Source organism: Myripristis murdjan, chromosome 3 (genome assembly GCF_902150065.1).
Source record: "Myripristis murdjan chromosome 3, fMyrMur1.1, whole genome shotgun sequence".
NCBI lineage: Eukaryota > Metazoa > Chordata > Actinopteri > Holocentriformes > Holocentridae > Myripristis > Myripristis murdjan.
The window spans coordinates 28,592,455-28,736,633 of record NC_043982.1 but is presented as its reverse complement, the minus strand read 5'-3'; the positions used below and the strand labels follow the sequence as shown (position 1 = coordinate 28,736,633).

The 144,179-nt window shown below is 39.8% G+C and overlaps 3 protein-coding genes and 1 long non-coding RNA gene across 6 annotated transcripts; 2 read left to right on the top strand and 2 right to left on the bottom strand.

The window, feature by feature from the left end:
- The first annotated feature begins 29,133 nt into the window (after positions 1-29,133).
- On the top strand, positions 29,134-49,553 carry LOC115356981 (uncharacterized). Of its 2 annotated transcripts, none has more exons than XR_003928062.1 (5): positions 29,134-29,270; positions 45,909-46,013; positions 46,546-46,693; positions 46,829-46,890; positions 49,399-49,553. It is a non-coding gene; the product is annotated as an uncharacterized LOC115356981 (long non-coding RNA). The 2 variants fall into 2 exon arrangements; XR_003928061.1 differs by lacking the exon at positions 29,134-29,270 and adding an exon at positions 29,439-29,549.
- An 840-nt stretch (positions 49,554-50,393) lies between these two features.
- rps6ka2 (ribosomal protein S6 kinase, polypeptide 2) lies at positions 50,394-85,956 on the bottom strand. Of its 2 annotated transcripts, XM_030044959.1 has the most exons (23): positions 85,872-85,956; positions 84,932-85,444; positions 80,740-80,856; positions 76,517-76,598; positions 75,189-75,269; positions 74,683-74,762; positions 71,015-71,121; positions 70,858-70,895; positions 70,608-70,750; positions 68,425-68,495; positions 67,792-67,880; positions 67,390-67,454; positions 59,306-59,408; positions 58,423-58,568; positions 57,869-57,991; positions 57,624-57,713; positions 56,584-56,742; positions 56,260-56,421; positions 55,277-55,353; positions 54,720-54,837; positions 54,252-54,308; positions 53,330-53,410; positions 50,394-53,047 (listed from the first exon to the last, which is right to left on the bottom strand). In XM_030044959.1, the coding sequence occupies exons 2-23, from the start codon at positions 85,034-85,036 to the stop codon at positions 52,898-52,900; spliced, it is 2,244 nt and encodes a 747-aa protein (XP_029900819.1). In that variant the 5' UTR covers positions 85,037-85,444; positions 85,872-85,956; the 3' UTR covers positions 50,394-52,897. The 2 variants fall into 2 exon arrangements, with proteins under 2 accessions (XP_029900819.1, XP_029900813.1); XM_030044953.1 differs by lacking the exon at positions 85,872-85,956 and having other exon boundaries at positions 84,932-85,533.
- A 1,742-nt stretch (positions 85,957-87,698) lies between these two features.
- On the bottom strand, positions 87,699-97,889 carry rnaset2 (ribonuclease T2). Its single transcript, XM_030048372.1, has 10 exons — positions 97,661-97,889; positions 96,134-96,214; positions 95,867-95,921; positions 93,046-93,095; positions 92,538-92,595; positions 91,871-91,935; positions 91,235-91,348; positions 90,986-91,031; positions 90,037-90,117; positions 87,699-89,934 (listed from the first exon to the last, which is right to left on the bottom strand). The coding sequence occupies exons 2-10, from the start codon at positions 96,205-96,207 to the stop codon at positions 89,740-89,742; spliced, it is 738 nt and encodes a 245-aa protein (XP_029904232.1). The 5' UTR covers positions 96,208-96,214; positions 97,661-97,889; the 3' UTR covers positions 87,699-89,739.
- Positions 97,890-103,196: 5,307 nt separating this feature from the next.
- Positions 103,197-141,112, top strand: myom2b (myomesin 2b). The gene is made up of 38 exons (XM_030045122.1): positions 103,197-103,288; positions 107,163-107,217; positions 107,412-107,566; positions 107,706-107,792; positions 110,905-110,993; positions 111,943-111,993; positions 112,251-112,415; positions 112,797-112,958; positions 113,642-113,783; positions 114,456-114,655; positions 115,469-115,522; positions 115,788-115,915; positions 116,793-116,976; positions 117,143-117,317; positions 118,060-118,181; positions 118,381-118,568; positions 119,170-119,296; positions 120,427-120,605; positions 122,035-122,149; positions 122,868-123,030; positions 123,272-123,378; positions 124,761-124,805; positions 125,147-125,283; positions 126,920-127,064; positions 127,770-127,832; positions 128,307-128,374; positions 129,080-129,193; positions 129,908-129,995; positions 131,703-131,741; positions 132,899-133,004; positions 135,428-135,494; positions 136,134-136,230; positions 136,499-136,535; positions 138,719-138,741; positions 139,002-139,057; positions 139,530-139,619; positions 140,503-140,628; positions 140,896-141,112. Exons 1-38 carry the CDS (start codon positions 103,206-103,208, stop codon positions 141,100-141,102), a joined length of 4,239 nt encoding a protein of 1,412 aa, XP_029900982.1. The 5' UTR covers positions 103,197-103,205; the 3' UTR covers positions 141,103-141,112.
- The last annotated feature ends 3,067 nt before the right edge of the window (positions 141,113-144,179 follow it).

The following is a 144,179-nucleotide window of genomic DNA, read 5'->3' as shown; positions in this document are numbered from 1 at the left end:
CGACGCAACACAAAGACGATTTAGAAGGCAAAAACTTAACTTTAGCTGGATTTCATTAAAGAGTTGAGACTGAGAACTTTCTTCTAAATGTAATGACACATGTAAAAATACATTATGTCAAAGATGCACGGTGAATAACTGAGGGCTGGTCGAAGCGAGGACCTTTTAGATTTAACTGATGCAAAATATGGAATAAGCGTGCCCATTCTCCCTGCCAGGGTGTCAAATACAGCAGCTTGGTCATGCTTCTCTCGCCTCTGGTACCAGCACAAAAGGAAGCTTTTGTCAACCCCCCCGTCACCATTCTCTGCATCAGTATAAGACGCAGAGGATGGTGACGTAGTTTAAAGGGCAAGACAGTACGAGAAGGCAGGTCATTGGGGTGTATGGTGAGCATCTAAGCCACAGAAGCTTCACACATGAGACCCGAGTTAGGGACCTTTTATGTTTGACTGAGACCATGTTTGTCTAAACCAAACATTTCCTCTAACCTTAACCAAGTGGTTTTGTTGCCTAAACCTAACCTTTCCCTAACCTGAACCAAGTAGTTTTGTTACCTAACTCTAGCCATGTGACACTGACACGTGATAAAAGCGAGAAAGCCCAGTGGGTCTCATCCTGACATTGACATTGCATTTGACATCAGTATCAAACGTGAAAGGGGCATGACCAAGCTGCGGTATTTGATTTCATGGAGCTATGAAATAGAAAAGTTTACAAAATCTTTACAACTTCTTCCAAAGAACGATTCAAGTGTCCTTTGCAGAAAAACAAATTAATTTGAACAACTGTATTTGCTGTCAACAGTTGGGCAAACATTTGTGCGGCTGGGGAAGAATTTGTACCCATAATAGACCATCCGAATTGATTTGGAGCTTCCAGTTCCTTCACATCATCAGAAGAATGGGAAAATTACAAAATACAAAATTACTGCTTCAAGGTAGAGGTGGGAAGCAAACACTGACTACTTGATAATTTGATTTAGCACATATGTTTTTATTTGTTGACATTGTGTGGAACACTGTGTATATAGATAGATAGATAGATAGATAGATAGATTGACTGAGTCCAAACAGTCCTCATTCCAACTAACCCTTCATTTTGCATAGTCCATTATTAAAATGAGTACTGTTCAAGTCAACAATACAGTTACAGTGAAGCTGTGGATCTAAAGTTAGCCGCAGAGTGACAATGTTAGCATGCCCATGCCCAGCCGTGTTTTTTTTTTTTGTTTTGTTTTGTTTTGTTTTGTTTTTTTCCCCCCAGAGGCAGTCAACACTATTACTGCTTCTTCTCCCTAATGGTGCGGGTGGGCGGGATATGTGTGTGTATGTGCATGTGTGTGTGTTTGCACAGGGTAGGGGGCCTCTGCTGTACACACATTCACTGAGGGTCCTAATGGAAAGCTATGGGACCTCTATCCCCAGGCAGAGATGGATGCAGGGGGAGTGGAGGGGTGGGGAGGTGACAGCAGCCTTAGTCTGACAGGCCTGACCTATATCCCCCTTTGCTTCAGAGAGACAGAGAGAGCCAGAGAAAGAGGGAGAGACAGTAATTGGCAGATACACATTTGCTGTTAGGAGCGCATGTTTTTCTGTGGTTGAGAGAGACGGCAGAGTCATGGTTTGGGGTTTTCCACACCTCTTCATTCTTTCAGAGGATTTATCTTTGTGATTTATTGTTTGTCCATTTCACCTCGGGCACAGGCCTGAGACAACGAAGACAAGCATTGTCACAGGATATGCTGCAAAAAAAAAATCTCTATCCTAACAAGTAATTTTTCTCAAATTCAGAGGTTAAGCCGTTTTTGTTAGAACAAGTGCAAAAAATCTGTCAGTGGGATGAGATAACACCACTTGTTTCCATTGCAGTTGCACTTGTTTCAGGAATTTTTATGGGAACAAATATAGATATACTGAAACAAGGCAGAATAAGGCAGATTGGCACACGGGAATCAAGAAAATACTTGATTCAAGAAAATTCTGGAAACAAGTTGATTAAAATTGTAAACAAGTGGGATTAATTATTTCATCCTAATGGCAGATTTTTTTCAACTGTTCCAAAAAAAAAAAAAAAAAAAAAAAAAAAAAAAAAAAAGATTTTTTAAACTGCCACAATACAAGTTGGAAAATGCCTTCTACAGTTTGTTGAGATTTACATTGGGCCATCTTTTTCTTGTCTGTGTTGTTTACATGATCATGAATAATCTAATGAATGTATTGCTCATACAAAACAAAAGTGTGTGTCCGTGTGCATGCGTGTGCACATGTGTATTTCTGTCTGTCTGTCTGTTTTTCTGATGGTCAATTAGTCAGCCAGTTTGTGTGCATGTGTGTGAGTCAGAGAGAATCAGGTACAGTGTGTGTGTGTGTGTGTGTGTGTGTGTGTGTGTGTGTGTGTGTGTGTGCTCCCCCTGGCATGTCCTGGATCCTGCAGTGGGATACACAGCCCTTTCTGCCTGGTTTACTGATGGGGGCTGTTCGGCTTCCAGACAATTTAGCAAAGGAAACTCTGCACAACAAACATAAACAGACACACACTGATCTGGGCAATAACAGTGAGAGCATACACAGTGAAATGCATACACTGCTGAGACACATGCACGCCTCAATATGTACACAAAAGACATAGCAATTAATGTGTACAAAGCGGATAAGTGAGTATGTTCCACACAAGCCGAATGTCAAAGGGGTCAGGGGTGTTTCAGCGGTCGACCGTTGCTACTTCCCAACTTTCTTTGCTAACCTCTTGAAATATTTCAGCTGTAGTCCGTGTCAGACTGTGGATTGATTGGTATTCGGGAAAGCTGGGATGGCCTGAAGCAAAGTCCCTATCCTGCTGCGTCTGATGGCTCTCTCTCGCTCTCCACCCTGGTGCTGTCTCTCATTCTTGTGCACTCTCCCTGTCTCTTTCTCTCTCTCTGCCCCCCATTTTCCATCTACAATCTGAGGATTCGCCTCTCCCGGATAGAGCTCACAGCTTCTCTTTCTCTCAACAGGCAATTCATTTGCCCCTAAGGTAGAGGAGGGCAGGGGAAAGCGCAAGGGAGGAGAGAGAGAGAGAGAGAGAGAGAGAGAGAGACAGAGAGGTCAGGATGGAAAACAACTTAGATCCTAAGAGCGGGGCATGGGCCCGAGTGGTGATGCAGAGCTGGCATCGGGAAGCAGAGCATTGCGTGCGTGTGTGTTTGTGTTCCTCTCGGTCACTGTAGTTCAAAAGCTGAACCGCGTCCAAGGCTTGGTAATGATGCAGCCGGCCACAACAGACTACAATAACCAACAGTCTATGGCTGGCCAATTACTGTCCGCCGCAATTATATTTCCAATTCAGAGGTAACAGGGGAAAGTGGCCCAACTCAACTAATCATTTCGAGCAATTACTTTTAAAACTAATTAGAATGTCAGGGTTGGCTGTGCGTGCCTGAGCTCGGGGGAGGTTTTTGTTTGTGTTTTTGTTGCTGTTTTCACTTTGTCAAATGGGTGGACTTGAAAGGATAGAGCTGGAGGAGGGGGCAATATCAACAACAGTGCAAGCCAAACATCAACCCCGTCCATGGATTGAGAGACATGGTCATTACGGGAGTTTGGTGTGTTCGGAAATCCATTGTGTAAAAGAGGATGCTGTGTTGATCCTGCCGGTGCCAGGCACGTTGCAACGCTGTTTAATCAAAAAATGAGTTCTTGGTGATGTCAGCTGAAATTCTCTGGGAGAGCAAACAGTTCGCAGAAGTCTGGAGCCAGTGGACTGAGGAGGGAGAGATGTTTGGAGGATCCAGCTGGTGGTACAGCGTCATTAATCTCGGTTCATGTATTGACAAGACTTTCTTTTAACAATTACTCTAATGCCCCTTTTAACCACCTCTCTGTTGGAATGTCACAGCCAATCCAGAATGCAGCTGCACATGTGTTGACAAAGATGGAAAAAATGAAAAACCGACCACATTAACCCATTTTTTTACACACCTTCACTGGCTGCCAATTAATATCAGAATGCAGTTGAAGCTTCCTCTCCTTGTTTATAAAGCCCTCAGCTGTCCAGCCCCTAACAGTGCTATTCTGAATGCTGAGCAATTTGTTTCCATAATTTTCTTGAATCATCATAGTGTCATTTTCTTGATACTAATGGGATGATCTGCTATATTCTGCCTCGTTTCAACATATTTACACTTATTCCCAAAAACAAATTCCTGACACAAGTGAAACTGCGTTGGAAACAAGTGGGATTATCTCATCCCAATGGCAGATGTTTTTTTTTTTTTTTTTTTTTTTTTTTTTTTTTTTTTAAAAAGCAAGTTTTTAAGACTGAATATTAAATAACTTGCTAAGATTAAGATTTTTTTTTTCAATGTATAAATCTGATAACGGGGTCTGGTGATGGATGCGTCCCAACATTAAGTTCATTTAAAGGCAAGCTTATTGATTTTGCTGTGCTTTCATTATTTTTACTACTGTTTCTGTATCTTTGAAAAGTACTTTGAATTGTGTGAAATTGTGCTATAAACATAAAAGTGACTTGACTTCACTTTTGACCTTGTCTCACAGTCACAGTTAAGCCACTGCTGATCAGCTCACCTGAGATGGTCAGGACTAAAATCACCAAGCCTTGGCTCAGTTACAGATTGTGAGGGAGGGATGTATGAAGAAAGAAGCATCAGGGCACATTTAACATGAACTCTAATCAGCTGGGAAGCAAGCCACAAAAACGATTTTAGCCAACAAAGACAATGTCTCACTGTCCCACTGTGCACACACACCTAGTGAGGCAACATTTCTTGTACAGTCTCTCTTTCTCTCTCTCTTTCACTTACACACATATAAGTGAGAGAGAGAGAGAGAGAGAGAGAGAGAGAGAGAGAGAGAGAGAGAGAGAGAGAGAGAGAGAGAGAGAGAGAGAGAGAGAGAGAGAGAGCAAGAGAGTCTGTGAGTCATTGTGTGGTTCTGTGTGTGTGCCAATGTTTCCAATCGGAAAATCTGCAAGATGGGCTGTGTTGTATATTTCATGAGTCTTGGGGTTTCTTTTTATACCATGCCACTCCAAGACACGCACATACCTACTACATATAGCTGCTTGCCACACACACACACACACACACACACACAAACTTGTGAATGTAAAAAGCCTCTTCAAAACTGAAGAAAAGAAGCAGACAATTTTGACTCAGTTACACTGATCCCATAGTGGACAGCGTGATTAGGGTTTCACACACAAAACCAGTAAGTGTGTAATTGTTTAACCAAGGAATTAATCCCAAAATCTCAGCAAAGACTGTTTGATTTGTTTTACAGACAAAAAAAAAAAAAGTATGCCCATCAATACGCTGTACACCTGGTAAGAATGTCTACCACTTGTTACGTCTGAGTCCTGATCACAGCGTCCTGGGTTCAAATCCAAGTCTAGGTCCTTTGCTGCATATCAACCTCTCTCTCTCTCTTTCTCTCTCTCTCTCTCTCTCTCTCTCTCTCCCTCCCCTGCCTTTCCTGTCTCTCTCTACTATGGCTGTCAAATAAAGCAGAAAAAAAAATACAATACACCCTATAAAGTGCAGTGTCACAAACACACACACCACTACTCCTACTGTACGAGAGCCATCTAACCACACACTTAGCTGATGAATTAATGAATATACTGAAAGTATTTTTATGACTGTTCTTAATAGTCTAAGTAGACTTTTGCCATTGAAAGAATATTTGTTGATTTCATGTTGTTATCCCAAATCTCTAAATGAAAAATGTTATTTTTGCAAATCAAACAAATTACGGACAACATTAGAAATGGTAATGTTTTTTTTTCTCCCTAATCTACAAAACAAACCACACTGAAACCGAAATTGCGATCCAAAAACCACAATACAAACCGAACCGTGGGTTTACTGAACCGTTACACCCCTGGTGATAATGTAAGGAGGGAAAGGTGACAGTTTTGGGGGAAATAGGCACAGGTTAACATCTTTTATCAATCTCCTCAATTCAGAAAAGTTGAAAATGCAGCTGTTCTGTTCTTGGAGGATCAGAAGGCTTGACCAACGACACACATTATAACAGATTTTATTTTACACAAATCACTGCCAGTAAGTGAACTGTGATTTCCCCCCGTTTTATTGTAAGTGCAGTGTTCTTGGAAAACTATTGTGTAGTGTCGGTACCTTGAGGCTTGCTGACAGACACTATTCACTGTTGATATACAGCGGTTAGAGGAGAGTTGATCCTTTTATTTTACCCTTGTATTCTGCTGGATGATGATATATTGATCCTCCTACTGAATATGTAGTATATCACAATAGACTGTGATTAGTATTCATGTCTCTTCCCCCAAATTATAATGCTCACATTCATCATGACAGATACAATAGGTCTCTCTGCTCAAAGGACAATTCCAGTCTAATTTTGAGTTACAGCCTGTTGACTTTGTGTCTATGAGCAGTTTACATTACCTCCGATCATTTTTACATGCATGCCATATCTAATTAGATGTTTTAACATTTTCTCGTTTTTTGTCACTTTAAATTTATAAACATTTCGGTGCCTAACATGAATTTGAGTACTATCTCTACAAACAGTTATGCCATCGATAAAAATAATCACAGATGTGACAATAATATTTGTAAGGCAATGTAGTAAAGAGGGTATATTGTTTTGGCACATATTTATTTCAGTCACATTCGAGTGCAATAACATAACCATAAAACAAAACGTTTTTTTTTGTTGTTGTTGTTTTTTTTTTTGACAAAATAATTAAGGCAGCATGCTTAATGTGATGGATCACCTTTCTCAGGCATTTTATTTAATCTGTCCAAGTTCTTTTTCATGCAAGACAAAAATGAATAGCAGCGAAGGTAGGAAAGGTAGGAAAACAAAGCCTGACATCCACTACAGCAGACAGTGTGTGGACACCACTAGAATTATAGAAATGACAATTTCAATGCTTAGCACAAATTCAAATTGGAAAAAAAAAAAAAATGGCTGACGTCCTTTAAAAAAAATGTTTTCCTGGAAATATGCATTATTTAGTGTTTGCTATGGGCCATGAGTGCCAATCCACCACACACACACACACACACACACACACACACACACACATGCACACACACAGAATGCCTCCGGTAGTTGTCATAACAGACCACCCCTGATGGAGTGATGTCTCATTAATAGACAGCTTAAAGCAAAAGCATGGCGTTACCTCTCCCAGTTTCACAGGGCCACAGTGACAGTTCTGCTTTTATTCAGCATTCCTCACAATTTCAGACTGGCATTTAAAAGCTTGAGAGTTTCTCTGCCTCCCTGCTCCAAAAGATATGTGGCTCTGAAATCTTTCCTCTGGATGTAGGCCACATCAGTAAGCTATCTATAACAATACAACCAAGATTTTCTTTGCATTTGATAGGATCTATCTAATCTAATCTAACAAGTGTCATACTGTACTACAGGAATAACTGATTAAGTTGCACTGCTTTGTAAAATACTGTATATCTAAAAATGTCAGTTAATTCAGGGGACACAATAAATATTTAGCACCACTCCAAAAACTTAATGTGTCCATTTTCCTGTTGTAGTACTATCAAACCTGATCTCCAAATCATCCTGATCTCCAATCAATTAAATAAATGCGGTGTTTCAGCAGACTAAAGTTGTTTATCGAGGACATTTTCAACAGGTAGCTAGCCACAATGTTGGAAAATATGTGCAAATATTCTGCAAAGAAATGAATTCCGTAGAAACTTGGGATGAAGCTAGTATTTTGAAGAAAGTAATAGTTGCCCTGCATTATTGTTGCACGGTCTCCCAGCATTTTCCACACTTGTTCTGCACTGCACCAACCATCACTACAATAGCAAGCCGATGCTGCCTTCAGATGCTGTCATAAACATTGTAACTTTGAGTATAGTGTAAGACAACAATCTAATGGAGAGGTAAACGTGGGAGGCAAAGTGAGAATTTTTAACTTTAACAGAGTGCCAGTATTTGACATCCTTACTCCTGTTTTAACTTTTTGATGCCATATATGATAAAGTTTGACAGTACACTTCCATAAAACCCAAAAGTTCAAGCTGATGAGGAGCACGTGAAGGCAGCGATGATCTTCGATTAAATCATTGTATGGAAACAGATGTCTGTGGGGGAAATCTAGTAGATAATAAGGTAAATATTGGGCTTTTGAAGGCGCAGGGCAATTATTTTGCTGCAGAACTGAAAAGAAACTCCAGTTGGAGTTGAAGCCTGCTATCTCACTGTGCTTCTGTCTGACTGTGCATGATATTGGCATACAAACTTTACCATTATTTCAACTGACAGAGGGTGAGTAGATGAAGGCAATGTTCATTTTTGGATTAATTATACCGTTAAATGAATGTAACTGATGTCAGTAAATGAGCATGATCATTGTAGCTTTTCCCTTTGGTTTTCCATGGTAACTATGGATCCCCTCCCTTCTAAAAATCCAGAACCTGCCTGAACTTTGCTGACATATTCATCTTCATCTAAACTAAAGCTGGTTACTTAACAAACAAATAAAAAAGAGAACAAACAAACAGACAGACATGTTTTCCAGTCAAAGTAGTCACTCAGTCTATTAGCAAAAAAAAAAAAAAAAAAAAAAAAAAAAAGGAAAAATATTCAGGGATTTATTAAAAAAAAAAAAAAAAACAAGAACTCAAAAACAGAGAAAAAAAAACAATCAGATCAAATCAGTCATTCAGCAAAAGACTATAAAGGAGAAAGTGATGTGTATATTCATAGTTATATTTTTATAATATATTCTAGCTTTTTTCTCACTTCCATCCACATTAATTGACACACCATTACATCTAACTGGTACCATTTCCTTATGATAGCTTTTAAACCATTTATCCTTGTTACATCAAAAGTTCAAAGTTTCATATAAATGTTCAAGTGACTGTTGCAGGTGTGAAGTGTTTTCTGTACATTTAAATTTACTCAAAGCAACATGTATGAATGGAAGTTTGCACTAGTTTATTGTCTGAATCATCTGTCAGCTTTATGGGATCTTGGCTTCCTTTAAACTTCTAAAACCCTCTTGTTCTTCCTCTTTCTTCCAAGCAGCTTCATGTGTATTTCTTTCTTAATTTATTTTTAGACATGATGGATGGATGATTTAGATTCACAGTTACAAATTGAACAAACTGAGAGGGGAATGAACTTTATCCTTGTGACAATTTGTTTCATCCCATTGCACAGTTGTGTAATTATCATTGTTGTAATTACTAATTAGGTATAAGGGATTCATAATTGTTGAGTGTTATTTGTTATCTAATGCACTAAGTGAAAAGATGCAAAGTATAGATAAGAACGGTAGTTGGGGGAAAAAAAATCCTGAATCTATGTAGCTTCTGTCCTTGCTAATATGCAATTAGCTGACCCCATTAAAATAGCTCATTATTCACAGTCATGCATCTGTAATTAATGTTTCCCTTCATTTGACCCCCACCACATTCTTGTCAGAATCACATACCTATGAGGTTCACAGATATTAGGCATCCTCAGATAGATGATGAACTGACCAATCACCGGCTGAGATTTGGAGTTTTGGAGATTTGGAGTGGAGTGTTGTGGCGCGTACGCACTGTAAAAGAAGAGGAGCTGCGAGATGGAAAAAAAAGAGAGAGAGAGAGACATGTCGAGAGGAGGGGCAGCCGCAACCAAAAGTGGAAAAAGAAGAGAGGTACTTTGATTGACAGTTGTCTGGCCCGGTGCCTGCTGAGGTTGTTCCCCCCGCCGACTGCTATTATCTACAGAAGGACTTCCCCATCGCCTTGGCAGGGACTGTGTCACCCCTCTCCCCTGGAGGATGCTATCCCATTTGGGAGGAGATGAATAGGGGTCCCCTCGCTCCGTATGAGGTCTCTGTGGACAGAATCTTTACAGAGAGAGCACAGTGGAGTAAACAGGCTTTATGTCAACACTGTAGTATCTCTGACATCTCCTTAAACACTGCCCCTCACAGCCACTACTGGCCCTGCTCGAGCCGGGTTTGAAGCTGCTTGATTAGGGGAACTTGGCTTTGGTCGGTATGCAGGAACGACAAGGGGGGGTGCAATCATGTACATTAATTTCTTCTTCTCATCTTTTTTTTTTTTTTTTTTTATTTGGGTAACTTGAATTTACAATTACCCATATTTTTAAAATGACATACATCTATACGGCATGTGGTGACTAGTATACATAATAGAAGAGAGTAATGTATCTGTCTGGTGTAATGTTACATTAATTTTGTGAACTTATCCCAAAATTGAACACAAATCAGTATGAAAAAACAGATAAATGCCATTGTTGTAGGTAATAATACCCAAAACCAAAATTTTGTTGCCAAAGCTAATATTGCCTATGCATTAGCCTACTAAAATATTTTTTGATTGATATCTGGGAAGAAAAAAAAAAAAACTGGACATGTAAGTTTTTGCAAATAAACCCCTATAGATTGATTGTTTGTTTGCTTGTTTGTTGGCCTTATGGTGACCACTGGCTGATGTTTACCTGTAACTTACAACTTCATTAGCAACTGCATGAGTTCAGGACCAGAATTACAAGAGCTGTCTGCACCATTATGAGGTTTGTGCATCAGCTAAAAGTGAAAGTGCTGACATATTGAGATTTAAGCAAATAATGTTGAGAGATTGAGAGAGTGTGGGGCTGCGCAGTAGCAGAGCAGCTGCCCTAATTGCCTTCGTTTGTCATCTGATTGAATGTTACTGTGTGTATTTCTCTGTGCTATGGTTCAATAAGTGCATGCCGATGTTGCAGTTAAGATACCTAAAACCTATTTGAGCGTCTTTGACATGAAAATGATGGAACAGTGTGCCGTGACATTTGTCCTCACTTTACTATTTAAAGCAGCGCGTTTCAGGGGTACTTGAGCTGCACAGTTCATTTGTAAAGGAATGCAGACAGCTCACAGACAACACACAGACAGCTGCACTATTGGCTGATTGGCATATTCAATGTACTGTGTGTAATGGAAGTAAATCCTTCACATGGGCAGGTGTGTGTATGTGTGTGAGTGTGTGTGTAAGAGAGAGAGAGAGAAAGTGCATGCGCTCATGTGTGTTCATGTTTGCTTGTGTGTGTGTGTGTATGTGTGTGTGTGTGTGTGTGTGTGTGTGTGTGTGTGAGAGAGAGAGAGAGAGAGAGAGAGAGAGAGAGAGAGTGCGTGCAGGTGTCATGGGCAGGTTATTAAATTTTGCTCTTTTGACAGCAGCCCTGTGGCGATGGGTGTGGGACACCTCTCAACTTGCTCTTAAATTTACATGTGTTGTTCTTTCTTAAATGTGGATCAGCTGTGAACGGGCCACCAGGAGGCAAAGCCAAGCAGCCCGAGGCTCCAGTAGGTCACATGTGAGGACCGACGCCTACAGTATGCAGTCCACTTCTAATAATATCATGCATATGATTTTCCTCCATTGAAGAGCCATCTGGCTTAATGGAGATGCTTTGATCTGCAGCATTGTGGCCTAATGTGTTTAGTGAGTGTGATAAATACAGGAGACAGTTTCCCCAGTGAGAAACTACAGCAACGTATTGCACACCTTATTTCCAACTAGACACCTGAATGCAGAGTCCATAAACCTGCACTGTCATTCTGTCTTTCACCTGCTTTGCAGCCAGTAGCTGACCATAGCTCCAAGGTGCATGTACACACACACACTTGCACACAGACACACACACAGATCTCCATTTCTTCACTCTCAATTTAACCCTGGTGTGTGATGGGGCCCATGGTTAGGCTCCTTGTGGGTGCTAATGGCCAATGGAGCAGATATCGTAATGAGTGATCAATCTAGTTGCTTGCCGTCACAGCAACACATTAGCCATTTATACAGATTCAGTCCACTCGCCCAAGCAGAAGATCCGGATGCATATTTAATGTTTATCTTTTACAGATCTCGTTAAAGGGGACATGTAAGTAAAAGTCTTTGGAAGGACAGCAAAGTCCATGTGAAGCCAGAGAGCCTGACTTGACACTCAAACAAGCTCTTCCTAATCGAAACAAGAGATACTTACTGCTCCTACATTCTACCGTAATGAACGGCAGTGAATTGATTGTTATCACCTCTTAATTACAACTATTTGATAGCAAAAAATTAAAGCTTGCCAATAGGCATTGCTTTAGTAGAAGGTGACCCCCTCAATAAACGAGGTAGGAAAGAGAGCTGATGTGTATAATGTCAGGTTAGAAGTGCATGAGGGGAATCACAGCAGCTGAGGAAGGAAAGAGAGGGAGAGTTGCTGAGAGTGGCCGCTTTTAAGTACCTCAATCATGCACCTGTCACTCCGTTTCCTCACTTAGACATCAGTGTTTGCCAAAATGAGGGCTGACAGAAGACATCAGCGCTGGTTTGTGTGCAAACAGCTTGTGTGGACAGGGTTTATGGAGCCAGCCACTTCTCTTGCACTGATGTATTTTTTAGATTTCAATCATGCACGATCCCGTTTAATGCTGTTCAGACTGGGAAACGCTTACTCTGGTCATGAGGTAATGTTGTGCCAATCTGCTGAAAAAAATCTTAGTACATGACATTGTGAATGTAATATATGTAACAGTAACTGGTATCGTAAACCCCTGCCATGACATACTGACAGGCTAATTGTCATTGTTATCTCAGGCCAGTGAAATACACTCGTAAAATGCAAGTGTCTTGGTTGGTTAAAATAACCCTGAATACATTTGCCATGGAACCCCCATTCTGAAAGCTCAACAATTGCAGCATCATGCATCCCAAGTCACCCGAACAAAGTCTGAAAGCAGGTTTCAAGCAAGGATGGTTCCAATTCAACTGTGATAAATGAGCAGATAAGACAATCAGTGCACACCGTGACACAGTGCACTGTTAGCTGTCAGACCAGCACTCTACTGGAGAGTCCAGGTGCATCCACGGTCCTGCAGCCAAGGAAGGAGGGAAAAATAAGGGCACAAGGAGGCGTCTTGTAGCCTGTGTGTATAAATACCCAAACTATTAACAGTGGCTATGAGTTTGTGCTGTCTGAGACTCAGTGTGTCCTGTGTACTCTACTGTCGATCCAAGCCAATGAGGCCTGTCCACATGGAGAAAGATGCCTGGAGAGCTAAGGCCAGAATATACTCAGGACTTGTGTCTAGTGATGCAGGATTGCTGCTCATATCACAGTGTCCTCAAGCCAGGATGGAAAAGATGGGCCTGCAGTTGAGTGTCTGTCTGCTGAGAAACCTGAATGTAGTGCAGGTGAGTTGGTGATTTGGCAGGATACCTAAACATTATTTGAAAATGACTGAGAATATCAACCGTGTGTTTGATGGCTGTAGAGTGTATGCATAATGGAAACTGGTAAAAGTATTTCTAACATATTGTTGCGGGAGAATTGCACATGTGTATGTGACTCACCGTCTCCAAAGGGTGCCAAGTCACAGCAGGGACTGCCCACCGTGCACCTCTCTCATCTGCAGGATACAATAATGAGTCTAATTGTGTGTCACTCACTTGTACACATCATGTGTCTGCTATTGCCTTTCTTTCTCGCTCACTCTTATCTTATCAGCAGAGCAAGTGCTGCTCGGCACGCAATGCTCCCACCCACCCCTACTACAAACACCTCTTTCTTTAAAGAGCATGAAAAGAGCTCCTTATATATATATATATATATATATATATATATATATATATATCGACCCAACTGATTTGGCAGTCAAGAAAGGATGGAAAAATAAGGGACTTTGGTGCTAAAACCTGAAAATATACCCCACTGTAGATAAGTTTATCATTATGATGATTAATTTTTTTGGACTTCACTTTTGATTCATGTACTGTACTTACTGTGTACTTGTTTCCTGAACAAATAAAAAGTGCTTTTACACTCTCTAGTGTAATTGGACTGTTCAAAATAAACCAAAAAACGGAAAAATATTTCTCTGTCAACAAGGTCAGCTGGGGGTCAAGTTATTTTTTTCAATTTAAACTATATTAATTGTAAGTGATTATTACATCAGCAGATAAATGCTTACCAATTAATGTACAAGAAAACTAATGATATGCTGGAAATTCCATGTGCATTTTGTAGATATAATAGATTTTTCTGAACAAGTGACTTTGACAGCTTTATTTCTTATGCAGCATCAAATGCAAACAGAGCAGCCATTACCCTCCGGCAGCTTGTGGGGAACGTAATATTTTATGTAGCGCTGAATATTTTGAGCAGCACTGAAAGAGTGAACGGCAGATGATCAACCTTTAGCAGGAATCCTAGTATTCTTGTCTGGATGAAGGGTGTGGAGAATATTGCGGAGTTGTGAAAGCTTCAGCATAGAGATATCAGTCGAGGAGGTTGATATGACAATACTGCCACCTAGAGGCTCTTGGGGAAACTAAGTGATAGTGCACCATTGCCTAAATGTGACCAAAACCTCTTTCCCTCCTGCAACAGTGCTATAAAAAAAAGCGACTTACCTACCCTGATGTGTGCTTTCAAAATACAGTATGATATTATCACAAGGCCGTGCATGATTGTGGTTGCTTGTGTTTGGTTGTGTGCATTTGTGCCTTTGTATGCATGTGTGTGTGCGTGTGTGTGTGCTCAGCTTGGCGTTGGTTGCTTATCAAAAGCATGAGAAAAGGTATCTCTAGCTACAATATGGTTACATCAGGTGGGTCTTCCACCGAATGCCATCTCTACTGAATCCCATCTGGCCCGCAGAAGTATGCCAGCACATTCTGACCTGCTCTCATTTGCTGATAGAGATGTGGGAGCTGACTATAAAGAAAGGAAGAGGCAGAGGACGAGAGAGAGGGCTCACCTGTGAACCAGAAAGGCCCTGTTCAGGTGGGACCTGTTTTGACCTGTTGCCATGGGGACCCTAATGTGAGAGGTGAGGGGGGAGTGGCCATCTGGTGTGTATGTTTGTGTGTATGCATGTATGTGTCTATGTGTGTGTGTGCATACATGTGCATGTGCATGTATGTTTGTTTTGGAGCCATTACAATGTCAATGTTTTTTTTTTTCCCAAGCTGCCATTGCCGAACTGTATGAAAATATAACATGGGAACATAAAGTGCATACATAAAACTAACAATATACACACCCCAGGCCACATCCCAGGTTTTCTTTCATTGTAGATAAAGCAGCTTGTGATCTAAACCTAGCAGAGTGTGTTGAACCTCTTGATTTGTAGTGTCCATATATTTAAATCGGTGACATGCTGTTAAAACATTTACTTACTATATTTGGAACTAATTCAGTCATTTTGTGCTAAAGATGAGGGCTACAGAATATGTGACAGAGTAAAAGGGAAAGCAATGTGTGGTTTTTATATTGAGGCTGGTCACAACCCTCCTATATATGGTGTGTTATAGCAAATATGTTTTAGCCCCTTATCCTGGATGTCACTGGCATTTCAGTAAGTTATCATCTACTGATTAGAGGTGGGTGATGAAATCAAACACCATATTGACCGAATACCTCAATAATGATATTGTGATGATATTGTAGGGATGGCTTCCATACTTACTCAAGATTTAGATTAATAAGCGGCCATTAGTAATGTCAATATGATGACCAGGCAGGTAGAGGCAAATAACAGAACAGCTACAATAGTTCAATTAGTTCAGAAAATTGGAACCATTCACTGTTATGCAGCCTTTAAAACCAAAAAAAGGCAACCCTCATGCCATATCACAATATCACAATAAACTTCCAGACAATATGTAATCTCATATCACAATAATTCACGTATTACTTACATATCACACAGCCCTAGTGCTGATTACTGCAATGTGGAAACCTACAGCAATAATAATATAGACAGTTAATATGTGTTTGTGTGTATGTGTGTGTGTCACTTTGGCCAGTCATTTCGAAATCTTTAACACATTGTCATTGTCAGTATCGACTTGTTATGGCAAGATAGCAAACCTGAAAATACTCTGACAATGACAATAATGTGATCCTCTATTTTTTACAGTCATAGGTCAGCTGCTTCTGTGATTGTAACAATGACAGTCAAAACAATATCACACACACTAATCGCCACAATAACATACACCGGCTCAGACAGGGAATGACCTTTGTTGCTTATATGAAGAACTGGTTGTCTGACAACACTCATCAACACACACACACACACACACACAGAGACACACACACGTACATATACACACACTCACATGGACACACACCTACCTCTTGAGAGTATCTGAAAATCTAATTGCGATTTAAATTGGTGGGAGGCCTGGGGGCCTTGTTTGGCTGTGCGGTTTGTCTGTCTCTTGTTTCTGTCTCTCTAAGGTCATTTAGAAAGTGCTTGTTTAGGGATGAGTGATTAGCAGGGATGTCCAGGGGCTTCCGACTCATCTGAGGGTTCCTGGAAAGGCAGGCGAGACCTGCTACAGTGGCATGGGTGCACAATGAAGGCTCCGGGGCTTTGCCATCCAATACAGCGGGGATTCCTCTGTGGTGGAGAGCTCAGTGAATCAGTATAATGGAGGCTTTTGTGTTTGTATTGCACTGTGGTGTTGTAACATTACATATTGAGGCTGGGTTTTTAAGAATTTTCGGCGTTAAGGTCTTTCAGCAGTATTTTATTCTCCAGCACAGGCCCCTTAATACCACAAGACAACATGTTACCACACCTAAATAGCAGCATTGAACCCCTGTGTACACGCGCTCGCTCGCACGCATGCATGCACACACACAGACACGCACAAGCGCACAGGCAAACACACATGCACACCAACAACAGACAATCATTCGATGTAACAAAGTCCTCTGTTGCCCCTGACATCCAATTTAACAAACACCAGTTTAAAGTCCTGTTGACAAGAAGCAGGAAGCGAGAAGAGAAAGAGGATATGACATGAGGAGAAATCGGCTCCTTCTGTTCCTTGTCACTCCATATTATTGAAGACTTACCCAACATGCACCTGGGGGAATCAGTGTCTGTCCACCCGAGTCTCTCCGTCTCATGTTTGCTCTCCCTTTCTCTCCCTCTGTCTCTCTCTCTCTCTCTCTCTCTCTCTCTCTCACACAAACACACACACACACACACGCACACACGCCTAGAAACACACACATCCCCCCTCCCTCCCTCTCGCTCTCTCTCTTATTCTCTTTCTCCCAGACTTAATCAAGTGCTGCACACTCTTTTTCTCTCTTTCTCTCCCTCTTGTCTAGCCTTTGTTTTGCATTTAAGTGTTTGGGCTCCAACGTGCGCAGCGTGGGCATGTATGTCAGCCTGTGTGTGTTTATACATATGTGTACATGTGTGAGCAGATGTTAGCTCGAGGCTGTCTTGCATGTCTGTCCCTGATAGCTCAATAGAAATGTGGGACAAACTTGCAATCACAAAGAACTTTGCATTGAGATGTATTCAGCACACATACTGAATAACTAATAGGATTGCGATCAGTTCATCTCCATCAAATCATACTGTCCTCATTTTTGCCTGACTATTCATTAGATTACAATTTACTATAATTTGCATTATTTCTACGTGTTCAAGGAGGAGGAAAAATACATCTGTTAATAGCGCGAATCCCTTGATAATGTCCCTGCAGAATAGGCTTCTCCTCTCCATCTGATATTAATAGGTCTTAGAAACACAGCTATAGTTATTACAGTTATTTATACATTTTACTTCACAAAGCCAGCATACCTCAATGAGCACCAAATATATTTTGTCAAACTCTTTAATGGTAATTTAATGAACCGTGACCTTTGGATGACAATTAATGCCAGACGTATTTCCGCAATGTTCATTTATTACTGGCTAATTTTACCTTGCCTACTTTTTCTCCTATCCGGACATTCATGCAAGTCTTGTTTAAATGAGCTCTCCATCATTAGTTAGTCTCACCAGGACAAAGACTTCCCTGTCCACTTCCTGAAATTGTATCTGAAAGCGGCTATCAATTCTTAATGAATATGTTTATGGAAAGCAGAGGCAGATTTATTAACTTTTGGCCTTTCATCATGAATGACTTTGATAACATGATAGACCCAGAAGGATGTATTCATTACGGGGGCACAAACAGTTTAGAGCTGGACTATTCAATGTGTGTTGATTATCCTCCATGTTACAGTAACGCATAAACATGTATGTGCTTGTATTGATTATTTCACTGGTTTTAATTGATCTGCAATCAGTCGTCAGTCAACATATGCCCCAACACCAGAGAATTGTTGCCATTTATGTTACATATCTATTCATATGAACCTCTAACTATGGTGATAAATGCGTTGGCCATACATGTGGAACTTGTGTACATGCATATAAGCAAGCAATGAGGAGAATGCATGCATTTGTAAAATATGTTCGAAGTGTATGGTCCACATATGAAAATGTGCCAGTTTCTAATATGTTTTGTATGTTGGCATGTAAAATGATCATATATGCCATATATGGAAATCCACTATATGATACAAAATGTGAATTATGAGCTTCCTCATGAAGTCCTTTCCAGTTTTAAGCCTTATCATAAGTCTGGAACACTTGTTTTTTTTTTTTTTTTTTTTTTGGATCAAGTGAGACAGTCATCACAAGATCTCAGAAATATCTAGTTTCCTCTTGTTCCTTCCATCCCCTCCTCCCCCTACACTATGTTTCCAGTCTATCATACATCCCCCCCTTACTGGGATCAGTGGGGCCATCACGCGCGCACCTTTGATGTCTCCCAGAGTTAAGCTGGTTTTGAAGTCAGATTAGCGAATTGTAAACACCCTTTTAGACCTTCAGACTCTCTCTGCAGAATCAGAGAGAGAGAGGGAGAGAGGGAGAGACGGAGAAAGTGAAAGAGTTGTGGGATTAACCCATACTCTGCAGCTCAAAGGTTAGCTGATCTAAAACCATGTACCGTATTGCCATGTGCAGGTCACTAGACACTAGTGTGTCTCGGTTTTGGTCTGTGGTGATACACACTCACAATGAAATGTAAATTGACTCGTTTTGTCATCTTTTTTTTTTTTTTTACCCTATCTTTCTTCATTTCATTTCACAGGGATGCTATGGAAATGGCTGGATTGAAGCAGACAGTGGATATGTGTGGGAGCGAAAGTGCCCTCCCGACACACACACACGTACACACATACACACTCACACACGTGTAGGGAGAGAGGGCAGTGTTTTTCAGACGAGAAGCCCGTCTGTCTCTTTCACATTCCATTAGTTCCTGGAGCTACATCAGAGGGCAGAGAGAGCATACAGACATTCCTGCAAGACGCAGATGTCAGGATCAAAAGTCAGACTGACTCCTGTACGCAGCAGGGGAGAAGACAGAGAGGAAGAAAAAGAGAGGGAAAGAGCAAAGGAAGAGAAAGAATTTATGCTCAGTAGTGAGACACAGAGCAAAACAGAGCGGCAGCATCTTTTTGAACATCCTGTGTGCCGGAAACCAGACAGCATTACTTTCCTTCAACAAATTTCATAATTCCCTGCAAACAAAGGCCTCATCCACAGCCTCATGTTTCCATCTTCACCTGTAATGCATGTGTATTTACTGTTCTCAGGGCTAAGGATCTTGCTATTGTTACTTACTGCTCTCTGGCTGCCAGGCTGATGGGAAACCATGCACCATGCTGCCTACATCTTGTGCCTTGTTCCAGTTATTAAAAGGCACGGGACCAGATGGTGTGTGTGCGTGCGTGGTGTGTGTGTGTGTGTGTGTGTGTGTGTGTATGTGTGTGTGTGTGTGTGAATGTGTGTGTGTGTGTGTGTGGTGTGTGTGGACTCCAGGTCTACGCTTTGGCTCCAGGCTCTTCCAGAACTGGCACAAGCCCAACTGGGTCATCCATGCAAAGACTCTCTCTCTCCTCCTCACCAAGAGCGCATCTGCGTAGGCCTTTACATGGGGAATGTGTGTGTGTGTGTGTGTGTGTGTGTGTGTGTGTGTGTGCATGTGTGCGTGTGTGTCTTTAAAGAGGATACAGTATGTGTTTATAGAGGAGCTTTGGGTGATGGGCAAAGCGGGACCCCTCTTCAGCAAAACATAAATTCTGTTCTGCATATGTCCGTCTCTCCTCCTGGGTTTTTCCTCTCTCATTCTCTTCTCTGTTTATTTTCCATCTCATTCGTTTTTTTCTTTCTTCCCTTCCTTTCTCTCATCCGCAGCCAGCAAAGCAGCCAGGTGAACTGTCAGCCAAGTGATCAAGTGATGCTATTTTTGCTATTTTCACAAGTGAAAGAGAGGAAGAGGGAGAGAGGAGGAAGTAAAAGAGAGTTGTGGGTTTGGAGAGACAGAGAAAACAGAGAGTGAAAGAGATTCAAGGTGGGTAACGGCAAGCTGCAGACATATGTGCAAGGACACTGAAGGTAATGGCAGAGGATGGGAGGCTAAACACTTGCAGCACAAGGCTGAGAAAAGATAGGAAGACAGAAGGAGTTAAGGAAGAAGAGCCGAGGGCCTAGTCGAGCTGTCAAGACAGGCAGGGAGCTGTGGGACCTCAGGACTGTCAGGAGTGATCCTGTCCCTCCCAGAACAACCATGCATCCTAGCATACAACATGCTTGTGATTTTAGTGGTACGCTGTTACTTTAAAGGTGCACCATCAAAACGCAAGTCCAAACTGCAAACTCATTCTCACAAACTTCAAAATTCCAATATAAAACCAAATTCTTACTCAAAACCAAGTAATCCTCCATCTAAACCAAACTTGTCTTACACTGGTAAGATCAAATCGAAGCACTGCTGTAAAAACCCTGATACTGCAATGAATAATGACGCTTATTCCCCCGACACACACACACACCCACACACACACACACACAGAACAAGCTCTTGATGCATATGATGAACACAGTATAAAGACATAATAATAATATTATATACATTTTTAATATTTGTCCTGCAGTACATAAACTGAAAATTGATTGTGTGAAAAGTAAATGCACTGTAAAAATATGCAGCTGACAAAGCCCACTGAGAGCGAGTTAAAACAATTTCCTCCTATTTCCTCCCAAGTTAAAATGGAATGGAAAAAACAAGAAATTACATTTATTTACATCAGCATCTGTATCTGGGCCGGTCAGACCAGAGACCCTCATCAACATCACTGACGGTGGGGGAAAACTCCTTGTATACCGTATTCACCCAAATGCAATATCTAAACAAGCCCTCCTCGTGGCCTGGAGGAGGTTGAGGGTTTAGGTCACAGACTTTTCACCAACAAAAACTTCTTATATGGGGTTTAGAACGGAGAATATACAGGGAGTAAAATGTTGCTGAATCCTGGGTTTTTGGTGACCATGTCGTGAACCAGAGCAGACAGGTGAAAACTGATACCATCCCAGATGCTAATGTAGCATGGCTCCTCTGATTAGTCGATATACATGATCTCCATAGACCATCAAGGAAAGCCAGCAGATCCATCCTGAGATTCTGATTGTGTGTGAACCATTTTGACTTGCCGTGTTTCCACCTGAGAAACTGTGTGTTAACTGGGTTCCAGTTGTGATGACTTGAGTTAATGATATTGACTGCCAGTGATTTCTAAATGAGGCACGTGGAGCCAGCCAGGTGAATATAAAGGGATTGTGTGTTCACTTTGGTTGCATGTGTGTCAACAGGGGAACAGTGTTTAAGTTTTGGGGGGAAAGGGTCTGTTTTTTTGGTAAATGACATAATGAATGGGATGTTTAGTTGCAGTAACAGAGCCAGTTATAGTGTGTAAGCAATTGAGGAAAACGTAATTTCTAAAGTGAGAGAATTTATTGGGACTTTGGTTAGAGCTTCTCCACAGCTCTCTCATCACACATCGGTGTGTGAATTATGCAACAAAACTGAAATTGACAGGCAAGAGATTGTCTCCCCATTTTCATTCTATGTCACTTCTAAAGATTATATGCAGTGCAACATCTTCATCTTGGGTCAGTTAGTCTCATACTAAAATCTAGGTTTTCTCAAAACAAGGTAAAAAATTGCCAATGAGATGAGAAAATCTGTCATTTCCAAGTTTATCAACTTGCTTCCATGATCAACAGTCATTTATTCATATTAGGGGACTGATACTGCCTTATTCTGCCTTGTTTCTTCATATGTAATCAAGTGAAACTACACTAAAAAAACATTGGATACAAGTGGAAACATATCTCATCCCACTATCAGATTTAGTTTTTCACCAATATGTGCGCATGCACATGTGTCCGCTTTGCAAAATTCATATGCTTAGGCATGTGCATGTGTAAGGGATCTCAAGGCCAGTGCCAAATGCTCACATGGCTCCTGCCTATACTTCCACTGTCTCACTGCTAATCTTGCCCTGCACCACCCAGAGGCAGAGGGCACTGATTGCATTAGCCCTCAGAGGACCTGCTAGATCGATACAGAGTCTCGTTTCAATAGAACACAATCACACCTACTTACTAATGAGATGGAGGAAAAAAAACAGAGTGGAGAAAAATGGCAAATCTGTTGTTCTTGGTTTTTTTTCTTTTTATTTTGCCAAGATGGAATTATATTATAGATTTGTCTTTTGGGGGCCACAGATGCTGAAAGCTCCATTTCTCCTTGATCAATACTGCATGATTTTGGTGTGTCTTGTTGCCCGAGTGTGCCCATCTCCCTCTTTTGTTTTTGCCCAGTTCCATTCTGTATCAGCAGTCTCAAGTGTCTGTCTCCCCACTCTGCCCGTCTTCATCTATCCACATTGTCTATCACTGCCTCTCTTTTTTTTGGCTCCCTCTTTCTCTCCCTCACACATTGCTGTTTAATGATGTAATTTTCTACCAGGTCGAGTGTGAGCTGATGTTGCGAGGCTCTTGGCCCACCACTGTTCCTGATGAGGCATGATGGGAAATTACCCAGACCTCTATGTGTCAGATTTGTAACTCACTGTCTGGTTGTAATAAGCAGGCAAACCCCTGCTTGTGCATTCACACACATTCACAGCACACACACACACACACATACGTAGACACCTCTGATTGTGTGCATTAATTACACGTGTGAGATCACCACCGGTGACCACAGCTGTGTGGACCACGCCTGCTTTCAGGGTCACTTGGGTCATCAGCTCCCCATAACAGCTACAGCACCATCGCTGTCAGAAACAACAGCACATAATGAGAGTTCTCCTCGCTGTGACGCTGTTCAGATTACAGCTGAAGCGATCCTCGCGTCCATCTATCACTTCCTTTCTTTCTGCTAGCTTCCCCTCTCCATTCTGTCTCTCTCCGCGCTCCCTCAACATTTCAGCCTGTCGGGGATGTTGTGTGTGGCCGCCTGTGGTTTATTGAATGACGTGGGCGAGGTACAGGGCTCACTGGGGCACCACCGCTGGGTGAGCGGACTGGTGGTGGAAGGGGTGGGGGGGGGTGCCCCTGTCACTGTGGTGTGTCACCTCCACAGCAGCGCTGTCACCAACAAATGGCGGCTTTAGTGGAACCCTGTAAAGAGAGTCCTGCTGATGGTACTGTTTGCAATCAGTTTGGTGCCGAGTGGGGGACTGCAGGTTCTGTTTGATCAAACATCAGCTGGACGGGGGGACGTCCACTGTCAGCTTAACTACAACCTGGCCAGCCCAGTCAACACAGACCACTGCTGTTTACAAAAGGATATACATTTTTAGAGAGACCGGCTGGAGATTAGTGTCTGACTTGCAAAAAAATACAGCTTTATGATGAAGTAATAATTGAAAAATGAACTGGTGTTGTATTGAGTATACTGGTTTGCTTCTCTTTGGGTCTGCCAATACTAAAAAGTTTACACTCATGATAATGCCAGTTGCTTTAGTATGTTTAATAGACAATAGACTGAGTACACAGATATTACGTATCAGCATATTGGTATTAATGGTATTAGTCAACACCAGCTTTAAAAAAAGAAAGAAAAAAAAGCAGTATTGGTTCAGTACAATATTTTTACAGTTTGGCTGATTGTGAAATTTGCACTTGTGTGACCTTTTCTTTTTAGAAGTGTATGAACCGATACAATTCTAAAATTGGCAAGAGAGTGAAACTAACCTACATTTACATTTACACTACACCTACATTTGTACGATGAAAATTACAAAAACTGCTGATATCCAGTATTAGCCATTATGGGTGGAAAGAATGATCAAAATCTAAAATATACCGCTCCATCCCTGCTTACAGGGATGAGGTGAATCCAAGTAAAAGACATCATTAAATCCTTACCAGACACACAGGAGGATGGTAAAATAAAGTGGATGAGTCAAAGAGGGACTTTAAGCTTTAAGACCATTTAATTTGTGCAAAGTGGCTGATACTCAGTATCAAGAACACTCCGAGTATTTTGCACATTCAGTTTTAGAAGACATTATTGTTAATTTATCAGATTAACCATTCTGCTTAATTTTCCATCTGATTCAACCTGCGTGGTGAATCTCGAGATCACAGCTTTGGTTTTGTGTGATATCAGGATCATATTGAGGACATAGTAATTACATCTCTCCCCACAGCGCTGGCTGTCCTGCCCAGCACCTCCCCGCACTGAGGAGATACCCTTCTGAGAAAAGCTTTAGCTAATGGATAACGGTCAGCATTACTGCTACCACTGTGCCGCCGGCTGAATGTGGGCAAAATGGCAAGGCCCAACTAAACTGGTGTGACTGAGAACGGTCTCAGATAGGGTAGCGCAAAATCAGCCTAACACACACAGATACAGACACGCACACATGCCAACACACACACACCCAGGGGCCAAGAGCTGACAGTAAATAAAACCAGAGTCCCTCCTTAATTAGCTCTATGCCTGAGGGTGAAAACACAGAGAAAGTGTGTCAGTCTCTCCCATGCTGGACACTACGCTGTCCCTCTAACCAAGGAAGCCAAGGAACGCTGCATATCAGCAGACTGATGTGTGCACAGGCTTTGTTTACTGCATTATGAGGTGTTTGTTTTTAAATCAGCGTTTCTTACCTCATTTTTTTATGAGATGTGTTATTTTAAGAGTCACAGGGTAGAATAATTGTGGCCACACTTCAGCCCTGCGTGATAAACACTGACAGGGTTGTGCAGAGACAGCAAAAATAGAGTTAGACATGCACTCTAATGCTATCTAATTAGACCAATAAATGAAGTGAATTAAATTTAGGCCAGGATGTAGTAGGGCCATCCAAATTCACTGAGGTGTATATGATAAATCCAGATTAAATTTAACAATTACAAGGTAAAATCTGTTTCCCCATTTGTGCATTCCATGTGATGTCCCAGCCTCTTACTCTAATCTAAGTTCATTATGATTTAAAATAAGAGCCCTGCGTCGTTTAGGGTCTTCCCCTCAATCAGGATCCCTAAACCGCAATTTTTTACGAGAAACTTATACACATGGAAATAATCATTTTGTGTTTTTGCATTCTCAACCCTTTTATCAGTTTGCCTCATTTCTTTGTGTCTTATTCTATTTGCTCCTCTTCTTTCTGAGTGAATATCGTCTAAGATTGCTATCCACTCTATAGTGTGCATGGACTTATGAAATGCTGTATAATACTTTATGTATATTTCATACATTTAAAATAATGTGTGCAGCCCCATTTCTCCCCATTGTAAAAGCTTGGTGCAGCTAGGTTGCGAGAGGAAGCTGGTCAGCCAGTGATCAGGAGCTCTGAGAGCAGTGCACTACTGCCCCCTGCTGGCCTCATGTTTTCCCACATCAACTGGTAATCTAATGAACTATGAGCTCACCTAAATTCAGCTCATCTGACTAAAGTTTATCTGCTGGTATTTCTGTTCTTTTTTTTTTTTTTTTTTTTTGGGGAAAAGCCCATCTGTTTTTTTCCCCCCCAAAACCTTCATGATATAAATTAATAGCGGTCAGTCTGTATGGTGCGGTCACCTAAGTGATTTTATATTCATGTACTGCACATTACACAGAACTACAAAACACAAATCCATGCTATGCCAATGTATTGTAAAAAGTTTAGTTCAGACGACCTTTAATCTGGATTTCACAAGCGTAAAAAAGTATAATTTCCCAATGGGTTACAGTGCATGAAAAAGATGGGAACAGATGGGTACCTGTATAATACAGACACAGACTCTCTCTCTCTCTCTCTCTCTCTCTCTCTCTCTCTCTCTCTCTCTCTCTCTCTCTCTCACACACACACACACACACAACACACACACACACACACAAAACAAGCAAAAAATACATATATTTTTGCTAATATTAGTGCCATAAGTCACAGGCACCTCAAAGCAAAAATGGACACAAAATAAGCTTGGTAAGGCAGCAACTAAGCTCTAGTGTGTTTCTATCTTGCCGCCTTTTTGTGTGCATTCTTGCTTTAAATCCTTGTCACTTATAGCACTATAGCACTCGAGGTTATTTTTTCCTGTTCGGACTTTCATGTATCTTTTATTTTACCTCCTCACCATCACTGCCGGCATCAGCAAACCATTTCAATCCTTTGCTTAAGCCTTACAAAAGAAAGTCTTCAGCACGTGTGGATTTACATTCCCTCTGCTAAAACAGGCCTGCATAGCTCATATAACTTAACTGTGAAGTGTTGGTGGCCAGTCTGTAAGAGCAATGGATTTACACCTCGCTGCCCTTCTGATGTCTCTAAAGCCAGAGGTCAGCCAGAGGGAGGGTGAAGGGGCTTGTAAGTAAGTCCTCTGGGAGTGAGAAGGTTCAGGAGGTTAAAGCCATCTTGTACTAGACAAAGGTCTCGATCAAAAGGGACACGGAGTGGCTCGCTGTGACTCAATGCATCATTCAACAAAGGGCGAGATTGTCTCAAAACATTGGGGAGCGGGGTAGTTGCTGATAAAGATTGCTGCTCAAGAGGTATGAGAAAACACAAGCTGAATCAACTATTTAAAGAGCCATGAGCTGTTTGCATGACATGTTCTGTGTGAACAGGGTGGAGGGGTTTCTATTATGTAGCCTGATGCACTGTTTTGTGGAGGACTTGAGAGCGTCTTCCACAAACACGGAGCACAGCCTCGTCTTGTTGGAGATAGAGTCTTGTTTATTAAAAAAAAAAAAAGCCAGCAACCGTATGAGATCAGACAAGCACAGGACACACGTCATGAGCAGCGCATGGCACTGGCCCTGGAGCCATGACTGGCTATGAGTGGACTATCAGTTGCCACTGTAAGAAAAGGCCCAATTAAGAACATTAATTATGCTTCCTTGGCACCAACTCTATCACTCTCTCTTTAGCCCGGAGAGCATTCAAGACCATGGCTGCACGCTCCCTCTGCTTCCTATAATCCAATCTAGTTGAAGAAGTTTGTCATGTTTGGCGGAATAGGACTCTACGGGATGAGCTCTGATATCCAGATGGACAGGGGAGCAGAGGCGAGCTCATCCACAGGGGAGAGATGTGTAGTCGCACAGAAAATGCAGTGTGATCTCAAAGACTGTTTCTACAAGGTTCTCCTAATGCACTGTGAAAAACCTGTGAGGGCGGCGGATGCAACATGTTTCACATCAGCACGCCTGATGGCTTTTTACTGACACAGAAAATGCTAAACTGATACATGCTTAATGTCAATTAGAATTTCTGAATACAGTGAAGGCGAGGCAACTGTGGAGAATGTGTGCAGTGTTGCTCTGTATTTACTGACGTTAATTATGGGGAGGAAAATGTGCTTATGCCGTTAACAGCCCCACGCTGCCTTAGGGGTGCTGCCTCAATGTAGGAGGGATTTTTTTTAGTGAGGGTTCACCCTTTCATCCCTTTCAGTCTTAGTTTTCCTACCCGTTACTGTTCACTAAGTAACATAATTAGGTGGGTAGCTGTCATAGATTAGACTAGCTTTTGAGTGGCTGTTTGATTCGCAGAATTTGTTGCGCCATGTTAAATTTCAACTTTCCAGAGAACAGAGAAATTTAAACATTAAAGAGACTCATATTGGTTTGAAAACACAGTCAAAGTGCATCAAACATGATACACTGTCCTCAGTCCCAAAACCAAAATCCTTACACACTCTACTGAATCACTTTTGCAGGAAAGTCATCTTTCTGCTTTACAGGAAAACATCTTTGGTCACTTTGGCAGGTTCTCTAAACACATGATTTGCACTGGAATAAAGACATTTGGCAGCTGCTTCGCTTAGCAATGAATCACAGGATTTCCCAACTCTTCTTTTTTCATGTTGCTGTCTGGCCTATACTGTTTGTAATCAAAGTGAATCAAATCAATTAAAACACTATGCAAATTGCAGGGGCATGACTGAAATGAAGTTGTTCTGATCATCACCTGACTTACCGTTAAATGTTTATTCCACATTTTTTGTCCAATGAGTCAAAAGGGTTCTCACTTAAGTCAAGGCGGCGTTACCCGGTGCACCTTTAATCACCTCGACTAATAAGTGCAGTATATTGACTCTATGGGTAAGATAGCTTGCAATGGCCTTTAAATATTGTAAGGTTAAGGAGACTGCAAACAAGAAAGCACGTATTCTCCTTGTATGTGTATTCTCCTTTGCTGTAGTATGTTAAATGTTTAGTTGAGGTGTCACTGGTTGTGATAAAATAGCAGGAACTGGTTACTTACCATGTGCCATAGATGTTCAAGAGTCTGCAATGGTTCAGTCAAACTAGAGACTACACCAGCTGATTTCCCTGATAAACACAACTGTCATCCAGAGAAGAGATAATCACTGAGAGCAGGTTGTGATTAGTGACTCACCTGCAAAGAGCAACACTAGTAGCCCACAGCACTAATTCACTGTTGTATACTGCACATGCAATGACATTCACAAACTTGAGGTTTCTCTGATGGTTACAGATATCGGTCCTGTATACATTTTGTTTTCCCCTAATCTGTGGATTTCACTTATTGGACCTCCAAAAAAGTATCTAACCTTGACCAAATCTCAAAATGCCCAACAAAGGCCCGACCAACACCTCCACCCACACAGAACTCACCCGAGGATCCGGCAGCAAAGTATTCCCAGATTACCAGACCTCAGTTTTCATGGCCAACAGAACATTAGCATGCATATTGCTCTCACCGATTATCCTCGCTATGTACGGTACATTAGCGAACTGTACGATTGGCCAACCCCCTGCCTGCACAATCAACAGAGAGCGTGAATGAAAGATCAGCCATTAGCAGGGGGTGTGAACTGTGAAAATGGGCTCTCACACCAGTGACTGCAGGAGGCCTAGATAGCCTAGCCTAGCCTAGCATCCTGCTAGCAAGGCCTGCAGTTGTTATGTTGGACAGTGCATCACCTAGCATTAGCCTGTCTTGCCCAATGTAATGCAGTGGAATACCGCCCTAGGTAGCGTGCTGAAGCCCAGTCTAGTGGAGTGCTGTGTGCAAGATCATAGTAAGACTCCTTGCTAGCATATGCTTGTGTTTAATGCAGCGACCTGCTTCTGCATGGTGAGTTTACACATACCCTGCAGTGAAGGTAGTGCATGTGTGTGTGTGTGTGTGTGTGTGTGTGTGTGTGTGTGTGTAATATCAGTAATCAGTGTACCTCAAACAGGCAGGGTATAACTAGGTCTGGTGTGTAGAGAGTGTCGTAGACAGGCTCTCTCCCAGCCCATGCCTGTTTCTGCCGCGGCTCTACATGACCTGTCTGTGTGTGGTCATGGATACTAAGATTGGAGTCTCCACCTTCATTCAGCCACCAAGACAGCGATGGCCGACAACATGAAGGTAACAGGAGGAGGTGTCAGTGTGCATGTTCTGAGATGTGCAGAGTGTGTATTTTGTTTCAGGCAAGTTAAAGTGTGTGTGTGTGTGTTTGTGTCTGTGTAATATAATCTAATACATTTAGGACCCCAGTGTTTGCATGCATGTGTTATATGTGTGTGTGAAAGGGAGGAAGAGAGAGAAAGAAAGATTATGAGAGAAAGGGAGAGATAGTAATTAGAAATCAGTGTAACAGGCATAGGACAACAACTAATGCGAGTTTGCTGTAGCAGTGGTGTGTGTGTGTGTGTGTGTTGCTGTGTGTGTGTGTGTGTGTGTGGCGGCGAGACAAGCAGTGTCAGACCAGAGAGGTCAGGTCTCTGCAGATAGGATGCTATTACAGCTGCCAGCATGAAGGCAGCAGCATGTCAGAGGGGTCAAGAGGAGGATTTCAGATGGACTGAAAAAGTCTGGGAGGATTTAGGCAAAGCATCCGGGGTTGCCGTTTGTCAGAGTCACTATAAGTAATGACACCAAGTGACAAGAACAAAAAAAAAACAAAAAAAAAAAACCAACCTTGTTGAAAGTTAGAAAGTTACCTCCTGCAGGGGCTTTGCATGGTGCCTAGTGGGTGGGAACACATGACATTTTATCAAGAGTCAAGATCTGTTGCTATGAATAAAACAGATAGAGTGCATAAACAATAATAGAAACAAAGATACTTCCTTGTTTTTTTACTAACAGTCATCTCTTTGTAGTATATTTTGACTGATAGATACGTGCACAGCTTAATAAAGTCAGCGTAGCAATAAAGGAGGCAGTGTTTCAACAAGCAAGATCCAGAGGTGTCACATTAGTCACAATAGAAAACACAAGATACTTCTGACCGTGGACAATTTTCTTCTTTATTGAGTTTGACAGTTTTGAGGGATGGGCATGAGACAGGCGAGAGAGCGTGATGCTGTGTTCCAACCTCATGCTTATTTGGGTTTTCCACTTTCACACCCTAGTCTAATTTAACATTACAGTCTGGCTGCGTGATGGCTTGTCTCAGTCCCCTGAATCAGTGGACCAGACTGGACCCAGAGCCACTGAGCTTGCCGCTAGCCCACGGCTCACCAACATCAGCTCAGCACCTGATGACTGCATCGGTTATGGTAATTTGGTTGTTTGTGTCGCTTATCGTGTCTCGATGGAGCCAAGGCATGTTGGTTTGCGGGCCAGGTTTTAGTTCCACTCACTAGTCTAAATGCGATTACGAAAGCTGCTGTGAGGCCCCTCTAGGCCTCTCCCCTCCTCATGTGTAACAACCTGAAGCTCTTATCTGACAGTGACTGGAGTTTGATTTGGGTACAGTAAGAGGCTGCAGGGCCTGGGTGAAGGATAAATCTTTGGGTCAGACTGCATGTGTGTAACAATAATCCCTGTTAACACACACATTCATATGCTCATACACACACAACTAAGACTGTTTTGATATGCAACATTGCATTAATTGATTGCAAGCAAATGATAACATTATCAATAATGTGATAGTGACAAAAAAGCCCCAGGCACTCTAGACAAGTTAAAATTGACAGCAGTCATTATTGATCACAATAAGACACCTGTCCTCTAATGATGTAAGTAAGCAATCAAATGTGCCAAATCCTAAACAAAGCAGTTCCAATTATGTAGAGAAATAAGGCAAAAACAAAAAAAGAAAGTATAAATGATTGTTAGAGGCTGCAGGGCCTGGGTGATGGAGAAATCTTTGAGTCAGGTTGTTGCAAATGCATGTGTGTAAAACTAATCTCTCTGCATTTATGTACATACAGATAACACACACACCACACACGTGCACACATTGAATTAATTGGTTGTACACCTATAAAATTAGGCAAATAGTAATTATTACATTTATGAAGTACATGATTACATTTTTGGCAATTATATAATGCAATAAGATGAGAGTTTTTGTAAAGGATGCAGGGCAGAGGATCTTTATGAAACTTCAGATTTCATGTAGCTGTGACCTATGACCTCTCTGTTGCCTGCCACTGAACAGCCTTATTCCTTACTCCAATCATCATCGTGCTTACCCAACATCTCATCTGTCCATCTGTGCAAGCAAACAGAGTGTTATGAAGCTCACACACTCCAATCCATACAGACACTTTTGTTAATAAAAGCACAAGTCTCCCCATACATTATATACTGCATCCGCATCGCCAAGTTCTAATTGGCATCATCCCTGATATGTGTGTCAGTGGCTGTGTGATATGGACATTGTGTGTGTAGTCACCAAATAATGGCTAGCTTTAGAACAAATAAGGCTGAGCTTTACTATTAAACTCTCACACTAGGGATTTGTAGATTAGCCTCGCTTTGTGGTCTCATATCTCGTACCCGTTTACGTGGCGTCATAGATGTTGCCTTGATCTTTGTGTAGGCATGCTAGGAGTCATGCTAATGAGCAACAGGATGGGTGTAATGAGGGACTCGGAGACAAATGTTGGAGTCATGTGCTGTTAAAGTGTAAACACTCTTAACTGGAATCACCTGTTTGTGCCAGGTTTATGCCCCGATGTGCTCAGCTACATTAGATATTCAGCAACCAAGCTCACTGCAAGGTCTAATTCAATTGACCTGGAGACATAAACACATGTGTATGTGGATGTAAGACGGCCAATTAGGAATGCTGTGACACTGAACTGCAATGATTTGTTTCTCCCTAATGGTACATACAGTATAATACAATGGAAGGTTAAGAGTGGTAGCAAGAAACTGAGGTCACAGCACATTTTGTAATTCCTTGTGTGTCAGAGAAGGAGACAAAACGAGAGGGAGAGACAGAGAGGGGGGGGGCGGGGGCAGTGCAGGCCCAGCTAGTGTCCCATGCTTACTTGGGTGTAATGACCCATCATTGGTGACATCTTGTTTCATCAACTTCTGCTTCCTTTCACTTGTCTGTCTGGGCCTGGTCTCTCCCTTTCCCCTGGCCGCTTCCCTCCTCCCCTCCTGCAATCCATCTCCCTCTCTTGTGCTTTCCCTCTTACATCTTTCCCTAACTCCCTATGTGCCTCTCCTAGGTGTAAAAGATACTCCTGTACGAGGCACTGCAAGACATCCAGGTTCAGGACATGCACTGTTTTGTGACACAGTATGTTGTCAGCCAGTAGTTTGCAATTTGTTTATTTTTATTGTCATATTTCTTCTGTTTTAACATGGATGTTTTGTATGACTTATCCATGGGCTGCCAATTAGTTTTCAACAGGATTATAGAAAGAAATTAAAAGTGCACTATGCAAAATTGCCATGTGCCAATTTACTTAAGAGTTAGTTTCAAGTAGAGCTGGAAAAAAAATGGTCGAAACATCTAATTTGATGGTCGAGTATGGCTCTCATCATTGCCGGGACTCACTGATAAATTATATGCCTATTTCATGTTTTTTTGTGATGAGTGTAAGTCAACCCTTGGAAATTTTGCATAGTGCAGTTTTAAGATACAAAGAAAAAATATGAAAATTGCACAATAGGGATTTAATATCAATGTTTAATAACACAAGTCACAGGACTGTGTGTGTATGTGGCATACGATACATACACACACACACACACACACACACACACCCATACAGTTATCCCTCATACAGACAGAGTGTGAGAGAGAGGGAGGGACGAGAGAGGAAGACAGAGAGAGACAGAGAGAGAGAGAGTATGTGTGTGTGTGTGTGTGTGTGTGTGTGAAGGAGCAGAGGCCCAGCTGACGAGGCCTCTCACTGGGACACTGGCAGGCCTGACACGCCGCAGGCCCGGCTTCTCCAGCCCCACCTCTGACAGGCTTCATACTTATTGCTCAATGACATTCGATGTTTTCCTTCAGTTTCCTGTAAGATTGATTTCCCAGATATGTTTGAAATATCTCCAGAGCCCTAGAGCAGGGTGACTGGCACTGTGGCACCGAGAGGAAAGAGAGAGAGGAAAAGAAGGGAGAGAGAAAGAGAGAGGTACGGTGTGGGGGGGTGGCGAGTCTGTATAGGGCAAAAGAAAAAGTAAGAAGTCACACAAAAAAGTGAATACAGATGTCAACATTACTGGATGACTGTGATGATCAATAAATACTATGTCAGATCAGCAAATCTTTTTCTCAGCACTCAGTACTCAGCCTATGGGTTCAGGATGGGGTCACAAGATGATTTATGGGATCAAGAAAAAAACATATTGCAATAATGCAATTTTTTTTCATATTGTCCAAAAGGCACTGATTTTGTTTTAAACACTCACAAGCCAAAAAGGCTAAGAATCACTGATCTGCAGTGTGGCGTCTTTATGTTAAATTTGTTTTACTTTTGATTGCTTAGTTTGCCCAACTCTTCACTACTCTACACACACATCTTTCTGACATAAATTGTGATATATTGAAGCATGAGGCAGGGAAGCCTCACAGACCCCATTATGGCACTGAGTTAAGCTTTCTCCTGAGGTGTTTATCATAATTTGACTAGGCCTTGTGATGAAATTTTCCCCTTTGTGAAAACGCATCCTCGGTGCATATTACACTATGTCGTGTCTCATCACTGAGCATTTGAGCACATTTGCTGCTTTGTTTTCTCCGGGACGGGGGCGCGCATATCTACTGTTTTAAACTCTTTAATGCAATTTAACAAAGCCACATATTCTTTTCACGTTTCATTGGGGTCCTCTACGTGTGAAATTGCAGAGGCTTGCCTAGCCTCGGCGACACGGCACAGCAGAGGCAGGGTCACACCAAAGCGCCAGATGTGGGAGGGAGAGCGAAATTAATTGCTACACATTGTTCAGTGGGTGTGTGCGTACCTTCAGTGAATTAACCGCTCTCAGGGTGTGACTATTTGAATAACTGAAATTAGGTATGAGGCGTTTCACTCACAGCTGAAGCCAACTGCAGGCATTGCATCCAATTAGCTTATCTGGCCCTGAAATTCACATGCTTAACTTCCTTTGTCGGTTGGTAAAGAAGGAAAATATTTTTGTGGATAGCACATTGCAAATAGTTGTTAGATGCTGGTTTTCTGAGTTGTCCTCCTCAACATGCCAGCTTTTTTTAAACCTATTTTCATATTTTTCAGGTTAGGAATAGGGGACTTTAAAGGTGCAGACGCTTATTTGCCTGACACATTGAGGTAGGACATTCACAATAACGGTGACCCTGAACGCTTTCCATTAGGTGAAAATGTCAAACCAATTAGGGACTTTCGGTGTGAGTCTCATAGTATAGTCCTTAATATTGTCTGTTCAACCTTGTATTGGTATCAGATTAAACTTCATAATGAGGGTGAAAGCAGAGGTAATGCACATTACTGACAGTTGGATGACAGACATTTGGAGCATATGGTGCTCTCTTATGGCCATTAACAAGTTCACGGCATCCGTTCATCAGCATGCAGGATGACAGGAGAATGAAATGTATTTTGTAAGACATCATCGTTTGCATCATGACAGTGTCTGTGGGCTACAGCTGTAGTTTTTATATTATAATTGTTTTCATTTAGTTTTAATTGATCTACAAACATTACAGCAATGAGATTTTACTTCATTCCAATGACATCGACCTGTGTATCAAGAAATGCAAGACATCGTCATATTCTCCTGAGGTCAGTTACCATCTAACCAAGTCATGCTGACCCTAATCCACACTGCCATATAATCTGTATTAGATGTACTAGCTGTGGCATGCACACCATCAGCTTGACCTGCTGTAGTCTCTGGTGTAGTGAGCTCACTGCAGCACAGTGTTCCTGCCTGATCCACTAGAATGGAGCACCTCTTCCCTCCACCTGCCCCTCCTGTCTCTCTATTTTCCTGGGCAGTGGGGAGAGAGTGTGTGTGTGTGTGTGTGTGTGTGAGGGGGGGAGAGGGGGATTGATGGAGAGGTGGTAGGTGAGGGAGATGGGGGTGTGTGGAGGGGTTGGGGGTGGGGTGGGGGGGCACTCTGCTTCCCCTGGGGCTGCCTGCTGGAGCGAGGTGACCCAGCTTGTCGCTCGGTGACCTGTGAGAGGGACATTATGAAGTGTGAGTGGCTGTCACCCTAACCGCTTGTGACAGCGCAGCTCCCGGCACAGCTGTGCCAGCCTGCCCCAGCCAGAGACCCAGGGCCCATGGAGGGAATGGGAGTGGGGGGGGGGGCCTGCTTTGGAGAAGGGGAGGCGAGGGGTGGGGTGCGGTGTTCAGGGTGGTTGGGGGTGGAGGGGTGTGGGTGCATGAGAGGGCAGCGGAGATAGCGAGGGGCACAAGTACAGGAATAGAGGGAGAAAGGAGGAGAAGGTATTCGGGGTCTTGCTGGTGTAATGACTTCTCTGCTGCGTCTGACGCTTAAGGGACGGCCCCGTGGCCCCCCTGTGTCACAGCCAGCACTGTCAGGCCTTGAGCTACGGGACAACATGCGGATGTGGTGGTGATGCAGTATGGTGCAAAGGGCACCAGCTGTTATCCGCTAAGCCGGCAGTGGTCACATTTAAGAGCTTGGCGTTTATGTACTGTACAAAAAAAAAAAAAAAAAAAAAATCACAACTTTTTTCCAGCTCCCTCAGCCCATGTCTCTCTCTTATTTGTTTGCTCTCTAGGCCTCCACAAACCTCTGATCGGGGCTTTGGTCAGGCAGACAGAGACATTTGACACATCTATAGTGCTGTTTGCCACCTTGTTGAACACATTAGCTTATGTTCTGCTGATGGAGAGACAGGCGGGCTGAAAGACTGACCAGAAGCTCAACAGTGCTGGGTGGTCTGAGTGGTCTTGCTCAATTCCTTCTGTCATCCCCATTTCATAGATTCATTGCAAACTTTGTTTTGAGCTTTTCACCCCCCTCCCCCTTCCCCCAGCTATTGATTTAGTTCAGTTACTGTTGTGGAATGATGATTTGGAGCAGGCTCAGGGCTCAGTGTCTAATCAGGGTCTATCCCTGACCCACCCCTCCCCAGTGAAAGGTGGAGATTTGTGATGCCACTAAGATGCACATTTAAGGAATTAAAGATGGTTGAATATGAGGATCCGCTATTTGCAAAGATACAAATAAATCGCCATGAAAGTGGCACTTGGAGATCACATTTTCTGAATATTCTTGTGTTGTTTTGAATGGATGCTAATACCTCTTGTGAGCTTAATGCCAAACTATTCTCCAACTTGACACTAAAACTCAAAGATATCATTCCTGTCCACCGCGATTTTAAAAGAATTAATTTTGTGACCCTGCAAACATGCATGTATAGGATTTAGAATCAAGTTTGTATCTATGTTAGTTTTATAGTTATGATTGAAAATATAAATGTGTAATGATGAATATCCTAAATCCAGATTATCACCAAATAAAATCAGCTATTTTATGGTCTACCAACTTTAATGACAATGTGTTTTGAGATATCCTATTTATAGACAGACAGGACAAACAGGGGCAGTAAACTTAGTGAAGGGCAATTACATGAGCATTAGTTCATTTGCTGTTGTTTTCAGTGATATGAAAAAATGCATAGCAAAAGATAATTACTGTGATATTAGGACATTAAAATGTTTATGATGATGACGAGAGTGACCTAAACTGGTTTTGCATGGCACTGTTTTGCAATTATTTTGGTGCCCTTGAAAATTAGTCTGTAAATGTCTTGGTTCAAGACTAGGCTATAAGATAACTTTTCTTTTTTTCACCCCACACAAAAATGCTTTTATTTTTAATGAGTTATGTCCCCAAACCCAACTGAATGTTAATGCAGTATGTAAAAATATCAAGATTAATATGTCTGTAACATATTACTGTTCAGTTCATTTATTTGCTTTTAATGTTGGCATTTAAAAGATTTCATTTATGAAATAATGGAACTCAAATTGCAGGCTAGAGGTGAATATAAAGTAGACCGACTATTTTTTCAAGTAAGATTTCAAGAAATCGATTTCTTTTGAAAATGGGTTTATTGCAATAGTGTATCAAGGGGGTGTATGGGGTGGCAGCTGCTACCCTAAAAAAGGCATTGGCACCCCCCATCTGATGTCTGTGTTCAAGTGAACGCAGCAAAGTGTGTGGAAACCTGTGGACAAATTCAAGAAGGATGAAACTTTTTCTGTGTTTCTCTGCAGTCACTGGCCTTATTTTGGATTTCTCTCTATACAGGGTTGGAATATTACAATATCGGCATTATGCACAGAAATAAGATCATTAATTACAAATGAATGATGTCAAAAGAGATCTTATGTTAAGAAGAGGCAGCTCTGCACTGCACGTAGTGGGTATTACAGGTTTAGATTAATATGTAACATAATGTAAATTATCTGATTAACAGTATTCTCTGGAAAAAACCTCAGTGATTCTTATTTGTAGGGATGGGCATTTGAAGAAATTTCCTTAATCTATCATTGGGGAAATTAACAATCAACTATCTATTAATTCTTATTTTTTTTATATTTATAGTAATGGAAACCCAGGTAGGACTGTTGGCAGCAATGATATTAGCCGTGTTGTCGTGGACATTGGTGATAACCCGGCCTGCAGGTCCCCACTGCTCTACAGCTTCATTCATCTTCTCAGTCAGAAGGTCGGCTGTGTGCCGGCCCGGCAGACTTTGAGCAAGCAGGACTGCTGAGTTCATTTGCCAGTCATTGCCAATGTAGTGGCTGGTGATAGTGAGGTATTAAGGCGGTCCAGCATTCTGCAGTTAGAGCAAAACTGTCAGCTATGGTTAGCTTTTTATGAGCTCTGCCTTTAGCTCTTTGTAGTGAGTTTCTAGTAATGTTGTGTTATTATGGAATTTGACATGCTGGTTCAATTAAATGAATCGGATCTCAAAAACCCTCAACAATACATGTGGGCAGCTTATTCGTATCAATCACCTTGCTGATCCCTCGGGTAATTTTTTGCCCATTGTGCATTGCAGCTCCTCCGTACTAACACTGATGTGATGGTGGGTTGAGAGGAGGATTCATTAACCAGGGTTGGATGTACGTTGCTCAAATGGTACACATCGGGCGCGTTGTTGTGTTGTACTTATACACCGCATCGCAGGGTTTACAGTGAACTTAGTCATTCCTTAGCTCAAAATGGTCCCACACCAAACTTCACCATGCTCTCTTCATGTTTACCTTCATTTTCTATATGGCAGTGCAAGGCAAAGTATTCAGTTTTCTGCTGGTCTTCAAAAATAGTTAAATTGCACCCTGTGGTGGGTTATCATGTTTGCAACCTCCATATTAGATCAATTACATTCCACGTGATCGACCAAATTCTTCAACAACAATCAATTATCCATCATCAATTAATCATTTCAACCAGCATAGCAGGAACTCTTGGTCGCGGTTTGGACTCATTTCGCTTTGAACTTTCTGTAGAGCGGCTCTCTGAGGAGTCTGTCTGGGATTAATTGTGAGGAGCTGTATTTATATATTATGACAAACCAGAGGTTACTGTTCAAGCGATCTGATTGGTCGAGAGCCCTGTGTTATTTGCTATAACATCACGCGAACCGCATCACTTTAGTATTACTCTGCTACAACGGCTGTTGAACCAGCAGCCGATTATCACTAACAGGTGATTCTGCTTCTTTTAAGTTAGCTAAAAACTGACAACAGCTACCTGAAACAGTATTCTCCGTGTTTCCAGCAATGGATATGTTTACAAATATAACTTTTGATTTGGATTGTAATTTGGGGCTGTCCTGAATTTTTTGAGATCACACAGAGGATGACTCAGTGCTTCAAGGCTCTTTGACCTTTTTAACAGGTTTATTAGGGAGTAACGTTGTAATAGATGTAATCTCTGATTGGTTTATGCTGCTATGTTTGGGGAACTACATTTTTTGGCAGAGCTTTAAAAACGGTAATCACAACTAAATTTCAGACTTTTGTGTGAGATAAAAACAATATTGTTGCTACAAAATGTACAGGACTCCTGACTAACACGGTAACACTTTACAATAAGAGTGCAACAATTAACATTAGTTAATGTTAGTTAATGCTGTAATGCTCAATTAACTGTTAGTTAATGATTATTATGGCATTTGCTAATGTTAATAATATCTACAATAACCCTTAAATAACATATAAATTAATACCTTAGCATGAACAGCATTAGTAAATGATTCTTAGACACATTAGTTAACGGTTAGTTAACTGTTACTTAATGTTTATTACCTGTTACTTAATGTTTATTACGGCATTAACTAACATTAATTGTTGTACTCTTATTGTAAAGTATTGTAAACACATATCTGCAAGTGTGCTATTGCTTAATTATTGCACCTCTAATCTAAATAAATGAAAATAATCCACATTAAGGTTTCCCAGTCTACCCACCACTCCCCTAAGCCACTCTGGCTGAACTCCGTGCCACCCTTTTGCCACCCCGTGTAAAAATTTGTAGACCTGCCAATGGGGGATTGAGGAGCAACTGACGAGCAAAAGTGTCAAGATTTAGTGTCAGGTTTGGATTCAAGAAATTAGCTATTTGTTCGATGACCACTACAGTTCAACCTATCAAGTGTGTAATCCATCTCGAACGAGTAGAAAATAAAGGGTCACACTTGTAGAACACACTTGCTTTTTCATTTTACTTCATTTCATTATACTTCACCCAAAAATGAATGTAATCTACCTTCATGTCAGTTGAGACACTAGTGATATGTCTTGTGTCTGTCATGTAACATAAACAGTGAACTCGCCAGCACAGCACTATTCCAAGTTTCCTCCACAAAAATGTTTTACTTGTTCAAACTTCATCATTAGTGAATGTGAAAATGCTGTGCCCAATTTCATATTGTTACGTAATCCTTAAGTGGTACGGGAACATAATCTTCACATAATTGGGGTCCACAACATCTAATCTGCATTTTAGAGATTGTGCATAAAAAATATGTGACTATGTTGGTTTTAATGTGCATTTTCAAAAAGATGTATTTATTTTAGATGGGCAAAAGCTGCCTTTGGGTAAACATTGCAGTCCTAAGTGTGGGCTACCAAGATATCATGCCATCATACTGTGCATTTCTCCTTCTCCCCCTCAGTAACTTTACAGGGAATTTTTAGTAAGAGTTTCAGAGCTGGATGTGTAGCTCCCAGGTCTGAAACAAGACACTGTTTTCCCAGCCTCACGCCAGAGACTTTCCATCTCGACTGTCCATCTATGATTGATGTAGGCATCTTTTTCTTTGAAGATTAGCAGGATCTTTATGTCCCTTAATGACATCCCTTCACATCCTTCAATCAAAGGCTACAGAGGAGCACCGTTTATAAGAGCCAGGCTCTGTGTGTTCCTTTGTTCATTCCTTTGTTAGTGTAGGCCATGCTTTTTCACAGTGCACCCTGCTTAAGGTAATTACAGCTGCCCTCAGAGCGCTGACTGATGCAGCACTGTCAGGACTGCACAGAGGGGAAATCTATGCATGCCACTTTTAGTTACAGCAACATTGAGCCATCACAGTATAATGGCACTAATACAAAATGTGGAATTGTTAAAGTTGAGTATAGTTTCAGTCAGTTCTATATTGCCATCCAAGTCACCCCTTGCCTCACATACACACCACCTCTGAGCACTGAAAAAGTGTAAAATAAAAACAAGTGTGCTTAGTACCATACAGGAGTGTGCAAATTTTAGCATGAGTGAGAATTTAGAGTGCTGTAGTGATGTGTTTTTGTAGACTAATTCTTTAACCTGGTGTTCCCTCTGCAGATTTCCAATGTGCTTTTCTTTCCATAGGGTTATTGAAAATTAAAAACATAGGCCCTGTTGCAAACAAAGTTTAATGATGTTTTGGTCAACACAATAAACTCTACAAACCAATCCACTTTAGTCAATTTCAAGAAAACTAACTTTAGGCTAAAACGAGCTGCAACAGTTCTTGACGTCACTTCACCATCAGCCCCTCTGCACGTCCACAGTAATAGCCAGTGCTGTTCAAGTAACTACTTACCTGTGAAATACAAAAATACATGGAGCAGCAGATCAAGACTCTGAGTTAAAATGCTCCATGTAATGACGTGTGATTACGGCAGGTTTAGTTCCAGTGTAGCAACTTGTTGGCAATTTACTTTTTTAAAGCACTTAACATCTTAAAATTTTGAGATGTTAATGGGAATAATTTATGCTGTAGAGCAAAAAGTCAACCTCTCTTCGGATTATGTTGACCATCGATTGTATTTTCAGCCTAAATCAAAATCTCTGAGAAAAAATCTAGCCAGGCAACCCATGGCTCAAAAATGCAGCTTTCACATTTCCTCATTTACATACTGAGTACAATATTCCCGAATAAGCTTTGTTTGCTCTATTTTTTTTAGATTCCTCAGTCAGCTTTATTGGTCCCTCCTGTGCTCATATTATATGGATCCTTGACTTGAACTGAAACAGAAATTAATCAGAATCAGAATCAGAATCAGAATACTTTATTGATCCCCAGGGGGAAATTACTTTTTGTTGCAATAACAACTCCCACTCAAAGTGTAAAGTAAAAAAGAGCAATTAGTCAAGAAAAATAAAGAAAGGAATATAAATATATATAGAATAAAAGAAAGAAAAAATATATGTACAAGTGCAAACATGGACAGGAGTTATTGCACTATAGGTTATTGCACCTAAGTGTGGTATTGAATATGGATTATTACACAGGTTATTGCACATAAGTATGGTATTGAATATGGATTATTGCACAGGTTATTGCACATAAGTATGGTATTGAATATGGATTATTGCACAGGTTATTGCACATAAGTATTGTATTGAATATGGATTATTGCACAGAGGGAATTTGCACAAGAGTTCGTTTATGGGGCCAGCCCACTGACTCAGAGTGTCTGACACTCAGAGTGAGGAGTTGTACAGTTTGATGGCCACAGGCAGGAATGATTTCCTGTGTCGCTCTGTGGTGCATCGTGGTGCGATCAGTCTGGTGCTGAAAGAACTCCTGTGTCTGACCAACACGTCATGGAGCGGGTTGAACACATTGTCCAGGATGGCTTTCACCTTGTGAAGCATTCTCCTCTCTAACACCACCGTCAGAGAGTCCATCTTCACTCCCACAACGTCCCACAAATTAAAGGCCTGCTACACACACAGTCAAGCTCATCACGCCCCAACAATGTCCTCATGTGTCCATGCTAAGAAACATGCATAGGCACATGAGGATATGCATGTTATTTGCTTTTTATTTATTTATTTATTATCAAAGATTTGATTTCTGTGCTTTAGTAGTAGTAGTAGCAGTGGTGGTGGTGGTGTCTGATATCAGCTACAAAGACACTTGTATAAATTAGAGTAGTTCAAAACAGAATAGCAGTAATTTCTATCACTCAGTGGAAACAGTCAAGAATGAACTCCAGTAATTGATTGTTTAAAAACCACTGTCTTCTGTTGAGGTAAAGATTGCACCAGAAATTATTGGACATGTTATGGTGACCACTTATAAAGAACATAGTAAAACAAACAAACAAAACTGGTGACTCCACAGAGACTCTTTTACAGTCCAGTTTGACTGTAGTTCCACTGGAAATTGTAAAGCATTTCATAATAGTGCAGATGTATGCAGAGAGGTGAGAATGGATGCAGTATTTAAGCAAATGTACCAAAAAACTAGAAAAAAAAGATGCTGACTTGCACTTTATACTGTGTCATTATACCTGAAATACCTGAATTCACACAAAACAATTTAATAGATTCTCTAGTAAGATTAATATTCCATCTAAGTGGGTAGAGCTTTGGGTTATTACTAGGTAAGAACAGTTAATTTAAAGTAAAGGAAATTCCCCCAGAGTCCTGCAAAGTAAACAGTTACACATTAGCTATCTCTAATAAAACTCAAATAAACTTTAGGCAGCCACAAAATTGTTCCTTGAATTGAGAAAGCATTTCTATGAACATGTCGACAAATTATTATGTCACTAAACTTTGTTACCCCCAAAACCTGTGACAACTGCAGTGTAGGTATACTTACTAAACAGTGAAAAAACTCATTGGCTTTACGTTGAAAACCATGTACATCAGGGGCACATTATTGAAATGTATTTAATCAACACAAAACTCTTCCTTTGAATTAAATTCATTGAAGAGTAGAAACGTAACTTCTTTGTGTTGATAACACCAACAACCAGTCTTTACCTGTTTTCTTCAGTTAAGTGATAAGTGATATCAGAGGTTCTTTTAAGTAATTCAGCTACAGGATGGAGCACCATTCTTCCAAAAGATACTGCGGTACTGATGGTACTGCGCCTACACAGGGATATAATAGGTGGGTCACTGAATTGTTTCATGAGGATGAAAGTGATGTAAATCATATATTATGGCCTTTGCAGTCATCTGATCTTAACCCAATTGAACTCCTATGAGAGATTTAGGAGTGATGTGTCAGGCAGCACTCTCCACCACCATCATCAAAGCACCAAGTGAAGGAATATCTCGGAGGAATGGTGCTCCATCCCTCCAGTAAAGTCCCAGACACTCTATGCATTCAGAATCTATGCATTGAACATTGAAGCTGTTCTTGAGGTTCGTTAGACACTTACAGACACTTTGTTGTTGTTTTTTCTTTAATTTGTCTTTTCCCTCTCTCATCCCAAGCTCCGCTCCTGTTCTCCCCTCCACTTCACTCCATCTCCCTATACCTATCCCTCTCTCTCTCTCTCTCTCTCTCTCTCTCTCTCTCCCTCGCTCTCTTTCACTGTCTTTGTGTCCCTGTGTCACGGCTGACCTGCGTCCTCTCTCTGCGGGGGCTCTCCTGGTAGTGCCCAGCTGGCACACTGTGACTCGGCTGGGCAGAGGCACGAGGCAGTGCCAGCTCTACTGGTGCAGAAAGGGGCACACCAGGCAGACAGGCCCAGTGTCGGCAGCAGCATGCTATCCCCCTGGCTGCCACATTCACAACACACACATATGTCCACGTATATGTATGTGCTGCAACTGAAACGCATGCACACCAGCATCAGTGGAGCAGTGCCAAATATGTTTGGTCCGACTGGGACCTTGTTAACTGGGACAAAACATTTGTTTACACACTACACTAGCACAAACAGACATAGACATAGACACACACACACACACACACACACACTCAGGAAGGCAGGAGATATAGAGATATCACAGAGAATATTCACATTATTAACTAAATATTTGGTGACTGATGCACTGAACTAAGTCATTAGTTTCATGACAAGGACAGCAGCCCGGGGTTATTCATTCCCCAAAAGGAGTCCAAGGCACATGAACCATGTGATCCAACACGTATGGAGTGGCATGCATGTTATTGGCTTGTATTTGTCATTAGTGGTGGACACTGGAGGCTCGGCTGCACTAAAACTACTTGTAATTAAGAAGAGACTGGGCCTCCTGCCTGTAGTTACCCCTTTGCTCCATCAGCCTTGGGTGTTGCTGCTCAGTCTCTGCCTACCCCTTCGACTTGACCTTCCTCCCACAGCCATATTAACCCAACTAAATTCCCACTGCCCCAACGACAGACTTAATTAGGATCAACAAGAAAGATCAGTGTATTCTGTACCTACACTTACATGATTTTAAAATTAATTGAATTGGCACCAGAGTGACTACATCAAGTGACATGCATATAAATAATGCCAAGAAACACACCAAATAATAAAAATGTTGTCTGTCTCTGAATTGATTTATTTGTAGCCTATAAGGCTTGATTATTGGAGTATTCAACCAAACTTCCTTATTTGTGTGTGTGTGTGTGTGTGTGTGTGTGTGTGTGTGTGTTAGTGAGTGTGTGTATGTGTGTGTGTGTGTGTGTGTGTGTGTGTGTGTGTGTGTGTGCGTGTGTGTGTGTGTGTCTGCACTCCTGCATTTGTGTTTTTTGACCTCTTTCATACAAAGAGACACCCAATTGTGCTCCAGTAGCCAGCCGAGCTCAGTGAAGCAGAGCCTATATGCTCACTGGCATTTCACACACCCAAACGTGTGTGTGTAAACACACTCATACACACACACATCATTTATCCAGCTGGGGTCCCATGCGACATGCACATAGACATTTTGTTGCATATGGAAATGAGGGTTGAGGTCTTTTACAATCTGACCCGTCACTCAAGTGCTCCCTAATGTACATCCTGTGTAGGGTTTCCTTTCAGCAGAAATTGACAGCCGTATCTCTGCTGCTATCAATCTGATTTTAGCTTCGGTCTGCAGGTCAGCCCGCTGTTTGCCATGCCCAGGATGTGAGGCAGACTTCCGCCTTAAAAGTTGTACGCCACTACCTTTGATAATGAAGACAGAACCTAATTGAGCTCACCCATGTGGAAGATGCGCTCGCCTCTTCACTCATACACTTTTCTGGGAGACATGGGGGCCTATACTGTTTCAGCTCATCCAACTGTGAGATTCTCCTTTCCCCTTTCCAGTCCTGCCATCATCTCACTAATGGTGTTTCTATCTCTTCTCCATAGGAGGTAAATGAAGCTTTTAAGCAGGGCGGAGAGACGGGGGACCAGTGAAAAGATTAATTGACTTTCTGCAGAGCTTCACTTATCCTCCACTGGCACCTTTGACTCGTGAGTGTATTTATGTTTAGATAGATGATTATATCACCATTATTGCAGCAATTTGTTGTTTGCTCAAAACTGCGTGCGTGTTCAAAACTCTGTATACATGATTTAGGGAATATCAAACTGCCTGCCATTAACTATCGCATCCACAATGGCGATTATGTACATGCATGCATACAGAACAGATTTTAGCGGCATTCATGTTCAAATCTGTTGCGATTATAAATCATATTCATGTCTTGAGCGTCGCTTTTAATGATAGGGTTGAAGAAATTCATAATGCCTCTGTCTCTTGAAGTTTGCAAATAAAACAGACACCAGTCGTGTTTGGCGCTGTTGAGTTTCAGTGTATGTCACATCAAAGTTAAAGCACTTTTTACAAAACAATTTGTCACAAGAGAAGTTACAGAATAGCCAAGGACATAGTTCAAATTTACACGACAAACAAATCACAGTTAGATAATACATTTGTGTATGATTATGTCTATATCTTATTTTTTTTTATCTCTTGTTTTGATATCTTCTATATCCTTTGCAGGAGAGTGAAAGAAGTGAAAGAAATACCTGGGAAGTATGATAACAGTAAATTGTAGAGTTGGGCAAGACAAGCTCAAAGAAATGGAATCGATAGCATGACTAGGAGCTCTACACTCTGGATGTGGATGGTCCAAATTGTTTCACACTGCGTAAGTAAAATGTGATGTATTGATGGACATTATCCTTTTTGCTTAGATTTTATTGCTTTTTTGACCCAAATGCAGAGCATAGCACCAAGCAGACAAATGTAATCATAAGGTTTGCTCGTACTTGTGTGTTTTCAGGGCCAAGATTTTCCAAGAAGGGGTCCCATGCTTGGAGAAAAACTTAACGAAGAGCTTTAACGGTTTGTTTCTTTGTGCTGTAGAAAAGGTTTTAGATGGGGGTCACACCTGTAGCTGTTTGAATCCAGCTGAAGGAGATTTATCACTTATCCACTTTAAAAGGACTGTGTACTGTTATCAGTCATGACTGGTTAATGTTAGGCCCATGTGTGTCTGGTGTGTGGCAGTACAAACAGAAGTCATCTATGTCTCGTTTCTCTTACTTTGGATACACAGGTAGCCATTCTCTTCCTCCATTTTCCACCCGGCGCTTTTAACCTGGCCCACATTCCAGTCAAACCTCACATGTTTTTGACACCTTCTCTGCTGATCTCTCACCCCTGTGTCCAGTACACAGCAACACCGGCAGAAAATCTGGATTTGTAATTTTTCTGTGTGTGTGTGTGTGTGTGTGTGTGTGTGTGTCTCTTTCTCTCTCTCTCTCTCTCTCTCTCTGTTTCTAGTTTCTCTCTCTCACACGCATGCACATACACGCACGCACACGCACGGATATACAACACGTGGATGCACACACAGTGCAGATACAGTTATGTTTCGTCAACCGTATGGACTGAGGTAACTTTGACTTTGACTTCGAACACCGTATGGTGAGAGAGAAGAGCCAAATGTGTGAATGTACAAAGAGTTGGATCCCCACCCCCATCGCCCGGCTGTAAACTCCACCACCCACAGCTGCACACACTTCTCCTGTCACGGTGATAATCTCTTTGTCAGGAGCCGTCTGTTAGAGATTTGTCCGTCTGATTTGGTGAATGTCCGAGTGGCAGGTCTAGCTGTAGTGCCACAGGGTGTGCATGTGTCTGCGTGTGTGTGTTTGTGTGTGTGTGTGTGTGTGTGTGTGTGTTTGCACCAAGTGCCATAGGTGGTGGGATCCTCGTCCCTGTCAGAGAGTGTATGCCTCTAGACTTCAGACCTCTGTTTTGTGAAGGAAGTGGAATGTGGAACAGGGGAGGAATAGATATGCACAAAAGACTGTTGTAGTCTATACAAAGTATGTATGTGTGTGTGTGTGTGTGTGTGTGTGTGTGTGTGTGTGTGTGTGTGCACGTTTGACATCCAGATTTATTTTTAGATTTTTTTCAACTGTTATACCTCCTCTTCTCTTTATTTGCTTGTATGCATCTGTCCAGATGTCTAGTAGCCAGTGCAATGGGAGCAGATCTGCATCCTTTATCATTGAATGCCAAACATGGATTTAAATTCCCTTCACAGTAAATGTTACATGAGCAACGTCTGGCCACTAGATGGCTCCACACTCTGCACAGAACCCCATCAAATCTCATTAAAGTTAGAAGTGGCACTGACAAACATATGAGTTTAAAGAGAAGTAGATTGTATTGGAATATAAAATGTAGTCCAGGTATTACTGAAAAGAAGAAATCTAAATTAACTTTAAACATAATATCTTTTTGCCCCATTTATTTCCAAAGTCTCCCTCTCACAATTTAATTCCCCTGTGCTGATATTTTTTTATTGACATTTAAGTATAACACCTTTATCAAGACATTAAACATTCATATCACTAGGAAAACTTTTTTTTTTTTTTTTTTTACATTAACAGAAGTCAAGTGATGGATACAATAATCTTGTGCAAAATATTAATTGTGAGACTAAATTATTCATCATGTACAAAATCTGGGCTTTTTTCATCTCCTGTTGATCCCCAAAGGAGAAATTTGTCTTTTCATTGGCATGTTTCCGCAGGAGGGAGACCTTAGTGTGGGCTCTGCTGCAGAAAAAAAGCCTCTGGATCCGGTGGAGATTCAGTGTCTTGCTCAAGGGCACTTCAGCAGGACAGATGTGTGCTGTTACAGGGGGCTTGGCTCTGGGCCGTCTTGCTGAAGGATGTCCAGGTTTAAGCCGATTCCGCTGTGGAGTCCTGTGTGCTAACCTTAAACAAACAAGGCCTAGTCTTCCAACCAAAATTATTTGAGAAGAGAACTTATTGACTAACAGTGCATGACAGATACACAAGCGGTTAAATGGAAAACTGAAGCTATGAAAATATTGCTTTCATTTAAGTAAATTAGAAAAAAAAAAAAAATCAGACTATATTGAGTTAGTAGGATGATAAAGTTGCAGGGTTTGTATTTTTATTTTGTCTTTATGAAAGATAATATTAAATGCTGGCATAACTGTTACTGTTAGGTCATGTTATTGTTTTTCAAAGCTCTTTTTCTTTCTTTCTTTCTTTCTTTCTTTCTTTCTTTCTCGTGCCCTTCATCCCTTCCCTCCCAGTTCCCTCTCCTTCCTCTATCTGTTGTTTGGTCTTCTCTTGTCACTCCACTGCAATCATCCTTGCAGGGGGGCTTGTCATCTGTATCTACTCATATCCTACAATCCCTTTTGCTCTGAGCACTACTGCACTTAAATGTCAGAGCTGATGAGTCCACCACACCCACCTGACACATCAGCTCAGTGCCTGCTAAAAGCTTTTATGGAACGGAGAGCGAGCCTGGTGGTTGCTACAAATTAAAGAGCTTTTTTTTTTCTTTTTCTTTTTTTTTTAGGGATTATGGCTCTAAGGGGACAAGTTTTGGTCAGGAAGAGGAAGGAGAGAGAACATAGGCTGTGACTGGTTGCCATCTAGTGGCTTTCACTGGCACCTCCTGCTATGTATTGTAAGTAAGCTAGAAAGAACTGAAATAAAGCTGAAATAGCAAGTGATAAAGGTGTTGCTGTGTCATTTAGGCTAAATAACTTCAGGCGCACAAAAAAGTATTTTGATATTTTATAAATAGCTTTTGTTTGCAAGAAATCCTTTCAGATTGTATTTATGGGATTGTATATTTTAACAATATTCTCTTTCATAACTGTAATAGGTGAATACTTTTTCAGTGAATTTATCCAATCTTCCTACTTTTTGGAAATACATGTTAGACAGAAAAAAAATTCCCATATGGTGATATAATGGCATTTTTTTTAAACCTCTTTAAACTCAAATACCATGTACAGGTGAACCACATATATCCGCATGCAGACACGTGTCATGTACACAAACATGCTCTCTCTACCTGATTTTGTTGGTAAGAAAGATTTAATTAAAACCAAAATACTAAACTAGGACCCTACATATAACCTAAAAATTGAGTCCTGACACACATCATATCATTTGTTTCAAACTGACGATAATCTTACATCAAGCCTGAAATCTAATGTCACCTATTTCCAAGTGCAGTATTTTATATCATAGTTCATGATATGAAATATATAACATGTTATACATGTTGCATCCTTTACTATGCCCCTGTCTTGAAGTAAAAAAACAAACAAAAAAAAAACATTCCCTCATCAGCTCTTATTTCCTTGACTCATGCTTAACTATTATAATTGATCATTCTTGAATCACAAACATAAATTATTGTCTATGATTGGCCATTTAGGGAAATATAAGCTTGTTTCACTGTTGTACTCTTTGCAGATCTTTCTGGATATGTGCAGATTGATGCTTAAATGTGTTAGTGTAAGCATATATGTTGGAATATCAATAAAAGCTCATCACACATTTTGATGTTGTCTCCATCCTCTCGATTTATTTGTAAAACTTTGGCATTCTAGCCAATATCCTCAACAATTGGCCAGGTATAGACAGTATATACACTCTGAGCAATGGTTGCACAACACAATGTACTATTTACAGCAATGTACTTGCACAGTCTCAATGCATCTGCAAACACAATATGTACAGTTTTAACCTCTTACCTTTTCATTGTGCAGTACAAAATATACAATCTAACCTCACACTAGTGGTTTTGCAAGACAATATGTACAATCTGTGTTAGTAAACAATATTTACAGTTTCATCTCTTCCTCGTAGCTGCACACAAAATGTACACAATCCCCCCTCTGTTGGTTGTATGGTGCAACACAATCTGTACAGTCGCAATAAATCTGCAAACATGAACATATTCACAGCATTGTTTCTGATTATTGGCTGCACATCACATTATGTATGATCTCACCTTTTACCAGTAGCTACATGTGTAACACAGCATGTGCATGTGGTTGTACATAATAATCTACAATCTCGCCTCTTATTTATGATTGTAACGTTTATTACGTACAATCAGAGCAGCAGCAGTACACAATATAAGCCGTTCCCTGACACAGTGGTTTCCAAACATTTTGGTTTTCAGACACTGACAACAAACAGAGGCCTACTGGCAACTACTCAACACACTCAAGCACACACACACACACACTGAAGTGTCACACTGATTTCTGACTTTATATTACACAGTATTATAGCAACTGCAGAGTTTTGCTATTGTGGTATTTACCAGGGAGCCATATCATTTGCCTTAGTTCACTGACAACTATGCACCCAGAGGACATCTGAATATGACATGAAAAAACACAACAAACAACATACAACATAAATGCCTTCATACGTCCTTCATCATAAAATAACTACACTCATCTGATCTGGGAAGTGCATTAGTGGTACATTTACAATAAAATTCATTCAAGTCTAAAAGACTGTACTTATGGAAGACACCAACACATGAAGTATTGAGAATATTTTGAGCTATTCTAAAATATATTAAATGGCAACATATTATTTATTGTCAATTTAAGTGTTTATGTCCTTTGGTATATTATTTACATTTTTACCATGCATATCTCTGTAGAATTCAGATCCTTCCTCACAGGAAAAATTAAAACAAAAACAAAATTTGAAAACATAATTCAAATATATGTTTGTTTGTTTTTTTTCCTTTTTGAGTTTTCAAAACAGAGGAAAATTAGTCCCTGTGTATGCCTGTGGAAGACAGAATTAATGGTTGACTGTACTTATGAACTCATGTGACATGCGTGCTAAATGTCAAACCAAAAGTAAACAGCAAATCAAAAGTAACAATTTGGCATATTGTTTTAAACGGTGTGGCACTGAATACTGCATAACTTGAAATCTGGTTTTGGCCACCGGAGTCATTAGTCTCACTTTCAGCTGCATAAATAGTCACGATTGACCAAGCAGAGGAAAATATTCATGTGTTTAGATCTGGATCAGTCCAGCTCTCATGTAATCATACGGGTTTAACTGTACGCTGACGCTGTACGCTGTGCCTGACAAATACCGCAGTAAACGTCCATGTGTTCAGACTGAATTTCATAGGCCAACCTGGACAGGCCTGGTGCAGCAGTCTTTCTCTCAGCATGACCCAAATCTGAGAGAATTTTTATCTCGTACTGGGAACCATAATAAAGTGGACACTAAAGGGAGGAAAAAGTCCAGAACAAATTTTTCAACCCGTTACAAGCAAAGACAGCAATTAAACTAAGCTTGGAGGACAAATGTGCGAGATGTAATGGATGCATGTGAATTTTTAAATGCAAGTCTCTGTGTTCAGGGTTATGAGTTGGTCAAACATTTAATTTCTTCAAGTTTCTGCATTAAGTTTGGCATTTAGTAGGGCTAGGGCTGATTTAGGGTTATGTCATATGTACAGAATGTGCAATTTAGGGCTACTTTGATTCAGACAAGTGGTTAACAGCTGAATTAGGGCTGGTCTGTTGCTTTTTGATGCCAGTATTGGGCTTGGGAGTCAGTGCTGGTATATTTTCACAGGGTTTATGCTAAGGTATCAGGAAGGGTTGGGGCCAGTTCACTCTCAGTTCAAACTAGGATGAGGGATTTCCCCAAAAATCATCCATCAAACTACAAATCTTTTTGGCATGAAAAATGTTTTCATAAAGCCTCTAACTTCATTATATAAAAAAATAGTTTTAATTCACATTTTGTACTGAACAAACTGAAAGTAAATCCTTGTGTCAGAGCTCGTGCTTTACAGATAGGAGTAGATTTGGGCCTTGTGCCTTAGTTAAGGGTTAGGGTATTGGAGCCAGTTCATGTCTTTAAGCTAAAGGTTACATTTCTTTAATTTGTTCATTGGGTTAGGATTTATAAGATTGTACAGAATAGCACTTTATAATAAAATATTATCATTATTTTTAATATTTGGGACTATATTTGATTTCTTCTGGGTTAATATCCGGATATTGAGGCTACTCCTTTTCTTTAAGGTTTGGGTTTGCCTTGGGACTACCCACTTTCCTCATGCCTCGTCGCTGAGCCAGGCTGGAGGACAGGACAGGCTCCAGGACTGGAGCAGGAGCACAGCGCCTCAGAGCAGAGTAGGTAGCAGACAGAGCCCCCTGGTGGAGAAAAGCGGAAGATATTACAAACCAAATGAGTGACAGATAAATAAAAAATACTCCGTGGAATATTATGTTACATTTATACAAACAAACTTTTGGCAAGACATGATTTATATTTAGATTCATAATCTAAATGGTATGGTCTGGAGGTAGATACAATAATATATCATGAAAAAAAATAGCATTTTCAAAAATTACATGGATAACTACATTTTTTTGTAGTTATCCATGTAATTTGTGTGTGTCATATGTGTACACACACACACACACCAGTCTGACCTTGACTGTGAGAGCGTCGTGTCTGGTGAGCGGTATGTCAGAGAGGTGGTCTCTCTCTACGATCCAGGGGTGACGAAGAACCTGGAGGGGAATCACAGTGATAGCTTACTATTGTTCTATTCTATATCTCTACTATTCTATTCTTTTATTGTAAAGGTATGTCTCTAACTACTGGTCCTAACAAGGATACACAAACAATACAGCAAAGCTTCATCAGAGTGAAACAGTTATATTTACTACTCATCAAAGAGGACATGAGACGTGAGAAAAAGTGCAAGTCAGATTTCTACCTTTACTCTTTAAAGTCTTTACTCTTTAATGATCTCTGCGTAACCATGGTGTTTGCTTGTTTGTGTGGCCTCTGGGTTTGTTTGCTGAAGAGTACGATGGGGAGTCTGGCCAGGTGACACATGTACATACTGTGTGTACCAGTTTGTGCCGTGCCTGCCCCTTCTGGCTAATTCATCACTACCCATAGCTCACTGTTGTACTGGGTCAAATGACCTCATGTGGGATGGGCACAGATGGCCAGGCCACCCATGTGGGATGAAACATAGATGGTACACACATAAAGTTACTTTATTGTTATGTGAGCTATGTTATGTAAGAATATTGTACACCATAGATTATACACCACACATTCTTCCTACACTCATTAATTCCCATTCAAATCAAATAATTTTCTATTGAGGGGGAGCCATATTTAAACATTTGTTTTGCATTTTTTGGTCTTTAGGATGATGTAGTGGTCATGTCTGTTGTGACAGTTCCCCCGTCAGCAGACTGTCAACACTGATGCTAACAGCTAAGAAAAAAACAAACAAAAAAAAAAAAACAGTCGCAGTACTTTACAGTTAGATGTGGGCCACTTGGATCTCTAGCCTAGTCTAATGTGTTTTGTCTTAGTAATGACTAATACTACCTGGGGAGCAGTCAGGCGCTGGTGAGGGTCCACATGGAGCATCTTGATCACAATGTCCTGTTTAACACACACACACACACACACACACACACACAGTAGAAGTTTATGAAAGTGCCATAGAGATTTCAGTCGTTTCTTATGTTGACTGTATTCAAAAGTGATTCAAAAGTTGTAACACTACTACTACTACAACTACAACTACTACTACTACGACTACTACTACTATTACTACTACAACAACTACTCCTAAGAAGAAGAAGGAGAAGAAGAAGAAGAAACTGTAACATTATAACAGTACTTTAATTGTTAGGTGTTGATCACTGTATGAAGTCCTGACTCTAATCCTATCCATAAATGACAAATAGCTGTGTCTATGAAAACACCACAGCTATAGGTGAGTAGCATCTGAAGCCAGGTCTGGGATTACAGGCAGCTCTATCTACAGAATCTACAACATTAAATTTTAACCTTGGCAGCGTCTGACACCACGTCCCAGTTCCCCCCGGTGATAACGAATTTCCCACAGCCGATTTGAGCCAGTATTTCCTCTGGAGTGTCGTCAGGACTGCTGGCAAATGGGCTGAAACTGACCGATAAAATTAACATTTAACATTGGTTAAGATGAATTATAGTGACACAGGGAATGATTCAGACTACAGAGAACCCTACAAAACCTTTGTTAAGTGGTGTGAGGGACATTTTATATATTAAAACCCCAGGATATTATAAAACTCTTGCTGGGATAGAAGTAAACACTGGTCATAGATCTTATTGCAAAGAAGATAAATGACTTTGTATTTAATTTTGGGAAGGAGGAGAGATACCATCGCTTATCTTCATTCTTACTCAACCTGGAATGCTGTCTAAGAGGAGTGCAGTGGCCTGGGGAGTATTAGTGGTGGGATTTAGGGCTACCAACACAATAAACACACATTCACACATCACGAAGCTGTCAGATAATACAGCAGGCTTCCTCTGCTGGCCACTGAGCAGCCACAGTGTAGCTGTACCATTATGAACCTTACCCAGCTATCATGGTGTAGAGCAGGATGCCAACACTCCAGATGTCACAGGCTGCGTCATAGCCCTGCTTCTTCAGGACCTGCACACACACACACACACACACACACACACACACACACACACACACACACACACAGCTATTGATCATTTTTGTACATTACATCTGAGATTCTATGAAAATATCCATTTAACAGAGCCTGAACGATACTGGATTCCAATTCCAGCAGCGATATCAGTGTCAATATTTTCTGGAAATGGTTTATTTTGCAGTTTAAGAATTTGAACGGGACGTTTTCATATACTTTTTGCTGCTATGGAAGTCACTGTTCAACTCCACTCTAACAGAAATGGCAACAGTTTGGCTGTAAACCCTCAGTTCTCTGTGAGACATGGGATTAAAACTTTACTTTACATTCAAGACAACTCAAGGTGAGTAAATGCTACAAGATTTTGGGTGAAATATTCCATTAATGAAAAGTTTTTAACCCTATAAAGCCTGAACTATGAAAGAATTGGTAGAAAATTCCATTTTTTTTTAAATTGAACCCTTTATTTAGTCCTATAACAAAATATATTAAAAAAATAAAAATAAAATATGTTATTACACGACCTTTCTGGTGTATGATATATGATATGTACTTGAAGTGCCAATGGTATGGTCCAGGGTGAACATGGGAAGTGTTCAAAGGTATACAACAGTATTTTGGTCAAGTATTGATTAAACTGAAAACGAAAAATGGAATTGAAAATGTGTATCATATATGATACAAATGGCTTTATAGGGTTAAAAGATCTACTTTTTACTGCAATATATAGTTTTTTTTTCTTTTCCAGATTAATTAAATAGTTTAATTAAATTAATTCATTTAATAAATTAAATTACTTAATAAATACTGGCCAGCCAGTATATCAGTCGGGCTGTACTGTTTAACGAGGTAGTGTTTGTAGTTTTTTTTTTAAATTATGAATATGATTATTAATATACCTCAGGAGCTATGAAAGTAGCTGTGTAACACGGGGTCATCAGTAATCCATTCTCAGCTCTGAGCTGTTTGGCAGAACCAAAATCACATATCCTGATGGATTCTGGGAGTCCAGTGTCATCTGAATAGCGAATGTTACTCGGCTTCAAGTCCCGATGCACGACCTGAAAGGGACACACACATACATACACACACATGATTTGCACATTATAGTATGATCGTTTTCACAGGATTGCGTGACTTTTTAGGTGGCTGTCAGGTTTCTCCTGGTCTTGGAGACCAGGAGAGAAAAAAAATCCAGATACAGATGCATTTGTGTGACTCACCCCCTGTGAGTGTAAATATTCCACAGTCTTGGCCAGTGTGCAGATGATATCTGCAGCGTCTCTCTCTGTGAAGTTTGGCATCGTCAAGACTCTGTCCAGCAGCTCCTCTCCTCTCAGTAAATCCTGAACCAGGTACGCACACTGGCCATCGTCGTACACCTAAAGCAGAAGCACATACACAGGAATGCATACACAGAAACACAAATAGAAGCCATTTTAAAGGCTGTTAGCCCAATCGATGTGTTTGGATCTTGGATCTTGCTTTGTTCTGCTTCCAGCTAATGTGGCGGATTCAGAGCCACAGTTCCATTTCTCATTTCAATTGAGGCAAAAATAACCACTGCGCTCAACAAGGCACATCTTCTTTGACTGAGCAGGATGTGTGAAACCAATGCTGGCATGCATGATGCAAGTAAACAGTAAGTCCACAGACCAAGAGAAAAACGGCTGGAAAAACAAAATCTTTCTTAAAAATTTCCAGACCAGAACACTTGTGTTATCTTTGGTTTTCTTCCTCTCTCATGTGTTCAGTAAAAAGAAGAGCAATTATTTCATTTTTTAGTTGTTTTTCTCTGGTGCTTGGTGTGCGGACCTAACTTGTATTATGGTTTTCGAGAGGTGATTAGTATCATTATTATTATGTTATGATACCACATTGTTGAGTGTTCACAATTGTTCTTAAAGTGTCCATCAAATGCGGTGACTGTATTTATTTTCAGATGGTTGCATATAGTTTTGTCCACGTAATTCTTTGCTGCTTATTCTCTCTTTAATATTTTCCTACTCTTTCTCTCAATTTCCTTACATTAACCTGATTACAGTGCCAGAAAATATAAATTGGGATGTGCAGACCTGCCAGTTAGTGTATCCTGGTGTCAAAATAGCGCTGAAACTGGACATGAGGCCAGCTTTGCCATTTTTCCAGACCGTTTCTTTCTTTGGCTTGAGCTCTCAAATGTGAGACAAAACATTTTACATGTTTAAAGGGATTTCATGGGGATTGTTATGCTTTGTGTGAGGGATGTGTGTGTTACACTTACATCCTTCAGGCTAATAATGTTTGGATGCTGTCCGTATCTCAGCAGAATCTCAATCTCCTCTGATGGGTCTTTCTTTGCTCTGTCAATAATCTGACACAAACACAAAAACAAAAAATACACCAGAAATGTTTTAGACACATGGACAATTGCAACCTACAAATCAATGCATAGCAACAATCAGAGTGAAAAGAAAGCATTTTTCTTTTCTTTTTTTGCTATTTGCATAGCTAAATAAAGTTTGGTACCTTTACTGAATACTCCACAGCTGTAACTCGGTGCAGACATCTTCTGCAGACAGACGTCGCTGTCTGTCCAACTTCCTCCTTCAACTCGTACACGTCGCTGAATGACACATCAACATGTAGGTGCTATGGGACACACACACACACACACACACACACAGAAACAAAGGAGGTTAGATTCCATATTATTTTAATTTTACCATTATGTTTTTATTTTATACTATATTGTGATAGGGTCAGATATTTGGTGGGTAAGTGAGTGAGTGAGTCAGTCAGTCAATCAATCAGTCAGTCAGTTCAGCAGTATGTTACTATAATGAGATAGTTCATCATCCAAATAGCGGTGGTTCATCAGGGTATTGTTTGGGAAAGTCAGTGTCATTAGTTAGCAAGTCACTCAATTAGTTCAGTCCATTTATCAGTCACTTAATTAGTCAATCAGTAATCCATTAGTGATTCGGGTGGATATTTAATTTGTTATTCAGTCAGTGATTAAGTTAGTCGGTCATTTAATTAGATAGTTTCAACATTAGTTACCTCATTAATGAGATATTTACCTGTGTGATGGGGTTGTGGCTGTTCACTTCCTGCCGTGAAGATGTTACCGGGGCAACACTGGGCTCCTGACTCTGATTAGTTGCCACAAAGCTGAAACCTCGAAACAACTGGTGCGTGTTTGCACTCGGAGGGATGCCTGGAGAATCTGGATACAGAGAGAAACACAGACAGAGACATGTGTGAGTGTCCTTTGGCTGTCTTAATGTTTTGTCTTATCGTGTTCTTGTGGTGGCGACTGAACAGCAAGTTTCCTGTTACCACTTAAAGTGTAAACAGCACTAATAGTAATTTCACATGGTTGTAATATCCCTACCAAAGCTACAAACTTAAGCCTTTCCCCTGATAATGTATTCAAAATTCAAAAGTAAACATATCAAAAGTATCCTATTGAGGTTTAATAGTTTAATAGCTAACCACACTTACCATTTCTCTTCATTCACTGGATGTTGGTGTAAATATGTGTATCTCTGCTATTATATGGCTGTGAAGCCTAGATAGCATACTTTTTGCCTCATTAAAATCCTTGCTGTCTTCAGTATCACAGGTCTGCAGTCACTCCTAACAACACCTGGGAGGAAGGGATCCCCCATTAACCTACCTAGTGTGTCACTGTCAAGGCAATCCTGGTTCAAGAGCATAATGTGCTCAGCAATCGTCCCCATCTAGAGGTAATGTACCCATAACTGGATACTATAACAAGAGTGACAACACATATGCATGAACCAGCTGAACCAGCATCATCTTAAACCCTTCACCAAGGCTTCACATTTTCCAGCTGCAATGAGACCTGTGGCGCCAAGATAGAAATTTTGCAGTAACCTACTGCTGTTTCATTGTAAGTAATCATCATTACTGTGTTAATAAAGCATGTGTTTGCATTACCAGTGGGTGTTCTGGAGGTGAACTCGGGGTCGAAGTGGAAAGTGTCTTCAGGTCTTCCGACTGTCGGTTTAAACGGAGGCCTGACTTCCTTCCTGTACAGCTTCTGCAAACATCAACAACAGAGCATCACATCACTATCAATGTTGTTATCATCAGCAAATGTTAGTTAACCAATACTCTGTGCAGTAAGTAGGTATTTACGCTGCAGCACAACATAAAACTCGTGAAATAATGAAATCACAATCTATATTATCCTTATCCTCTCACAATATAAGGTTAGCTATGCTGGTATGTTGGTACCCAACGCGCCATGTCAACTGAATCAGTAAACAAACAGCCTGATCTTGATATCTAGTTGGGATGGCAAAACCTGACAAAAAAAAAAAAAAAAAAAAAAGCGGGCAATGCTTTTCGAAGTGAGAAACAGACATGAAAGAAGATTAAAGATTCCCTCTGTATCATGCCAATGCCATCATGTTGTCTCGTGTTTGGCAGAACAGGTGCAGGCTTTTTGGACCAGAGGGAGGAGAGCTGCAACAATGAGGGAGGAAGAAGAGAGGCGAAGGGAATAAGTGCCAACAAAACCACAGAGGTAGTGAAAGTAAGGCCAAGTAGAGAGCCATTGCATGACTTACATATAAATGTGTGTTTTGCAAAGATGAACAGACCTGTTAAGGAAACGATCAACCGATATTCTTCATTCCTCTTTAGGAAATCTGACTGACTCGGGTATACAGTAGAAATATAAATGTCTCATTCGGCAATACTGCTGGTGTGTTCTTCCTAAGTTTCCTGAGCTTGTTAAATTCATAGATGTCAACAAGCACAGGCTGGAAACTTTTGTAAATCAGCTGTCATAGATGTTATAAGTGGGCTTTTCAAATAGAGACAATGTGCGCGCTATGAATGCCAGATATAAGGAGCTTAGGTAGCTCAGGGAGTAGCAGGCAGATGGACAGCTATTTCTACCAAGGGAATTGAAGCTCTTTGACTACAAAGACACCCAAAATAATTTTATTGCTCAGATTTTATGATAAAAGTAATGTTTGAGTTTGATGCTCTCACGGTGCAGGCTATAACAAAAATACTCCTAACTAGCCTTGTGAGAGTGTGCTGAGAGACTATCTAGTATAGACTGCATTCTTATGTAATTCACGAGCATCAGGACATTTTGTACTATAAGTGTGCCGAAAACAAAAGCCAGAGGACAGAGTGGTTATGAAAATTAGAACAGTATAGAATAGAATAGAACTTGATAGCTTAAACAAGCTGGAAAATCAAAATTGACCTCACCCCAGGCACAATGAACAGATTTGCCAGTCCTAATGAAATGACCTCACATGATCTCTGCTTCCTGTAACACAGATTATCTTAAATAGGGACATCATCCTGCACCAGTGGGTGCAACTTAAAATTTCAACCAATAAAACCTTCACAAATCTTTGAACGTCCTCTCTCATCCATTCAAATAAAATGGTGGTTTTCTCCCTAACAGACATCCATTTGGTTTGCACCTCTGATCCTTCCCTTCACCAAAATAAGAGACCATTTCATAGGGTCATTAAAAAAGGTACAAGATAGAAAAAGGCCCTCTGTACTCAGTATAAATGTCACAGATAACACTGCAGGTACAGAGCAGGTACAGCTAGCTTTCTTGAGCCGGTGTAGGCCTTTTACGGATCTTCTAGTGATTTTGTGTAAGCAATGCAGGGTAAGACCAACACAAGTCCAAGGTGTTCTATGTCCAACCCCCTACCAGCGGATACATTTAACAGAAATGTAGTTTATATTGTTTTCTGTTTCCTTCATTTTTACTGTCACAGCCTCAGGTGTTTTACTGAGAACGTCCAGCAGAAGTCGCCATCGCAGTGTCAAGAGGTTGCCTGCTTTAGTTTGCTGTGCAAAAGGCTCTGTGCCACAAATACAGAATAATAGCATGTAAGTAAACACCTTTATTCAGTTTTTTTCATGGTCTACGGAAGCCCTAAAGGGCCATACATAAATATTTTTATTTCCTCCGTTTTCTCGTGATAACGAGATAAATTTCCTCCGTTTTCTCGTGATAACGAGATAATTTTCCTCCGTTTTCCCGTGATAACGAGATAAATTTCCTCCGTTTTCTCGTGATAACGAGATAATTTTCCTCCGTTTTCCCGTGATAACGAGATAATTTTCCTCCGTTTTCTCGTGATAACGAGATATTTTCCCTCCGTTTTGAATGAATGAATGAAACGTGATAGGCCTGAGATTTCCATCATACGTGACATGTCATGCTGACTGACGTCTCCTTGGACACATAAAGCAGGGGTCACCAATCATGTGCCATGGAGGGCCGAGAGGCTGCAGGTTTTCATTCCAACCAAGACCTCCACCAGGTGATTTCACTGATCACCTCACCTTGTATCAGAAAGGAGGAACTAATCAGTGAAATCACCTGGTGGAGGTCTTGGTTGGAATGAAAACCTGCAGCCTCTCGGCCCTCCATGGCACATGATTGGTGACCCCTGCTTTATGTGTCCAAGGACATAGATATCTATAATAAAGGCTAGATGTCTCGTGGCCGCTGCTGGCCAATGGAGTCGCACGTCCGCACATGGCGGCCATCTTGCCACAGTCAGCTCGCTCACCCATAACGTTGTGTGGTAGTGGTGCATGTACTTTTTAACAACCATAACTTGCTCAATTTTCTACCGATTTTCAAACGGTGTGGTTTTTTTTATAAACGTCAGAGGTGTAGTTATAATACTGCACTTGATTAATAATTATGTTACACTTCTGGTCAAACATTCAGAATTGTAGCCACGTTAATAACGTTTGTAAGAAACCAAACCGTTTGTAAATCCGTCAAGATTTCAGCGAGATAAGAGTATTTATGTTTGTGCAGATCGCTCACCTTCCGTCTATTACCATAGATTCTGCCAGAGAGCTTGCCTGTGGTAAGATGGCCGCCCGGTGATGACGTTACAGACTCCGCCGAAAGACATCTAGCCTTTATTATAGATATCTATGTCCAAGGAGACGTCAGTCAGCATGACATGTCACGTATGATGGAAATCTCAGGCCTATCACGTTTCATTCATTCATTCAAAACGGAGGGAAAATATCTCGTTATCACGAGAAAACGGAGGAAAATTATCTCGTTATCACGAGAAAACGGAGGAAATTTATCTCGTTATCACGGGAAAACGGAGGAAAATTATCTCGTTATCACGAGAAAACGGAGGAAATTTATCTCGTTATCACGGGAAAACGGAGGAAATAAAATATATGTATGTATGGCCCTTTAGGGCTTCCGTAATGGTCAGCTTGTTATCAGCAATATACAATTTGCTTGCTTAAGTTGTTACACACCTGGGTAAAAAGTAGAACTGGTGTTAACAAATGTTTTTGTCAAAATGTACTGGAGTTTGTTTCACTTGCACTTACTTTAGCATGTTAGCCTGTTGCTTGTGCATCAAGAGAGATCTGTTTTGTTTCAGTGTGAGCAACTGATATGCCATTTAACAAGGAAATTAACAAGGCAACAGTAGATAAAATACTGCATTGTTTAAGTACATTTAGATGACAAAATTTCTATCTCTGAGAAGTCATTAATCATTACGTTTCTTATTCAGAAACTGCCTCTCAAAAAGCAATGGTGTGTCCCAAAACCATGTTCTTAGCTGCAGTTTCCTTGGGAAGAAATTACTTAATAAGTATTACAAAGTAGGCCTTGTGTCTAAGTTAATAGTGGAGTTTTTGAGGGTAAACTGTTCCTCCAGTAATAATTACTAAATGATATTTAACCACATATAAATTAACTGTTTGTGTACTATATACCAAAATGCAATTGACATTTGATTTTAGATGTCCAGTGCGCCTCTAATGCTGGTACTGTAGTTGACAAATTCATCAGATAACATTTCTGTTTTAGAGCACACATCTGAACTCAACTTGAAAAGTAGTACTTGTAGGCTTTTACATTTTGCTGTGGAAGAAAAAAAAGTATTTTGTGACAGACATTTAGCTAATCCTTTTCACTCACTGACTAATGTAAAAATGTCCAGGAATTATAAATAAGCTGTGGTGGTATCACATGCCAGTAGTCTAATGCTGTAAGAAACGTGCACATGAGTTTTGCAGCAAATGTGGAGGTACATGCTACTAAAGCCACAGAAGTTAATGTCATAATAGTACAACTTTCTGGCTCTGAATTGCAGAAATTTCCTGCTGCCATCTTTTGAGATGTTGCATATATGCTCTAGGAGGCATGACAGATGGCACTACAGCATATGCAGGATGGTCTTCTGATAGAATATGAAATCACTGCCTATACCAAGGCCACAGATCTGCATCTGTATATACTGTATATGGCAGCACAGGCCTATTTTTAAAGAACGCACTAGATTGTGTTTAGGTTAGTTCACCTCTGGTTAAGTGAAATGATTCAGGATGCAGGTGGCAGAGGCGAGATTCATTCTGATACACCTGCACCTGCGGTAGTTTGGATTTGAGTTTCAGGTTTTCTGCCAAATAGCTCTAAGTGCAATTTATGTCTGTTGTATTATATATGTAAGAGTGAAAGGCAGGATGTGAATTGTTGGAAAAATTATGTTTTTAGTATTTGACAGTAAAAGCAAACTTGAAAATAAATGAGGATCAGGGTTTAATTAGCAGGATGAGGAAGAGGTAAGCCTCTTATTGTTGGCTTGTAACATCAAACTAACAGCACCATGTGTAAATTTAAAAGCATGGTGTTTGACAGCAAGTAGGTAGTGTAGTCAGCGGAGTAGGTGGAGATTATAGCAGGGATGTACAGTGGATGATAGCGTATTGCATGTTTGAAATGAGAGCAGCACTCTTTGACAGCTTGTCCAATTCAGAGCATTGCTGATGAAGAGGAATGGGCATGGCAGTAATGTTGTCTTTAAAAGATTTTTTACTGTTCCATAGCACAGAATTACCATAACATAGCTGTGGGGGTTTGATGGTGTTATTGATCAGAATGACTCTACAATCCTGTCTTGGGGGGCCAACTCTGAGGAAGATAATGTAATTGCCGTGCATAGCTCATATCAGGAATCACAGGAAGCGGCAGGCAGATGGACACACTTTTCTGAGAGTGAAATTAGGTGTTAAGTGAGGATATACTGGATACACCAGGCTAGTGTGCAAAAGTCGTTTTTTTCAAGGTCAACTAGTAAGCAGTTATTTTAAAATAAATCATCCACTACCTTAGTTAGTCTTAATAAACCCCTGGATTTAAATTAGATTGTACTGTGACTTAAGAAAATTGATAAATGGGATTCTTACCCATACTAAATGATACTTGCTGGTCCATGCAAGTGTAATACATCTGCCCAGTTTGGTCCAGTGTAAACCATGAATCCTCCATTCTGAGAACCAGCGGGAGGACGAGGGCACTCAAAGTGAAACTCAGCCAAACATGTGTTGTTATGCATCCTTCAAAACAAATTTTCAGCAAGGAGTCGCTGCTCAAGATCGTGCTGTTTTCCAGCCTGTATCTAGTTCATTCACTTTGCAGCAGTATGCTCCCAGTTAAACTCTCATTCTCGTGACAGGAAAGGATTTAACGGACCAGACTCGATGGATGTATTACACGTGCATGGACCACCAAATACTGCTATATGGGTAAGAATCTGGCCTATCACTTAAGCCTTAAAGAACATCTTCATCCTTAAGCCTTAAACTTTGAGGCTTCAAAGACGATTCCTGGCATCTTAATGATAAATGCTTAATCAACTTCTTCGAAAATGAAGAGAAAGTGCAAAGGATGCCTTTGTGCCTATGTTGAGCAAAGAGCTGCAGAATTCCTCTGCTTTACAGTTTCTGGATGACAACATGGATAAATGATGAGACTTTAATATATAGAACATATCTAAGCCAGTTTTCCACAACATTTATGAAATTGGTAGGGTCAGGCAGCGTAATCTCAAACAAATGATGAATAAGCCATCAATAATTAAATCAGATAAGTATAATAGTATAACTATAAGTAAACAAAAAAAACATGCTTTTCAGTGTTTAGTATGGATCAAAAGTGCAGAGTTTCACGCACATTATGCTGACACATGAGCCTTCTGACCGACCACGTACGGGCATTCAGTTACATGCTGGTAGACCATCTGCAGCATGGCTGTCACTCACATGTAAGCCAGGAACTGCAAGAATAGCTCGCGATTTTGCCAAAAACAAATGCCAGCTCATGATTTTGTGATGTTTGACATGCTACTTGGATAGAAGCTTAGGGCAAGTTGAAGAAATGATCACTTTTAAACAGAGCAGGTCCAAGGAGTGTCTGGCAAAAGTAGATTGTGATGGGAAAGCACAGGTAAAGTCTGTAGCCAGAAAATTTGTGCATGAGCAAACAGACACTTTCTGTGAAAAAGCCCAGGCTATTTCAGATAAGAGGATTAGGACATTACAATAAAGTAGGGCATGACAGGCGCTCAGGGAAGTTAGGGGTGCTACCACAAAGCAAAATCTCATACTTGAAATGTTTTAATATGCATGATTGTGAACAACAGTTGACATGGCAGTAACTCATCTGCCTGATGAGTTGCAGGATTTAGATTAGAGGACACCAAATCTACCTGCATCAGCGCTGTCAAAATTCAAATGTGTTGTTCTTAAAATGGAAAAAAAGACCACATTACTTAACAGCCCTGTGCTAGTAGGAGGCCGCTGACGAGTGGCAATATGTTTGCAAAAAAGGTCCAGCAGCGTTAACACAAGATTACTCCACCAGGTCCAACCAGATATTTTTTGGCGGGCCACAACAGAACATTTTGCCTCCAATACTGAGTATTTGACAGGACTGTGCAACATTTTGCATCACATCAAAACTCCTACAGTACATGGGTCTACACACAGGAGCCTAATATCCAATTAAAAATTGGAAAAATAGACGGATCACAAGATAAATACCTTATGCAACAACTAAAGAAATAAATAGAACAGTTCATTCCGAATGACACTAGGTCCAATATAAACAGGTTTAAGTGTGATTCGAACTGTTGATAATCCCTCAGTAGAAATACATCAGTCATGTAAATGCTTCGACTGGCTGCTCTACTTGGTTTGCATAATATTCGTACTTTTCATGTCTATTCACTAAGAGTTAATGGTGCCAGGAAGGTTTTAGGAATGTTTTAATCATGGCAGGTGCAAAACAGAACCAAAGCATGGGCTGTGCAACAATTATACACTGCTGCTTAATTCAGAAGAACAGCAAAAAGAAATACTGTGTATGACACAGAATGACTGTGGCTCTTGGTATACATCTCAAGATTTTTATATGAGAGTTAGAGAGTTTATTTTCTCGTTGTTTGATCTGGTGCATGTAAACACAAGCCATTATCAGATTATGTTATTAAAATTTATGTTAAAGGGATTCCGTGCCAATAATTCTTTTCATATATTTTTCAAAATGTCAAAGTTTGTCAGAATTTTAAAATGTCTTAACAAAATGTCAGGAATGTAAATTTAATAAACTTCTACTGAAAAAAAAAGATTACTGATAGGTCTACAGCAGCGCTGAAAATTAAAGAGAGAAAGTAAGTGTGCGATTGAACTTAAATAATAAAAATAATTGTGTAGAGCAACCCTCAACGTATACTGTTTGCTTGTTTGTTTGTTTAGAAATTCTATTGTGCATTTCAGGTCTTCTGCAATTACTTTTTTGCAACCTGTTCTTGGCAGGTGATGCTGAATTTGTGGAAAAAAACATCTTTCTTATTTAGATCAGGCCCTTAAAAAAAGAATCTGCAAACTGCTCAGTGACAGGGGAGAAAGATCTTTCTCCCTGAGGAATGGAAAAAATACATATATTTACTCTGAAGATCTTGACAATACTTCAAAATAAAAAGGTCATGGAGCTCCACTGACCACTCATCAATGAGGTGAAGGACAGTATTTATTTGTTTTGGTGACCTGTCATTTACAGAGAAAATTCTTAACATCAATGCTACAGTTTAATTGGTTTCAAGTGGGTTGGTAAAAACTGAACAAAAAAAAGTAAAATATTTCATTTTTTCATCTATTTTTAAATGCAACTGAGTAGGTTGTTTATAAATTGTACTCACATTCCAGTCTATTGGTGCAAAGAAACGATGTCTCTTTATCTCCTCCACTCCGTCTGGTCCTGCACCTGTCAGTGAGACATATTTAGAAAATGATGTCATCTTTTACACCTGTTAGGCAAACACACAGTATGGCATGCAATATATCTGCAGTTTGTTTAGACCTGTCATGCAAAAACACAGTTTCCACCTGTCTGTGAAACAGAAACAGCATTAAGATCATCTATCTGTCCCATCCACCCAGCTCCTGTGGAAACAAATCCTACTCAAAATGAAAAAGGCTTGAAAGTAAGATTTTGCCTCAGTAAAGATGATGCAGATGCTTAGGCACAAACGATCCACTGGCAGAGAGGCATAGCGCCTTCGTTAGGCTATATATAGTGAAGGTTCACTTTTTATATATACCTAGTCGATTAGCAGGGTTTCTCTTGAAGAGTGCTCTCAACAAACTCTGCACTTCAGGGCTGAGGAACTGTGGCATTCCCAGCTTCGCCCTGCACAGACAAGAGAAGAAACATGTTTTTGAACACACCAATATTCCATAATATTGAGGCACGCTGATCTCTTATGTCCCGTTTAATGTTGGACATAAATGTAAGTTTTGTTTCCAAGTTAAAAATTTGATTATTCCCTATATTTATGTATAGGGGGATATTCTGAGATTGAAAATACATATCAACAGCTTAACTTGAATGAATTACAGGAATGAGTAATTACACTGAACTGGAATACTGCAAACATAGAAATGTAAACACTCAGAGAGAGGCAAAGAGATGGCAGGTCAGAAAGTAAGATAAAAGATGAAAATACCACCAACTTCTGGTGCCAATGTCAGTATAGTGCATATCAGTTAAACCACTGCTGCGTAATTAGCAAACATTTCAAAAGAAAGTGATCACCAGCAATAAAGGAAAGAGAAACATTATGAATTTAAAATACCAAAATTAAAAATGTATATATATTACCCAGACTATTAGGAATTTACAAAAGTCTCCTCAGAAATAGAGCAGTAATGGATAGAGAATAAAATGATCTTACTTCAGAATGAGTGCCATTGTTTCCTTGCGGTCTTTTCCCTGGAATGGTAGCGATCCTGTCAGCATCTCAAACTGGAAAACAAACAACGATTTGTGTCAGAACTCACGGCAGCTGACCAACAGAAGGCATTATAAAGCTGTCCTACCAAGACATTCAATTAAAAGAATTTAAGCATAACAGCACCCCCAGTTTCAGCTTCTGCCGAAAAATATCAAGCAGCCAGCAGAGAGAGAGCCGCCGAGGAGACGGAGGGGATCACACAGTGGCTCTACAAAGTGGCTCTGAGGATCTTCACCTACCTCTGATTCTTATAGGAACAAATAACCCAAACATGAGAAAATGTTATTATCTACTTAGCCATGCATCAGTCGAAATACAGGTGAGGTGTTGTTATCTGTGAAACACCCAGGAAGCTCAGTAATAACCTCTGAAACAACTGAAGTCGATGGGTATCACTTTTTAGAGTGCCAAAACGGGCAAAAAATGACAACAGTGCTGTCCATTTTGCTTCACAAGAACTTATGAGTTGCATGTTTTTGAGATGGCTGCTATGGAGTTGTACTGGCTGCCTCCCTGTATATTTTTTGGGGGGTGAACTGTTACTTAAATTTTTTAAACAAGAGAATTGTTAACATGTGCACTTATATGTGGCACCTAGCACCTAGTGTTAGTGTCTTTTATCTCAGTCCACATCTAGAGAATATCAATTGACAAATTGTGATTCCTTGTGATTCCTTTGATTAAAAATAAATTAATTAAAAGAAAGAAAGAAAGAAAGAAAGAAAGTTCATGGCTACATTCCCTAAACCTGACTCCCTGCTCATGAACCTGATGCTCAGAGCACCACACTGTGCACCAAGAGCCGCTAAAAATAAACTGTTACCATTTTCTTCCTTTGCTTTAAAATTTCAGGCACATTCAAAGCTGCACTGGCAATTTGCCTTCCCTGCAGGTGAACAAGTCTCTCTTTGCGTCAGTAATGCTAACATTAGTGTCAGCTTAGCAGTGCAGGATATTAATGGTAGCAAATGGTATAATAATAATAAATTTAATTTATAACGCACTTTACATCAAATAAATGATCTCAAAGTGCAACAGTTACAATAGAAGAATAAAAAGTAAAAGAATAAAAGGTAAAAGCAAATGTCACAATAAGAACAACCAAAATAAGTAGAGCAGTGAAGGTTACAAAACCATACTAAAACAACAAAAAAAATAGAAGCAGTGGAGATTACCAAAACCATACTAAAACAACACAATAGACCAAAGACGTTAAATAGGCATGTGAAAAGACTGAAACAAATGGTATACTTGGTGGTTTCTTCAATACACTCCATAATGCTTTCTCAGAAACTGAATGTATGACTACAATCACAGCAACTGTATGTTTCATATCCCTCAATATCAATCACATCACTACTAGTGATATGACATCGAAAAAAAACTCTAATCCGTTTAAAATTTAGTTAAAACTGTATTACAACACACCTTAACACACATTATGCAACTTATATCCTTAAACAACCCCCATTGGCAACTAGTGGGAAGTGCAACATCAGTGATAGTTGTCTGCACTTGCATAAGCTTCTGCAACAGCACCACACCTCCCACCCTACCCACTTCCACTTGAATTATGTTGCCCAGCAATTTACACAGAGTCACATTTTCCCAGTAGAGATGTTCGGTGAATAGTGTTAGAATGTGCAAAATGTTTTTCTCTCATAATAAATGTTATGCTTAAAAAAAAAAGTGTTTTTAAGCTTTTAATATCCTGCTCAGTGCAGGGTATTAAGCTCTATTTGTTTGTTATATTTGGTTGGTGTGTGGTATTAGCCAGGGGCAGATTGGGATGACACCTTCCCCTGGTGCCCTAACTGCCCTGGTTAGGCTGCCAGCTGTCCGTGAATGTTTCCCTCTTTTCTCAGTATTACTAAAATAAACTACTAGGCTAACAGAAAACAGGCAAATATTTGGCAGATAAACAATTAGTGAAAGAGACAGGACTTAAACAAGAAGCTATTGTAATTAAGCCACTGGAAGAAAGCCAATTTAAGATGCCAGCACACTGGTGCATTATTGCTTTCCGTCCATTTATTTCAAAAAATGAAAACTACAGAGACTAAACATCCAGTGAAAATGAGCCTTCACAGTGAAATACCGTTGAAAGATTAAGTCGGTCTTACCATCAGTACCCCAAACGACCACCAGTCAGCGCTCTGCGTGTGCCCTCTCCTGTTCACAACCTCTGGAGCCATGTACTCTATTGTTCCACAGAAGGAATATGCTCTTTTGTCATTATCTATGGCTTCCTTACTCAGGCCAAAGTCTGAAACCGAGACAGATGGACAGGAAGCGGAGCCAAAAGTAAGAAAAACAGGCACAGACATTACGTGGGCAGGAAAAAAATAATAGTTTGTAGTTTGGGACACTTACCAGTTATCTTAATGTGTCCCTCTTCATCCAGAAGAATGCTGTAGGGTAAAGATGAGCATCAACATCTGGTTCAGAATAATAACTTCATCAAATGAATTCTGGTGTGTGTATATGTGTGCGTGCGTGCGTGCGTGCTTGCGTGCGTGTGAGACAGTACTTTTCAGGTTTGAGGTCCCTGTAGATGATCCCCAGACTGTGTAGATGGTCCAAGGCCAGAGCCAGCTCTGCAAGGTAAAACTTGACATCCTCCTCTGTAAACATAACCTGAAATAAACAAATACATGTGTTTGTGCCAAATAATAACCAGCAACTGCAAGACAACATAGAAACTGAAACAAAGACACATTTGGACAGAAATGTAAGCAGGGAAAAGTGACCTGTGGGAAAAGAAAATCACTGAAACAATATAAATAAAGGGTAGACATCTACAAAATAATAATGAAATAGTTTCCCCATTGACTACAAGACATCTGTTGCCAACCAGTTCCAAAAATAATTATGACATAGCTCCCTATGTGGCTGTAAAACTGAGATGAGAAACAGTGTTAAGCAAAGTATTCAAAACCTCAACAGCTCATGTTGAAACACTGCACAGATTTGTACTTTTCTGAGGGAAACAGACAGATACATGTGGTAATAAATGTATCACAGCCATAATAGCCTTCAGCATATTCTTTAGTGTGATGGCTGTATAATGCATCTTGGAAAAAAAAATAAAACAAACTCATCTTTATTGCCATACTGACTGAGAGCCCAACTGATACTTAATTGTTTTACTGGGGCCAACACCAATAGCAATATTTGCGAGTAAAAACTTTAGATCACAATCTATTTGCCATGTTTCTGTAGAAAGAAATTGTTGAAATTGTTATTTTACAGTGGAACAATACATTTCTTAAGTTGCTCACAGCACACACTACCATCTGCTATGCTGTGACACATGACTCATGTGCCGTGCATACAAATTGCTGTCAACAGTGGAGACTACTGGACAAACTATGTGATGATAGCACTTACATTATTTCAAGTGCAATATGTCTTCTTTTGCACATCGCCCAGTGAATACGCCTGATAAAACTGACTAAAATACTGATAAACCTGTCATGAGCCAATATTGGCCAGTCCTCAGCCAGCTGATGTATCGGTCGGGCTCTAAGTGGCTGCTGAGGTGATTAGCCTTACAAAAAAACACCAGGTAGACTTCAGAAACATAGCTCCTCAGCTCCATTCAGGTTTTATTTATTTATTTCCCCTAGTGGCTGAAGTGCTCTGCGGTTAAGTCTACTTCTTTGTTCTCCGTTTGGTCATGAAATTACTGAATGTAAAAAATAGCTAGAAAATAGCTAGAAACCATTAGCCCCTGGACCACCCAGGGGCTAATGGTTTCCCAAAGAAAACATGAAAAGAAAAAAAATCTGTTGAATGTGGCTGCCCATTTCTGAGGTCAAGTGTATTGAACTACCACCTAACACTTTCTGTAGGCAAAGTTTGGGGATAAAAGAAGACATGACCTAGATTGCTGTAGTGCTTTTCAGGTAAGAGAGCATCAGTCCATCTAGATTAATGCGAGAGCTTTTAGTTTTTGACTCTTCTATTATATACATATAAAGAGACATTAAACATTACTGGCCCTTTTCTTAGTAACTATTAAATGAGTAAAAAAAAAAGAAAAAAGAAAGAAGCAACAATATGTTTCCCAGTTGTAAATATTAAATCTACATGTGAATTAATGTAGTCAGTCATTTTGGACAGAATATAAATATGGATACAAAATTCTGTTTAATCTGTTCAACTTGTGTACTTTGTGTACTGCTACGACTGAATGTGTGTTAATTATGTGGAAAAAAAAAACCCTAAGAAAGCTGAAAAAAAAAAAAAAATCCTCAGTCAGCCCAGTTACCTTTCAGCTTTCAATCATTCATCTGCAGATTTGTCCGTGTTTTGCTATTACTTTGTGTCTCCCTGCCTCTTTTTTCTTTATCCTCTCTCTCTCTCTCTCTCTCTCTTTCTCTTTCTCTCTCTCTCTCTCTCGCTCAGTGTCTCTCCATCTGTCCTTGCTCCTCCCTCCCTCCCTCATGTCTCACCTATTTTCCCTAGCCTTGGTGCCTCTTGTCTGTGCAGATGTGTCTGGCTCAATGTTTACTGTCTGCCTGGGTTCTTAACTTCCTTTACAAAAAAAAAAAAGTAAAGGTACAAGTGATAAGCCTGCATTCAGTGAAATCAAAAGTTGAAACAAATATAACAATTACATATGCAGCCATTTTTGACTCATGGAGCTATACAGCAATATTTTAGGAAATAGAAAAAATTAGCTTCAAACTGACCCACTTGACCTAAAAAATGTTTCCTGTAAGAAAGAAAATAGTTCCCTCCGACCTTTTTATGTATTTTCATGCATTTCGAAGTTATGTTGAACAGCAGTATAAGAGTAGCTTAGCTCTGATGTTGAGTGTCTGTGCGAACAAATAGCTGCCACATGATCCCATAGACCAGGAGAGGAAATGAGCTGAGCTAAAGTGCAGACACCTTTTTAAGCTTTGTCTAAGAGGAGGCCCACAGTCTCAGACTTATAATCCCCTGCACTATTGAATCTATGATATAAAGTAGTGATCTCATGACCACCATTTTTAAAAGTCATGTATTTGTTTGATAAAATTGACCATCATTCAGTAATTATTAGGGGTTTAATGATTGTGATGTTGATTTTATCGATGAATTGGTTATAAATTATTTGTCAATCTTTCTTTCTTTTTTTTTTTTTTTTTTTGGAAAAACACTGAATCAATCTTTGGCGCACACTGATAACTGAAATGTGTGTATTAGGGCCATTGTAGGGGGAAAACATTATGGAGCCCCGGGAAGGGGGTTAGTTAATATTCCCGTGAGAGATTAAAGTCGTAAATTTTACAAGAAAAAAACTCTGCTGATCTCATCAAATTCTACTTTGCAACTGGACTTAGCAACAAGGAAATACTCCTTATTTAAACCCAGGATCACAATATTTTCTTCTGAATGACCCAAGTCACAGCAATGTCTCTTCAAAGTCCATATGCTTGTAATAGTTCAGAAGAGTGGGCAACAGAAAATAAAGAGACTAGTAGGAGTTATGGCTCTCTGCCCTTCTGTTACTCATCTCTGTCTCGTTACACACATGCACTCGCTGTCTCTGTACACACTGCTCACTCTCTGTCTCTCTGACTATCACCTACGACCACAGCTCTATAGAAAACAAAAACAAAATGTAATGTGGGAGAGGCTTGTCATGGGTTAACTCAAGTTATTTAGCTAAAACAAAACAGCACCCTGTCTCATCAAACCTGCTCGATGACACAATTTTCAGACAGTTTGCAAAATCCAGCACACCTTGAAACAAAAATGACCTCATGTGTAATGTGATAGCCTAGACGCTGCTTTGCAGTTCAGGCATATAGGCCTGCAAGCCAGCATTTTAGTGATAATGTTAGCAGGTAGCTCTCTTATGAATGCCTCTACTACCATGCACTGACACCCTCAAGGGCAAGTATTTGACAGTATGTATACAAAGAAAGCAAAGGTCCCATCACCAGGTGAGGACAAGAATCTTCACAAACAGGCACTCCCAATGATTTGGTGTCAGTGTGATATATTATATAACTTGGAATCTGAATGATTGTTAAAAAAAAATAAATAAATAAAAATCTTGAAAACTAGTTGGTACATGGCTAAGAAGCCAGCAGCTGACACAGCTGGAATATTCAGCTCCAAGAAATCCTTGTGTCAGGATATTCTGCCCTGTTTGAAGTGAAGGTGGGCAGCAGCCAGGGACCCTATCAGCAGCATACATACCTCTTTTGACAAGCGAGTGAAAAGGTCTCCTCCTCTGAGGAAGTCCAGTATCAGATAGAGCTTCCCCTCCGTCTGGAAGGCTGCACACACACACACACACACACACACACACACACACACAAACAGACAGACAGACAGAGTATCAGTAATACAATATGTTGAGACCTGCAATAGGTAAACCTTCAAGCCTAGAAGCCTCCATGTGCTTGTATTTGGCAAGCCTGAGGTGTGAATGTAACTGTGAACATGAAGTCAGAGATTAAGCGCACTTATTAAACATTAACAAAAGGTTAAACATAATATAAAACAGTAATCCTCATACATTTCCATTATTTCATAACACGTTTTGAAAAGAAAAAAAATTTTTTTGCTTGGTAATAAAAAGCAGCACCTGGTCCGGTCTATGCAAGGGCACATACCAGCGAATTTACTGATGAACAGGATGTTCAGGGAGACAGACTGAAATCAACACCTGGACAGAAAGATCGGCAGACAACCAGACTTACCATAGTGCAGTTTAACTATAAATGGGTGGTTCACTTCTGCCAGAATGTCTCTCTCCATCTTAGATCGCACACGATCCCGAACTGAGTAGGAGACAGTTGAGGAAAGAGAGTTTATTTGCCTATAGGAAAATATTCATTCTCAGTTATTTATAGATAAGCTGATAAGACAAGCTTCATATGCCATAAACATGTCACTATGTTTTAATTTAGACAAAAAAGGCACTTTTGTTGATTTAACTGAAACTGAAACAGTCTGAGCCCGTAGTATTGCTGGTCTATGTTAAAGTTTCAATAACAACAGTGTTATAAAAGCATCTGTCTCCTTGACCCCTCCCCACAGTGGGACAGGATGAGACCACAACCACTGATACTATAAGAGGTGCAGGTCAAGAGGATTAAGGCTTGTACAGATACACCAAATCAGCACGTAACATCCCACCCTGCTTTTACAGTGCACCATCATTTACAATAATCCCATTTGACCCAAACCAGTTGATCTGAATCAAAAGTACAAACTAACCTCTTTTTTTTAAATATTTTTATTTATTTTTTTTCCAAATCCCCTTGAATATAGGGCATTCTGGGATCTGTGTATATCTCTGATCACCTCAGTGGATAAACATCATTTAATTGTAAACTATTACCTGATAATGTGTCCAATTTTGCATCCAGGGGGCAGTAATTTATTGCAATATCAATTTTGTCAAAATTTGGCGATTTTGGTGTCTTTATACATATATACCTCAGTGCAACTGTCAGACAACTGTACGAAAGTGACACTCCTCTACTCCCATCAAAACTTCCCCCTAAAATTTATTTTTAAAAGTTGTTTAAAAACGATTTATCAAAATAGTTAAATCCATCCTTTTAATCACATTTTTGACAGTTACATAGATATTTTAAACAATTAATAGCTTTACTGACTGTATCTTACATTGTAAAATACTGGTAAGCTTTAACATTGTTTTATGTGGTGTATGTCTTATGAAATAAGATCTAGTAAATTAGAAAACTACATTTAGACAAAAAACAGAAGTCACAGTCTGAGCCTATCCCTGTGCCTAAAGTTTCCTGTTGTGCCACTCTATATACTTGTCTCAGATAGTTTACAAGACGCAAGTATTGTGTGTTGCAGCTAACACTGTGTACTGTGTCTTTAAGGACTGTCATTGTTAATTATATAGCATGAAACATTCAAACTATGATCCTTGCATGCACAGTGATTCCAAAATGTGCTGAAAGATTTGCTACACTCACACACACACACACACACACACACACACACAGGTGCACACACACATGTGCATTGTGTAAACTGTCTCTCTTACCTTTCAGTGTGGCTTTCTTCAGGACCTTCATGGCATAAAGCTGCCCTCTGTCCGCTCCTCTGATCTTTCTCACCAGAAAGACCTGGGAATAAACATTCATCATTTTCATTTTCAGCTTTACTCAGGCAGAGTATTTTGTATAAATCCTAACACGTAGCTCATTTGAAAAAAAAAAAAAAAAAAAAAAGAAAAAAGTTTAACATTTCCAAAGGCCATTTTGTGGGAATGTTAGAAAAGACGTTCACACATTTGCTACTTAAGGAAATCTCATTAGTGGGATTTAGCTGAATTCTCTTTGCACAAATGCAAATCAGTTTGATTATTTCATTTCAGTTTCAATTGTGCACACTTGGGCTTCAGTTCACTCTCATCCTCGACAGTTCAGCAGCTGTGTTAATGTGGTTTCAAATAGACATACTCTAATGAAAAATAAGCATGAACACATTGTCAGCCCGACTCATTATGCAAATGAGACATTTTGGGTGCTCGAAACTGAAATGGATCGATCTCATCTAAAGATGTCCTGATCTATATTTTTGTCTTGAATACAGAAACATGTCAAATTTTGAGATCCGTCAACTCCTCACCTGCTATTTTTGGAATTAATTGAGACATTAAAACCCCAATAAAGTCAGCACAGCCAAACTCAACTGTGACACGGAGCACAACTCAGAATGTCTGTGGTGAAACTAATTGCATTCAGTCTTTCAAACAACTAATTAGTAATTAATTTATAAACCTTGTGGTACACATGCATGGGAGCAGAGCCAGCTTTAGTGCGGCTCCTAATGATCCACCGAATAGTTAAAGCCCACACTGTCCACCGCTGAGACAGGCCTGTCATCCAGCGGAGTGAACTCAGTAATACTCTGCTATTTATTTATTTATTTGTTTATTTTTAGCTTTTCATTGCTATGACCTAATTAATCAGAATTTCTCAGTGCTCCCTCTAATTATCTTAATGTTTGCAGCTTAGGCTCAGCTACTGTTTGTTAGAACTCTTTGTACTCTTTCAAATGTGTATCTTCAAATGCACGGTTAAATTAGTAGTATTGTAATTAGCTCTGCTGCTGCCGCCCCTCCAGACACTTACACTGCACACATTACAATTAGCTGTTAGACATTTCTTAGTCTCCAGTACAAAGTAATTCCAGACTGTAGCCGACATATCCTTTTTTGTTTTTAATAAAAGAACGTTTGGATGTTAATGCATTTTCATCAGACTCTGATGAAGATGTATCAACGTCGAAATTGCACCCCATAGTAAAAGGCTTAATCTGATCGTGTTGCCCCAGAGACCTCCTGTCTTTTATGCTTGCTGTCCTGCTCCTGTGATGCACCGATCTGCCAATTCCTAAAAGCAGATGTGTGGAGGATTTGTTTTGATATACTTTTTATGTCACTGTGTGTAAATGATTGACGGGGGGACACTAAATGAATGTAAAGTGTGCCCGCTTAAACAAAATGGGCGCACTTTAGGTAAGATTCCATCCAAATTTTGTACATAAAATAAGAGCATTTTTGAAAATATGCACATCAATGCATATTTCCATCAATTATGTGACTAAATTACCTTTAAAAATGTACTATTTTATGCTGCTACAGAATCAGAGTTGGACAAACAAACAGTTCAGAGGATTCTTGCTCTGGCAGGGGTGGTACCAGCAGCCTTCACTCAGTTGTACATGGCTGTGTTGTGCTTGTGTACCCTCATCCGCTGCCATGTTTGTTGCCAATAAACAGATTGGAAACTGATGCCAGAAGTACCTGCTTCATCATCATTTCTTTGAATAAACTTTTTCCATCAGCCTTCATTACATTTTCACTTTGTCATTAACTTATTCATCTCAGACAAGCACAAAAACCTTTGTTGCGCTTCTGAGAAGTTCGAGTGTTTCCATTCAAACTTTCTAATGTGCACATTCAGTATTCACATAAAAATAGGTGGCTAGAAACCCCACTATCATAAAGAGAAGAGAAGATAAGATAAGCCTTTATTGTCTCATAAGAAGAGAAATTTGCCTCAGACACGCAAGAGCTGCAAAGCGATTCATAAATAACAAATCCCCTAAAATGTAGGACAGTGTGGAACATCTGTGCATTCATTCCATACTTAAAGCTAATGTACCTTACATTAACATAATGTACATTCCCTGTACAATATTGCACTTCATTCACTATTGTGTTGAGCTTTCCTTGCTTATGCCTTTCCCTGCGCTATTAGCAGATGGGGCGCTGAGACTACATGGCAGCTCCGGGATGCCTGGATTAATTCAGCTTTATATTTTACCCTGTTTCGCTTCAAATCCGATTGGCAGGTATGTTGCCCTCAGCCTTGTGAGTCAGAGAATCTCTCGTTGTTGCAGGCTGTGAGATTTGGCTGGCTCACGAGGCTATGCTGCCCTGTCATGCTACCCAACAAGTTGTAACAGCCTACATGAAAACCTTGTGTGCACATCATTAAATGGTAAGACAGGGTTGTTTAATAGACAGTAAAGGCTGGCTGATTGTTCCAGGCCAGTAAGATTAAAGGAATACTCCAATGTTTTAGGTAAAAATACTCTTTTTCCAACTTACCCAGATTAAGGCAAGATGTTCGATACCATTTTGACCTCTGTATGTCCAGTGGTTCGGTTCCCATTGGTATCATTTTGTGTTAGCTTAGCATAAAAGCTTGAAGTCTATGGGAGACATTAGCCTGGCCCCATCAAAGTAAAAAAACAGCTTTCTTATCTACACAGTGCATTATGTCTGCCCAAACGTATTCCTTTCAGATGATGACTTGAGACTATGCTTTTACTGTATAGGTCACGATGGAGAGTGTTAGTCCAGTCATTTTATGAAAAAACCTAGGACAAATTGCAAGAGAAAAAAACTCAACTGATTTTGTATCCTCAGTTTGTCCTGAGTGAGGGAAAAAAGTCCCAAGGAATCCCATTGGTGGAAAGTTTTGAAAATCACCTATATATGACCACATATTGCCAAAAAAACACTGTTTTTAACACACGGGGAAAGGGGTTCCAAATTTTACTTTCAGATATCACTATAAAAATTCACAAGTTGATTACACACACAAAGACAAGAAAAAAAGTCAATTACCAGTTCTTTGAATTATTCTGTTTACACATGCATATCACACATTATCTGATTTGATATGCACTAATAAGGAATATAAGGAATAAATGCCAGAACAGATATTTAAACAGTGAATTAAAAGGTCACTATATATATAGTAACCTTTTAATTCACTGTTATATAGTAACCTTTTAATTCAAGGTTTTCAAATTTTCAAATTTCAAATTCAAATTTTGAACCCCATTCACCTGTGTGTTAAAAACAGTGTTTTTTGGTAATATGTGGTCATAAATAGGTGATTTTCAAAACTTTCCACTAATGGGATTTCTTGGGACTTTTTTTCCCTCACTCAGGACAAACTGAGGATATAAAATCAGTTGAGTTTGCTTCTCTTGCAATTTGTCCTAGGTTGACCCCAATTTTGGCATAAAATTACTGGACTATGTCATTTGAATGTAATTTCAGCCAGTATGTCCACTTAGTACGACAACCTGGTTGTCCAGCATGGCTGCAAGATCCAAAGAAAGGTGGGCCAAATCACAAAGTTTCTCAACCCAGAGTCACACAAGCAGGTCTGAAATTAGTTCTTAAAATTAGAGATAACCCCAATCTTGTTCTTCACCCACAGACTTAGCAAATGCCTTTGAGTCGGAGTTATAGGCTTCCTCAGTGCAGATAAAAACAGGTTCAGACATCCCTTTGTCCCCAGAGCCATTAGAGCACCACGTTACAGCAACAGTACATGTGTGGTATTTCATGTTGGTCTGCTTCTTTTTGATGTTATACTATTACTGTTGTCTGTCTGTGTCAAAAAAATAATGCATGAAAGTCCAAGACAAATTTCCCTCCTAGAGCAATAAAGTATAATTTGTAGCAAGATTTGTAGCAAAAAATGTGGAAAAACAGTTTTGAGCCATAATACTTTTATGGTTGAGTCCTGTATTGTATGTGTCAGTATTAGTGTCAGTGTTATTGGTTGGGTGGTAGTGTTCAGGTTGACATTGATTTCCCGTCTCTCTGGAGGATTTCCGTCCTGATCAGCTGGATTTGTGATCTCACTCAGCTCTACTTTACATGATCTGAGGTTAGAGACAAGGTTTTTACCTCAAGTTTCATTGGTTATGATTTATGTTGATATCTTACTATACCTTTCCATAGGAGCCTTGTCCCAGCACCTTAAGCAACTGGAACTGAGAGGGGTCTGCTTTCTCACAACCCTCCTTAACATGGTGGCTGATATCAATCTCCTTCAGTATACTGTCATCCTGAGGAAAGAGAAACAGAGACAGAGAGGTAGACACCACACTTTTGTACAATGTGATGTACTCATAGACTATATGGACAAAAGTATCGGGCCACCCACACATTACACCTACAGGAGTTTTTATGACATCCCATTCTAAATGCATAGGCAGTAATATGCACTTGGTCCCCCCTTTGCAGCTAGAACATCTTCCACTCTGCTTTCTACAAGAGTTTGCAGTGTGTCTGTGGGAAGTTTTGCCTGTTCATCCAGAAGAGCATTTGTGAGGTCAGACACTGATGTTGGATGAGAGGGCCCGGCTCGCAATGTCCGTTCTAGTTCACCCTAAAGGTTTTGGATGAGGTTGAGGTCAGGGCTCTGTGCGGGCCAGTCAAGTTCCTCCACACCAAACTCACTCAACCATGCCTTTATGGAGCTTGTTTTGTGCACTGGGGTATAATCATGCTGCAACAGAGAAGGGCCTTCCCCAAACTGTTTCTACAAAGCAAAGAAATGTCCAAAATGTCTTGGTAAGCTGAAGCATTAAGATTTCCCTTCACTGGAACTGAGGGGCCGAGGCCAACCCCAGAAAAACAAGCCCACAGCATTATCCCTCCTCCACCAAACTTTAATGTCAGCACGGTTGCAAGTGATGGTGGAATATCTAGGAGGGAAGAAATTTCACAAACTGACTTGTTGCAGTGGTAGCATCCTATTGCATTACTACTACAGTAGCACGCTGGAGTTCAGTGAGCTCTTTAGAATGACCCAGTCTTTCACAAATGTTTGTAAAGGCAGACTGCATGGCTAGGTGCTTCATTTTATACATCTGCACCAATGGGACTCAATGAAACACCTGAATTCAGTGATTTAGTTGTGTGTCCCAATACTTTTGTTCATATAGTGTATAGAGATAGGGACCCACAGAGGAGTTAAAATATATATTCTGTTTTTGCTGTTCAAATTGGTTTGGATTGCATTTAAAGTTTCAGTGAAATGAAACTTTAGATGCAAATGTTTCACCTTTATCTATCAGCTATTAGCTATTTCACAGTATGCACAACAGGTAAACAAAATGTTGCTGTATTGTCAGAAATACAGACAGATGTTACAGTATTTTTTTTTTTTTTTTTTTTTTTTTTTGTATTTTTTAAAATCCAATTACTTTTGCTTCCTGGAAAATAATATCTCTTTACTGATAACGGTATTCTTTGTCTCAAATGAAACTGCCTCTCTGTCTCTTCACAGAAGAAAGCTGCTCTCAAAACACTGATTCACTGTGATTTTGAACAGCTGTGCAATGCTGCTCATGTACCATTAATGCCAGTAAGACATACTTAACAGAAGATGAGAGAAGCAGAGACAATTTTGTGTTGGCCGGATGTGGCTGTTGCACTGACAACAGTTTGTTGCCGTTATGAAATTACGACCTTATCACACACAGTTATGAGAATAGACAAAGTAAGTCACTCTTACACACACACACACACACACTCACTGCTGATAACCTATAAACAAGCAAATAGTTGCTGTAAAGGTATCGACTGGGTCACTGGCCTTGAAACTGTTACATAAACTGCCTTTTTCAGCCTATTCAGTTTGCTCAGTGGAGCGAGTGACAGACCACGAACCTATGGCACCGCTTACATTGGTTGATATGAATATGTGTCTGAACAGCTGCCAATGAGACATAAAAGAGTTCTCCACTCTGTTTTTAGGGAAGTTTGCCTTGTATCAAATGCTTATAGGCCCTGCTAGACCTAGAAAGGTAGTAGCAGGAACAAACCTTTAAATCTGGCACAGCCACTGAAATCAGAGTTCAAAACCCCTAGTATTAAGTTTGATTTTTTTGTTTGTTTGTTTCAGCTTTTGATAGTTTCTAGTGAGGAGACAACTTTGAATTGTGCTTGAACGCAGATTATTTTTGAATCAAAATCATGGTTGGGTGGGGAGTTTGGATTTGCAGCTTAACTTAGTTGAGTCTGATTGCGGTGGCCTAAAACCTTGAACTGCAGTGAAGTTGGGGTTAATACTGTTGAAAACATCATGTGTTACATCCACATGTGCAGTACATTCTCTCACTGAGTCGCCGTTTGTTGGACTGTAAGCATAGACACAGTTGAGGAGGGAACAGTCCAGCTTTTTCGTACTAGCTGTATTAAAACTTTCTTTGCTATTCTGTCAGTTTCTGTGTTTGTGTTTCTTTTTTTTCTTTTTTTTTGCACTGACACAATCAGATACACCTTGACAGTTTAGTCGCACAAATGATCTAACAGTTCCCATTTTCAGTAGCAGATATGATAATATCACCTTGAAAAGTGTATTTCCTACTCAAAGCAACACACAGTTTTATTTATACAGCTTGATGTTGCATAAGCCTAGTGCTCCACATTGATTTTTCAGTCATTCCTCTGGCTTGTACGACTGACAAAATTGCCTGCTGCTGTCAAAAATTTTTGAAGCCCTGTTAGATCGAATTTCCATCAGAGTTGTCAGATGCTCCCCTCCTGGTATGGCATTGATCCTTTCCTTTTTGGAATCACAGTCATCGCTTATAGTCTGAGTCAATGTAGGTAAAAAGGGTAAAAAGTTCTCTTGTTAGTGTTTGGAAAACATTGTTTGATGCTGCCTCTGCAGAGGGATCTTGCTTATTTAAGGCTGGTTTGATAACTCAGACCTCTGTTCATTATGTTACCCTATCCATGTATTCTGGAGTAGCACAGAATCCAGCATAACCACAGATGAATCCTCGGATATAAGCCCAGACCTTAATGGGAGTAGGACATTGAACTGCTTGCTATTGTAATTTGGCTACTTCAGAATAAAATTGTGATTAAAAGTAGTAATCAACTTTAATTACCACCAATTGGAAAGTGGATGTTAGCAACAGCCACAGTTCTTTCCAATGGCAATAATACATGTAAAAATGGCCACCGTTCTGACCATCCTGCCATGCTGATTTGAACAGGAAAGTCTGTTCCAATTCAAGGTCTGTGGCTAAAAGACTGGAAACGAGGCTTGACAATACAAACAGTTTGCTTAACCAACATGGTATCCAAGTACACAGTATCAGGGATGCCACCCATCACTCAAAGAACACAGCTTCAAGGCTGTGTTATTTCAGCAAGTATGCACCCTACTTAAGTGTCCTTGAACAAGACACGTAGCTGACTCTGACCTCTGACCCTCGTGTGAATGGAGGCAAGCCAAAAGGGAACAACATGGTACCACATTATTATTTCGGACAGGCTGGCAGAGAGGGTAAACAAACAGGCAGAAATGTAGGGAGGCAGATATACAGCTGGCCGAGTCAGAGAGACAGACAGGCGGTCATGCAAAGAGGCAACCGGACAGACAGGTGGATGGGCTGTCAGGTTGATTCATCAGTTTGGCCACAACAAGGCAGGGGGGAGAACAGGAAGGGAGGGGAGAGTTTCGTCTATTTATATCTCAAATATACAGGTGGATGTGCTGCAAACAGGATACAGCCCGCCCACCCACCTTTACTTGTCTGTTTGGGATATAAATAGACTACTGGTGCCCTGGCCCACCAATGAAACAGTCTGTCGGTATCAGTTTGTCTGTCAGTCTGAATGTCTGCGTGCCTGTCTCTCTATGGGTCTCTCTGTCTCTGTCTATCTGTCTCTATTTCTGACCTTCTCCTCCCATCACCTTTTGGTTTCTGGTATCATACTGTTTACTATTACTGTAGGCAGACATAGAAACAGCTGTAATGGCAAAGCAAACACTCCTGCACCGAGCCACAACGAACCAAATCATGCCCTCAGACGTTACCTCCAGCACCCACTATCACATGCACACACATGCAAACACACACACAGACAGACTGTTGCTCAAATGCTCAGCCACTTTCACGCATATACACACAGAGGCTACTGTATACTTTTTGTTATTGCTTGCTGTCTTGTCCTTCATATGCACACACACACACACACACACAAATATTCCTCCACAATAACACAGCGTCCTTTTCAGTGCACACACACACACACACACGCACATACAAAAACACTCTCACAACCCCTACCTGATAGAAGTTGTACTGTTTCTAGATAAAAACACACATACATACTAACCTCTAGTTGACAGAAGCTTGTGTTGTTCTTGTTTCTTGCCGCCTTGTTCTTCAGATAGATGGAAAACCATCTCCGCACTGTGAATTTTCGCATGCCGGTATCCATGGCAACAAGGAGTCCTGTATATCTATCCCATAATAATAATAACAATAATCTCCCTGTGTGTGTGTGGGGTGGGTGAGAATGGGGAGGGGGTCCCAAGGCAGAGACAGATAGAGAGATCTTCTTTTGCGTCTATTGGTTTCTATTTGTCTCTCAGTTTCTTGATTGGTTCATCTCTAGTGCAGCGGGTGCTTCTTAGTTTTCCCATCATTCGCATTCGCTCTTCGTCTCGCTGCTGCTGCTGGTCCTCCACCGTTTATCCCTCATCCGCTTCAGCTGCTGCCAGGAGCCAGGAGGTCACACCGTTAGACAGGCAGGCAGACGGGGCAGGTCCTCCGGCTCGAGACTGTTTTCCGTTTGCAGCAGGTTGGCAGCGTGAGGCTGCAGGGAGAGATGACGAACAAATCTGTTCTGCTGAATCAGGACAGACAGAGGTGTGTGTGAGCTCCCTCGCCTTCCCTCTTCCCATTTCCCTCTGTGTGTGTGTGCCCGTGTCTGTGTGTGTTTGTGTTCATCCCCTCCTGATTCTCTCTCTCTCTCTCTCTCTCTCTCTCTCTCTCTCTCTCTCTGCAGAACAAGGGATTGTCACCAGTCACATTGTGCGCCAGGAGAGATCCAACCCCTCCCTTCCTCTATCCCTCCGTGTTCCTCCCCCTCTCCTCTTCCTCCCCTCCCTCCTCCTCCTCTCTGTGTCTCCCTATCCTTTTCCTCCCACTAGCACACAGCAACAGCTGGCTTGGTCACATGGTGGAACACATCTACCTCTCTCTCTCTCTCTCTCTTCCTCTACCTTTCTCTCTCTCCCTCTCTGTCTTACATGACATCCAGTGACACTCACCCACATACAGGCGCACATGCTGACAAAACAGAGCAGCATTGAACAGTGCAGAGTGGAAAAGAACAGCAGATATCTGTGAAAACCATTGTGGCTCAGACTCTGTCAGAATTCAATGGAATTATAATGGAAACTAGGGTGGTGATCAATGCACAGATCCATAAAAATGATGATACAATCTGAGGGCAGCGGTCACTGTGGGTACAGGGAGATCTGGTCGATCACCGGGTGCACGTGTGTGTGTGTGTGTGTGTGTGTGTGTGTGTGTGTGTGGTGGTACCTGGATCTGTCACATCAGCAGCTTTGCAGAGCTGCAGTGTTACATAATCAGAGAGGGAGAGAGAGAGAGAGATACTGAAATAGGAGGAGAGAGAGAGAGAGAGAGAGAGAGAGAGAGAGAGAGAGAGAGAGAGAGAGAGAGAGACATTTGCTGAATGGAGTGGGGAGGAAGGTGAAGTGAGGAAGGCCTGGTGTTTTTCCTTGGCCAGCAGTCCGTGCACGGCCTGGTCTTTATAATTTATTTTAATGTATAAAATATTCTAACCTGAGTAACTGAAACAGCAGGCTCCAACCTGACCTAGGCATATCATGAAACCACATCCTCATGTTTTCATGTGTTTCAAAGGATTTTGGCCACATTTAAAATCTAACTGGCACACATTTGAGGTGTGCTTTACCAATATTGCAAATGTAATCGTAGCTCTCCTGTAGTAGGTCTGCTGCTGCTCTGTGCTGTGGGAGGAGATTTGGGATTATGTCTTTGTCCCAGTGGGATTAAAGTACTATAATGAGATCACAGCATTAATATTCATACACATGGAGCAGACATACAGTAAACAGGCACCCAAAAAGACTGACAGATAGAAAGACTGATAGGCAGGTTTGTCAGTGCTCGATAACATACAAAATCACTTATACATCAGTCTCTAGCTGACAGAAGTTATACTGTACCGAGACACACAGACAGACATTTCTGCATTAGTTTGCTTACTGCAGGGGCATACAGCCCTGCAGTTATATTCACCACCAACTCAAGGTAAAGACGAGGCTGAATTCACTTTCAGTTACATAATTTCCAAAAAAATATTCACTGGTCTGTCCAGAACATCAGCTCCCTGCTGTAAATAGACCGCACCTAAACATACACTGCTATATAAGATATATCCAGTATATTTGCTGGCCAATATTAACTGCTCACAGATACATAAATCTATCTATTTATCTATCATTAGTAGTAGTAGTATTACTAATTATTTTGACATTTATTTTTTTGATCATGACAGTGGAGGAAGAGACAGAAAAGGCAAAGGAGAGAGAGGGAGTCACATGCAGCAAATAGCTCTGCTCAGGATCGAACCTGGGCTGCTGCATCAAAGATTTTATACATGCTACTACCAGGTGTGTTACTACTATGTGCTGTGTCAAGAATTTAATTTTTTTTTTTCAGCTGTAAAATATAACCTTCAGTACATCTCTATTACAGCTCTTTGATTACCAAATGAAGAGTCCATGCTACAATATTTTTTGAGGTTTAAAAAAAAAAAAAAAAAAAAAAAACATAGCTGTATTGGTTTGTGAATGGAGCTAAGCCTGCTGGTAGAACTAATCAGGCAGCCAAAAACTGCACAAAAGTAACCACTTAAATCTATGATTACAATGATTTCACCAGAGGAAAATGACTAACACGGTTTACTTTAACAAGCAGCTGAAAATACACCATATGTCAATATTAGAGCATGCTGGCAAACAGGCATAGATGTCGGGTTTTCTTGACATTTAAAAAAAAAAAAAAAAAAAAAAAACATTTAAGAATGACAAGCACAAGTTCTGTAAATTTCAAGGGTTTTATTCCAAAACACTAGGTATCCATTTTTAGGAAAAAAAATGCTACCTGAAATTCATGAGGCAAATTTAAAAAAACATACATGATTGTGTTATCACAAAATGAACAATTTCAGAAGGAAATGTCTTTTGATTACTCATTCCTTCAGAGGTAACCCATAATGTTTAAACTTTAATGCCGGCAGTCAATATGTCAGAGAGGGTATCATTTTTTTTTTTTTAAATGTGCAATAAAATTTCAGCATTCATTTGATGTAACTATTACTTACATCAGATTTTCACTGTTGAGTTATTCCTCTCATACTAATTGAGTTTGCATACAAAAAAACAACAAGCAGCACCAATAGACCAACCAACAAGTTATCATAAGTATTAATAATAAAATTAATGTGTGTGTGTGTGTGTGCCTGAGTGTGATTCCATCTTGTGTAACATTTCTCCTTCACACTCTTGACAAGTCATCATTGTACACTGAGGGTCTGAGCCAAGCTAAATGGCACTGAGAAAAAAAAAATCCAGTCTGCCCGGCTAGTCCTGGGGTTGTAATCTCATTTGTCAAAAACCAGTCCGGCATGACTCAAACAATCAATGACCTGAAGGAAGCGTCTCTTCCCCCGTGCCAATCACATCTTGTGCACACGCCTCATGCACTGCTGCTGTGTACTCTCACTTCCCTTCTTAGCCCTGCCAACTGTAGCTAGGGTTGTCAAAATACTGTAGCTATAAAATGGCAGAGAGGGGAGCCAGTGTGCGAATTCTTATTTCCCTATTTCATCAACATCGGAGTGACATGCATGAGCTCATATGAGGGTGGGAGCGACTTGGAGGAGGTACTGAATCTCAGGTGGACGGAAGGTTTGAGAAAGTTGTTTGAGTACAAATTTTCACAAATTTCTGCCCATTCTACAAAGTTACGTACACAAGCTTTAAAATGGCCTGTGATGTCATCATTTGTTAGCATTTGTGAGACTTACGGATCAAAAAATTGATCATCAATGGGATAAATTAATGGAGTTGTTAAAATGATTTATGACGTGGAAATTTGTTTGTATATGAAGAAAGAAAGACTTTCAAACATTTTGTATAATGTTGTAACAATTAGTATAATTTTAAGAACAAATTGCTAATGGCTAAGTGGTTGGCCTCTTAATTTTCATACATTACAGGAATCCTTGACAAACAATAACAGACTGTAGAGAAATCTACTGTTTGTCATGTCATGTCTCAAGTCGGAAATGTAGTACAGACACTAATCACAGAACAGCCAGCTGTGATATATTTAACATACTTGGCAGTGTCTGCTTTTTTGTTTGCAAAAGAATTATTTGGGTTAGACAGGAGCACAGTTAAATCCTACATTAGAGAAAAGTGTAGATAAAAGCGTCACAGTTTTAAATGCCTTCTTAAATCACAAACTGTGGCAAGGATGATTATGTAAAAAAAAAACTCACAGATTTTCTCCATAGACAGAATGCGCTGGATCCAGAATTATATACTTGGGTCAAGGTTTGCGCTCAATGTTACGCCAGACTTGACATAATGTCTAAAATGTCTATCTGACCAATTGCTACATCCCTGAGAAACATGATGTGCACTGTGGGATTCATCAAATAGCGGAGATCAGAAAAGACACAATGCAGTAGTGGAGTGTATGTGTGTGTGTGTGTGTGTGTGTGTGTGTGTGTGTGTGTGTCCCTGGTTTTCCTAGTTTATAAAAAAGCAAAGTTCAAGTATATCACATATCACTGTCATTAAAGCTGTGTTGTTCGTAATCAACAACAGGAGGGATAGAGTACCAAGAAGACAGCATGATTGATCTGATGGGAACCAGCATATCCAATAATTCTAGGAAAAAGGAATGTGCATGAATGTTAGTACAGCATTAGTGTTAGTTCCTATATACCCGTACATGTATGGGTGTGTGTGTGTTTTGGGATGTAGGACTGAGAGTAGGTCTGATTGTTTCCGCATATGTGTGTGTTTGTACAAAAGTGGGGCTGTAGTGTGTGGCTGCATGCCTGCGTGTGTCTCAAGGCACAGCTGGATAGTAGACAGGCATATTATGGTCACACACACTGAACCCAGATGTCTTGTGAACACCCATGGGAATGGCCTGGTCACCCCTCACGATGGTTTCCATGGTAATGTGTTTGTCACAGTCAAGGAGGGTGAATTCGGGGCTGAAACAGATCTCAATCTGACCCAGAGTCTGGACATCAACACCCTGTCAAATACAACACACATTTACACAACAGTTACAAAATAAATATACATGCACAAATAGTAATTTTTATTTGTGTGAATTTTTCATGATGGGAGGTCATACCTTTGATGCTGATGGAGGGACACACTGGATTTTAACTTTCACCCCATAGAATGTCTCTATAGCTGTCTCAATATCTGAAAACTACACACAAACACACACACACACACACACCATTACACAAATGCATACATAGATATTATTCTTTTTTTAAATAAAGTAGGCATACTATAAAAGGCACTGATAACATTTTTGAAGGCTGCTACCAATACTAATAGTTTTGAACTGACACAATATTTTGCGCAAACAATGACACGAATATTGATGATTATAATATCAAAGGCCCCCTTTTTCCATTTATGTCCCTTAAAATGTCTGATCTTGACAATGCTGACTTGCATCTGTGCAAAGTTTGTCACTACAGAGGTATTTTCACAGTTCTCTCCTGATGGTGGCGTTGTCCGTGTACACCTCTTAAGATCTGAGATTCAGACGTACCCTGGGCCTGCGAGATTTGGTACAACACAAATCCGAAAGCAAATCCTGTCAGCTAACTCATATCATTAGCACCAGTTCTGTCAGTCGCAGTGCTGGCCTGCTGGTCATGATTTGTTTTCCAAAAAGCAGCAAGACAAACATGAAACGGCTGTTTCATATGAACAATATTAGTGTAACTAAGAGTTATGCGGGAAAAAAAATGTTTTCGTTGTTAGATTATGAAATACAGCACAATTTTCATTTGTGTTATGGGACAGGACTTCCGTCTTCAGTGAACAGAGCTCTGGTTATGAGCCGGTGTGCCAGGAGGCAGGGAGGTGAGCCGGAACTATTTGCATATTCATAGTTCTGTGCGTTTTTAATGAGGGCAAGATTTAAGCGGTTTTAATGAACTGAGGGATGTTTTTTTAATGGAAAAATCTAACTATGTAATGTTTATGAAGAGATATTATTTTTAGGGGCTTAATAAATGACTGAATTGGGATAAAGACAAAGCAAAATAGAAAAGACCTACTGAGTAGTATTTCTCTGAAGGGATGATGTTGAATTTCTTCAGCATGCTGCAATAACAGAGGCAGAAGATTTACATTCGAGGCATTTAGCTGATGATCTTATCCAGAGTGATTTGCATTAAGTAAATCATTAGAGTTAGTACCTGTGAATCAGCCAAAGGGCAAATAGCCAATCAGTGAACAAGCACAAGAGACATGCTGATGAGTAAACTGACTGAGTAAAGACATGTATGCATGTGTGTGTTTTGTACCTATTCAAATCCACTTTATGGTAAAGCTCCAGAGCCTTGCTGAAGTATTTATGCTGGCTGTTGAGAGAGGGTACTTTGGCTGCACAGGTACCATGTTTGCACCACTCGTACTTCCTGTTAAAACAGATCAGCCAAGAAATAGCAGTAAGTTCTCTGATACGTACAAAGCTAGAAAAACGGCTACATGCAGTATAATGTGTGTGGTATCGAACAGGAGAGAAGCAAACAGACATTTTGTTATCCTAGAGCCCTAGAAATCTATTCTAAATACCAGTAATAAAAATCAATCTGAAAATACGATTGTACAGTAAAGTATAATACACAGATTTTTAAACAAAAAGATAGGTATATACTGTATGATATGATAAAGTACAGGGGAGTAAGCTATAACAGTAGAATTTTCAAGAAGAGCAGTCCGTATGGCCACTTAGAAACATAAACAGATAATAAAACTGTAACAAGTAAAACAATACATAGTGCGGATGTACTATTATGTGCCTGCCGTCAGCAACACATATTAGTGCTCATGTTTGTTATAGCAGCATACCAGAATACACAAGAGAATAATGTTGTAGCAACTGGATTACATTAGATAGATATGGTCAAAATATGGAGTATGCTACTAAGATACAATACCAGAATGAGGAAGTAGACGGGTGGAGTAAGTCAGGCCAACTTATTTTCATGTCTGGAATCAGGTCCTAGAAAAGCACACACCCACAAACACATTACTGTATCTGAAATGTTTTAGCAATATGGACCAGTTCATTTGCCACATACCTAACTGTATGGCTCCTATTGGTTTTAATGATACATACATATGTACATACATGCATCATTTATTGAGAGTTTAACAGTGTGCAGACCTCACTCCTTTGTACCCTGAATTTTTTTTTTTTTTTTTTTGTCTTTCACCTGATTAATTTTCCTGCATATGTGCACACTTGGTTCCTCTCCTATCGGTTTTACACCGCAGAAACGGAATGAGTAAAATTGGCGTTGTACAGGGCAGCTGCTAATGGGACAACTGGCAGCCGTCTTTGGGGAACTGACTGAATAACTTTATTGACAGCTCCATCACATAACCAACAAGCATTTTTAAAAGTATTGGCAGTGGAAAATATTTACCCTGATGATTTCAACACAGAAACAAACCATTTGATGTGACAATGGAAAATGTTTTTTTTTTTTTTTTTTTTTTTTTTCCATTTTCATGCATGACCTTCACCAACATAAACAAACTCCTCTGCCAATATGGTGACATCATGAGAGAGAGAGAGGGAGAGAGTGAACAGTGCTATACCTCTATCAAAGAAGAGTTGAAATGCCATGATGAATTGCAGTCAATCCCTTTATCTGGCCTAGAAAACAATCACATTCACAGTTAGATATCTTGTTGTCTCTCTATTGCTCATTCACTCATACAGAGAGAGCGTGAGAAAGACAGTCTGTGTGTGTGTATGTGCATGTGCATATGTGTTTGTATGTGAAGAAGCAGAGGGAGAGAGAGTCAATATGATGGATTTAAACAACCCGTCAAACCAGTGTTTTTGTCCCAAGTATGCATACTAAAGTGACCAATAGTTCACAAGTAACTCTGTCTCTGTAGTCATTTTTCAAGTTCTCTGTTGGGCTTTACAGTAGACATCTTTGTATAACAAATTAACAGACAAAAACCTTTTCATATAGTATACATTCACTGACAACCACTGTACAGAAGCCATAATACCGACTAAGGTGCTGTTTAGTGTTTGTGGTCGTGCAGAACACACCTTTACTTGGTTAACAAATACATCCACACCCTGACTTACCAGAGTCCATGTAATGTCCAGTAGCTGATGTTGAGATGGCAGTGTTCCCTCTGCAATTCATACACACAAATATTATTTCATGTAGACGAACAAATACAACACTTGGAAGCTTTGCTGTTATTGTTATTATTATTCAGTGATAATGGGGTGACATTGTTCCACCAGATAATAAGAGGGGAAAACCTGCAACTTCATTAAAGCTGCACTAATTCCTGACCACTAGAGGGTGTTGAGAGCTCAAAATGTGTCCTGTTTCTGGATTCACAGTAGTTGTACCAAAAAATCAAAGTTCAGGCAAAAACAAACAAACAAACTATATATATATATATATACATATATATATATATATATATATATATATATATAGTCTCTGATGTCTAATTCAAAGAAGCCTTTTAGCTGCAAGGTAGGCTGCTTTGAATAAACTTTTGTTGCAATATTGCTGAATTCAATGTTGCAACAGAACAAAACAGTTGCAGTCAGATGAGCTTATTTGGGCAGATGAAGAAATTTAGAAAGCTCAGACCAGGCAGTACCGTGCTAGCAGTAAAGAGCACCCACAAAGAAGACCCACAGTGATGACTCTCACAATGCAAGGGGGCATTTTACTGTGACAAAAAAAAGCCTGTAATATAGCTTAATACGTAAGGTGCATTAATCAAAAGGATCTAAAAGAATGAAAGAAAAAAATATGAATGGATGGAAAATAATAACCATAATCTTAATCATAATCAGCTGAAAAACAGAAACAAAAATATTTGTGGTGATGAGGATGTGATGACGTTATGAGGATGTGGTTTCCTGCATGCCTCTTTCAAAAAAGCAAGATAGATTTAATATTAATGATATTAATTATATTAATATTAATATTTACAATTTTAACTGCTAACATCACATTTTAAGTAATGATACTGATTGTTTTTTTTTTCCAGAATCAGAATAAAAAATTTTATTGATCCCTGAGGGGAAATTGGGTAACTGTTTTTTTTGCCAAGATTACGGAAGCTCTCTTGTTGTTTATTGTGAATTGTTTGCCCCTGTGAGCCTCTTGTTTCTATATTTTTGAAGTTTTTTCGCAAGTAAATGAACAATGATTTCAAAGAAAAATATTCTAAATGCTGTATTTACATAATCTGAGAGCTAGAAACTTCCAGGTTCCTCATCGGATTCCCCTAAGGAACTACAAAGACTGCTGACTCGAAACAGGAACTGCAAAGAGACAAATATGGACAACGTCCGCGGTTTGTGGTTTGCCAGCTCAGTCTTGGTATACACAGTATCTACTTAATATGTTATATTCTGTTACATAAGTACATGTTGTAGACTTTAGCCTAGATTGATAGCCATGGCATTATCTAAAAAGCACATACAATCTGTCTTTGTCTTATTGAATATATTACTTTTAATCTTTCCTGCATAATAAAAATGAAAATGGAAAAATAAAAGTACTGTATACTCCAGTGACTGTTAGTTCGATGTTGCGTAATAAGATCCAGATTGTTGAAATGCAGCTAGTCTCATGACTCATTAGACATCACATGATATTTAAGGTCACAATGCTCAGACAGTGATATGTGGGTAACATTTTAACTGGCATACTGGTCATAATTGTTGGTTAAATTACCTACTTATTGACACTGCTGCAAATTTGTTAGCTGTTTATGACAGCCTTGTATTTAAACCTACATACAATAAGAAAACAGATTCAGCTCTTTAAAGTCTTTTTTTTTTTTTTACTCTGACATACAATATACTAGCCTGTCCCCTTTGGGAGCAGGGCCAGCCCTTAACTTTGCCCTGCCCTGGCAAAAATGGCATTCATGTGAAAAGGGACAGCACTATGCACGGGCCAACTGTTTGTCCTGGCCTAGGGTAAAGGTTATGTTGGGTTAGGAGTGCACACTATTAAATACACTATATAATGTACCACAGTGACTGACGAATTTTTAAAGCTGACTATGCAACCAGAGACTTTCGATCGTCTTGAGACTTCTCACATGATATTAAAGCCCCAAGCCGTAACCGCAGTATCACGCCACCAGCTGAAACACTGCTGCCAGACTAATGGCTTTGTTTAGATACTCATTTATGGGACTAGGGATGTACGATATGGGATTTTTTGCCAACATGCGATGTGCCAATACCTTCCAACTCTTTTGGCTGATTGCTGATGCCGACAGCTATATATGTACATTTTTTCCCCACCTAACTGCAGAGAACATCAAATCTCTCCTGGAGTGGAGTTAAAATATTATGTCTACTCATATTGTTATGGCCCACTAGCAGATGCAGACTCAAAATATGACGCTTTGTAAAAATTGTACTCATTCACTGGACAAAATAACTACTTTAACTTAGGTTATGTAAAACAAAACTGTAAGATTCGTCCTACTTAAAACAGACTTCAATGATACTCTCCCTGGGACAATCCTAACAACAGCCACAGCCAGGGCAGTTTAGACCTATTTCAAACATCAGCAGAAATTTTCATTTCAGAATGATATCGACATTTCATTTTCAGGCCAATATCAGCCAATACTGATGACGTGCCGATATTATTGTTCATCCCTCTATAAGACTGATTACCCTTTTTCTCACATACATTTAAACTCCAGGCCACTGACACATAGACCTCTATTAGTCACCGATTAACATGATTTGAGCAGAGGAGATGAATTATCATAGACTGGGGGATGTCTGAAAAAGCCTGACACTTCAAAACCACGTGGGCAAAATCTAGATGTCCAAAAGGATAAAAGATTGCACCATTAGAAGATGTAAATGTAGCACAATCACATACAAAGACCACAAGGATACTCACACTACAGAAGGTGTTGGGCCATTGCTGGGTCAGGATGAGTTTGGTCCACATATGCCTGTACACATGCAAGATAGACAGACAGACAGACAGAGAGACAGACAGAAACACAAGTGGTAACAGAGTATTAACCTCCAGCTCTATGGGCAAGCTAACAATTATGATTTGTCTGGTGAGCTGAGTGTGAGTAGGTGACAGTGCAAAAGCAGCAGGGGTCACCAGACCATCTGCCAGCTTATTTATTCATCCATATATTATTGCATTACTTACGGCTGTGACAGTACAAAGGCAGAGGAGACCAGGGCAGTGCTGAAGCAGAGCAGGAGAGTAGAAGAGAGCCTCATGTCTGACCTAGAATTAGATAATAAATTTGGGGTATTTACAGTGTAGTAAACGCACTTATTCAACATCTGACATTAAACACTGTAATGATTTTAAGTTTCGGCACCACCAACATAATATTCGGCAGTCAGCAATGAATACAAAGGTCAAAATAATACACAGAGAGCACAATTAATATTTTAAGTCCATGGATGATATCACAGAAAATAACGAATGAATAATAATGTTCATAACAAGAAGGAAACACTGATTACAATTTTATCTAACACACTATATGTCACTCCAAATATAAGCAAGAAGCGCTCTTTCTCTCTCTCTCTCTCCCTCTCTCTCTCTCTCTCTCTCTCTCTCTCTCTCCCTCTCCCTCACTCACACACACACACACACACACACACACACACACACACACACACACACACACACACACACACACAGTGTCTCTGATATGAAAGAAGGGAACAATGTGGTGGCTTGAGTGGATTAAACTAGGAAGTGAGTGCTGACAGACATGTGACAACTTCGTTATGCAATCAACATTAATGTATCTCACTAGTCTCTCACTTACGCACGCACGCATGCACACACACGGGAAGGTAAAATCCCATTACGCACACAGGAGTCATGTTTCATGACAAAGCATTTGGGAAATGTCCATGCTTCTCTCCTGAAACTAACCGCAGCGACTGTCGCATTAAGCCATGCATTGTTCTGTATTGCGCAATTTACAATAATGTGCAAACTTGTGCATATAGGCAACACAGTCAGCCGCAATGTCAAAAACGCATTCAACTCTTCCCACAAAGCAGGATTAGAAAGTTAACCAGAGAATCGTGGAGAAGTTTGTGTTTCATCCTGGTGATTTCTTAATATGTAAAATTCCGGTTGTGAATACATGCAGTCGATGGTGATAACTGCTAAAACTTCTATCACACTTTTTGAAGTCATCCGGCTAACATGCTAATCCTGTTTAATGACATACTGCACCCCCAGCAGACAGCAACACCCTGGGCACTGCTGAAACCTTACTTCCTTTAACCACTAACCCCCTTTGCCACTGCTGCAGTATGCATTGCAAAACGTCGATGTTGCAATTAGGCGCTTGCTGCCCTGTAAGCTGTGCATTCATCTGCGCTTTGTAGGGAAAGTCAGCTGACTTCACCAGACAACACTTCTCAGAACAGGACATAGGCGGTTTGCAATATGCAGTGCTGCCAGTGCGAAATAATGGCAAAAGTAGCTATTTTTTCCTGGAAGTGGGGCAGTGTGTGTGTGACTTTTAACAACATTAGCTCGAAGCTTATCGTTTATAAATGCCACGGCTGTGACTGCCCCGTCATTCAAAGCCATCTTTCCTCGCAAACTACTGTCTGTTTGTAGATGTATTGCTTCTTCTGTTATCGATTATGCCCACCTGTAGCTGTTTAATAAAAGTAGTTAATGCAATGCAGACGTTACCTCGAGCTGAGTTTACCCAAACAAAGACTCGTAGAGGTTCACCGTGCAGCCTTGGGAAGTGTTACACACTGTTTCCAAACGACGGCTATTTTGATTCGGTTACCTTAGTTTGTTAAAGTTTAGCTGACTCACTACAGTTGAGCCTAATGTAGGTTATAAGACAGCGACATGCAGCTCTTCTTCGCCTTCTTGGTGTTGCGGCGGTCGGACGGCCAGTTGTTTATATCCCACAGCTGTTATCGCTACCCTTATGTGAGCTCAGCCAATCAACAGTGCCGCAGAGGTCACGCATCGTCACGTGACCCAGAGCAGGCGAGGGTGGGTGGTTCGATTCATCATCAAGGTCCCACCGATTGCGACCGCAGCTTGTACTCGAGACTTTTTTCTTCCTCCTGCCAAGTCAGGTTCAGTGACGGGCCAACCCTAAATTTGCACTTTACTTCACACTTAAGTTGTGCTGTAATCCGCTGCTTGTGCAGATAAAATGTCTATTGGATGAAGTCAGATTTTCTGTTTTGTAATGTAATGAGAAATTACTCCACCGCCTATTATTATGCATATGTTACAAATAATATAATACACCATAACCCTGACTCTTGAAAAGGAAAGTGGCATATCCATCAACAGCTTCAGTGCCAAACCTTTGCATGGTTTAGGTCACACAAAAACATTTGAATGCACTCAATTAACTGCAGTTAATGGAAATGTGCAGTTGATGTAAATGCCTGTGGAGATGTGATTCTGATCAATGTGAAGTCAAGGTCAGAATGCACTGGTGAAGCTTCTTTTAATTTTAGCAAGCTGCTGCAAAATGGATAAGTAACAAGTGGCTCTCTTCCCCTTTGTTTTCACATTTGACAACAGACGTTTGAGTTATCTTCTATTTTTTGACTAATCATGAGCTCAAACGATGAGTAGGTTATATCAATGATGCAATGACAACCAACTGGATAGTGTTGGATTGTGTGTGTGTGTGTGTGTGTGTGTGTGGGTGGGTGGCCTCTTGGACCCCACACTTCTGGCACTCATGCACATACCCAACAATGAACATCATGAACTGATATCAGCTGTAGGGAACCCTGTAACTGTTATAGGGTTACCAAAATGACCAGCAGAGGGCTCTTTGCAACCGCAGTATCTACACAACTCACTATTAACACACACACACACACACACACACACACACACACACACACACACACACACACACACACACACACACACACACACACACACAGAGGGAGAATGAGATAATGAGAGAGGGTGATTTCTTAATGAACAAAACACGTGTTTACAACTGCTGACCAAACTGTAGGACAGTAAGGATGTAAAAACAGGAGTCCACCATCTTTGTGCACCTGCGTCATTTCCTGATAAAGTAATCACACACACACACACGCACACACTGCTCCATCTGCACCTCCATGTTTTTTCCATCATATGATTTAGTCTTTGCTTGGATGTGAAATGTGTTTCACAGCTTGTCTGCCGTGTCAGGAATAGTCCAAGCTGTAACTGTAGCTAGTTTTATAAATAGGCACTGGCCAAAGTTCAGTATGCAGCCCAGCGTCTCAAGAAGTTTGGGAGTGCAGAGGGAATGACCTAGACCTCAGTACTGACTCATTTGCAGCTTGAAGTTTTTTTAAAATGTATTTGCTGAACATGCTTTTTGTACCAATACATCAGCACAACAGCATAATGACATTGAAAGATTGCAAATGAAAATAGCCTGGAGAGTCTTGAAGCACCCGGCTCTATATGCAGACTCTTCTCCCCTCTAAAATACTGTTTAAAATTCAACAGCCATGCCGATACAGCAGGGAGACAGTCAGACAAATGAACTGAAGTGACTAGTGATGCTCGAACCAATTGGGCTGCTCCTTAACCAGGACTACAGATAATTTGTTTTTTGAGGGAAGAAGAGACACCACACCAATGCCCCCTCTCTAGTACAAAGACATGTTGGCTGGAAATACATGGCAATGGCCTCTATAACATCACCATGCAGCGATTCTCAACATCCTCAGCAGCCATCGAATCACCAGTTACTTAGCAACAGCTGTGGCACTAACATGGCTGCCACTTGGAAACTCTAATGGCCAATCTCTTTTAATGAAAGCCTCTGGTCCTAGCAGCCCATGAAGTCTTGAAGGATCCTAGTTATATATAGGCAGCTCTCTCTCCTTATAAGGCCTCAGCAAGAGGCAGGTGGGGGTCAGTGGGAGACGGGTGGAGGTTTTGTTGGCCTAGTCCTTGGTTTAGGCTGACTCCCTGTGGATTCAGGCTGACGACCGAAGGCTCTGCAAAGGATATCTCAAGGGGTAAGAATAACATTCTTTATTCTCTTTTCTGTTGCTCTCCTCTATGTCCTCTCCATCTTCTTCATCTCTCTTTGTTTAAAACTCAAATGTGACAGATGGGGTCGGTGGCAGAATGAAGACAAGAGGAGACAAGGGACTTGCCCAGGAATTTGAATTGTGTCTAACTAGATAATACCTAAGACCTGAAATGACAGATGAGACAATTTATCAGTAATGGTGGATTTATGTTAATTCAATTGGAATGAATGTGTTAATCACCGTTTTGAGGATAATAACAGTGATTGCCAACCTGCGTCTGTGTGTGAGTGTCATCATGAAGAATAGATAGACAGTACGTCGGTGTGTGATTATCATAATGGCTCACTAATTGGTTAAAATGGACTCCCACTGGACAACAAGAGGGGGAGGGAAGCGGCGGGCTGTTGCTGGACTGAATGTAGCACTCCTGTGCTGCTGTTTCAATGCAAAAATTGCTGGTGTGTGGTTCAGAGTCGTACCACATGTTAATTTTATTAATCTTGATATGCAGAATAAACATTTGTTGTTGCTGACAGTATTTCATTATAACAGCATAGCCATTGGTTTAGCACACAGCAAGTGTATTCCAATAGCAGCTGTTTGTGATCAAGTTAAGATTTCAAAGGTTTTAGCTGGGGGGTTTGGAGGTTTACTGTTGCAAATTGGGAGGCTCAGGTGTCATTTGGCCGACATTTGTGCAGTTACAGTACTGAGTGGACTGACAGTAGCAGAGGTCTGCTACAGGGATATAGGACCGATGAGACTAGCTTATGACTGCCTGCACAGACCAGTCTATTTGGGGTCGTGTTGAGTTCAATGCCACAATTTTATTAAATAATGCTAACAACTAGTGATTTCATTGGTGCAGCTCTTTGAGTTGAATTGGTTCAGGGTGGATGTAACTGACTGTCTGTCTGATCAGCTTTTGGGTATCGAACTGAATGAAACTAGAGAACAGTTTCAGTGTGGGATAAATACTTAGTTTTGAGGTTTTCTGTGTTATTAATATAAAGTGTAAACAATATCTGTAGCAGTAACAGCACTGATGCTGACATTACATTTTGGACTGTACACAGCAAGACTGTATACTGAGTAAGCAAACCTATTTTAAGGTATTTCAAAATAAATTGTCTTTGAAATCAAATATCTCATGAAAAGTCACTTGTTTAATGATAATCGGAGTTCGCTTTGCGTGATTAATGTGATCTGAAGGATTTAATTTGGTTGTGCTATTTATGTTGGAAAAATGCAGGGCATATTATTGTTTATTAACTGTTTAATTGCAATAACACTGAAAGGAGAGATGAAAATTGAGAGTGAAATGGAAAGCTGCAATGATGTAGTTTGTGTGTGTTTTTTTTTCAGATTATTTATTGTGATAAAGGTTTGATAGTTCATAGAAATTGTTTCCTTGACATTTTTAAAAACATATTTGTTACACTCATTCTTAATCACTCTGGATAATCAGCTAAATCACTTAACTCTAAATACAATATGTTTTCCTGCACATTTCTGCAGCTGATGCTGCTCAGGTGCTCAGAGGTTAGGGTGTTAGGGTGTTAGCTAGCTGGGTGACTGGCTGCTTGACTGACTGTTTTGGGGCATTAGTATTATGTTAGTGAGAGGTGAACTGATAGTTATGACGAGAGGCCCAGGAGCATGAAGCGAACATTTTAGTTTGGAGAAGGGAACAGGAATATCTGTGCCTGTGCAGCCCTGCTCAGTAACATTCAGGGTGAGGTTGGCAGAAGTTGAGGGCTCACGTTTCAGTTTACCTTATTTCTGGTCTCTGAGGACTAATGTGTTGGAAGGTAATTATGCTCTTACGCCATGGTGTGTGCATGATGTAAGACAGAGTTATTCCTGACACCATGGTAGGTGTCCTGTAAGACATCCATACTGTCAGATACCAGCTAGTGAGTATAACACAATGTGTGTGAATATAATATGATGTATTACACAAGTTAACACTTATGTTGTGCATTATACACTGAATACAACTGAAATCCTCAGAAACCTTTTTGAAATGTTTTTAGCAGCCAATGCTCTAAAAGTTGTGTGATCAATCAAGACAAATCATTTGGAGAGTGAATGTAATCCATCATCTGACAGAGGCAAAACAGTTTTTCAACAACTCAACAGTTTTTAATTATGTCAGTCTAGGCAGTTTAATTACCACAGCTTCACAAATTAATTGGCCAAAGAATGAGCAGTACTTGGAGAAATACTGATCAGCTATCATGACTCCAAAAACTGCAATAGTCAAACTCGCTATATATGGCCCCTCTCTGAGCTAGCTGGCTAAGATGACATCAGTGATTTAATGGAATACTATGAATAGCAAAATGGAGTCTGTACAGTCAGTAAGTTTGCAGGTCAGTATGCTGTGATCAAGCTATAATGCTTCAAAACCTCACAGCTCAATTTTTTGAGGTGTTTCCTTTCCTTGAATTGTATATTCCCATTTTTCTGCACATGCTATGCACATTTAAAGCATCTCACATCCACAAAACACCCCGAGAATACAATGAGCACTTCAAAATATGGTTTACTCAGTGAGGAATGTTTTTTTTTTTTTCCCAGTTGCTGAATAGTACAGTTTTTTGACATGTGAGGATTCTTCTGACTGCAGCAAAACAACTGAGAGCGAGCCAAGACGGCTGCGACACTACACTTGTGTAACATGAATAGCTGGAATGAGCTGAACTGTCAGTGAATATGTGTTGCAGTGTTTCCCTTTCATTTTTATTTTATTGTAGCAGTGCCAGCAGCCCTATTGGGTTTGTGTCAGTTTCAGGGCAAATTACAGATTATAGCATGTGCGTTGATCTTATTTAGATGCTTTTTGTGATTAAAGCCATTTACAGAGCAGTAGCTCTATGCATCTTGGGGAAAACCCTTTTACTTGAAGTGGGAAAATGATGGTGCTCATGGACCATCATTGTGAAATGAGTATAGAGGAAATGCTCATCCTCTTGACAGCAGCCGCACTGGTGGGGAAAGTCTGGAGCAGCTGTGCTCTGTTTTCACATCAGTTACAGCAGCAGTCTTGTTTGGTCGTGTGTGTGTGTGTGTGTGTGTGTGTGTGTGTGTGTGTGTCTGTGTGTGTCTGTGTATGTATGTGTGAGCGCGTGCATACCTATTGTCACCATGTCCGTGATGTCTGTGTGTTGCTGGTCTAACAGGTCAGTATCTACAGTGTCACCATGTCAGTGTGGATGAAACCTGGACATTACAGCCATGATTACCACCACAAACACAGCGCATATGTGGTTAAAGAGTACTGCAGGTACAGTGGTCCATGTCAAGATGACTTTTAACTAAACAAGTAGACTTTAGGCTAACACTGTACCCAGTAGCCTACTAAAAGTAATACTTAAAACAGCAGTGAAAACAGTAGTAGAAGCTTTGTCATGGCTGAAACCACAAACTAAGCTAATTGCTGCCAATTATTGTAAATTACAGCATTTACAATAACAGCTTGATAACCAAAGCAAGATTAGCACAGCACAGCTAACCTAGCTTCTAACCTTAGCCCGAGGCCGACAAGAGCAAACTAATACATTCGAATTGCTGCCAACATTATTTTTATTATATTTTTATTATGATATAACTAGTACTTTATGTGTACAATTGTATTTTAAATGAAGTGCATGTGTGAGGAGTGCTTAAAGAAAAAAATTAACTTTGGTACTTTGGAGTGTTGGGTTTTATAGTTAGCTGGAGATGATAGGAGTCCAGATGGTGATGAAATACCTCACTGTGGATCTCATGTTTGCTTGTTTTTTTTTTTTTGTTTTTTTTTTGTTTGTTTTGTTTGTTTGTTTGTTTTTATGTTCTGGAGCACCGGATCAAATGAATTTCCCATTGTGGGATAATAAAGTAGATCTGAACCTTAAACATCGCCATTAGTTGCTCCCCTGGGCTGGTAATGCAAAACTGTATTTTTGTCTCTCCAAGCTGGGGAGCTGTTTCTTCCCTGTTACGTCCTGCTGTTGTAAACTTCCCTTTGAGAGTGTAAAAAGTGATATTGGGCTTCAAATAACCTTGAACTTGGGGTTGAACTTGAACATTCACTTTCACAGCATAGCACAGCAGCTCCAAAAATAGCACTTTTAGCTCATAACTGAACACAAACTAAGTGGATTAAGCCTATATAAACAAAACAACAAGTCTTGATACCAATTGTTTTCGTGTAAATACAATTGTTTTGTACTGTCAGGTAGTTTCTTCCTCGGGCAAGACAAGGAAAATATAAAGAGGGAAGGGACGCTATGTTTTAGCAGCAGTGGTCCAAATCTGCTCTGGTACTAGACATTGGTGCCATTATTGAAGTCAATAGGATGGCCATGGAAAATCCCATTATAAACCACTATACATCTGCTGTTTGAACTGTGACAGGACAGAGATTCAACTAACAAAACAGACTTTACAGATTCAGACTGGTGTTTTTTGTCCACTGTGCACAGTGGTTGTCTTTGTTACAGGTTTACAATGTACAATCAAATATATCAAACATGAACTAGTTAGCTGTAGATAAATTACTCATAACTCCGACGTCTGGCTGGGGCACTAACCTATTAAGTCAGGTATAAACAGAGGGGTGGCAAACCCATTCAAAACAACGGCCAATGCATTGAATTTGTCCACACTCTCACGTTCACGGCTCAAACACTTCTCAATGATGTGTTGTCCCTTCCTTCCTTATACCTTTGTTGCAAGGTTACTATGCAGAAGTGTCCTGCAGAAGCTTCTTGCCGGATCTACTTTCCTATTCAACGAGGAAAATAACGAGAAAAGAGCCATTTAATTTCTTCAAAAATTGGGTACAACAACTTGTTGTAGTTTATTTCGGCATAATACCAACTGTTATTTTGCTGCACTACGAAAGAAAATGTAAAGATAGAAATATAGTGGGTTAATTCTGGATTTGCAGCCCAGGGCAGTGTTTAGCAGCTAATGAGGCTTTTTCACCACCATGTGGACTCACATCATGTCAGGTAACTATAGAACCCACCTCTCTACCAAAGTTCAATTTTACTTTAAAGGTGAAAGAATGTAAACTTTGTTTTTCAGCTGTAGTAGTTTGTATACTACTCAGTAAGTAAGGGAAAATGTACTATTTTCATCATTGCAAAATAAAACCCTGATCAGTTTATTTTGCTGTCTCACAAAATATTTCAAAAAATAATTTTGATTTAATTTTTTTTAACCTTCAACACACAGCTGAAACAAATGGACACATTGATTTTAATTGCATCTATAGGTAGACAGGCTAATAACATTTTAGCTACATTGGCCTACTACACGTTATAGTCCACATTTCTATAATACATTTTATTGTGTATGTGCTGTTCACATTTTACTTTAATTTACTGTAATTTGATTTGATATCCACGTTATAGCAACTTTCTGGCTCCAGGCGTTGTTGTTAGCTAGCTTGAATAATGGTAGTAAATGGAACTTGTAATGACTGTCCACAGAAATGGTTAATTATTCATAATGACAGCCATTGTTCACAGATTCTCTCACTCACCAGTCAGGTTAGAATATTTAGCACGGTCATGTAATAATTCTCAATATTGCAGTGTATAACACTGAATATTTTTTTTTTTTTTTTAATTCAGATTTGTCACCCCTTCTCACTCTGTAAGAGAAAACTGTTTGATTTTTAAACAAAACAAACAGTGTGTTGGCAAACCATGCACTCTGCCCATGTTATCCATTCTTTCATTCAGTTATTATTTTTTGTGAGCAGAATGCTCTAATGCTGTGTATTAATATTACACTATGACTTCCTCCACTACTAATCAGCTCTCATCATTACATCAACTGTACTTTGCAGAGTTGGTGTTTGTAAATGTGTGTGTTTGTGTGTGTGTGTGTGTGTGTGTGTGTGAGAGAGAGAGAGAGAGAGAGAGAGAGAGAGAGAGAGAGAGACGTTCATTTTTACTGCTGCTTCGTCATTCTCTCTAATATACAGCTAACCAGCGTACAAATCTTACCTTTGCTTTTGTAGATAACTGCTTGACTAGTATAACAAATGTTAACAAAAATAAAATAAAATATGATTTTGTTTCACTAATATAGTGCTAGTTATCCTGATAATATAGAGCATATTTCCTGAAAGGTCATGTCTCTTATTTCAAACCCAAAATAGGTTTGTTGTTGTGCTCTGAACAATGACAGGGAGGACTTGGTGCAAAGCTGAGTGAAGTGCTGATCAAATATCATGGAACCTGTACATGTTCAAATAGCGAACATATGCTGCACACTTAGCAGGTGGTCCTATGATGTACTTTTTTCAGGAGACACTTTTAAACATTTGTCTTCAATTGCCAAAGCAATCTGTTTAAACTCTTTTTACTTTGGACTAGACAGCCACTGGACAGTTCTGAATGTGTTTAGTCGAGCACAAAGAATATGATGTTTTTTTTTTTTCCTGTTTTTACAAATCATATCACATTGTGCTACAGCTATTTAAAGATTTACATTTTTAACTGTCCCACAAATCTCATTTTCTCACAGCTTTGTCAGCAGGTAGGAACAATATGAAATCTGACAATTTCCTGGTTATTAAGACAGGGAATGAGAGATGTAATATGTTTTAAGGAGCTGCAATTATAAGTCAGGTTTTCTCCTCCAAAGTATGTACATGCAATCGATGAAGCTGTCAGGCAGCGTCTCCAGACTGTGCACAGCCTGTGAAACGAAGAGCCGAAAGTCTGTGAAAATTACAAGCGTTTCATAGACAAATCAATTTGGAAGCTCTGGCACCTGGCAGGCACATGAATTACTGCTGAATCTGAATCGTCTGCCAATATTATACACTTTTTAAAGCATTTGGCAGGTTCCTTCATGGCATTTAAATCCAATTTGAAACCTGTGCTGTAGTGGGCAGAGGTGACTATTTGGATGATAGGGTAAACACTGGCAAATTAACTGTTGTAGTCATGTGTGATTTTTCCATACAAATCCCCATCAAACTCTTGAATAGAAAAAAAATGTTGCATATTGTTCCACTGTGGATGGACAGCTGTGTTTCAAATCACATCTACTTTCTTCAAGTTTCAATAAATATTGTCACTACCTCCCGGTCAGTGTTCAGGGCAAACATTGCTTTTCTGAATCTGCAGCCAGACTGACTCTCTATCTGTCTTCAGCTCTGAGGCGGCGGAGGATTATTCTTACAAATCAGACTTTCGCATCCAGGGAGTGGTAAGAAACCAATTTCCCTTTTAACACATGAGCTGAGCTGCACACTGCATGTTATCTGTGAATAAGATCCCTAATGGTGCAGTGGCAGTTCAATCAGTGAGTGAGAACAGTGTCTTCACTTTACATTTACATTAGTTTGTTTATTGGTATTTTATTTATTTATTTATTTATTTTTTACCTTTTTTGATGTGTAGGTAAAGAAGAAGATGGTGGAGAAGTATGTTCGTGAGGAGTCGATGATCAGGGGACCAAAGTTCCTGGTCAGAATCAGATCCCACACTGTGTATGAAAATACTTCAGTAAAACTCTTCTGTACCGTCGAGGGCTTCCCATTGCCTGTTGTGAAATGGTGAGTAAGAATAACACATTCTCATTTGGAGTTAGCCATGCTCGGTCTAAAGGGTTACTCAGTCAAAATCACAAATGCAGTAACTAATGAATAATATTAAATAATAGTGAGGATAGGTCTGTTCAATTTCCCTTTTTAGGTATAAAGATGGTGTCATCCTGGATGTTTCCTCTGGAAAATACCTGATTGAAGACAACATTGGTATCCACTCTCTGGAGATCCCCAAGTAGGTCTAAGCATACACTTGCAGACCATTATTTAATGAAATATCTGGGGTGCCCGCCCCGGTAGCTCTCCCTGCAAGAGTCCTGATTGTAGTGTCCTGGGTTTGAATCCGACCTCAGGCTCTTTGCTGCATGTCATCCTCTCTCACTCCCCTGCCTTTCCTGTTTTTCTCTACTTTGACTGTCAAACAAAGCAGATATGCCAAAAAAAATCTTTATAAAAAAATGTAATATTTGTTTTATTTGAAAATAATCAGTAGAGAGTCTTGTTGGCTGCTCAGTGAAAGGTTAGCAGAGTTAGATGGGACTTGGTAACAGAACAAGGTCAGGATAGAGATAATGATATCTTTTTCCTCAGTGAAGGCCACTGTCAGATGCATTGTCATAGCAATCTACATCCCCTTCACAGAATTTGCACGTATTTTATCCGATTTTTGGATATATTTATTTCATTATTTTACTCATAACTAACTGAGGGAAGCATTTCTATAAATGTAGCATCAACAAAACAACCACAGAGGAAATTCATGAGGCTCATAACTTTCTCCGTTCATCCATCTTGCCAATACATTAATCACACCTGATAATGTGTTATTGGTTTTGCCAGCATACAGGTTAGTTGCATTCAACTGTTGCCATGCTAGCAACTGTGTTTGTGATAACTGATGGGGCTTTTAAAAATAAGCCAGCTTGATCCACCTTACTTACTGGTATTTATTTAGCATTTTAAACTCAATGAGACTCTTGCCAATGAGCACCATAGCAACAAGCTTTTTTTTTTTTTTTTCCTTTTCGCTTAATTCTGACTTGCCCAATCATAACAACTCTCTGTTGGTTACCTAAGTAACTCTGAGGTGGCATCCAGTCTGGTTGATTGGTTGACAATAGAGAGGACCGTCAGTGCAAAAAGAGGCAAAGATAACAGGGTTTTGGTTGGTGAAAAATAGTAAGATGCATTTTTTTCTTGCTGTCATTGGTCTATTTTGACCATTAACTGGCGAGGTAACTGGCCCAAGACAACATCCAATAAGAAATCTTCATTGCCAAGCCCTGCAGGATCTGCCCACTGGACTTGGTGTCCTGCTGTGGCATCAGTGCTCAGCTGACTGAAGGTATTTGTGTTGTATGAGCTATGTAATTGCGGAAAAGACACTACAACATACCCTGCTCTCGCTTTGGTCTGGGGAAGCTCAGCTGTTCAAGTGCTGAGCTCAGTGTTACGTGACACGCCAGGATTCTTTCAGGAGTCTCTCCCTCGTCTGCCTACACCCAGTTCAGATCCACTGCCTGTACCACAGAGAGATACTGACCAACAGTGGCCTTGGTGTTCAATAATCTGCCAGTCATATTAACTTTTTATTCTACTTTTTCTGTCTAAAAGTATCAGTGGATTCAATTGTTACAGCAAGGAACGTCTTATGGCCCATTACGCAATAACAAAATGAATGCTGTGATATTCTCGTTTTACAGTTTGACCTCTTGACATGTCAGCATAAAACACAGTGACCTCAGTGAAAGGTGTGGGTTAATGCTGTGTATTTTGACTGTAACAATAAGCTGGTTTTAAAAGACAAAAACATATTTTTATCAACATCTGTTCAACAATAAAGCAAGCATGTGCAAACATTTAAGCAGTAAAAATGTCACCAGCCAAGGCTAAGGCCATCCACCGGTATTAAAATGGGCAGCTGGTGGTAAATTCAAGCCAAGGCTCCTCCCAGACAGAGAAATGCGGACTCTGTCTACCCACCCACAAAGACCAAGATCTGTACACCATGTTAATGCCACCAAGACAAATTTCATCAGCCCTCCATTTGTACTTCCCTCTAGAACCTCCTCACTCATTATGACTCCTTCAGCTCCTTACTGTGTAATCTGAGGTTGTGGAAAGGCTGGTGAGAGGGCGATCAGAGAGAAAGTCAGGGAGCGAGGCAGAAGGAGGAGGAAAGAGTTTGACGTTACCCCACCGTTAAAGGCATGAATGGAAGGCATGAGATGCGGAAAGAAATGAAAGGCACAGGACAACCGGCACAGTCTTGACCTCTCACATGCTGATCACTTTCTGACCACTGGAAGGTGTGGAGAGCTCAAACTCCCTTTATAAACAAACAGAGTCAGTCCTTCTTCACAGCAGATTGCTTGTACAAAATTGAAAGGTAAGGTGAAAAATGTGTTTTGGATGAAAATGAGAGACACATTTCACTCTCACAAGGCACCTGTTAGATCACTTGCAGTATTTTTTCTCTGACCTCCAACTCAAAAATGTGTTGAAGCTGCAGACTTTCAGCTACAAGGTCATCTGCTTTGAATGCACTCTCTCTCTTGCCACATTGCTGATTACAACGACAGAGATTGATCTGAAATTTGGATACATTTATCTGTGGAATATGCAGTTTCAGAGACCCGTCAAATGAAATCGAAGCGGCAAAGGGGTTGAAAAGGAATGAGTTGGCAGAGGAGGAGCTTTTTTCAGGTCAACACAGAAATTTTGAAATTTTGAAACTGGGCAATGACATCAGGCTGGCTGTAAACTGTATGGTGGGCAGAAGACACACAGTGATGCTGCTCCCATTGCAAGGAGTCATTTCACTGTAAAAAAAAAAAAAAAAAAAAATGTGTGCAATGTTGATTAATGTAATAACTTCACAACTTCATAATACAAAAAATACATGTTCCCAGTGCAATCTATGCATTCAGGTAGTTTCTGTGTGATTTGGTGAGGTTTCTGGTCTGCTGTGGTTTCTTTATACTGTAGTTTGCTGCTATTCTCTAGAAAGTGTATTAACAAAAGTTGTCGTTGAATTTTTCACATGAACATTTTTGACAGTTTGAACACCCTAAAAGTAACAAGTAAAAACAAGCAAATGAATACCCGTCCAGCCCCATTGTACTGGGTTGCCAAGAGACAATGAAGAGCACAGCAGACAAGAAACATTGCCAAACCACATAGAAACTGTCCAGATGGATGGCGTTATGTGGGTTTTTTTTTTCTATATCTTGGGTGATTTTTTTTTTTTTTTTTTTTTTTTTTTTTATCATCAAAGTGAATGTTACTGGACATGCTGACTTGGGCCTCCTTTCTCCCCTAACTTGTGTTTTGCTGTGTTTGCGTAGGTGTTCAACAGATGATACAGCCCAGTACACTGTTGTGGCTTCCAACGTCCATGGACAGGCCTCTTCTCAAGCCTCTGTTATTGTCAAGAGTAAGACCATATCTGACTGTTGTGTTGTGTATCAAAGTGTCTTCAGAGCAGAATTTAATCAGCTGTGGATGCAGTATCAATCACAGCAGGATACCTGCAGGAACATTTAAGCCTTAAAATAAAACATCTAAATCTGAGACCTTAAAAACTAATAAAAAGTCTTAAATCCATTTATTAAAGGTCTTATATTTTCTCCTTGCAATGACAGGTTTTTTTGCCATGCATGTCCTTCTACATTAATACAGAGCAGGGTTAGTAGTAAAATATGCATCTTGTCTGCTTTACCAAACATAGTTGGACTTAATGTCGCTTTGCAATTCATGTATATTCTCTTGCAGCTACAGCCATGTATTTTAGAATTTTCCTCAGCTGTGTTCAGTGTGTTTAATGAGTCAAAAATGTGCAGGTTTTGAAATTTTTGTTTCATAATTTTGGTCTTTAAATTTCTCTTAAAATCAGTTCTACGTAGCACTGAAAATGGCTTACAGTTTCTTCAGATTGGCTGTTTGTAACCTGTGGATTAAATGGATTTGTAGCCAACTTTCCTGAAATGTGGCTGAGCTAAAACTTTGTAGTCAGTTTGTAGGATTGATAGCATCAATATCACAGTGAGGGTTTCTAATAGCTCTATGTTCACTTGACTGAACTACAACAAGCTCAAATGAAAATATAAATTTAGTTTTCCAATAATACAAATTTATACATATTGTAGGGTCATAAGCATCCCATTTATCATTACATTTGGGCTCTTGCATCTATAAATTCATGTAAAGGCAAATAATGGGCTGCCAATGACCTATTATTTGTAGTATTTCTCTCAAAATGATGTTTTATTATTATTATTATTATTGTCAGGCTAGGCCACTGCTGGAAATGAGGATTTTAATTGTATGATTTTATTTTATTTGTATATTTATTTAATTGTTTAATTATTTATTTTTTCATCCAGGGTTTAAGCAGGAGGAGGAGTCCAGTGGATACTCATGGCTGCCTTTCACCGGTAAAGACCACAATGAGTCTTTTACGTCTATTTTCAGAACAGCGCAAGTTGTAATCACACTGGTTTGATGACTATAGTTGGAAACAAAAGCTATATGAGCAATGGACTGCTGTAAACTACTGTATGTCACAGTGATGCACTCTGTTGTATACTGCCTGGAACGACTAACCAGTTTTTATGGTACTGAAAATCATGTTATTGTAAGTCACTTTCTGTTAACCTACTGACAGTCCTTTTCCTGTCCCTCTCTCTCTCAGCTGCCATGCTTCCTCAGATCCATTACACCAAAATCCACATTACTTTTCTGGAAAAGTTTGGCCCAGTGTTTGCTTCTGAGGGAGGATCTGTTTCTCTGACTGCTACCATGACTCTCAACCCTAACCTGGCCAATCTGCAACCTGAGGCCCAGTGGTACAGAGATGGTAATTTACTGAATTATGACCTTATTTAAATTTAATTACACATGAGTACCAGTTAAATACACTGCCTGCGATGGCAGCCACCAGCCCTAATCAGGTCGACATGCAGCCTGAGGTTCAGCAGTGCAGAGATTAACATGTTACAGACACAGTTTTATTACTTATTAATTATACTTATAAGTATTGAAGGTAAAATATAATTTTTTAATGCCAGACATTACATAAAGGGTGTTGATATGATTTAAGCAGAGATGGCAATATATTAATCTTCAAGACTCAAAATCATCTAATCTACATTTAAACCATGCATATTGTGTAGACTGAAAGATGACACAAGATGTGTCATTGACTTCAGCTTCCTGTTACCCCATGTCTCATTCCCAGATACTCGTCTGTCTGATTCCAAATGGGTGAAGATTGAGACTGGCAGAGGTGTCACCACCTTGACTCTTCCTCACCTCTACAAAGACGATGAAGGCCTCTACACACTGCGTATGGTCACAAAGGGGGGCATCGCTGAACACAGCGCATTTGTCTCTGTTGCAGGTAAGGGACAGAGGCGGGGATGGTGGATGGAGCCATAGTGGATAGATGGATGAGCAGACCTGTGAAAGATAGATGAGAATGATTTACAGCACTGATTGAAGTGCAATGAGGCGCAGAAATTCATCTGACTCCTTAACCCAAACATTAAGCCTTTGTCTAAGAATTAGGACCTTTGACTCAAGGTTAAACCTTGAGCGACGGTACTATGAATTATACTTCTTGTTGTATTATCTTAATTGATTATTCTTGCTTATTGCTTCAGCTTGTACAGAATTTTATTGTGAGCCTATTACAGTAATTCAGACTTAAAATATGTCACATAGTAGCCTGACACTGATATGACAGCCCTGATTCATGTGTTAATCAATTACAGTGCGTGGTAAGACTTTCATAACACTCATAATCATGTCATGACAGCTGCTGTGAACTTTAATGAATATTTATGACCTTAGCTAATGGCAAATTGTCAGGACAAGTGTCAAGTTGTCATCCCAGGCAATGTCCACTTTGCAGGGAAAGTGACATAATTGACTGAATAACACTAAATGACAACAGCCACAAGTATTCATTCATGTTCATGACAGCTGTCATGATATGGTATGACAGTGGTGTGTCAGTCTTGTGAACACCCTCTCAAATAAAGTGTTTATTGACACAATATTACACTGTTCCTGCCTCTGTAGATGGTCCACCCCCAGTCCCTGGTGCCCCTGGTGCTCCTATGGACATCAAGATTCATGACGCCAACAGAGACTATGTCATTGTGTCCTGGAAGCCTCCTAACACCACCACAGAGGGTCCGATCTTGGGATATTTTGTAGACAAGTAAGAAGAACTGATCGATAAAAAGACAAGATAAACAGACGGATTAATATATTGGGTCCTCACATTGTAGAAACTCAACTCTGTCCTATAATGACTCATATCAAGAATACTGTTTTTTTGTTATAACTGAATCTTGTAATAGCCTTGTCACTCTTTTAAAACAGAAGTTCAGTTGCGTCCACTTTTCTCTTGTTCCCACCTTCACAGTCTTACTATCAGATACTATCAGAGTATACAAAGGTCTTTTAGCAGTTAACCTGTTGATGGCATTCCCCTACAACAGTTTACTTTGAAGGCTTCCTATTGCCTGATCTTTTCAGTTTTTTCAACAGATACCCTTAAAATACAACTTAAAATGCAACACCTCTGATCTACTGATGGATATAGGCCAATACAAAAATCATTTAATGAGCTTCATCTTCTCAGGATTTTGTTTGCTTAACTCTGTGTCCATGCGTGTATGTCACACGGGTACATTATGGTTGTTGCAGTTGCCACATGTTGTGTGGTAGGACGTTAAGTAACACTCCACTGCCAGTAAAATAACTGGTATCTGTCAAAAACATCACGTAGGTTAATAGATTGCTATATGTCATAACTCCAGATTACATGTCCTCTCCTCCGTGTTGCCCCCCGTTCTATAATCTCTGTCTCCTCAATCCTGTTTTTCAGATGTGAGGTTGGAACAGAAAATTGGACCCAGTGCAATGATCACCCAATAAAGATTTGTAAATACCCAGTGTCTGGGCTGTTTGAGGGACACTCCTACTACTTCAGAGTCCGAGCTGTCAACTCCCATGGAATCAGTAAACCATCCCGCATGTCCGATCCCATCGCTGCTCTGGATCCCACTGAGTTTGAGAGGCTTCATGGTGAGTTTGACCTTGTTACTGCAGTGAAATATTGCCACTGCACTGCACCCTACAAAGTTCACAAGACTTAATAAACATTGTATTCTGAGGTTGATTTGATGTGCTTTGAATCAGTTCACTCACAATGAAGAAGCTTTTGAGAAAAAGCTATTTTTCAGTCTTTTGTGTATGACAGTGTTCAGCAAAAATGTATGCCTGGCCAATATTGAATGCCAGGGTTTCTTCTGGGAGAACAGTCTGCTCTATCCCTTACTGAATAGGCCTTAAGTGTTGTGAGTCTAGTCCATTTTTTAAAACTGATTTGGATCACAAGGTAATTGCATGAACCTACCCTCTTCCTCTCCCTGAATGGCAACCAGCACCAGGGGCCTCCTGTCCCTCTGGTCGTCCACCACAGGCTCATTGGTTTTGCTGATATTGAGCTTCAGGTGATTAAACAAAGCTCTCTGTGAGTCCTTTGAACTCTACTGTAAAAATAGTCTTAAGTGGAGACAGATGTTTCTCACTAATTCACTGAATTATTCCCTGAATTAAAATTTGATTGAGCAGAGGGCCTACGGGTCCATGGTATAATCAGACAGAATAAGTTGACCCATATAGTATTTTACACCATTGATGTCGAAACACTTAACGATATGCTAGCTTGTCTGCATGGAATATTGCTTAGTAATATTTGCCCACTTGTGTGTTGACCAGATAATAGGATATTCACCTTTACCCAGACCACTGGCACCCGAACAAACTGATGTAATGAATAAAGTAACTTCATTTTCAAGCAGATGATAATGAGTTGTTTTTTTTTTCTTCCTGCAGCCAAGAAACTGGGAGGAAAACTGGATGTGGTGTCTTACCATGATGACCTGGAAGGTAGGAGGTTAATGTTTAATCCTTACATATCTATATTAGTAATATTGCACTCGTGATGTTGTTTAGAAGGGACAGGATGAGCGGCTCATAGTATACTATACCAAAATTTACCTGGCTACGCAAATGGGACAATTATGAATTGTGTGTATGCCTGTTTATATTTGCATGCATGCATATGAACACATCCATATGTATGTTTATATGCTTATTTCTTTGTCTGTGTATTTGTGTATTTGTGTGTGTGTATGTGTTTGTGTGTGTGTAGCTGAGGGCAAGCCCCCAGGTGCTCCATCAGGAATGTATGCCTCAGAAACAGACAGGACATATGTTGTTCTGAGCTGGAAAGCCCCAGCATATTCCAGCAGGGCTCCCATGTGGTACTACATAGAAAAGGTAAAACACATAATGCAGTATTATTGCTACCATTATTACTACTTTGAATATTGCACCTTCTTCCTGTAGTCCTCAGTCATTCAAGGATGCATGTCATTTTATTTCATAATGTGCATGTTTGTATCAGCAACATACCAATGTGGTACTAAATAAAGTGATAACTGGCTACTTCTGCAGTGTACTAATTCTAAATAAAGCTGAATCACTTGAAAATGTGTGAGTAAGTGTCTGCTTGTGCTACCCTACTTTTTCCTCTGAGGTAGCTGTCTGATTTCACAAATTAATGGCTGGACCTCAAAAATAGGACAACATATCACATATCTAGCACATTAGAATGGTTTTAGTGAATCTGTAAAATGTTTGGATTACATCAAACACTTTACTGTACTTTGCTGTTTTATTTGGTTCAACAACTGAAATATAATTTCCCCAAGAGATGATCTAGTCATGGACGAAATACTTTGCATAAAAGACCTCAGTTTCTGTGTCAAGGAAGCAGTTCCTAATATGCATATTAATGAGGCTGAGTAAAATGCTAATTTAGAACTAATAGTAGAAAAATCAGTACTAGACACAAACAGCTCTTTTATTATAATTACACACATTATACTACTACCCTACTTCTGATGTACACTCTATACTAAGTGTTATGCACTTCATAGAGATCAGGAAAGACTAAAGTGAACTGAACCAGATTAGTTAATTCATTAATTATTAATAATTAATAATCAAATTAATTAATTAATGATACATGAATGTTGCATAAACTACTAACCAAGCCAAAACCTTAGCAGGACATGTTTCATGTATCCAGCAGCATGTATCCTTTCTCTATCTGTCTCCATCTCTCTCTTTATCTCTCGCTGTTTCTCTGTAGTCCATGGCAGGCAGTGGTGCGTGGCAGCGTATTAACACTCAGGTCCCTGTGCGATCCCCACGTTATGCCGCCTTTGACCTGGCAGAGGGCAAAGAATACCAGTTCAGAGTTTTGTCTGCCAACATGTATGGAACTAGTGAGCCATCTGAACCAACTGGACCAATTCAGACTGAGGAACTCAAAGGTCTGTCTCTGTCTCTTTGCAGATGCAAGTTTTCTGCTGGGATAAACAAAATAAAACAAAAAGGCTGGTGTTCTTATTGTTGTTTTTGTTATCTGTGGTTTGTTCATTTTTCATAATTTATTTGTTTCATTGATCATTTGCTCATTTGTTGTTCATTTGTCTTCAGGTGTGCCATCAGCTCCCGGTCAGGTGATTTCTACAAGGGAAACAGACACCTCTGTCCTCATCCAGTGGGCTCCACCAAAGGAACCTAACAATCTGATTGGCTACTACATTGACCAGTGTGTGAAGGGATCCAAGGACTGGACCTCAGCCAACCATAAACCTCACAAGAGCACCAAGTGTGTTTTCAACCAATCTCAAAGCATCAAGCATCTTTCAACATTGTCTTAAACCATAGTGGAGGACTCAAAATTGTACACAAAATTGTTTTCATGGTATTATATAAGGTTTTCCAGTTATAATTGTTAATGAACTTAGGGTCCAAGGGTAAAATACTACATTAATTTATTTTGGGTCCTGAGCTAAATAAGAAAAATAAGTTTAAGAAAACAACTTTTCCTGCTGAGTCACAGGGCTCCAAATATGACTATTACAAATCGCTGCTGAACAAATTTCTAAAGAACCCAATGGTGTCTTAAAACGTACTGATACACTAGCCTTAGTTTCACGGGCAGGTTGATCCACCAGTGCCTCGATGGAAAAAGTTGATCTCCTTTCAGTCTAGACTTTGGAACAATGAGAGAGGCACTGATCTGTGTCTGCTTTGTGGCTAATAAGACACAAAGTGTCATAGGACCAGACTCAGACAAACCTTAAAAACAATCTGAAGAATCCTAAAATCACAATCCTAATCCAAAATTGTGCATTTTATGTGATCACAGCATTTTTTGTTTGTACAGTACGATTCGTTATCTGGAAACGATTCTGCGCCTCTTTGCATCTCTCTGTAATCTCTTGAATGTTGTTAATTCACATTATTAAGTTTACTTACAGAAATAAATATATACTGTATACATGTACACAAATGTATATGTCTAGGGTTATTGGTCTAACTACAACAAAGGCTTTGTGTCTCTCTAGGTTTGTGGTCAGTGGGCTTACCACAGGAGAAACCTATATCTTCAGAGTCCAGGCCATTAACGAGCTTGGTCTCAGTGATGAATCCCAGGAGTCCGCACCACTGTCTGTCAAGGCTGCCCTCAGTCAGTAATGTTATAGTTATGGCCATTGTTGTTATTGCTGTTGTAATGACAGTTATGATGATGATGATGATTGTCATGGTTTTTATTAGTATTATGAATTGTGCATTTATTTTTCTGCGTCTTCATCTAGAATGTGATGGTGATTTTGATTGTTGTGAACTATGATTACAAAGACTCATTTCAACATTCCCTTCATTAGAGCCCCCCTCTGCTCCATATACCATTGCACTGTTGAACTGCGATGGCCATTCCATGGTTCTGAACTGGCAGAAGCCTCTTCACTCAGGAGGGGCAAAGATCAAGGAGTATTATGTTGACAAGAGACGCGCTGGAACAACCATGTGGAGGGAGATTAACATCCCACCACTTACAGAAAGAGTTTATAAGGTATAGCAATATATGATGGTTTTATTAATTTTCTGATTTGGGACTGGAGCCTATCCTGGTGTACAGTGGGTAGAACGTAGGGAAGCACCCAGGACAGAATCCCTCCTTGACATGATTAACACAGACATATGTTCACTCACATTCATTTCTCTTGCAGTCCACCTGACTTGTGTCTTTAGAATTTGGTTGTAAAGTCATGCAAACATGTGAAGAACATGCAAGTCAACTCATGTCCTTCTTGCTGTGAAATGGCAGTGCTAACTGCTTAGCCACTGTGCCACCCTGGAAGACAAGTGATTGTTAGAACAAATACACTTATTTAGAAGGGTGGAGGCAGTGGAGGGTCGTGAAATTTGATTTTTAACATTTATACCAGTGTTTTCAAATTGTTTTTCCTCTGTAAGCCATTTTCATTTAACTTCAAAGTCTAAGCATTGTGTCATTATGTGCTTTGCTATCTGAAACCAACGAATACAGTAATGTTGGTAATGATGATTTTCAGATGCTGGGCTTATCACATTGAAATGTCTACCCCTTTCAGATTTTTCTTGCTTGACAATCATTGGCATCTCTGTAACCACAGTGGCATTATGATTGGCAGGTGGAGGGCTTGACAGAAGGAGCAGTCTATCAGTTCCAGGTGTATGCAGCCAATATAGCTGGCCTGGGACCAGCTTCTCGACATTCAGCTGACTACACCTGTGAGGCCTGGAACATGCCAGAACCTGGTTAGTAACTATATATCTCCCTACTACCTGGTAACTATTAGTTAACCAACTCCTTAACCTTGAGCTGACTCCCATCAGCTTTGACTGATACACACAAGTGGGTTCTTCTATCGACCCCAAAGATGCAGGGTATGGCAGTAATGAATCAGCACATAATCGCTACAAAATATCTTTTAAAGCTACTCTTAAGTTGGGACAAATATGCCGGGAATCTGTTGGTCCATGAGACCTGTGAAATAAGAGCTCACAACTTAAATACATCCATTTTCAATGTAAGCATATTGTGTCTCAGTGAAAGCAGCTCTCAGGCGGTTAGGGAATGATTTTTGTCAATGTAATGTCTGTTATGTCTGGAACAAAAAAAAAAAAAAAATAAGTGCACCTTGGTGCCAACACTTAATTGGGTTTGATGTATTTTTTTCCCTCTCTCTCTCTCTTTCTGTTTTTCTTTTTTTTTTGTTTCCTTTCTTACCAATAAAAGCACATGAAGTTTATTAGTTTGAGCCACACATTTGAAACATGACTCATCTCTGCAATGTTGTGGCATCTTTAACTTAGACTGTCATTCTGTAAATCATTTTAGAAAAATATTTTTTGATACAAAACTTTGATGATTTGATGAAAATGATGGATTTTCTTATCATAATAACAATGCCTAATATGTATATAACATTTCAGCTCACTGAATTAAAATAAAGTAACAACATTAAGTGTGAATAGCTCACATTAACTTCGCACATGAAGTCCAGTATGGGCAGCAGCTAACTTACATCACATTGTCATCATTCATTTTGACATGAGTTACACCCCTTGGTATAAATCTGTATCCTCTTTTGTAAAGTCAGGTCAGAGGGTGTTGAAACCCAAGCAGAAAATCAAGATTCTTCTGGCCTTGCTACAGTGATGTAACTGTGCCTCATTTGGCAGTCCTACATCACTGTTGTGTGCGGTCACAAATGCAACAGATCACACACATGACCACACCCTAGAGTGATGTTAGGTGGGATCAGTAGTGCATCAGAGTTTACTCTCTCAGTTCAACAATGCTTTTCTGACATAAAAAGATTTTAGATTTTCTCTTTCTCCTTGCACTGCAAATTTGAATGTCTTTCTGTGTCTGTGTGTTCTAGGCCCTGCCTATGACCTGACGTTCTGTGAAGTGAGAGATGATTCATTGGTGGTTGAGTGGCAGAAGCCTCACTACACTGGATCTGGACCAATCACAGGTTATCAAGTGGAGTATGCCAAGCAGGGCACCTCTAACTGGATCACAGCCAATGAAACTGCTGTCAGCCACCGTTTCCTCAAGGTGAGATTACTGTAATTACAGTTTTTATGTATTGGTTATTAAAGTTCATTCATTTGAGGGAGATTACTGAACATCATGGTACTATGTGAATAGAGTATAATATGATCTAAGAGTGATACAACACTCTTGAGATCAGCCATGGAGTCTGCAGGGGTACTTTTCATTGTTGCTTTCTAATTTTGCAGGAAAGAAATCTCTTCAACTGTTCATTCATTTCTAACCTACTACACAACAGTGTTTTACTGAGCTCACCTGGAAATGACTACTAACTAAATACTGTTCTTGCACCCTACTGTAAGTTATAGAAACCTTAGAAACAGTGAAATTAAGCTGTATGACACTGACATCTAGTGGCAAGTGCTGAGAACAGGACAGAAATAATTATTTATCCAGATGGTACATAAAACTAGGATGGTGCAAAAGTTACCTATGCCTGTGGTAAGAAAATCCTCTGTAGTTAGTTATTTTGATCCAGCAGCAGGCCCAGGCAATCTGGTGGCTAGTTCCATATGTAAGCATCATATGGATCTGAGCAGTCACTCTATAAGGCCAAGAGTTCTGTCAAGACAAATTAAGATTATGCAAGTCATTTTTGTCAACAATAAAAAGCATTACTACTCCACTTTCCTAACACTCTCACTACTGCAAAATATTTTAGATAGTTCCAGGAAGACCATCTGCTGTTCATGCTGCATTAGTTACAATTATCATTTCATTTCATTATAAAATATACATATGGCTAAAGAGTAATTCCACACTAAAACACTGTTTGAATTAGTGCTATTTAGTTACTAAATGCAACAGCCAAATGTGTCAGTAGTATTCAACTCACTAAGCCTGGCTCAGTTTGCCCTCTAGTGGTTACAATTGGCAGCCAGTCTTCAGCTGGAGAGGCATCCATATTTGAGGGCAACTGGCTTAAGATGCATCAATTGGTACAGAAATGTTACTTCTCCAAGCCATTACTGCATGCTCATGTACACACATACTCCACTCTGCTGTATTATGCATCCTACCAGAGTTCTGGGCAAGATACACCAACGTGGTTAAGGTTCAGGTTGAGGTTGGGTGAAGACATATCAAGCCTGTTTTTTAACAAATGGGCAACAGGCCTGGGAATTTTCTGACCAATCACAGTGGTTGTGTGTATAATTTGACTAGAACTGCAGAGGAATTCATATCACCTCCTTCCTGTTGCTCTTCTCATCAGTCCTGCTCTTCTTCCCAGCTCTTTACACCCACTGTCTCGTCTTTGTGTGTGTGTGTGCACTAAGCAGAGAGAAACTCAAACTGAGAGCATAATTACTCTTTAGGTCCAAACCATCCTTTCATGTCTGCTCAGACAGATGATAAAATCCTTCACACCAACAATCACATCTCCTTTCCTCTCATCAACACTCGCCTGTCTCCCCGCCTGTCTGTCTCCTAGGTAACAAGTCTTGAGGTGGGCACCAACTATGTGTTCCGTGTGCGAGCAGTCAATGCTGCAGGGACTGGTATGGCCTCCATGTCCTCGGACGCTGTGGTTGCCAAGGCCGTGCCAGGTAATGTTGAAAAACCACAGAGCAGGAAATTATCAAATGTGTGTCACACACTCTGTTTCAGAACAGTCCATCTAAGGGTAGTTTGCAACAGGTGCTAATGACAACACATTTGTCATATTTATATTTACTGTGTGAACACAAGATACAAGATCCCTCATGGCAATGCTGGAATGATACATTCTTACTTAAAATATTGGAAGCTTGAGAGTATGAGATCAAAGAATAGAAGGTAATCAAACACCCTAAACCATACAGAAATATAAAGTCTAATTTGGGCAATTTGATGTATTTGGTGTATTGATGCATTTTAACAGTTATAACTTCTGTTTGCACTAACAATAATAATTGTCAAATTAGTATTAAAGAGTAACCCAACCCCAGAATCCAAATCTCTTTGATGCCTGACATCTAATGGTGAAATTAGGCCAGCTGGTCTTTGATTGGCAGGTGATGTCACTATTGTTATCCTGTAGAGAAGGTGGCATCACCTGCCACCCTAATTTTCGCTGTTAGATGTCAGTCTTCACAGAGTTCACAGAGTTGAAGTACTCTTTTATGATGTATCAGTTAAAATCAGCGTTTAATAGTGCATATCAAACTTTTCCAGGGCATTGGCAGTGAAGGCTTTAGAAAAAGTATTTTTTAAGTTTTGTTTTTTGTTGTGTGTGTGTGTGTGTGTGTGTGTGTGTGTGTGTGTGTGTGTAACTGTGTATTCAAGGTGCCCAGGAGATGTCCTGTGAGGTGGAGCAGAAGACAGGTGACATCGTTTTCTCATTTGAGTCCTGCCAAATGAGTGAGGAATCTCACTTTGTCTGGAAGAAAAATTATAAAGAAATCACCGACTTCTCCAAAGGAATAGTGATCAAGACAGAAGGCAGCCAGTAAGCCAGCATAAGCACACACACCCAAATACATATTTACCTACACACACACACTCACACACACAAACATAAACTCATATCACGATCACGATGCGATGATTGCTCATTAACTGTCTATAAAAAAAAAGATGAAGTACAAGTAGTGACTAAGTAAACACTATGAAAACTGTAATTTGAAACCACGATTGTCTTAGATTAAAACTTTCTCTCTGTCTGTGTCTCTCTCTGTCTTATTCTTTAGCACTAAGCTGATCTTTAAGAATGCAGATAAGGAGGACTTTGGGACATACTCTGTTTCTGTCACCAACACAGACGGAGTGTCAGCCAGCCACACAATCTCCGCTGAAGGTAGGATTTACCCAGTGCTGTCTGGCTGCGTGTAACTATGATGCTTAACCACATAGGCAAACTATGGATTTCAAAAGGCAGATCAGTGATCTGTAATGGACTGGAAAATTCTACCCACAATGTAAACTCACTAACATAATCACACTATTTCCTGTTAGTTTTGGCCTGCTTTGCCTCCTATGTTGACAGAACAGAAAATTAAACAAGACAAATTATTTCAATTTACACACTGTAATTTGGAGAATGTTATCTTTGGCTGCATTTTGTAAAGAATCAATTAACGTTTTTTTTTCACCTAAGACATCCATTAGCTAAATGCATTTGTTGTGAAGAAGTTACATATACAATCTTGGCATTCCTTGAACACCAAAACTTAAATACACTAAACTATATAATCATACATCCAGCTAGGAAATGCATCAAAATGTACAGACTTATTGAAATTTAGACAAATGAGACAGTGTACTGCAGACTGAAGAAATATGAAGGCAATAATACAGTGCTTAAAAGTGATCATAATAGCACACAGGAAACAAGAGATTTTTTCATTATGCATGTGATGACTAGTTATGGAGCACATTGTTTATATATTCACTGTAAGGCTGGGGATGTGTATAGAATATATGAATTAAAATTATTTGTGCTTTTTATGCAACATGCGAATGAGATGTTGCAGTGTTTATGCTTACATCTCACAGGCATGGCCTCACTTGCTATCATCAATTCCTTCTTTCTGTGATCAGAATTTATTTGCCATGGCTTTCCTGCAGACAAATTCAGCAAATCTTCTAGCTTGGAGTATGTTATTCACCTTACACTGACCACTGTACTTACTTTCTAACCTTTTGTTTTGTATTGTTTTGTTTTGTTTTTTAATTGTGACTACTGCCCAACCAACATTCAGGATTTTATTCAGCCTACTTAAACTTAAATGTTTTTGGTCAGTGTCTGGTAATATTGTACTGTTAATATTAATTTTGAAGACCAGTTTCAGAAGGGTTTGGGTCGGGGTAAAACTTGTAGGTCCAGACCTAAACACTGAAAATTCTTCAGTCATCTGTGGTCGTCCTCACTGTGCCTGCGGTACTTGTTGCTAACTTCCTCATCTCCTCACACTGCTCACGCACAGCCTGTCAGTGGGTTGCATGTAGACTTTGGTGAATTCAAATGACAGTGTTAGCTAGTCCACTTGCAAATTAGGTTTAGGAGATACAGCAATGCTGGTGCATTCTAATGTGTGGGCAACATAACTCATCACTTAAAGCCTTCAACTGTAAGCACATGGCACAAGTCACATATGAGTGTAAATTACAACCAGGATTTGTATGGCTTGTTTACATCCAGTAATAAGAAATCGAATAAGCTGTTTCTTTATGTTTCAGAGCTGGAGAAGATGCTGGCACTGAGTTACGATATCAGACACCCAGGTAGGTCTCCCTGTGTGTCTCCCTGCCTGTCTGTCTCTATTTCCACCTGTCATAATTTCTCTCTTTGTCTTTCTGCTCGTTTATACTTTTTCTCTACCTCTTTCCACCTCTCTCCCTCTCTCTCTTTCTCTTTTCTTTGTTCTTTCTCTCTTTGAACCTCTACAATTTCTCTTTTCTCTCAGGAGTAAATTTCTCTTCTTACTTGATCAAGAAAAGCTTTCCTGCTTTTGCATCACCTGCCTCACCTTTATTCACCTCCCCAGTTCTTTTGCTTCTCCTCAGAATCTCGTCTTCACATCTGATTCTTCTCTGCTTCTCTCCTCTCCTCTCCTCTCCTCTAGTCATTCCTCTGAAGTCGGAGTTGTCCTATAAGATCTTGGAGAGAGGCAGAATGAGGTTCTGGCTCCAGGCTGAAGAGATCTCATCCAACGTCACCTACAAGTTCTTTGCCAATGACAAGGAACTATCTGGAGCTGCTGTAAGACAGAGTTATAATGGATGAATGCATGGAGGGGGAGGATAAGAATTTCTGTCTTCAAGCTTGGCACTGATTCCTCACTTTCTCATATTTGGGAACATTACAGATTACCTAAAATGAGTAAGCAGTCATTTGTACTGCTCTGGCAGTAAAATCTGTTGCTATATCAATTAATATTCCTCCCTCAGCATAATTTCGCTGGAAGACAGTTTGTAGATTTTAAGATTTAAGACTGACCGTGATTTCAAAATCAAAGCAGAAAATTAATCATTGTCTCCTAAAAACAATTTCAAATGGCCATGCATATTTGTTATACCACTAATACCCACCATGTGTCCTTACCTATGGTTATGATGATTATATATTATACAACCAGCTGCACCTCACCCAAAATCACAGCAAAGACGCATTTATCATCATAAAAGAATATCCTTAAGGGTATTATGACCTCTATACAACAGTTAGCAAGGTATGTGAAAGGAGAAATTTCATACTAGTTCCCTGGTTACCGCAAATTTGGCGCTGTAAACTGTAAAGCCCGACTTCTGGGAATTATCAGCACGGCTGGAGTCTGGTTCTCTGTTTATCGTGCGAGCATGCTGAAGTTAAAACAAGGAGCACAATGCACACCCCAGGGTGCACACTGAGCCAGAACAGCAGCACTTTTATCCAAGTTATCACCTTTAAAGCTGTCATGGGGCTCAACTGGATAGAAGCACAGCAGGTGGAGCCCGCAGCAGTGAAAGTGAAGTTTTACGAAGCAGTGGTTCAGGTGCAGCTGTCAGTGGAGCAGAAATCAGCCTGAGAGGGGGGTCATTTAAATAGACTTCCTTGTGAATGTAGGGCCAGTGTGTGACTCTGTGTCCTACCTGAACTTAATGTCATGATAGCAGAATTTTAGCAGTTGATATGAATACCAGTGAAATTTAGCTATTCCCGATACCTGATTGGATACCAATGGCTAAAACAGAAATACCATTCAGCACACACTCCTTTATTTAAAAACGTTAACTATAACTCTTACATCAAGGCCAAATTAGCAGGACATCACTGAGTTATGAGTGCAGCATCAGCCTGTAGCCCTCACATAGAAAACACAGCAGCCCCACAAAATGCCAGTTTCAAGTCAGAGCAACTGTGTGAAATGTCGTGCTCTAACAATAAATACAGTGGGATGATTCTGTGGTCTCATTTTGATTTACAGTCCTATTCTGCAATTTTAAGTGGTTCATGTATCTAAACATACAAGCTAAGGCTATATCAGAATAAGAACGCTCAGTTGCAGAGCGAGGTATCAAGTTGCATCAATAGTACCAATACTTAAAACACTAGTATTTATATGATTTTAGAAATGTTGGTATTACCTTGGTACCTAATTATTGATTGTTGTTACATCCCTTGCCTAAAGTTAAAGTGATGTTGCATTGCTTTACTCAGACTAACTGTTGTGTAATCTGCCTATAACAAAAAATCTAACCAAATAATCTCTCTCTCTCTCTCTCTCTCTCTCTCTCTCTCTCTCTCTCTCTCTCTCTCTCTCTCTCTCTCTCTCTCTCTCTCTCCCTTTCTCTCTCTTTTGGTTTGCTTCTGCACTGTGCATGTCTGTTTCTTTTCATCTGTCTCTTTCTCTCTACAGCCCAATCACATGGGTCACGATGTGTCTACTGGTGTTATTGAGTTCATCATGGATCATTTCACTGAGGAGAATGAAGGAACCTTCACCTGCCAGATCACAGACGGAGGCGGCAAAGCACAGAGTTCATTGGTTCTTATTGGAAATGGTAAGAGGCTGTGTGGCCTTCTGTTCAAGTGTGAACACACCTTGGCCTGTCTGGCCTCAGCCAGCATCGCTGCTGTTTTTAGATTGTGGTCAAACCTGGCTCACTTCCAGCCATCACATATTAAATTAAACATTTTCAACTGACAGTGAGATGTTTTTCTATTCCAGCATTTGTCTCCAATAATACATTGGCATTAAATAGTTGTTGAAAAGTAATTAGGAAGAGAATAGCACCAAACCTATCATTTGCTCTGCTGTTGCCAGACTGCATGTTGAGTCTAGGTGTGCAGAATGCACTTGTTAATCTTCTTTGACTTACTGATTAATGGTGGAGTTGGAAGAAGAAACCATAATACAGCAAGCCTCAGCCATGATGAACACAGCTTATGAAGACTTAAACAGTATTTATCTATTTGTGGTGAACCTCCTCAGCAGTATAGTACATTAATACTGTGGAAATGTATGCACATGTCAAGGTGATGTATGCAAGACATCTAAATTCACATATAAATGCTAGGGTTTGTGTGCTGCATGATTCTGCTCTAGTTGTGGACCATTAGCTACTTTCTCAACAGAAATACATAGCACACTGAATGTGCATAGGAAGTGTAGGCAGTGCTTAATCATTTAATTACTGTGTGCGTGTGTGTGTGTGTGTGTGTGTGTGTGTGTGTGTGTGTGTGTGTGTGTGTGTATGTGTGTGTAGCCTTCAAGGAAGCGCTGGCTGAGGCTGACTACCAGAGGAGAGAGTACATCAGAGTCAAGGAGGGTAAGAAAACAAAATATCATCTTTTCAACTGGCATGAGCTTCTCTCTACTTTAAGGCAGAGGCTCCACCATGTTGCCTGAGAAACAATCCAATCCAAACACCTACTGTATCTGAACACCTGCTGTGAGTCCTGAACAGAAATTTGTAGATACTGGTAGATTTCCTATTTTGCTATGATGTTGAGCATCAACAAGTCTAAGTGTATACATGATCAAACTTATCATAAATGTGACATAAATAATACAAATACATTTATTTGTGTAGCACTCTTCTTAAAAATTACAAAAGTGCTTTCCAATCTATAAAAAGATAAAGTGATACAAAGATACCACAATTAAATGCCTCTCACTTCTGTCTGCCAATATGTTATATTATTCTATAATATTCTGTGTGCTAACAGCTGAGACTGAACATTGTTAAATCTGAAATTTCTTCCCTTTCCCCGTCCCGTTCCTTCTCCTCCATCCACTGCAGGCCCCCACTTCAGTGAGTTCCTGTCAGTTCAGGTTGGAGATGACTGCTCTGTCACTCTGGTCTGCAAGGTAAACACATTAACAAATTCAATAATTATTGATTGTTTACATTCTAAACAAATGAGAAACTGACTTGCAGCTACTGTTGCTGACTGACCACTGCGTGAAGAGTGAGTTCCAGTCTGCAAAGTGTACAAACAAAGCCGCGGTGTACTCAGCATAATTCATAATCCATTTGCATCTTTGCACCAAAGCTCCCACGCAATGATGTTTCATTAAACTGATAGATGAAGCCTGAAAATTATTCCATTAACTAGGGATGTCGCAAGAACTGATATTACCACTACCACATTAACACTAAATTTCAAGAATCCTAATGATACTAGTTTTTATACAGTATCGGTCGTACTGACTGTACGGAATGGCTGTATGGATTTCTGCCTGATGTGTGCTACTCAGGGATGTTCATAACCAACATAAGCAGGCACATAAGTGTGTATGGTGCCAGAGTGCCTCTGGCCAAATATCAGTCAATACTGGAGGCTGATTTTTAGAGGCAAATAAATGAATGAAGTGCAGAATTAAATTTTTTCTTCCTTGTGTTTTTTTTTTTTTTTTTTTGAATGGCATGTCCTTGGGATTCAATAATTGACTGTGCTTATAGTCATATATTTATAATAACTTCAGATAATAGAACCTTCCAGCTAATGGTGATCATAGCTATGTTTTTTATTTAAATTAATACATATGATTATCATATGTTTTCCATTCCAGGTTGCTAACTTGAAGAAGGAATCTGAATTCCATTGGTATAGAGAAGACACAGAGATAATCCCTGATGTGAAACCTGACCTGGGATCAGGAGTCTGTAAACTGCCAATTAAACTGGTAATTATGCTTTGGTGCTGTTAATATAATCAATATACATATCATGTACCATGTTTAAAGTACTTAACAGTATACAAACAGATTTTAATTAGATCAGTATTCTCCAAACTGTCTCTACAGCTGGTATTGTCAAGACTACTGAAAGTTTCTATGTCATATTACTGTGGTCAGCATTTACAGTTACAATTATGATTAAAATACAGAATTATAATATTAAAATTGAATTATTTTAAGATGATTAATAGTATAATCCTGATGTCCTTGATTTCCAAAACTACAGGGTGGGATGGCATGTTTCTGCTGAAGTCCCTGCATGAGTAGATTACTCCAGTGTACTACAGTATGTTTTAATAAGCTTGACTTGCACAATGAATCACCAACGATCCACTTTGTGCTAAGCTCTTGACTCATCCTGTTGGAACATGTTCGACTGGCTTCCTGTACATTATTCTGCATTTATCATCAGAGACTAAATATTGATTTAAAATGATAAGAAATTTGTTCAGCTGGACTGCATCCATAGAGAAACTTACATTACATCCATGGGCTTCACTGCAGTAGAGCTGTAGCACCATAATGACTGCCTCTTTTGTGCAATCAAGTTTTGTGCTCCACAAATGAATTAAATTTAAGTCAGAATTCAATATTCATCAAAGTCATGTAACATCCCTGTGTTGGAAATTGTGCTCAAGTCCTGTTTTGTCTCTCCATCAGTTTTCAATGAAGACAGCAGGAATATATAAGGCTACCATCAGTGATGACAGAGGAAAGGATATGAGCCAAATTGACATCTCTGGAAAAGGTACGTTTATATTATTTTACATACTGTACCTAAATAGATCAGTAATTGACTCTCACTGACTGGCTGACTGACTCACTGAGCAATAACAAACAAATCAACCATGACGTGAAAATAGAAACTAAGTGAAATAGATTAATTTGTGATATCAAAAATAATAAATTGCATGATCCTTTTATTTATAATTTATAATACACAGTCAATTTTACTGTTAAAAAAAAAAAAAAACAGCTTAAAAATAATTAGTAACATTATTTTCAAAAATTTCTCCAATTGTAATTTTTTTTTTTTTATATTTGAAAATGGAATCATCACAGTGGCTGTGTATGCATGCACGGAGATCACTGCTTTGTATACAGATTTAAAAAAAAAAAAAAAAAAAAAAAAAAGTAGCCCACTATTGGATAGACGTCTGTAAATGTAACTTGTTTACTCCTATATTAAATGGGTCACTGTGGCATGTAAACATCTTAAAGGACCATACCAGTGATTTTGCATGTTTAGCATAATATCTACAAAATCTATGTACTTGACATTTCTGCTAATCTTTTCCTGAAGCAAACAGTTTTATTTAACCTTTACCTTTTATCCAGCCATTGGTTTCCATTCATTCCACCGGAATATGAAAAATAAACTTTCTTCAAAACAGTATTCTATCACTGCAAAAAAAGATATTGTTAGTTTACCTAAAAGCAGCAGCACTGTTGTGTGTTTGCAGCAGTCACTCTGCTGGAAAACAGTCCCCGGGGAAACATTTGCTTTGCACAGCAAGTTGTTAGTTCTGTGGTTTCTGAATGGCGATGATTTTGTTAGCTGCATAAGCAGAACACTACAAGGGGGTGTTTCAACCAAAATTTTATATTTAACTATTGATAGATTTTGATTACATGTTGTGAATTGTTAGCATCCCCCCTCATGATTTGCAAAATGGCTTGTTGCAGTGTAAAATGTGGGTAAACTGTAGTAAAGTGACCACACATTCAAAATCTCTTGTATTGTTCTTAAAGTTTCCATGGTGCAACTGAAATGCAACTTTAATTCTGTGCAACTTGGGCATGTGGGAGTTCTGTAGGACAGCCAGGATTTGCATTACTTCTGGAGTGGGTTTGGTGAACCAGTAAAAATAAAAGTTTTAATTGTAACCTGCAACTAATTGTGTGGAAGGAGCACTGTGTGAAGCCAGCCTTATTCTTTTTTACTTTTGGTATTTGTAAGTGGAAACTCAGACTCCCACAGGGTTATGTGTAGATTCTGATGGCGGTGCTTCCAATTATAGAGCATTACTGTTGCTGTCAAGAGCATTTCTCTCCCCTGTATATGCACTAACTTACTATTTATTCAATCAAAGAGGAACGGGGTAGCTGGCAGACGCAGCTTTTCATATTTTGCTGCTGGCTGACTGTTTCATCTGCAGCTGGAGCACCACAGGTGAACAGGAATATTTGGTTAATTGGTTTATTCACAGCAACAGTGACTCTCAATCAGGGGGTATTAAAGGTGGTTGGAAACATCAGAAACAAAATAAAAACCATAACACGAGCACGGCACATAACCAGGTTGCTAAATGGATGTAAACACAGTCACTGTCATGTTTGATTTGAACCCTGTGTTCCTGAGCTCTGCATGCAGCCACCAGAGGGCAACATGGTGACTTCACTTCCCTCTGGCTCTGGCGCTGACCCCTCATGCATCTCTCTGCCTCTCTCCTAGTCTTTGACGATGTGATAAACAAGTTCAACCACCTGGCAGGTACGCACCTAACACACACACACACACACACACACAGTGCAAGTGCACACATAAATACACATAAATATGCACATTAAAACTGATATTAAACTTTCTGTGACTGATATGCACTACACTTTTTATTACCATGTTAATTAATTAATGGTATTAAAAGATATTCTTACTAAAAGGATCAAGTGGTTGTAAACACACATACACACGCACACACACACACACACACACACACACACACACACACACACACTCACACACACACTCCTATGTAACAACTGATTGTTATTGATCTCTCCGCCTTGCCGTGGAGATCGTGTTTGATGTGTTTATATTATATCTTTATCCACCCCTTCCCTTCATAGTGTATTATTACTGATATCTATATAGGGTAAGTATTTTATAGGCCAATTCTGGCTTCTTGCCTCTCCTGCACAGTGTTTTAACTTCAATGAATTATCCTTGCCTTTGTCATGTATAAGTAGACACACACACGCCACAGTGGGAATGCGAGATCTGTCATCTTATTGTGGATTTCTGCCGTAAAATCCCACTGCAACCATTACTACTACACACATACACATCAGCATGTGGCAGAGGTTGTTATGCTGGAAGCATTTGGCCATCATGCCATCATGTGCTGAAGTCATTTTAAAATTCCAGTGTGGTGCCACAGTGACAGTCTGGAGAAACATTTTACTCCTATTTTAAGCTGCAGTCACTTGACAGCTCGGCTGTTATAGCAGCAGTTGCAGTGGAGAGAGAGTTCATTACAGTTAAACCATGGCGATGTGAGCAGGTGGAATGCACTTCTACCAATGTGCAGTCAGCAAAGTCCACCACTATGTCTGTATATAACCCTCTTTCAGGTTTTATGGCTTTTATCACAGTATTACAATAGCATACATAGAAAAGAATAAAAATCTATTCTGGCCATCACTCACTTGCGCCATCTTTGTTGCTCAGCTGAATCAAGGCAGCACAAAACAAACTGGTAAACTGGATGGCTGCTGCAAATGGTTTGATTAATTCTGGGCAAAAAAAAAAAAAAGAAAAAAAAAAAGAGTACACCATGCTGACATCACATAAAGGATGCATCATAAACAGAAGTATACGGAAAAATGTATATCTGAGTATGATTTCAAATCTGGGTTCACCTCCGCCAGGCTCCAGTGCAGCAGACCTGGTGATTAGCTGCACAGCAACAGGCATTCAGCTGCAATGTCACATGAAGTATTACACCTCAGAGATGAACATCACCTGGCTTCACGGGTAAGGAATAATTATGACTAGTAGTTGTACAGTGGCAGTAGTAGTAGTAGGAAGAAGAGTTAAAGGAATACTACAATATTTTGGGTAAAATACTCTTCTTCCGAATTACCCAGGCTGAGACAAGACATTCGATACCATTTTCACCTCTGTACGATCAGTGGTTCATTTGGTTTTGCTTTTTTATTCCAAGACAACTTGCTGCATTTCAAGTTGACAAGACCTTGATGACTTTGTTCTATAGATCATTCATAGAATCCATTATTTCCTTCTCCATTGTCTGTTGGTATGGCAACCCTGGAGTTAAACACAAAAATGCCCTACAGGGAATTGTGAAGGTTGCTAGCAAGATTGTGGGGACTAAGTTTGTTGACTTGAACTGTTTATTTAAAAGGCAAGTAATAAGGAAAGCTAGGAGTATCTGTGCTGACGGCAGTCATCCTCTTAGCTCTGAGTATGTCTGGCTACCATCCGGTGTGTGTTTATGTGCCCCTCAGGTGAAAAATTAACAGGTACAGACATTCGTTCATCCCCACCTCCATCAGGGAACTGAACCTGGTGGAACAATGATGTTAGTGGTGATTGTAATGATAATGATTATGATTTTGATGATGTTGTTGACGATAACGATGAATTTGATAATGACGATGATGAAGATGTTATTTTGTTGTTGTCGGAGATTTATGTGGTTGACACTTTTACCTGAGATGGCCTCTTGTTGCACCACTGTTTTTATATATTCAGTGAGACTGTGATCTGTTGAATGTATGTGTGTGAAACGTGTTGTCCTTTATGTCTTTTGTCTGCAACCAAATTGCCCAAGTTGGGACAAAAAAATTATACTTGACTTGACTTGACTTGATATTTATCTCAAATACACATAATACATTATGTAAATAAGACAGCATCATCTTAGGAGTAGCTGCATGGTTCATTTTTTTCACTTTTGATGGAGCTAGGCTAATGACTCCCATAGACTTCAAATCATTATGCTAAGCTAACATAAAATGCGTCCCATAGGAGGAGAGCCGCTGGACGCACAGATGTGAAAATGCTATCAAGCATCTTGTCTCCGTGTGGGTAAACAGGTTTATGGGTATTTTGCCCAAAAAATTGAGTATTCCTTTAAGGATATCACAATACCAATTTTCACAGTTGATACTAGTACCAGTGAAAATCCATTTTTCTTGACACCTGATTCGAGGTCATGGTAGAAGCAGAAATCCCACTCCGCACACTGTTCTTTATGTAAAAACTCCATATAAACATTTACAGATGAACAGAACCTTTGTGTTTCAAGTACGCTGCATTAGAACAAGAGCACAGTTACAAGTGCAACACTGACTAGCCTTCAAGTAGAAAAAAGCAGCCCAACAAAATGCTAATTTTCAAAGTACAGTAACTTTAAGAAATGTCCTGCTGTAACAAAAAACACAATGGTGTGATTCTGTGCATTTATTTGGTTTTAGAGTCATGTAAGCATGACTGCAGGTTACAGTGAAGTATTAGGTTGTGACTGATAGGCTACCAAAACACCATTATCTGTAATTCTGGTATTGACTTGGTAACTCAGCACTGATTCATGTGACATCCCTAGCAGGAGCAGACATTGTAGTGTCAGTACCAGTCTGACATTTTCCTGTAAACATACTGACTAAAAAAAACATTCTTCCTCTTCTCTGTTGTCATATAGAACGTGTAATGTATTTGTGCTAAAACTGCTGGGACTGGCAAAAAGCCACATTATAAAGCCTGTGATGAGTTCTATTGATGTGTGTTTTCTTTATGCTGGTTATTACAGTAAAATTGCTCTAATTTAGAACAAAAACGACATCCTCATCATTTTCTATAAGTAAAGGTTGTTTTTTTTTTTTTTTTTTTTTTTTTTTTTGCAATTACACATGCTCCATTTTACCCCTGAGATTAAAACAAAATGGAGGGAGGGAAATAGTGAACAGGAAGAGGATGCTGAAAAAGAAGACAGACACAAGAGAATTAAAAAAGATAGAGTGAGAGAGAGAGAGAGAGAGAGAGAGAGAGAGAAAGAGCGAGAAAGAGAGTTTAAGCAAGAAAGAGGAAGGAGAGGCAAAGAATGAGGAAGATGGAGACAAAGAGGGCAAGGGGTAGTAGAAGGTTTTCTATTATTCAATTATGCATAGAAGAGAAATTATGGAGATTAGATTTTACCCTCTCCCTGTCCTTTGTGTGAGTGTGTGAGAGAGAGAGGCAGATAGAAAAAGAGAGAAATTGATATCCCTAGGCGTAACATTAGGCAGGCATGTAAACATGATTTTCCATTACCTCTGAAACAGGCTTCTCTCTCTCTCTCTCTCTCTCTCTCTCTCTCTCACACACACACACACACACACACACGCAAGCACGCACAGACATTAACCTCTCCTCTCCTCTCCCTTTTCTCCTCTCAGTGAATCTAAGCTCTCCCACAGTGACAAGATTGTGATTGGAGGAACCCCTGCTATGGCAACGATGGAGGTACAACCCTGCCCTGTACATTACATGCCTCCAGTCCAAATTGAAGATACATGGGCAACATTTATTGCAATATTAATGAGCAGCACTCTCAGCAACAGGCAATAAATTGAACCACTGGGTCAAAAATCTATTCCAGTGCTTCATGGAAAGTAGATGCGAATAACCAACAATGATAAAGTAATTCCTCAGGCATTGCTGCCCATCAGACCTGGCCAAAAAAAAAAAAAAAAAAAAAAAAAAAAAAAATTCATCATGGTCTATCTCTGCCTGCAGAGAAACGCCACATGGGCAACTCTGAGACCGTCTAAATCAGTAATATTACCTTCAGCTGGGTTGGCTGTCAACAACTTAACTTAAAGTGGGCTAGGAGGAATAAGATATCCCTTCAAAGTAGGATTTTACATTTTAAAATCACTTTGATATGTGAATGATGATTAACTTTAAATTTCTTAAGTGAAACTGCATGTAACTTTATAATGACTACTTACACAGACAGCAGGCTGAATACATTGCTTCACTTCTCGAATGTTTGTTTTGAATTTATTGAAGTTTTGCAACTATAATGAACAAACTATTCATAGACCATAAATAACAGATGGATTGACCGAATAATTGATTAACTGGTTGATTGATTGACAGGTGATTGAGCCTACAGAGAGAGACAAAGGAATGTACTCTATTATCATCACTGACCTTGAAAACTCATACAAGCGCACACTGGAACTCAGCGGCGATGGTTAGTATATGCACACACACACACACACACACACACACACACACAATCTCTCTCTCTCTCTCTCTCTCTCTCTCTCTCCCTCACTATGATAATACTAATGAAAAATTTATGAGAATCAACTCTGCACTCAGTTTTTTTTTTACATGGAGCTTCAGCCTGCAAAGAGTGCATTTAAGCAAATTGTTAAGGTAAATTAAGTAGATAATTAACTGTGAAAAGTGCAAGTAAAAATCTGTTTTTATTTATTTATTTATTTTGTCTCCTACAGTTTATGAGAAAGCCTACGCAGAGTTCCAGAAACTCAAGTAAGAATGCATTCTCAGACATCTCAAACGTATATTGTAGTCACAGTAAATTCTCAACAACAAATGGCTGCATTCAAACTTATCATATTTAAACCTACAGTGCTGTGCATTTAGCACTTTGACCCCTGATGATCAGTCAATTATGACATAAATGAACAACTCTAAGTGTATATTAATGTGCTCATATGACATTTTATATTGATTTATCTTACTTGAATATTCCCCAAGCTACATACTGTTTAGGTGTACGTCCTGGAAACCAGTCTTTATCCTGGTTTAGACAGACTTACAGCACACGGTTTGCTGTAAATGTGTCCTGAACTCATAATTTGACATACTTTATTTTTCATTTAATCATTGAAAATTGATATTGGATTTAATCTCCACATTTAAATTTAAAACTTTCTACTTTCATGAATAAAATTTAAATATACTGTGCCTCTGTGAGGAAATTTCATTTAGTCCCATTAGTCCATGAATAATTATCATAGAAATCTTCTGGAAAATCTTGCAATAAAAGTCCCATGCTTTAAAACAGACAACCAAAGATGAAAAAGAAGCTGCATTACAGACCAATACTGTATGTAAAGGCCAGTTTATACCTCTGTGTCAAAATGCCGCTGTAGCTACACCATGGTTTCTGTGGCTCCTGTGTACTTCTGTACTTCACACTTCACATTGGGCGACACCAGACCACCAGGTCTCTGACTGGTCCACTAGACTGCTTTGTCAAGACAAGATGATATTGGTTGCCATTTCTCTTCAACCAGCTGCAGCTGAGAAGGTTTTATCTGTTCTCATATTGCCAATCCATCCCCAAATTATCCATGACAGCAAGATGTCACTAAATTCAAAGTGAGAAATATCCCAGTATCACTCTGCCAGTCTGTTCAAGAGTGAACTCTCTATGGTAGAAAATGTAGAAAAATATTGCCTCTGTGCTTAGCTGTGCTTCATTAGTGTGGTATTAATAAAATCTTGACACTGCTCTTCAGTGTTTCGGCGATCGGCTCAGTGTGTGTATAGTTTCTCTTATGCAGAACCATAAATATTCACACCACTATAGGACGTTATTAGTGTAGCTACACTGGCACTTCAACACAGAGGTATGAATTGCCTTTAACTCCATCCAAACATTGGCTTTTTAATGCATTTATTTTGTAATTAGTAAAGTGTAAAATTATAAGTGAAGTGGAGTTGTATTTTAATTCTATGATTGGACAACAAAGCTTCCAAAAATATCATTCTCCATGTATGAGTCAAACTCTTGGAGGAGTGTATGTAGCCATTTCAACTCAACTTGATGTGAAAGTCAGAAGCAGCCAGGTAGCTGAGATCCTTGGGGGCCCTTTGGTTAATAGGGCCAAAGTGAATCTCCAGACAGTGAATTTTGTACATCCATTTAGCAGAATCAAATGAAACTCCAAACTGCATTTGGAGCAGAACCTGCCCAGTTCCCACCTCTAATTTCCATTCAAAGAGAGTCATTTCATCTCCAAATTCTACAAACACATGGAAACAAGAGTTTGCCTTTTGCTCTTGTGATTGTGCATCAACGTGCCAGCCATCTGGTCTTGAGGCTGGCCTATCGTCCTCCCATTCGGTACAAAGCGATACTATATGTCCCAGTGGAAAAATTCAGCAAAATCCCAAAGTAAACTAGAAGGTGGTTTTGGCCCTAAACCCACAGTACATTGTGGCAGACTATCTGACCACTGTTACTGACCCAAAACCCAAACAGAAATGATGTACAAACTCAGTGAGCGCAGCCAGGTAGAGGAAACAGACTGCCATAAGCAAACTTGGCTCTGTTAAATTACATCATCATTCTAAACCCAGAAATTCCTCATAAATATAAATAATTTGAAGCCAAGACCAACAAATACATCCTGCAGCATCTTGGCATCGCAGCTTCTAGAAAAATCACAGTCAACGTCACCTGTGGGACAGCCGGAAGAAAAATATGTCACACATCTTTCATAGGATGCAGGAGGTTGCTTTTGATTTGCATTAATTTGATGTTTTCTCTGTTTTCTCAGTTGAATAGTTCAAGAGACTGTTGTTGAATTTCACATTTAAACATCAAGGTTATAATATAAAATGTAACATGTATGCTGCTGCTGGTGTATGTTTGCTTTGAAAGAAAGAGTGAGAGATCTCTAACTTGTTTTTCTGTGTTTCAGGGCTGAGGCGTACGCCGAGAAGAGTGAGTACATCACACCATATAGCTCGATATACATCTATACTCTACCTCTGTTTCACCCTCTGCCTTTTGTTTTCCTAGGCTGCTGTTTCCCCATTACTGTAATTTCTGACTCTGAGTTTGGCTCACTATTTTTTCCCTGTAACATAGGATGGTGGATTAGGGTTAGGTTTATGTACCATCTGAATGTAAAACCACCGTCATCAGTATAATAAGCTATAATGATGATGAATAAAATAAAATAAATAATATGTTTGTTTCAGACCGCGGTAAGGTGGTTGGAGGATTGCCTGATGTTGTCACCATTATGGAAAAGAAGGTACCATCTAAGTGTGTGTGTGTGCATTTGTATATTTTGTATGTAAATCCTTGGAGTAACAGCGTTTTGGTTCTGTTTACTTTTTTTTTTTTTTTTCAATTCAATTCAGTTTTGTAAACCACAATTTGAGATTTGAGTCAACGATTTGATTCAGCACTTTAAGCCAATTATCATCATTATCATTATTATTATTAGTAGTAGTAGTAGTAGTAGTAGTAGTAGTAGTGTCGTTGTTATCATTATTATTTTCTTTAAGGTTTAAAGTTTTTTTTTTTTCAAGTTGCAATTCATAAAATTCTGGAAGAACAACAAACACCAGGTTATGTTTTTAAAATTCAGGCCAGAGACGGATAGATTAATTCAGTTTTCTCTCACAGACTGATGCGGTTAAATCGTTAGAATTTATTATTAACACATGGATACAGTGAATGAATCTTTACGTCCGCGGTGTGTTTGTTGTTTGCCGCTGCAGACCCTGAGTCTGACGTGCACGGTGTGTGGAGACCCCAGGCCTCAGGTGTCATGGTTGAAGAACGGAGCAGACGTCGAAGCTGATGATCAGGTAAATTCTTCAGTCAGCTAATTAGGTTAATTAGGCTTAGTCAGCTAATTAGGTTGCTTCTAATGGTGAGGCTGTGTTCCTGACCAAACTGAGGTTTGCCAAAGTGAGTGGAATACAGCATATCGTAAAACTCATGCTACTTACTAGTAATTCCTTAAAGGTAATGTGGTAAATTAAAATACTGTATACACAAAAATATTAATGCATTAAGTATTATCCAATGAAATGAGTGATTTAGCAGGGGTTGAACACTTTCACTGTATGCATCCCGAGCCTCCCTAAAGGCTTGATCCTACAGTCGCCCCTGGCATATACTAATAATTTTACTTGTTGCATTATAAATAAGTAGTAATACAAGACATTTAGGGGATTTGAAAAATGAATGTTGCTTTCTGAGATAGTATATGAAGAAAGTAGCAGGTATAAAAAAGTAAAAGCAGTGCACAAAAAGAAAAATAGATGCTTAAGAAATAGGAGAAATGTGTATCTCAAAGTATCATATGGAGCTGGAACCCGACACACTGACTGAAAAGCTTTTGAAAATGGTGAAAGAAAAACAAAACATGTAGAAATGTGAGTAGATCTAGAGAATCCACCATTTTAGCTAATAGTACTCAGTAGATTAGATATAGGTAGAATAGAATAGAATAGAATAGAATAGACCATCAGTCCTTGGTGCAACGAAACCTGTCTGTTTTATCTAGCAGTGCTGGCGTAAGACTGAGAAAAGCTTTAAAAATGGCTCATGCTGTTGCTGTGAGTCAAAAAAATATATCAATATTTATATTAAAACTTTCAGTGCAAAGCCTTTTGGGTGCTAAAAGCATGCTAAGCTGTCTGTACTGCCTTTCTCACATTCTCAACATTTAATACTCCATTTCAGCACGCGATATCCCTGGACCAAGGAAAGTTTGCCAGCTTGACGATCAAAGGCGTTTCCATGGATGATTCTGGCAGATATACCATGATCGTCCAGAACAAGTACGGAGGGGAGTCTGTGGACATCGTGGTGAGTGTCACTGATGTGTACTACAAACAGTTGGATTTAGTCAGGCACAAGAAATATGATTTTTCTGACCATCTGTGGCACAGATCTTGTCTTTTCATTGGTGCCTTAACAGTCACATATTTTATTATTAGACTTGTCTGAGGCTCAGATTTCTGACAGAGCTGATCTCTGGCTCTGTGATTTATGGCTGTACTGTGTTTACCTATTATCTCTCTCTCCCTCTCTCTCTCTCTCTCTCCCTCTCTCTCTCTCTCTCTCTCTCCTCAGGTCAGTGTATATCGCCATGGAGAGAAAATTCCTGAGGCAAAACCAACTCTGACCCCTAAAACCATCATCCCTCCCAAACTCCCCATTGAGATGCCTCAGCCTAAGACTGCTCCTAGCCCCGCCCCTTCCTCTCCTAGCCCCGCCCCTCCTAAGAGTCCAGCTCCAGGGAGGGGGGTGAAGAGCCCCACTCCCACCAGGAGGAAGTAGGCAGGACAGAAAGAAGACTCACATCAGTGCATATAGTCCAATTATGAGTTAAACTAGAGGCATCATATTATTATAATTATTGGCACCATAAATCTTGACTATATTACATTAAGCAATTGTACTAAATTGAATTTAATTGACTTGAAGTAAACGGAACAGTCAGAGCAGCCATCACAAAATAAAAGAAAAAAAAACATTTAAAAAAAAAAGGGAAAAAAAAAAAACTGATAAAAAAATAAATAAATCAAGAAGTGAAAATCTAGAACATTATGTAAAAATACAAAAAAAAATACAAAATACATAAATAAAACATACTATATACGAAGTTTATAACTTAGAATGATTGTATTGAACTTGAGGAAATCAAACTGAAATTAATTGAAATGAACTGAAACTGGAATAAAATGGAAATAAAAATGAAACTGAAACTGGAATTTTAATGAATCCGGACAGATATTCTGAAAGCATAGGATCTTGTTTTTCAGGACTGTGTATAGAATATAAGAAAACTACATAAACTACATAAAACAAACACACACAAAAAAAAAAAAAAAAAATATATATATATATATATATATATATATATATATATATATATATATATATATATATATATATATATATATATATATATATATACATATATATATTTATGACTTGCAATAAAATACATGGCACATACATAGCATAACATATATAGAGTAAGTTGACAATCACAGCTCGTAAAGGATTTGCTTAGAACAGTTTTAGAGCTACAGCCACTGTCTCACAACACTTATTACTTTGATGCAGAGGCTTTGCTGTGCTATCATCAATATCCTGCAGAAACTCTGAAAATCTCCAAAAAGTCATCTTTCCAGGAACTAAAACCTGGGTGATTGTAGTTTTTGTTTGTTTGTTTGTTTGTTTGTCAGTGCAGTCTATGAGTTTTTAATGTTATTGTCACTAGTTTGGCTCAAGATCATAAGACACCTTTGTAAGACTTTTTCTTCCAAACAGACTGGTGATGTTTGTTATCTCATCTCGTCACGTTTCGGCTCCTGTGAGCTCCACAGTCTCCGTCAGAAATCTCTCGGTATTGAAGTGACTTTTCTGGTCAGCTGTTTAATGAGGGTTTGGTCACGTGACTCACAGCGTTCGAAACCTTTCAAAGAATGATAATGAGCCGTGTAAGGGACAGTGAGGGGCCGATGTAATTGGATCTGACAGCAACAGGTAGCATCTCTGGATCAAAGAGGGCACCGAGCTCTGGAAACAGGCCCAGAAAACAGCAAAGCAGGATGAGGGAGCACAGCAACTGTCACACCGCTGGGATGCTGCTCTCATGAAACAGTCGGACGACCAAACCCTCCTAAATCAGCTGAGAGGAAACGGCGCTTCAACATCATGTGACTCCCCTGTTTCCTTGGACTTCTGTTTTTTACTGGCCAGAGAGAATTTTTTCATCCGCCCTGCAGAATACATTTTCCCAGGGAAAGTGTTGAGGTGAAAAACAAGTGGTTGGCGAAATATGAAATGCAGTCAATCATGCTGTTGAAGAGACTTGTATAAATCATTGGGATGATTAGCGAGTTGCACTTTCCCATTGAAATTTGGGTGGATAATTCAAGTGGCCAATAAGAGACGGGAGGGCAGGTGTTAGTAGCTCCATCCCTTTTTCCACAACAATCAGGGACCTGCGTCTATGCTTTTCTACTCAGTACAAAGGGGAAAACGAGGTTACAAGCCTCTTGTGATGGAGACTGCAGTCAAAAGATGCCAAGCTGCGATAACAAAACCACTATTCCTTTTGGAAGAAAACGTCTTAAGAAGTTTTAGCGGACTAAATTAACATCCATATCAGAAAATGCCAGGTTTCTGGAGGATGCTGATGATAAACTGTGTTTTTTTTTGTTTTGTTTTGTTTTTTTGTTTTGTTTTTGTCTCAAATGTGCCACATAGGCTTAATATTATTATATTATATTATAGCTCCAAGTCTTTGCTGCATCCATCGGTTTGCATTTAAATGAGGATTAATGTTAATTTGTAATTTTCACCCTCTTAGCAAAAATAATGCAGACTTCTCACAAAGCAAGGACAACAGAAAACTCTATCTCTCTATCACTGACCCTGATTGTCTATTACTGACCCTGATTGTTCACGCCAAAAACGTTTTTGGAAAATCTATTCTACTTAAGCTGATTCTGTACACACTCTCTGGTTATCGGCCAATGGGAGAAACAGACAGACAGGCGATCAGTAAGCAGGTTTAAAGGCTTGTGCCCAAACGCAGGAAGTAGTGATGGCAGAGCTGATGAAACGATGGCTGATGAGATCTGTGGTTCATTAAAGCCGAGAGAGAGAGAAGAGAGGAGCAGATGGAGAGGAGAGAGAGAAAGAGAGGGAGGGGTGGAGAGTAAATTCATTGTTTCTGTGTTTGCTGTTGCTAATAAAAGGAAGAGATTTCACTTTGCTGAGCCTGTGTATTCTTTCTGTCACGGAGAGAACGACAAGAGAACAAGAGAAGGACTGAGACAGTGCAAGAGTTTGAGTAATGGAAAGACTGAAAAAGAGAAAGGGAGAGAGAGAGAGAGAGAGATTAAAAGAGAATGATGTGAGCTGTTAGTGTGTGAGTGACCATTGTTGGTGCTGATGTATGCCTGTCCTGTGTGTGAGACAAGCCTTATGTTAGAATGAACTGAACCAGGAGAGGGAGGGCAGGATCGAATGGAGAGACAAAGAGAAACAAGTGGAAGAGAAACAAAGAGAAAAGTACTGTGTGTGTGTGTGTGTATGTGTGTGTGTGTGTGTGTGTGCGTGCATGTATATTGGTGTTGCTCAGGTTGTCTGTTTTTGCAGTGTAAGGCAAGTTTTATCATGCCACTAAAAACTCTATGTGACCCAAAGACAATGGGAGGAAGAGATTGAGACACGAAGTATGTTTTGAGTGTGTGTGTGTGTGTGTGTGTGTGTGTGTGTGTGTGTGTGTGTGTGGGAGAGAGAGAGAGAGAGAGAGTGAGAGAGAGAGAATGAGATGAATGCCGATAATTTAGTATTGCAGTAAATGACCTGTGAAGTGCACCGGCAGAAGAACAGAC

Coding starts and splice junctions, on each gene's coding strand:
- rps6ka2 (XM_030044959.1), bottom strand. CDS start 85,036: ATGGATACCGGCATGCGAAAATTCACAGTGCGGAGATGGTTTTCCATC. Junction 68,496..70,607: donor GGTCGTTTGGGGTACTGATG/GTAAGACCGACT, acceptor TTTGTTTTCCAG/TTTGAGATGCTGACAGGATC. Junction 57,714..57,868: donor CTGTGGAGTATTCAGTAAAG/GTACCAAACTTT, acceptor TGTTTGTGTCAG/ATTATTGACAGAGCAAAGAA.
- myom2b (XM_030045122.1), top strand. CDS start 103,206: ATGTCAGTGTGGATGAAACCTGGACATTACAGCCATGATTACCACCAC. Junction 112,416..112,796: donor GGCCCAGTGGTACAGAGATG/GTAATTTACTGA, acceptor TCTCATTCCCAG/ATACTCGTCTGTCTGATTCC. Junction 127,065..127,769: donor ATTGGTTCTTATTGGAAATG/GTAAGAGGCTGT, acceptor ATGTGTGTGTAG/CCTTCAAGGAAGCGCTGGCT.
- rnaset2 (XM_030048372.1), bottom strand. CDS start 96,207: ATGAGGCTCTCTTCTACTCTCCTGCTCTGCTTCAGCACTGCCCTGGTC. Junction 91,936..92,537: donor TCAACTCTTCTTTGATAGAG/GTATAGCACTGT, acceptor GTGCTTTTCTAG/GACCTGATTCCAGACATGAA. Junction 89,935..90,036: donor TCCCTCCATCAGCATCAAAG/GTATGACCTCCC, acceptor TGTATTTGACAG/GGTGTTGATGTCCAGACTCT.